The following is a 121,896-nucleotide window of genomic DNA, read 5'->3' on the forward strand; positions in this document are numbered from 1 at the left end:
AAAAAGTAAAATCCCCAAAACTAAATTAGCACAAAATAACAGACAGTTTATTTAAGCTGATAATACTTAGAAAATGTAGAACATAGCAAAACACCTCCCTAAGCCTCACGCAAAAAACAAGATCCAGGACTGACTATCGTGATGCTGTCACAGTTCAAATAAAAACCAATCCTCACATTGGGATTGATGTACACCCACACTTCGTGCATGTGGTCCTAGGGTCAGTCTCCAGCACTGCAAGATGATAATAATGGTGATGATGATGATGTGTGATTTGAAAACCCAATCAAAATGAAATAGTTAAAGAATTCCCTTCACATATATGAAAAAAATTTAAAAGTCTTTCATAACAAAATCAAATGGATGAGATAATGAGGGGAAATTATATGACAATTTCACTTATGAATAAATACAAAGTAAAATCCTGAAACAAACACAGAACTTTCAGCATACATTCCCAACTAAATTTTAAAATAGTTCATCACAAATTTATTTCGCTTACATGTTAGAGGCTAAAGCAATATTAGAGCATCTATTAAGTTCCTCAAATAAACAAAAACTCAAAGACTGTCTTCATAGATGATGGAAAGAATTTTACATAAGTTCGATTTTGTCAAAAAGAAAAAAAAAAAACTCATGAAATAGGTCTCTTGGCTCTGGCTGGAGAGATGCCACAAAGGTTAACAGTTTGTTCTGCTCTCCCGGAGGACCTGAGTTCAGTTCCCAGCATCCACCCCAAAGGTACAACCCCTTGTAACTCCAAGGGAACACTTTCTTCTACCCCCAGAGGCACCAGCACTAACATGCATGCACACACAATTTTAAATTTTTAAAGGAAAGCCAGGCGGTGGTGGCGCACACCTTTAATCACAGCACTCGGGAGGTAGAGGCAGGTGGATCTCTGTGAGTTCGAGACCAGCCTGGTCTACAAGAGCTAGTTCCAGGACAGCCTCCAACGCCACAGAGAAACCCTGTCTCGAAAAACCGAAAAACAAAAACAATTTTTAAAGGAAAAAAATATTTATCGTTTTTCAAAACAGGGTTTCTCTGTGTAGCCCTGGCTGTCCTGTAACTCATTCTGTAGAGCAGGTTTGCCTTGATCTTGCAGAGGATCCCTCTGCTCTTTGCCCTTTGCCCTCTGGCCTCTGGCCTTTGCCTGTCTCCCAAGTGCTAGGATTAAAGACGTGTGTCACCACCATCCGACTTTAGAGAAATTTTTAAAAAGAAAAAAGCTCTAAATTGCAGCAAGACACTGAGAATCTGTACATTTGAGCCTTTCCACGCTTTCCCCGGCATCTAATCCCAGCTCCAGGAAAACAGCTCCTTCCTGGGCAGATGCTCTCAGTCACCAAACTCCTTTCCCACTCTTGGTCTGTGGGCAGCTTTGCCCTGGGGAGGCGGAGAACCAGCTGATCTCACCTCTCCCCTAGGTCTGTGTTCTGGCAATGACTTCCAGCTGGAAAGGCAGGCTGAACCTCCTGTTACTTACTGGTGGTCATGGTATGGGCCTGTTATTCCCAGATTCTCGGGAATCTTTTTCAAGAATGAAATAAAAGCCCACACAGATTACGAAGTCTTAAGAAAAACTTATTTAAAGCAAAGTGATAAAACAGGCCGGAAATACACTGTCAAGACTGACAGTAGACAACATGAACAAGGACACTCAAGAGCCTGGGTATGTTTAGGACTTCCTTTTATGGGATTCAAGAGGAGGAGGAGTTTGGGTACTCAGGACAGGGTGTGATTTGATGATTCTCCATTTTGACTGAGAGGTTTGGATTATGGAATCCCTCGTTCACTGCCCTTGCCCTACAGTGCATCTAACACATTTTAATCATATTCACACTCAATTATACAGAGGTATACGACAGTAAATAGGGAATTCTCCCTAAAAGTTCATCTCCAGGACACAGTTTTTCTTACTGCACATTTGTCCAAAAACAATCTAGGTGGGATCAGCCCATTCCCCCATAGTTCCTGGATTGTGTTCCAGGATGTGTTTTACTAGAAACAGGATGTTCATAGGTGGTTACTGGGGGGAGGGGGGATAATTTATTCCAGTTGTTTAAAGCAGATAGATACACAGCTCTACACAGTGAGGGACTTACTTTGTTAACAGGATGCTAGGAGCATTATTCAGAGAGGAGGCTGTACATAGAGCCCAAGTCAAGCAGTCTCTTAGGCTGCTAAGCTAGTCCGTAGGCTTGCTTGCTTCAGTTCACATTTTTCTCTTTCTCTGAGGATGGCAGTCCTATTGTCCCTAGTAGAAGACATTTGTACACACACACACACACACACACACACACACACACACACACACACACACACACGGAAGTTTCTGTCCTGCCAGGTCCCATAGCCGTTTAAATCCAAATAAACACACAAAGGCTTATATAAATTATCAACTGACCTATTGCTCAGGCTTCTTACTGGCTACCTCTCTCTTAATTATTAACCTATAACTATTAACCTGTGTATCTCCACATGATCTTGGCTTACCAGTGATGCCCAGATCTCTTGCTCCCTTGGCAGCTACATGGTGTATCCACGGCCTTACACTCTCCCAACCTCTTCCCAGAATTCTCTTAGTCTGGTAGCCCTAATTATACTTCCTACCTGGCTACATTCTGCTTGTCTATCGACTGAAACTGCTTTATTCATCAACCAATAAGAGAAACATATATTTACAGCATACACAAGGACATCCCCATCTCTCTCTCTCTCTCTCTCTCTCTCTCTCTCTCTCTCTCTTTCTCTCTCTCTTACACACACACACACACACTCCCTATTTTATATGTGTATATGTAAAAATCATATATATATAAAATATATATATATCATATATATATAATCATATATATAAATATTATTTCATCCTATTTTGTAGTTGTTAAACTTGGGGGTAGACAACCCTGGACACTGTCGCTTCCTCATGACCAGAGATTGAAGCTCCAAAATAGGAGAGTTTGATCCATGAGTATATGTAATATTTAAAGTCAAACAACTAGATGAGATCAGTGTGTCAGGACAGGAAGAACCTTGAAGTGTGCCACAGGCAAGGCTTCACCAGTGTCCTGAGCATAGCAAAATGGAAAAGCTTTGGCAATGCCACAGGAGATTCTGGGAAGGGGCTGCAGAACAGGGCTTTCAGAAAAACAGAAAGAAAGAAACACATCTTTTAAAGGGTGGGCAGAAGCATTTCTTAGGGTGATAAAGGAAAACGCCTGACTCAAGTGGAATCATGACGTGGGGAAGCTGAGAGTTTGGAGGTAGCACATAAATGGCTGTATCCATTGTCTGTCTCACTGTGATGACATAGCTGACAAAAGCAACTTAAGGCAAGCTTTATTCTGACTCAGAGTTTGAAGGTGCAGTCCATCATGATGGGAAAGCCATGGCAGCGGGACTGTGACTGATGGTCACACTGCTTCCACTTCAGAAAGTAGAGTCATGAATCCTGTGCTTGGTAGCTCACTTTCCCTTGGATTTAGTCCAGGACGCTAGAACATTCTAGTGCTGTCCACATTTAGGGGGAGTCTTCCCTTCTCAATGAACCCACTCAAAAAAACAAAAAATGAATAAACTCTCACAAACATGCCCACAGAGGTGTTTCCAAGGGGCTCTAAATTCTGAGTTGACACTATTAACCACCACAATAACATTTGAAGAAAATCCTTCTGTAGCACATAAAAAGGAATTGGAAAGGAAACATGAGATACATGGGATTGTCAAGACGAGAGTTCATTGTCAGGAAAGTCTGATAGGGGTAAAGTGACTGTCGCAGAAGAGTCTGAGACTTGGGAACTGTTGGAGAAGCAATGTTTTGGCATAGGCAAGTGTACCAGGCTTTTCTTTTAGGCCACCATCCAGCTCCCAAATCATGGCATGGAGACTTTTTAGTTTGGAATGCTCTGCCTAGCTTAGGCTTGTTTCTGGCTAGCTCTTTTAACTTAAATTAACCTGTTTCTCTTTATCTCCCTTTTGCCTTGGGCTCTTTGCTTTTCTTTCCTTCTGTATGTCCTACTTTCACTACTTCTTACATCTGGCTGCCTGGCAGGGCCTGGCTTCTTGCCTGGGTATATCCCCCTCTTTCTCCTCATTCCTCTCTCTCCCTTTCCTTCCTCTCTTCTCTCTCCTCCTATTTATTCTCTCTGCCCGCCAGCCCTGACTATCCTTTCTCTGCCTAGCTATTGGCCATTCAGCTCTTTATTAGACCAATCATGTGCCTTAGGCAGGCAAGGTGAAATAGATGCAACACATCCTCACACAATTAAACACACATCCTTACATTGTTAAACAAATGCAGCGCAAACAAATGCAGCACACCCTTACACACGTAAAGTAATAGTCTGCAGCAAAAACAAACATAGCACATCTTTGCCCAGTTAAAATAAGATTCCACAACAGGCAAGAGGAGGGATGGATATCTATTGCCCCAGTGCAGATGTCAGGACAGATTTGCCTAGTTTAGCAGGAAAGGTGGATGCCACAGAAGCATGACAAAGGAGAAGGCAGATACTGTAGGGAGAGCTGGGGAAGTCTCTCTCAACTGCTGCCATCTTGTCAGCAAAGTAGCAAACAGGGTTATCAGCTGGGTGTATGGGTAAGACAGGAAGATAAGCATTAGAAAAGACCATCTGGAAGGTCAGAGGAACAAATATCCTGCTTATATTTCCCTGAATGCCTATTTGGAGTAAATGACCAGGAATTTGGAAGAGGGCTAGTCATCAGAAGTGTGTATAGGGTGTGTGTGTTTATCCAACCATGTTCAACTAATATGGAAACAGAGTGAGCAGAGAGTTGAATTATTCCAGGGGTGAAGTTTTGTAACAACAACAATAGAAAAATGAAGGTCAAGAAAACATTTAAAAGATTGATGATCATGCATGGATTGTAAGTAAGAACTGAAGGAAGCCTAATCATAGAAGACAGGGACAGTGAAAGATGGCATGAGCATCTTGATACCCATCCAATGCATGGCCAATCATTCCAGTGATATCCCCACTCACACACTAAACTACCCTCATTCCATTCTAGAAAGGGATATATAAAACATGCTATCACACAATGAAAACTGCAGTCTCGGTACATAAATCGAGGTACAGAATGACTGTGATGGGGGATGCGGGCATATTTAAGCCTTGGATGTGGGAGGCCATCATCCTATGCCAAGTTACTCCTATTCCCTGGCAAGCCCCAGTGATGCCTGGCTCTTGCCTCACTCAGCTAGATAACTGAGTGTCCTTCCTCCCCAGAAGCATCACTCAGCAATAAGCTCACAGTGTCTCCTTATCCCTGTTTCCCAGGTCTGCCCACACTCACTCTGGCCTCTGTCTGGGGTGGGAGGCCCCTTGCCTTAGGAGCCATGGACAGCCTCTCCTTACTTGACTCTTTGCTGATGTGCTGCCTCCTTCTGTTGCCTTCAAGTGGCCGCACATTTTCCTGGAATTTTGATGCTTTACTTGGAAGAAAAGGGACCCCCAAACCAGTTTTCTCCCCCTTTAAATGTCCACAGCCTAGGAATGTGACACTTCCTGCCACCATCCTTCTCTCACCTACCTCCTTCCTGCCCTTTCCCCAGTTATATGTTAAAGACTGTTCTTTGCTTTCTTCCCCATCCTGCCCCCCAGCTCTTCTTTCCTTTCCTTGTAATGTTGGGGAATGAATCTAGGTCCTCTTGCCTGTCAATCAAGTTCTCTGCCACTTAATTAAATACCAAGTCCCAACTTTCTCTTGTCACTTCCTAAATCAATTTTCTCTTTTAAGTTGCATCCCATTTTTTCTTTTGTTTTTGTTTTTGTTTTTTGTTTTATTTCCAGCCCTAGTGACACCCTTTTCCAGCCTTTGTCCTCTAAGGACCTAAGACATTTAACCACCTTTTCAGTGGCCCCTGACTCCACAGTAACCTTACTTCAATCCATCCTGTGTCATCTGATCATTCCAAGCTACTGCCTAGGTCTTGTCTATTCATGGCCGTCTACGCCTCATTTCTTTGGACCTTGTCTTCTTGTTAGAATAAAACGTGGGGAACCTTGGTGGATTCCATGGCAGGTGGGGGTGATGGAGGCGGGGGACAAACATGCCAGGCAGACAGAGCTTAAGTGAGAAGTTTTATTAGGAAGGGGGAGGGGAGAAAAGAGGTAAAAAGACAGAGAGGACAGAAGAGAAGAGAGAGACAGAAAAAGTCCTGTCTACACCAAGGGAACAGTGAGAAAGAGAGAGACAAAGAGAGGGAAACAAAGTTTAAGTGGTTATGGGGTCTTTCTTTTAAAGGGGTCCTTTGCACCTGTGTGCTGACTGACTAGGGTACTGCCTGAGTGCATTCTGCCAGGTGACAGGGATAGGCCAGCATAGTGTATGAATCCTTAACTTCTGGCCTACTCTCAAATCTTCTCCCCCTGGCTTTATTCTTTCTTTGTAGCTTTCCTTCCTACCACGGGCCTCCCCAGACCCTCCTGAAGTAATCGAAACAACTAATACACAGATTGCCTTCCACATCCATGGGTCTTTGTCAGCAGGTTCTCCCAACCATGGGTAGAATGTATGGGCTGAATACTGAATACTGAACAAATTCAGACTTTTATTTCTTGTCATCTCCTCTTTACCATTATAAGTAATATATAAAGTCATGTGAAGATAACTTAAGCTATACAGCTGTGTATGTGTTCAAATTGTAAACTACACCACTTTCTATAAATGACCTGAGCTTTGGGGAATCTGAGGTGTTTGATATCCACAGGAGTCTTGGGACTGATTTCCTGTGGAAGCCAAGGGGTAGTTATGTTTGACCCCCGGAAAACTCAGCTATCCGGGGTCCCAGGCCATGACTGCAGTCACCCCGGTCACCCCAATCACCAGGCGGATTCGAGAGCTTGCTGCAAACTGCATGAGGCTTTATTGTTTTGTTTTTTTTTTTTTTTTTTTTTAACGAGCTAACCCCATGTTAGCTCAGGTCTTTCACCCACCCGCCATGGCGGATGGCTCACAAAAGACAGCTAAAACCACTACAGAGAAATCTTGTAGAGCAGCATAAGGGGAGTGTCTAGGGGTACGCAGAGGCTCACGATTGGTGTGCCTCCAGGCTTAGAGGGCTTGCCCTGTGTTGATTGGCCAACTGGTTGTTATGGCCCATAGGCCCTCCCAGGGTGGTTGCTATGCTCTGTGAGTCATTGTTGTGCACTTGTCGGTAAAGCACACCCAGGGGCGTAAAGCATAGCACCACCAGCTAACTTCTGATTGGTTCCTTGTCACGAGTCAGGCATCTGACTTTCTAGTGTCTAGGACAAGGTCAGACAAGCAGGTGTTCGGCCATTATGGCTGCTGAAAGGGGAGCGGTCCCTTCAGTTACACAGCGAATGTTAAATATGACAAGCTGGGATGAATAAGAGGAAACCATGATGAGCGGAGGGAGAGTGGGTGGACTAAGCACTTTTCACTGGTAGTCAGAGGAGACCTCCATAGAAGACTGAGAGCAGGCACTTGAGGCGCTTCAGGTTTCTGGGTCAGAATGCTGCAGGCAGGTGCTGAAGGCTGGAGGCAGTAACAGACTGGAGGTTGTTGTAGCAGTCCTGCCAGCTAGAAGGCCTCCCAGGTAAGGAGTAGGACAGTCCTGGAGTCAGAGACATGCTGGAGGCTCTGAGCACTCAAGTGACAACGGAGTCTTTGTCTGGTGGCACTGCTGAAACAGAACACCAGAGACAGGGTGTTCCTATCCTACAGGGAGGCTGATTTCTCCCAGGTCTGCAAGTAAGACATCTATGGTCAGGACATCAGAGGTTCATGCTCCAGTCTTCAGTCTTCAAGCCGGTCCCTGAGTGGTTCATGACCAGTTATCTTCTCTTAGGTCTTATTTTATATGGGTACTAATACTCTAGTGAGGACTTATCCATTATGATCTATCAAAGACCTGTCTCCCTTCTCTACTTTAGGGACCAGGATTTTGACAGAAGAGTTGGAGGCACACACACATTCAGACCATGGTGGGATGCAAGATGTCACTCACACTTTTCAGAATCATACTGCCACTATGAGGAGGAAGCGTGAATAGTGGGGAGCCCAGCAGGGGGCTGTTGGAGCCAGGTTAAGATAAAGATTACCCAATGGCACCAATAACAGTGGCATAGACCAGAGTGGGGGCAGTGGAGGTGGAGAGGAGCTGGTAGAGCCCGGATTTCTTTAGAACAGAGCCAACAAGTTTGCTAATGGATGTCATGAAGTGGTACAAGGAAAAGCTAAGGAGGAGGTTTGGCCCGAGAAAATGGGAGGCTAGGCCAGGCTGCTCCAAACTGAACTGTTGGGGGAAAAGGGAAGCAGGTGAGGAGGTTCTGAACCCCTGAGCAGGAAGCAGGTGAAGAGACACCTGAGCTCCCCATGGAAATGCTTATAAGAAAGAAGATAGGCCCGCCTCAAGAGTGGGAGACAAATCTAGTTCAGACAGAGAATCTCAGTTATCCACTTACAAACGATACATAAGCTTTGAACTTGATCATCCAAAGAGGTGGGAGGGTGTCTTCATTCCTCTATAGAGGTAAGGTTCCTGAAAGCAGTGCCTGCTGTGTTTTGTGAAAACTGAGAGAGGGAGTGAGGAGAGAATGTGCAAGTTTGTTTATAAGTGGGGATGTATGGGTGTGTGTGTGTGTGTGTGTGTGTGTGTGTGTGTGTGTATGCATATGTGTATGTGGACATCACTTCAATGAATTTAATGAACAACATCTGTTGGAGTTTCTGCTTGCTCAGCTCAAACATCTGCAAAATAAAAACAACACAAATTCATCAGCAGAGAATTTGATAAAGATAAGAAACTCTACATGGACCCAGAGAATGGGTTCCTGGTAGGCTCTTGACTGCTAACAAATGGTAAATAAAGACCCCAATCTTCACACTACCTGCTATTTGCATGATCACAAACAAACTTTGAATGTCTGGGCCAGTTTCCCCTTGTACAAAGGGCAGGTATGGAATTACATGGCCCTTAGCCCTCCTCCTGAACTTCCAGCCACTAAAAATCTTAACTTCAAGCACCCTTCCCTGGCCTGTGCCTGTTTTATAATCAGATGGCTCCCCCAAGTGCCCAAGGGGATGAATGGAAGTGGAATGTATGCCCGTTTATTAATACTTAGAAACCCTCCGGCGTGTGTCAGATACTGATAAGCAGCCTGGGTTCTCTTGCTTGAGTTCTCACCCAAACATCACGAGCTGATTATTGCTTTTACCTGCATCTTAAGGTGAGAAAACAGACACATGACTCACACCCAGACAGACGGACACAGTTCACACCCAGGAGTCTGAGTGCCGCAGTCTGAGCTCTTCAGTCTCTTCAGAGAGGCCAGAGGGGATGAGTAGCCAGTTGGTATTAGAAGCTGACTCAGAAAGCTGTGGATACGGCCAAGTGACAGAGGATGTCCCTCCTCTCTACCTCTAACCAGAAAGCATTTCTGAAGCCAGTCAGGTCATCTTGGAAAAACAGCACCTCTTCCATGTTCTGCAGTCACCGTCTGCTGTGAGGAGCAAACAGGCATCTTGACTCCCCTGGAAGTAGCGTTTTACCTCAGGAAGTTTTCTTGGATCAACCATCTAACTGGCACAGGGAGTGGCCTGAACTGATGAAATTCCGCCTCACCCAGTCATACAGCTACTAAGTGGAAATCAACAGAAAGGGTGCCAGGGATTGGAAGGTGGGATGACCTTAGAACATGCTGGTGAGGATGGGAACTGGTCCATGGGAAACAAGGGTGGGGGCTCCTCAGAGAACTCAATAGAATTATTCTATGACCCAGCCATACCTGGGAATATGTTAGGAGGAATCCAAGTATAGACCAGAGACATCCACACAGCCATGTTCACTGCATGAAATCAGCCAAAGTGAAAAGAGAGTCTTAGAGAAAAACGAATGTAGTCAAAATTCATGATATACTTGTAGGAAACCATCGTATATAGAATCCTGTTTTGTACAATGGATATACTATAATTAAAACAAAACAAAAATTTCTTTTAAAGGGCTGGAGAGCTGGCTCAGTGGTTAGAACACTTGTTCTTGCAGAGGAGCCGGGAGCACCAGCATGGTGGCTTACAATGATCAGCCACTCCAGTTTCAGGGTATCAAACACCCTTTTCTAACCTGCACAAATATCAGGCATGCATTTTCTGCACATGTATACACAAAGACAAAAACACCCATACACATAAAATAAATACATTTAAAAGTATCTATTTCCTAATGACACACAAAAAAGGCTTTTGCTCACTTTCCTTGTTTGCCTGCATGTGGTCTGGATGAGTGTCTGTGGTTCCGTTTGGCTTTCCTTCAATTGTTTGTCTTTTGTTTCAGAACGGGCTCATGACGTAATTCAGACTGACCTCAAAGTGGTGATCCTCCTGCCTCACCTTCCCGAGTGCTGAGATTATAGATATGTATACCACACTAAGCTGAGGGTATTGTTTTTGATTCAATTCAGTTAAGTGACCCAGAACAAGGAACTAACCAGTCACTGAACCTGGAACCCACTTCTGGAACATTCCACATAATTTCCTCTATTATTTTTCTAGGTTTTATGTTCTGAAAGGTACTCTTTGTGCTCTACATTTCTGTGGGATCTGACAAGACACAGTCCTCCAGTGTTGAGTTCCATTCCCACCCATCCCTAATGGTGACCTGGGAGCCAGCTGTTCTGGGTCTCAGAGTCAAACACTGCATTTTTGGAGGATTCATGGCAGTTCTTAATACTTAAAGACTACAAGGATGAGGGAATTTCACAGGAAGCATCCAGACCTCGGGCTGTCCATAGTCTCTCCCTATACTAGCTGCCTTTCTCTTTGGGTATTCTCCATCCATACTTTCAGTTCACAGATGGCCTCTGCTCTTTGACTGGCTTGCTTGTGACCTGCACATCCCGCTTTTCCTGACCTCAGGCTCTGGCTTACATGTGACTCTACAGATCACCCACACACACACTACCCACTTCCACCCCTGTTGTAATTTTTAAAAAGTGGCTTGAGAGAAAAAGATGCCATGAGATAGAGTTCAAGCAGAGGGGTTTTTATTAAGGGAAAAGGATCATAAAAAAGAGGAAGGGGGGAGACTGACCTCCAGGGTCAGGAACAGTTGGAAAGAAATAAGAGAGGGATAGAGAGAGGGGGAGAGGGAGAAAGAGGGAGAGAAGGGAGAGAGAGATGGGAGGTGGGCAGGGCCCTTTTAAATAGGCACAGGCAGTGCTCTTAGTGGCAGCAGCTGAGGGTGTATCTTGTCAGAACTCCAAAGGTAGCCCAGTACAGATGCCTGGATACTAACAACCCCCACTCCCCATTCATTCCTTTCAGCATCCAGTCCCACTGCAAACCTGCTTCATTTTCTCAGTACATCCCTGTTCAAAAGGAAAGAATGAATGCTTGGAGCATTCATTTTCACAGTCTAGCCTATGACTTGATTGACTTGCCATAGTCCAACAAATTAGTAATCCATGGGAGGACCTGGATGTCCTCATCAGTGTGAGAGCTGCCAAGGATCCTCCCACACTGCCCTGTCACTCTATTCTGGCATGTTTATTTTCTCACACTTTCAGGGTGGTTAAAAATTGCCCAGGACCTAGTTTATAAGTATTTTTTAGGCACACTGCAGCAATATTAAATATTTCTCACAATGTGCAACCACACCATCCCTCTCCTGAACTCTTACCTTATGGAGAGAAAACATGTCTCAAATGCCCCGATTTCCAGCCCCAAGCAACCACTGTCTGCTTTTGTCTCTCTGACTTTGACCACTATAGGTTCCTCATGTATGTGGGACCAGGAAGGATTTGTCTTTCATGAATGACTTGATTCTCAACCTCAGGGATTGTCTCTATTGAAGCGTGTGTCAGGATTCCCTTTCTTTTAAAGGCTGAGTAATTTTTCAGTGGCTATGTAGTTTATGTTTTATTTATCTGTCTGCTGATCGGCACGTTGGGTAGCTTCCAAGTGAATATACTGCTGTTAGCGTTGGTGTACATATAGCCTTTCAACACCCTATTTTGTCTTTGAGATGGGGGTCTCAATAGTTCAGGCTGATTTCACTATACAGCTGTCGTTTAATTGAACAATGTCCCTCCGTATTTGAACACTTGTTCCTCCGTTACTGGTACTGTTTGGGGAGGTTTGGGTGGTGTAGCCTTGTTGAAGGAAGTAAGTCACCAGGGGTGGGCTTCAGTAGTAAAAGCCTTGCAGCATTTCTAGTTTTGTCCCTCTGCTTTGTGTGTGTAGTTGAAGATGTGAGCTCGCAGCTTCCTGTCCCTGATGCCAAGCCTTCCTCTTGCTCCCATGCCTCTCTGCCATGTGATTCTCATCCCTCTGGAACAGTAAGCCAAAACCAACATTTCCTTCTGTAAGTTGCCTTTGTTCTGCAATCTTACCACAGCAACAGAAAAGTAACTGATACTGTAACCCAGGCTAACCTCAAACTCATGGTGATCTTCCTGCCCCAGGCTCCTGACTGCTGGGAGAATAGGTGGGAATCACCACACCTGGCTCTGATGTTGCTTTTAACCCTTTGGATTTATAAACAAAGGCAGACTTGATGCATCAGATAATTCTCAACTTGTGAGGACATGCCACACGTTGTGTTCCCAGATACCTTAGCAAGGCACATAGGTTAATTTCCTTCCTGGTGCTCTTTTGTTGTAATAAGTAACTATTCTAATTGATTCGCATATTCTGAATGTTTTTCTAAAATCATTTTCCTTTTAATAAAATTATCTCACCACTGTTGGTTTTTTTTAAATATATGTGCTAATTCTTTAAGCTTTAAAATATATTCAAGTGTTATTTATGTACATGTGTACAGTGCCTGTGAAGGCCAGAAGAGGGCATCAGTTCCCCTGGAGCTGGAGTTACAGGAAATTGTGGTCGCTTAATGTGGCATTGGAAACAGAAATCCTCTAGTCCTCTACAAGAATGACAATTTCTTTTAACCTCTGAGGCAACCCTCTGAGCGAATCTACATATTCTTTATCATATATATAATTTGAAGTTTTCTCCCAGCATCAGTAGAAAGGTTGCCTTTTCCTCCTACTCCTCGTCTTCCTCCTCCTCCCCCTCCTCCTCCTCTTTTGGTTGTTTTTCCAGACAGGGTTTTCCTGTGTAGCTTTAGAGCCTGTCCTGAACTTGCTCTGTAGGCCAGACTGGCCTCAAACTCACTAAGATCTGCCTGCCTCTGTTTCCCCAGTGCTGGGTTTAAAGGCATGTGCCATCATCACCTGGCTAAGACTTCATTTTCTTACTGGTCTCGGAACTCTTACAAAAAAAAAAAAATCATGTTTGTACATTTCTGGGCTTTCTATACTATTCTATTCATGTATATACCGATTTCTACATCAGCACATACCACACTGTTTTTCTTAGATTCTTCCCCACCTACCCACTAACCAGTTGCCTCTGGCTATTCAGGGGCTTTCTAGATACTCTTGAGTTTAGGCTGTACCTTTCTTTTGCATTTTATTTACTCGTCTGTGTGAGTATATGCTATGTGCATGAATGCCTGTGGAGGACAGAGGCAGCAGATAGATCCTCTGCGGAGGTACTGGTGGTTGTGAGCTGCCTGATGGAGTGCTGGGAACTGAACTCAGGTCCTCTGGAAGAGCATCAGAAGCTTCCCAACTGCTGAGCCCTCTATAGGCTGAGCTTTCCTATTTGAAAACACAAGTGCCATTAAGATTTTGATAATAGCATTGAATCTATACTGTTTGGGGGAGTGTTACTTTATAAATGAAATTACATGTACACAGGGCGGTATTACTTATTTTCAACATAGTTGCCTTTTCTTCCCCTAATTACTGTCTGGGATTTCCAGTATTTTATTAATTATCAAGAGGAAGCATTGTCAGTGCTTTTTCCTGGAGAATGATGCTGTTTGTGTTTGATACAGGGTCACATGTAGCCTATGCTGGTTTCCATCTCCCTATGCAGCAGAGAATGATCATGAATCCCTGGCCTTCCTGTTTCTACCTGGAGAGTTGGGGTTATAGGCACATATGACTACACTGGTCTTTCACTGTGGGTTTTTCTGTACGGTTTTCACTATGTTGCATGTTCTCTTCTACAGAAGTTGGGAGGGAAGCTCTTGGTCCCCTACATCTCCTGAAAAAAATCACTTCAGTGGAGGGAACAGGCTTGCAATTGAGGCAGATAAGTTTAGGGACATCTCAGTGACCTAAGGCATTGACCCTGAAAAAAAAAAAATCTCTTCCTGTGGGTAATTTCTGGTCAGGCATTTCTTGATAGGAGATCTAGAGAAGGCCAGTTTGGACCAGTATAAGGAGGCAAGCACAGTGAAGGCTAATTTTCCTTGAAGTGGCCTGCCAGGAAAATTCCAACTCATATGTGCATGATGGGACATCTAAAATAGAACTTACAATCAGGGTCAGGAGCCAGCCCATTCCTGCTCTGGGATTGGCTCCTCCCTCCACCTGGGCTAAAGAACCCCAGAAAAGAACTCAGTGCTCTTGAGTTACATGCTTTCTGGATCTCACTCCCATCCTAACCTGTGGAGCACATTCCATGCTTTACTCTTACATTTAATAAAGCTATACTTCCTCAATACTTTCTCCAAGACACAAAGAACCTGGACATCACATCACAGTGAACCCTAACCCTCCAGTATCACAACAGAGAAGAAACAGCTTCCTGCTTCTAGTTCCAGTGACAGCACAGCTCCTGGATGTTGGAAAACAGGGCTCTTTTGCTCACTGGGCTTCATCATCACCCTTCTAATCAATGTGGTACTGGCAGTCATAGTCAGAGTAACAAGACGGTGTAAGTTAAATTGACAACTAAAGAAGAAAATATTACTGGTAGGTGATTTGACCACTTAAATGCAAAATTGAAAACTATCAGCTTATTACTAGAGGCAAAAGAAAAAGTGAGGGCGGAGACAGAGGCAAGATTACCACCAAAATTCAACTTCTCTGTATAAGATCACATTTATATTAATGCCCAGTAATATAAGTACCTATTAATAATCTTATTTTGTGCTACATCTCCATAGAAAAACTGTAATTGTATTAAAATAGCAAAGATCTCAGCAAACAGAGGAGATTGCAGATGGAAAGGAAGTAAATTTCATGAAAACAATCCAGCCCATTACTAAAAAGAAGCAGGCAAATAAGCAGTACTTCCAGCATTAGGATGTGTGTGTGTGTGTGTGTGTGTGTGTGTGTGTGTTGTGTATGCATGACTGTGTGTGAGCCTGTGTGTACCACCCAGCAGAAAGGGCTATCAAAGTAACATCTCAAGGGATCACTGGAATTTAGTGTAAACCTGAAGTTGATTAATTTAACGTGCATATACTAACTAAATCCCAGAGTAGTCATGTGAAAAAAAATCTAAATCTACATGGTAAGAAGTCAGTACAGAAATTTAAATGCTACGTTAGAATAATAATGTAATCCAGAAAGGGGTGGGGGAACTGCATTTGTAAGTAACATTATTTTGTGCTTAGACAGTCTGAAAGAATCTACTTTAAAACTATTAGGAAAAATGGATTTAGTAGGGTGGCAGATACAAGGCCTATGGGAAATGAGTTATAATCCATGGACTTATAATCAGTGTTTGAAATTTAGGCCAAGAAAACAATCCTGCTCATAAGAGCATCAAAAAAAAATGCAGGAATGAATCTAACAAATTGAAAGTACAAAACACTGTTTAGAATGAAAGATTTAAAGAAACTGGAAAACATTCCAATTCATGGAAGACAAAGCTTTAAGAAGTAAACTGATCCCACACACTGATCCACTAGTGGAGGACCACCACTGTGAAGACTTCTCTGCAGAAACTGCAAAGCTGATGCTAACATCTGTATGGAGTTGCCTGAGGTATAAGGGACCCTGAAAAGGAAAACAGCAAAGTCAAAAGTTACTGCAAAGCATTGGCAGTCAAGACAAGAGAGGCTGCACAGAGGATCTGAAAGTTAGTCCAAACACCTGTGACTAGAAGGTTGTCAGCAAGAGCACAAGAGTCCTCGATGATGATGAAAAGAATGACCTCAGCAAGGTGATAGGACAGTGAGATGTCACAGATGAAAGTATGAAGTGGTTTCTTCATTCATGCCATCCAAAAAAGTTGAAAGTGGGCAGAGATGTAAAGATATGAACTATAACAACCAAACTCTTGAAGTGGGAATATTCAATGATGTGGTTCTGGCAGCTGCTCCATCAGTAAGCACAGGGCCCAGAGCCTTCAGGAGGTTCTGATTAAAATACATGCACACACAGGAATGTGTAGGTAAAGAACTACAAAAGGTAGAATACAGACATTCAAAAAAATTAAAGATAAAAATTAACATTTATATTATGGCTGTAAATGGGTACCTAGAAAGGCTTATCTCACATTTCCTGGCTGGCCTTGAACTTAAGATCCTCCTGCTTCAACCCCCCCCCATGCTTCTGTATCACCACGTACAGCCCCCCCCCCTTCAGTACCACCATGTTCAGCTCACCTTAGATCTTGAGCCCATGAGCATCCTGGTGCTTTGTACATTTTTTCATATGTTAAAATATATTTATGCTATTGTGTATGTGCCAAGTGTTCACACATGTGGAAGCTGCCAAAGCTGACATAAGATGTCTTCCTCACTCTTCACACTCATTCTTCTCTCATCTCCTCCCTTCCAGCATGCCAAGTACAGGTGCGTGCTGCTACACTTGAGTCTTTTTTTCCTAACATGGGATCTAGAGAGTTAAACTCAGGTCCTCATGTTTGGCAAGCAAGAGCTTCAGTGGCTGAGCCATCTCCCCAGTACTGATGCTATTTTAAATTGTCGATTGAATGGTCACAGTAATCATAATGTTAACTGCTGTCTGCCTGTAAAATCTCTATATACATACATAAGAACGGTGGGGCAGGACCTGTAGTTTTTCAATCCTTGTAAGTGATGTAATGTGAACACAATTCTGAGGTTGACAGGGAAGGATGGTATGGCTGCCTCAGACTTATACACAGCTTGACTATACTAAATAATGGCTGACTTGTCTGATGTAAAACATCAAAAGGTAAATGGCTAAGATAGAGATAAACCACTGCTAGACCTTCCAAACATGCTGAGCAGCCAGGATTCCAAACATGCCCCCATGGCCAATGTCTCTATTTTCTATGTTGTAGCTACACTGCTGGGTAGTTATCAATTCAAACACATAGGACAGCTTGACGGTCCTCTTCTGCAGCTGACCCATCATACTAGTGAAAGGCAATCTCTTAAACTAACCCCTTAAGTGCTATACTTAATATAAGGACCCAGAGTTCTCAGATAACCTTATACATGCTTGTGTGTGCATGATCAAATCCACTAATCCCACAGAACCTCCATCTTCAACTCATTTCTACAAAAAAGCAGGTCCTGGTAAGGTTTACAAGCACAGGACCTCCAAATTTCAATGGCCCTCTTCTTTAAGGTAGTATTTTATAATGAGTATGGGGGTGGAGGGGGCGTGTCACTACATGCCTGTGGAAGTCAGAGGACAACTTAAAGGAGTTGGTTCTCCCTTTCTACTATGTGGGCCCTGGAGACTGAACTCAGGTCATCAGGCATGGTGGTTTATCTACTGAGTTCCTTTATCTACTGAGACATCTTGCCTGCCCCAGGTAGTGGCTTTAAATTAACATCTGTTTTACAGTCCTGGGTATCCCAGCTCTCTGTTCACTACTATTATCTGACCTAGAACTTCTCTAACCCCTTTTATTTCTCCTATCCGGAAAGGGTGGCTGTCTACCACCTGATTTTGGTGGGCTGCACTCAGAATAAAAGAGACAAACAAGCACAACTTAGAGTTGTATAAAAATTGGAGTGCACTCTGTCCCTCCTGCTACCTTACCCTGGGCTCAAGTAGAATGTGAAACTCTGAGGTCTTTCCCTCAGCAGTTGACACTTAGCTGAGGAGCAGGGGGTGGGGGTGGGGCAGACAACAGGTCACAGTGCTGAACTACTACCATATAAGTAGACATTGACTCCCGTGGCAGTGTTAACACAACAGAAACATTTAATACCTGCACCTGCTTCCACCACTTCCAGGCTCCTGTGGCTTTCTGTTCCCCTTCATTACCCCCTCACCCCATAAGCTCCCCAGGCATGACCCCTACAGCTCTTTTTAAACTACATTCTCTTACCCTGCTTTCTTCTCAAGTAGCAGTGAGAGATTACAGCTAACTCCCACCTGGGAGTCTGAGCACCAGGAGCCTGGCTGGCAACCTAGGTCTAAGGTCATATCTGTCAACTCAGATACAGGTATAACTGCACCTGCTGCCTGCAGCATTCTGCAGTAAGGTAGGTTGAGACACCCAAGCAAGCACAAGCTTGGAAAAGACTGCACCACAGCTGCCGAAAGAAAAAGCAAGCTGTGCCTCACTGTTACCTCTGTGGTCGGGGAACAAGCGGATAAAGAAGAGAAATAAGAAAAGAGCCAGAAACTTCTGGAAGGAGATAACTCCCCTCCATATGAAATGCACAGATAATTTAATCATTTTTCTTGACTTACTTTCTCAGAGTATGACTGCAGAAAAATCAAATTACAATGTCATCATCACATCCTAGATTTATTACAACTGACCTGCAGGCAAAGGGTAGACTATTCCATAAACATGTGGATTCCATGGCTATGTCTTAAATAGAGGAGGGATTCAAACAAGAATACAGGATAAAATATTCCAAAGCTCCAAGAAGCAGTATGTTACAGACAAATAAGGCAAAATCCCTGCACATCAGCTTTTTTGATATTTTTTATATACTTTCATATGGTACAAGAGAAAAATAACCAGAGCTCACAATGTACAGTTCTTACACTATTTTCACAGTCTGTGAACACTATACACCCTTTTGTTTTAATAAAGATACATTGTAATAAACTCCTTGCCCTTAAGTTTATAGTTTATAATAATCTATGATTAATACACTAAAATTGCCTTTTTATGTGGTCACCCACACAGCAGAAAGTGAGATAGCTCCTGGACAGTCAGAATTGCTTGATCTCCATTTGCATAATGGCGGAGTGAGGCTATACTGAGCCAGACAGGAAGCTGACAGCAGAGAAACAAATTCCTCTTGAGTCCTGGGAGCAATGGAGGACGATGGCTTGGTACAACTTAAGGAAGACATACAGTAATGTCTCCTAGTGAAACTCAAAGAGTCTAAGGGTTAGGGGGCCAGGGGTAGAAAAGGGGGAAGTTAGGCAAGTGGACCAAGAGATAAACCATTTTTAAATTCTGCAATGAATAGGGATGTAACTTTGAACAGCACCATTCTCCCTTTATTGTTTTATAGTATTTATGAGTGCCACTCTGAGAGACACAGCAGTACCTACCAGGGCTCGATTCTGTAAGGGCCAACTTGGAGTGCTGATTACCTCCTATGCAAAGCCTGAAGCTCAGTGCCTGGCTAATGGGTAAGTGAAGACAAGCAGCACATGAGGTGAAGTGGCTTCCTTTACATTTTGCCTTTGTTGTTGTTGTTGTTGTTGGGGGCGGGGTGGGGGGAAGCAGAGGTGGTTAAAATTGCACATCTAAGGGAGATAGTGAACTGGTAGAGGCCCCAACAGGTGACAAGCATAATTGAAAGGCTGCCATTTTAGATATTCATTCTGCTCAAATGTGCCCTTCCAACAGACTGCCTCTTTCTTACCTACCACATCAACTGGGACCGGCTGTCTCGGCTTTTCAAACATTAGAGCACAGGAGAGATTCAGGGCTACAAATCCTTGGTAAGTAGCATCGCTGTTTATGTTAGGGTTCCAAACGTGAAAGACAAGGTGAAATACTGGATTGAGCAAAAGTCATGTGGTGACAACAGATGGAGGGGAAGGGAAAGAATGAGAAACTGAAGACCTGGCCCATGACGGCAAGAAGCAAAGAATTGTAATTTGGTGTTTTGCTGCCTTCAGGAAATCTTCATCTAATCATCAAGGCACATTGCTACTAGCTACTTCTCCCTGTTAGTGAGTCACAATGGCTCAAGTACCAGGCTTGGGGCCAAGGGAAAATCTATAGCTGCTACAAACTGTTCTGGAGAAGATACCAGAATCGAAAACATCTGTAAACTTTGCCCTCAGTACTGTTTCCTTTGTTCAGTCCTGGCAGTTGGTGGCAAGCAGAGCATCAAGTTGGCAGCACCCTTCTATGACAAGTGGTAGACTCCTGTACCTTCCCAGTGAAGATCAGGGCTGGAAAAGGACAAAGAACACATTCTGTCCTGTCTCAGTATTTTAATGTTCACCTCTCTGAAAGCAACATGGTTTTTGGTAAAGATAGATTCACTCTAATTTGACATGATATTTTGAACAGGAAATTTGGCTGAGCACATTGATCCCCAAACATCAACTGTGACTGTAAAGCAACAGAATATCAGATCAGGAAATCTATTGCACTTGGTGAAAAAAGGGAAATCCCTCCTTTGTCTCCCAGCTCCAGAAGGCAATGTGTCTCACTGGCTGTGCAAGCTCTTCTCACTCAAGCCCAAGTCTCTAGGTTCAGACATAGTACATCCATCACTGTGTTCTTCCAGGCTTTGGAAGTCTGACAAAACACCATTCCAGTAGCTGCGTCTCCAGGTTTTGAGTCTAGAAATGAATTTACGGTGTGATCTAATCACAGTCAACAACTTGATCGTACTGACTTCCACACGTCATGAATATGTTCATCACAAAAGAGCAGGATGAGGTCTCTGACCAGCACTAACACTGTGATCAGTCAGGTATTACAGGGATGCACATTCTAGGTGACAGAAGTATACAGACATGATGGAAACGAACACCAATCTTATTGCACATGGTGTCTGGGCGAGCAATAAAAACACTGTGATACAGGATGAAAACTCTTTACGTCTTGCTTCCTCTCAGCCCTTTTTTCTAAAGTCTGATGTAGCAGCGGTATCAGTCGACATACATGGGAGAGCTGGGAGTAGCTGGCATCTGATCCAGGATTTTACAAACATAGCATGCGACCTCGACAGTACGTTCTTCATACATCAAAATAAAGGGATGTTTCTGCAAGAAAATTGGATATAGAAAAGCATCAAACATTTATATCGGAGCCCTAACTCAACCTTTCTCAATTTCTATCTAATACAGAACTACAAGCTCCCAACCACATACAGCTTCAGTATATCATAGGAGAGGCATTGATCACACACACGTTTTAGTGGATGTGGACACCCTAGAAGTAACATACTGGGTTACCATCTGGAGGGTCCACCCAGGAAGTGAGGGCTTAGAACTTACCTGCATACACAGAGGATTTACCCAGGAAGAAAACAGAGTTGTTTGTTCCTCAGCCTGCATCCATACCATGTGAGAGCCAAGAACTACAGGAATCTTAGTCCAGCCTCTTAGGACACCAGAGTAAATCACAAGCCTCCACTTCCCCTATTGGTAGCTCAAGGATCTTTCAAAGGAATTTTCAGTTTCAAACCTTCTGATTTCTACTCAAAAGAGGCCAAAAGAGACTTCCCCTGTGCTCCCCAGAGTCCATAGCCTGGGATATGCTTCCCCAAGCCCTCTTTTGTCCTTTATCACTATAAGCAATGCCTTTCCCTGCAATTTCTCTGGTTATAGTACCTGGGTATTTTTACAGTCATTGCTGGGTTGACCACAAATTTGGCTTTACAGCCTTGCCAAGCCCTAAATGTGATAAGCAATCTAATCTTTTCTTAAAACATTCCCACATCATTGGATCAGACAATACTTCCTTCTCTGCTCAGAGGAAAACCATACAAAGGAGACTGCTTATCATCAGATGAATGAGAATTCAGAGATATGTGAATTGGCAGGAGATGTACATTAGCAGAGGGTGAGTACACATAATGAATACAATTTCCACTAACTTTTTCTTACAGAGGAGTTACATATACTTAAGACTATGTAATAAAATGGTTTAGGATAATTTTCTAACATGTAAAGTTCAAATTCTTTTTATGAGAACTGAGCTAGTAAATGATAAGGACAACTAGCCACCAAGTTTCCTCTGATTAAAACCAGTTGTGTGAAACTCTGCAAAGACAAGCCTCTCTCTGGAGGCCCATGCGGCTTAGTGAACTGATTGTGGGGTCCATACTCACCAGAAGCTCTTTATACTTTGGCCTTTTGGATTCGTCCTTCGTAAGGCTAGAATAACATAAAAGTAACAGTGTTAAGATGAAGTCTCACTGACCCAATTATTTTGCTTTTTACAGATGAACAGCAGGACCAGGTCAAGGTCATCTTTGGCTATATAGAAAGTTCAAGGCCAGCCTGAGTTATATTAGGCTCTTATGAGGACAGTACAGATATCCTTCACCTGTAGATATAATGATTTAGACAGCAACTTTGACATAGTAAGAAACAAAATCACAGAACATATATTCACCACTGCTACCTATTATGGCACAGAGGCAAACAAGGAGAAAATATAATATAAGCAACACATACACACACACACACAAAAAAAAAAAAAAAAAAAAAAAAAAAAAAAAAAAAAAAAAAAACAGAGGAGGTCTAGGGATCAAAACAAAACAGAGCTGGGGAAATGCACTTGGTGGGGAAAAGCACCGCCCTGAAAGCCTGCTGCCTTAAATTCAGATCTCTAGAACTCAAGTTAAAAAAAAAAAGCCAGATGCAGTAGCTTACACATGCAATCCCTATACTCCCAAGAGAGACAGAGGCAGTTTGTGGACTAGCCAGCCAGCCTGAAGTACACAGTATAGTGGCAGAGACTCCGCCTCACAAAGCAAGGTAGAAGGTGAGAATGAACTCCCAAAAGTTGTTCTCTGACCTCCACATGTGTGCGCTGGAACCTGTATGGCTGCATACAACATAGACAAATAAACTTTTAAAAATAAAGAGTCTATGATATACATTAGATTCTTTTAAGAAAGAATTCATTAAAATGGAATATACAGAATGGCCAAATTTATGGAATTATACAAGTGCATATAGTATGTGCAAATTAGTAAACAATAGACTTTTTCAGTGAGGAGAGGGAACCAGCCAATTGTCATTCACAAGCTTTCTTCTATCTAGTTCTTGAGGCATTCATTTTTCTTTCTGAAAGATCACAACAGGTAGAATTTGGTCAGAGAAGATGAAAGCAACTTGAAAACTCCAGTCAACAAATGTTTTCTCATCATTCAGGAAAAGGACAATGTTAGACCTTGTAAGAGAAGTCTTACAAAAACCTAGAGAGAGTACAGAGAGACAACAATCCTATAAAAACAAAAGTATGCTCAAGAATAAATAAGACATCTTTAAATTATGCTGAATAAAATGAGCAATTATCAAAACTGTTTAATGCTAACCTAAAAATGCTATCTATTTAAAACAGAATACACTACCACCAGCCGTATCTATATACATTTATTCTTTGCCTGTATTCTCTGCATGCATATATGCACTCGTGCTCACGTGTGTGGATGGATGCATGTGCATACATTTGTGTGTTAAGGGCAGAGGTTGACATATTTCTTTCTTAATCACTCTCTACTCTGCTTCATTTTCTGAGGAAAGATCTCTCTCTGAATCCAGAGCTCACTGATTCTGTTGTCTAATTAGCCAGCTTGACTGGTCTCCAAGTAGAAATGCTGGAACTATAAGCAGCCATCTTGCCCACCTGGCTTTTAATGGGTTCTGGGGATTAGACAGAGTTCCAGTCCTCATATCTGCAAAGCAAGTGCTTCATCCACCGAGCCATCTCCCTAGCCCTACATACATTTATTCGCAGGAACTGTGTACATATAAAAAGAACTGACAGAGCAGACAATAGAACAGGCATGGAGTTCATGCCTTCTTTGGGATGGCATTACAAAGAGCCACTACATACATTTTAACCAAATAAGTTTTGGGCTTGACCTTCCTATTCACACCTCATACCCAGCTATGCTCTAGCTTTATCAGAGCAGAGATGCATGCCTCTAAGTCTGGTCTGGTGAGTCATTGACTTGCAAAAGCATCCAGGTGATCCTGGCACAATCTCATCATGATAAGATTTACCAGTCTCACCTAGACATTTAACCTGGTAACTTATACCAGAAACTGGTGACCTGGAGGCAGCTGCTTCTCCACCACCCACAGCTGCTTTTCACCAATACCTATAGTAGAATAAGAAGGAGATGCCTCTCCAGGCTGGCTGGAATTTCAACAGAGCAGTGTAGTCCTAGCTGGGGTGATGTAACAAAGGACCTCTTTCCCTATATAAGACATCCATGTAAATGTGATTAAGTTGCCTGACTGTTCTGCCACATGTCTGAATACTGGTACTTACCACAAGTTGACAAAGTTGATGAAACTGGGAGAAAATTCCCTTTCTTCGGAATTACTTAGTTGTGGAGGGTCTCCTTTCACCACTTGTGTTAGCTGATCAAATACACTATTCCACTTTGGATAAGGAAATCGGCCCGTGGCCAACTCGTACTATAGAGAACAAAAAGGAAACAGAAAGACACCAAGAATGATTTACTACTCCCTACTGGAAGAGTGATGTCAATCCAAACATCCAGGCAAAACTCCTTTAAAGCCCTCCCTCAAACTCTGTCAAGTTAGGGATGAATCTTTGCATCAGGAGGCTAGGTGAAGGACATAATGTAGAGAAGTGTGGCTCAACCAAACTCAAGGACTTGGACTAACTACAGGTGAATGCCAAACTCTGAATCTAGGGTCAACTATATCTCCATAATGCAGCCCTGACTCCTTTGTATGAAAGGCTCTGGGAGGCTTAGTCTAGACTTCTACAGCAATCAGTTTTCACACTCTGTAGTCACCTGCATAGGAGTTCTCAGTCCAAACAGTGGCCAGATTCCTTTATAAAATAAAAAGAACATTTAACAAACGAAAGCCCAGTTTGAATTCAGAGGAAACAGTATGAAAATCCTATAGTTACTTCAACCACAGCCAAACTTTATAATTACTGAAGAAACCAAGTGAGGCTTAAGGACCCAATAAAGGGCACACAACAATGTCATTAAAGCATACAATACACATGGCCCTAAAACTATGACACTAAAACATTTGCTAACAACCATTATGTCTATCTAACATTCCCCTGCCTCTGTTCTGAAATTCAATGAAAACCAAGGAATTGTGTACTTTCCCCAAGATATGAAACTAATTGACTCCACGAATCACAAATCGAATTTTATGTGCTTTTACAAAAGACTGATAGATGAGGTTGAGGCTCCAAGCTTGTACCAAGAATGGCCCATAAAAATGAACATTCTTGGAAAACCAATCCCACTTTCTCCTCAGCACAGCTGTCAGCTTGCTGGTGTCTCCACTTAGACACAGGTGCACAGGAAAGTGAGAAGACCAACATACATGCTCGAATCAGGGAGGGGAGGATCACAGCTTTGGCTGAAGTTTCTTTTCAGTAAAGCTGAAAATGCTTTGGAAGACTAACCCTTACCTATGAGGAACAACCTCCCTATGCTCACTCTGGAGGACAAGAAGTCTGTGCCTTCTATGGTGGGGGATGACTTTCTTTAAGATTATCCTAAGAGCCAGGCATTGGTGGCGCATGCCTTTAATCCCAGCACTCGGGAGGCAGAGGCAGGCAGATCTCTGTGAGTTTGAGGCCAGCCTGGTCTCCAGAGCAAGTGCTAGGATAGGCTCCAAAGCTACATAGAGAAACCGTCTCGAAAAACCAAAAAACAAACAAACAAAAAAAAAGATTATCCTAAGAGAATCAGCAATGAAAAAATTCTAAGTACTGAAACACTTTGTTTCTAAACAAAGCTTTGCTAAAGAAGCTTAAAGAAACTTATGTAAACTGCTTCTCGGTTAAAACCTTTCACAGGTGTTGTGTTATTCAGTGGTAGAGATCTCACCTACTATGCCTAAGACCTTGGAATAATTGCCACGCCTCTTCCCCAACAAAACAAAAGCAACTTTTAAACAAAATTTCTCTTTTGTAAGGAACTTTATACTTGCTCTGGGTGTATGTACACAGGTGCACAAGGCTCTCTCTCTCTCTCTGTGTGTGTGTGTGTGTGTGTGTGTGTGTGTGTGTGTGTGTGTGTGTGTGTGTGTGTGTGTCTGTGTCTGTGTCTGTGTCTGTGTCTGTGTGTACACAGGTGTGCATGAACATGTTTGTGTATGTTCAATCACACACAGGTGTATGGAGGGTACAGGACAACTTTGAATATTGCTCCTTAGGCATCACCCATCTTGGTTTTTTGACACAGGGTCTCTCAATGACCAAGAATTCACCAAGGAGGCTAGACTGGCTGGCTAGCAAAGCCCAAGGATCCACCTGTCTCTGCCTCGATGCTCTAGCATTACAAATGTAGGCCATTATGCCTGGCTTTTTTGCTTAGGGAGTTATTAGGCCAGTATTTATGAATTTAAAGTATGCTTTACATGTAAGCAATCACTTAAGTGGGAGCAATAGATCTTCCTATAGTCTGTGAAATGGTTTCATGACGAGAAAAGAGGAGACAGCTGCAGACCTGCAGAGGCAAACTGTTAGCCTCTCTATTAAAGAGAATCCATTTATCTGTTAACATTCTCAGCAAAACTAACAAGGCCATGTCATTTTGATTTCAGGAATAAGTTCCAATTTAAAAAAAATCAGACTGGTGAGCCACAAAAAGCTCATTGCTCTAAATCTGAACTAAGGGGTCTTGGCTCAAATTGAAATGGGAAGAAAATGTAAGAAGAGGCATTTTATATTATCTACCTCACTTCGAAGATAATGTAGAAGCTACAGAAGCTATTGAAAACCAGAAACAACAATCTTATTAAGGTCCGGAACAACAGTAAACATAAGAAAATAAACTTTGGAAAAGAAATGAGTACATAAAAAAGTATAGCTTAGACTATGTCCCCTCAAAGTTCTTATGTAGAAGCCAAGACCCAAAGAGATGGCCTCAGGGGACAGGGCTTGAGGAAGTGACTAGGTCATCAGAGTGCTTGGTGCCTCATACACAGGATTAGTGTACTTATAAGACACACCTTAGACAGCCACATCCCTCACCCATTCTGCAATGTAAAACAACAGAGACAACAGCTAACTCTGTACAAAATATGTCAAACCCTTGATCTTGGACTTGTAAGTCTCCAGAAATGCAAGAATAATTTCCCAGTCTAAGATAACCAACCTACAGTACATTGCTAAAGCACTCCAAACTAAGGCAGATACATTTAAAATTATATGAAAATTTCAAGTAAAGATAAAATCTAGGTAAAGATAAAAATCACTAAGCTTGTTATTATCCCTTTTCAACATTTTTTTACCTCTTAGTCTCTTATTATTACATTACTATGACAAATTTGTGCCAACAGAAACATACCAATGTGATCCCCAAACTCCAAACATCAGAGCGGACATCATACCCTTGTCGTGATGCACTTGGGTCTATTCTTTCGGGCTGGAATACAAAGAGAAGTCAAAGTCATTTATGATGTGAACCCTAAAGAAGCTGGTGAAAGGAAGCAGTAGCTGGGAAGGGAGACAAAAACCTCAGCATCTTCCTAGAAGAACTCATGCCCAAGGCCAGGCTGGGAGTAAAAGGGAAACATCACTATATTAGAAACAAACAATTAACAAACGACTCCACTGGACTCAACGGCTATATCAGAAAGATGTGCTGGCTAGTCACAAGCTAGAGTCATCAGAGAAGAGGGAGCCTCAGTTGGGGGAAAAAAAACAAAAAAACAAACAAACAAAAAAAAACACCTCCATAAGATCTGGCTGTAAGGAATTTTCTTAATTAGTGATGGGGTTGCAGTCCATTGTGGGTGATACCATCCTTGGGCTGGTGGTCCTAGGTTCAGAAGAAAGCAAACTAACAAGCCATGAGGAGCAAGCCAGTAACCAGCACCCCTCATGGCCTCTGCATCAGCTCCTGCCTCCAGGTTCCAGCCCTGTTTGAGTTCCTGTCCTGACTTCTTAGATGATGAACTATGTGGAAGTGAATAAACCCTTTCCTCACCTACTTGCTTTTTGTCATAGTGTTTCATCGAGCAATAAAAACCCTAGCTAATAGTCCTTCTGAATTTCTCCCCTAAATACTCAAGGTTCTGGCAAAGCTGAAACAAATGTTGGTAACTAGAAAGGAGCAGGAGGAAGACAATGGCAACTTCCTGATTCTCTCAGCCTTTGCTCAATGGGTAAGACTGATCACAAAGTACTGGAAACAAAAAAAGCAAAGCAAGAACAGTCATCACTATACTAGCCCATCCTTTAATTACTCTCAGTAAGGTTAAATTTATTACTTAAATTACCTTTAATGGTGCCTATGAATCATTTTAGCCAAATTAAAACACAATAGTGTAAAATATCATCTTATGATAAGCAAAACAAACAAGACAAAATTTTTAGTAATTTCCATGAAGGGAACATTTTGTATTTCCTTGAAATTAGATACCATTTTTACAAAGTGTGTCAATGGCTGCAGAAGAACTGCAAAAGAGTATATCAGTGGCTCAGTGTGAACAATGGGTTGTTCCTGGAGGCTGATAGTAACTGCTACTAAAAGAAACATGGCTAAAGTGTAATAGTTGTAACTACACCACTAATTTGGAGATGTATGCATTTTAATTTGAAAACAAGTACTGTGCTTCACCAATATTCATTGAAAGCTATTTATTTTTTTGTTATAAATATCGTTATTTTACTGAAAATGACACATACTACACCTAAACACTGATTATTCAACCACAGGAGAAAACACTCTCCCAGCATCATTAATCCACACTAGTACATGACACATACCTTCTTATATAGAATGGCAACAATGCATAGCACATTCTGAGATAATGAGATAAGCTGGAAATCATGAGTATATTTAAACCCTAACCCTATCTTTGAATATCACCAAATATCTTGAGAGAAAAAAACATACCAAGTAACATTTGGATCAAAGAAGTGTCAAGAAGTGGTAAAATGTATTTTGAACTACATAAAAATGAGATTCCAAATTAGCACACTTTGCAGGATTTGGCAGAGTCTTACTGAGAGGGAAATAGACTCCTTAAAACAAATAATGGAGAACATGTCTCAGATCATCACCCAGCTGTAGAGACTAAGGAACAAGAAAACCAAATATCAAACAAACACAACAGCTACAATAACGAAGAAATCAGACCCAAGGAACTAGGGGTCAGGAAGTAATAAAGACAATGAGTTAAATGAAATAGGAATTAAAAAATAAAATAAAATAAAATAAAATAAAAAGTCAACAAAGCCACAGCACTTCTTGGGCAATAGCAGAATCACACACTGATGGCCAGAGCTAAGCAGACCAAGAGAACAAGAAAGCCTTGACATTTCTAAGTGAGAATGAGGGCTGGGAATTCCTATTGACCTGAAAGCAACAAACAAATGAAATCCTCTGAAATGGGGTAGGCAGAGGTGCCATACAAGCATTCATGTGTAACTGAGAAGTTAGTAATAGCTAGTGGCTGCTAGGGGAGAGAAGGGCAGGTATTTTTGGAGGGTGTGGCCCCTGATAGGTCAACCACACTCCAGTGGATACATGGCTGCACTTCTAGGAGTATATTGTTAGCACAAATTGGACTTGAGTGGGTCTGAGAGGAACTGAAGGAAGAGAGAGGGTTGCATATAATCCAAAACACTATGAAGTTTCTAAAAGAAATAATAAAAATATATTTTAAAAGGAAAAGGAAAACCTATCAAGACAATAAAGAAACACAAATAACCTCAGAAGTATATTTTTTAAATGAATTTGTCATAAAAAAAAACCTTCTGAGAAGTTAGGTGTCATGACTTACACCTATAATTTCAATACTGGAGAGGCTAAGGCAGGAGGTTTACCATAAGTTCAAAGTAAACTTGGGCTGTATAGCAGGATAGTTTGGGCTACAGTGAAAGACCCTGTCTTAAAAGAAAAATGGAGAAACAATGAACAAAACCCACCCTACCAGAAACAGGCTCACATCAAGATTTATGTTCAACAAGTTAAAGAGTAATTCTAGCTTCTCTACCCTGAGAAAATTTAACTGTAAAAGTCATTACCAGGGCATTTCTGGTGATTCCGTAAAATGGAGGTTGAAGCAGGAAGAGCTCAAATTTGGAGCCAGCCTGGGCTTCATAAGACCTTGTTTCAAAAACACAAGCTATGTGGTGACATGCTACAATATATCAAGGGGAGTCAAGCAACCCCCAGGCTTTCAAAATTAATGCTGTTGTACATGTATTAATATTTTGGCCTCTGTAAGCCAATTGACAGGACTATTTCAGTTGATCCAGTCAACATCAGAGCTGCAGAGGTTACAGTTGGCTTGTAGGATAAAGTTTTAGGATAGGATAGGATAGGACAGGATAGGACAGAATAGGACAGGACAGGACAGGACAGGACAGGATAGGACAGGACAGGACAGACAGTAGGATACAGTTGTCCCGGAGTTGGATAAAGTCAGGAAGCACAGTGAGTCCTTACAGTCCTCTTGCTGTGGCCTGGAAACCACATCTGTACACAAGAACACAGAGACTGCTTCTTTCTTGGAAAGTTACCAGAATTTTGAACAGTTTGCTGTATCTGGGCCATACCTACACCTTTTAAGACTTGCATAAATCAAAAGTAATTCTTAAGGAACATCACACAGTCAGTGCTAATGTTTGGGTTTGCTTTGTTCCTAAGTGTTCTGGTGCTAGAGGCTTGGTCCCCAAGGTGTCAGTAGTAAGACAGTCAATCATTTAGACAATGGACCATTAAGTGGTGAGATCTCTAAAGAGGTTAGATGGTCAAAGGGGGACTCAGAAAGAATTGATGATGGGCTCTTAAGTCAGGTCTCCTGGGAGTGGGTTATTATAAAACAGGGCCTTTTAGCCCTTTCTATGTGCAGATAATTCCCTTTTCATTTCTCTGCCATATTGTAGTAAAGCCAAAGGCTCTCATCAGAAGCTAACAGATGAGAGCCACTCAGTCTCAACTTTCAGCCTCTAAAACTACAAGTTCAACATTCTTTCCCTGTAAGTACTCAGCTTTAGGTGTTCTTGTTACCACAAGAACAGCAATAAAATCATACTGTCACAGGGAAAATTGCTCCAACTAACCTTAGCATTAAACCAGCTCTGAGCCAGGTAATATACTCAGTTATTCTCTGGGCTCTATAGTTACTGAATGTGTCGATTATGGCAGTTACCAAATATGTCTAATCATTTTTATTTCTGGCCTTTGAATCTACTATGTCTTTTGTTCCTAATTAACATGAAAATAGGATTTTCTGAATTACATCTATCAAGTGAGACAACATTCACAAAGATCAGATTCTAAATGAAAATGTCTTTTTATCTACACACACAGACACACACACACACACACACACACACACACACACATTTTTGTTTGTAGAAAAAGTGACGGAAAGAAATATAATAAACTTAGGGTACTGACAATGCAACAGTTCTAAAATACTGTCAATACTGAAACATTTCATATGTAATACTTTCCAAACATGAAGCCCATGTATATACGGCAAGATAACACATGCAAAGAACAGGTAGCACTGTGTTTCACATGATCACACACTGAGGTAGGAAACAGAACTGATGACAAACTGACTTCCAAGTGTTGTGGGGAAAAAATACATTCAAGGTTTTGAATGAATATGAAATCTGAGGAGGTACCAGGCCCATCTATCCAGAGCATGCTAGAAAATCTTGAACATCTAGCTTGTGATTGTTCTGACTTAAAATTTTCATAACACTTATAGATGTAATCATGAAGGAAACAACAGAGGAAAAACTTTATTCAACTCTTAGTTAATCTTTATTATAAAAAGGTTCTTGGAGGCATGATAGCTCAGTGAGTAAAGGCACCTGAGTGAGACTGGCAACCTCAGTTCAATTCTTAGAATCTAAGTAAAGGTGGAAAGAGAGAACTGACTCCATAAAGGTGTCCTCTGACTTCCACATGCACCACGACCACATACCCCCATCAATGATGATTTAAAACAGTTACAATACTGAAATAGACTGATAGAAAAGGCTCAATAAACAACAGCAAACTTTATCATCACTTACAGGAGCATGCTGGTCTTCTCTAAGGAACCATAGACACTAAAGCAAAAACTTGGCACCCAGGGGGGAAAAAAAATAAAATATAGACACCAAACACAAATCAAATGCAGTCTAAAATTTGGGCTGTAAATTCACAGGAATAAGGCAATCAGGCAAGCTCTGAAAGGATAGTGTCCATCATTCTTCCTCAGGAAAAAGCTGCTTTCTGCTAAATACTTAAGGCCTCCAGCTTTTCATTTATCACTGTGTTCCATCAATTCCTGAAGTAAGACATCACAACTGGAGCACAGCTTCAGACTCTGTAACAAACACATTGCATTCTGCCAGGAACTTCCTTCCTGTACCAAATTACTCTTCTGCAATTTGTAACAACACCTGTTAGCAGCCTAGAACATACATCTCTCAACTGATACTAATTATCTATTATGGGCAAGAAAGTACAACAGATAGAAGGAACACAAAGACACAGACAATTTATCACATGGTGGATTGGGTGAGCTTAATATAATGAAAACAAAAATCAGGAATGCTAAATGCTAAACAAGAGGATTAACATTAACGAGAGAGTGCACCAAAATAATTTAGCAACATTTTCAGAAGTTAAAACTTAAGCTTGGAGCTGGGTGTTGGAGGCACATGCCTCTAATCACAGCACTCGGGAGACAGAGGCAGATGGATCTCTGTGAGTTCGAGGCCAGCCTGGTCTATATAATGAGTTCCAGGACAGGCTCCAAAGCAATACAGAGAAACCCTGTCTCTAAAAACCAAAAAAAAAAAAAAACAAAAACAAAAACAAAACAAAAAAAAAAAAAAAAAAAAAAAAAACACCACTTAAGCTTGGAAATGCTCAGGGAGAGAAATATTCTAGCACACTGAAGCTGCATGGCTGGAGGCAGATCCCTTACACCTAGCACCAAAGGACACAGACTCTCTACGAGATGACTGCTAAACAAGAGACTTGGCTGCTCACTTACTGCCATATATGGCCTACACCCAGCATCTCTTGTCTTAGCAATGGAGTCCACAAGTTGTCCACTGATGCCGAAATCACAGAGCTTAATATTTCCACTTCTGTCCAGAAGAATATTGGAAGGTTTGATATCTGCAAGAGATATATGCCATTCAGTATGCAACTGACCAATCAAGCAACTCTGAAGTACTATAGTTGAAACTATTGAAAATTTTGAGTCCTTAAATTCAAATATACAAGAAACAGAACTTCACTTTGAATATGCAATGTTTTAAACACACATCAATAACTAGGGCCAAAGATGGTGTCTCATCCCTGTAATCCCAGCACTTGTGACAGCATTGGGGGAGGATTACCAAGAGTTTGAGGCCAACCTGGGCTACAGAGTTAAGATATTGTCCATAAAACTAAAAGGAGACTAGAATTGTAATGTAACAGTCAAACTCCTTTCACCATTACAATTTAACAAGACTTTTTCCTCTTAACATCTTCACATGTATAAAACATAAACAAATCATGGATTTCAGCAGTCAGAGTGAAGAATAAACATTATCAGATAATATACTAAGATAATTTTCAAAAGATGTCAACAACTATACAACAAAGTATAAGGTATACCAGTCATGAACCAACAATTTCACTAAGTATAGCTTTAATTTATGAAGCATTATTTTAAAGGAAATTATTTATTCTTAAAATTGAAATTATTTCTAAAAGATTTTTAAGATTAATTTGTGTGTGTGTGTGTGTAGTGTGTGTGTGTGTGTGTGTGTGTGTGTGTGTGTGTGTGTGTGTGTGTATGTAGAGGCCAGAAGACATCAGATTCCCTGGAAGTGGAGTTAAAGGAGCCTGTGAGCTACCCAGTGTGGGTGTTGGGAACAGAATCTGGGTCCTTTGGAGAGAGGCAAGTACTTTTAACTGCTGAGCCAATTCTCAGCTCCTCTCAGGGTCTTCTTATCTTAACAGGCTTTCTCCAGTTTCTCCCAACCAACTTTCCCTTGTACTCATTTCTGTGACTTTCAGAACTGCTGTTCCTTTGCTCAGCAATGCAGAGCCAAAGCTCTTCTTCACTGATAATCACTACTAATCTGCCAATCAGATAACCGTCAAATTTTCCCCTATGCTGCCAATTCTCTATTTCTATCACAATCCTTCTATCTATTTTATTGTCAGTATCATGGAAAACTTAAACCGAGACACAGAAAACATCTATATAAAACTCGAAAGAAAAGTCCAGAAAAGCTTCCCTACAATAATAGAGTCAGAAGATCACCTCTCAAAAACACCCCTTCCTAATCTTCCCATCCTTCTCATAGGGCCTGCATCTTGTCAAGGCTTCTATCCACACCAAATGTTGCTCCTGACTAGTCTCAGCTTTATCAGGGTAAGTCTCATGCTCTTACAGCAGGGGACAATTCTAGTCAATGTGACATAGAATACAAACATATAAAGAAAAAAGTCCCTGCTACTAAAAAAGCCATCCGGGAAGTGAGAATCCTTTCTTCAGGACACTGTTGGATCTAGAAGCAATACTGAGAGCTGAGGTGGTCATTAATGCCAGACAATCAATGCTTTTATAAAGAGGTCACGTTTTAGGGGAGTTTCAGTTTATAATGTGAATTTTAAGTCTCTTCTACAAACACATGCTCTAAAGTGAGAAGAAATATTTCATAGGAGAAATACCACAGTTTTAAAATGCTTGAGTATAGGGGCTGGGAGTATAGCAAAGTGGTAGGGAGCACTTGTCCAGCATGCACAGGACCTGGGTTCAATTCCCAGAAATGGGGGTGGGGGGTGCCTTAAGGTGCTGTCTCCTCAGATTCTATCTTTGGATGTCTGCATAGCCACTTTGATGCTTTAATTGTATGCAGTCATCAATTACAATGGGCAATGAGTGATTTATTTTTAGCCATTCATGTTACCTTTTTATTAATTTTTATTGGCACATTTGAACTGTACAAAGAGGCTTCATTATCAACAGTAATTATTTCTAACTAAGATCAATAAACTGTAGCAAAATGTAATTTTAAGCCCAATACACTTACTAAGTTAGATGGAAATTTAAAGAATCCCAGGAAAGAGAAAGCTGATGATGCTTCAAGGGTTTTCTCTGTGTTTGTTTCATTAGTTGGTTTTTTGTTTGTTTGTTTGTTTGTTTGTTTGTTTTGCTGGCCACAAACACAAATACTCCATGGAAGTTTATATAGTATTATGGCAGTTTTCATTAAAAAAAAATGTTTTAACCAATACAAGGGAAAAAAAGATGACTCCTATGCCAGAGAAAGCAATCCATACCCACCTCTGTGAATAATTTTCAAGTTTTCTTTTAAGTGGTTTAGTGCTTTCACAGTCTAGGAAGAAAAGGAAGAGGTGGGATAAAGATGTTGAGTTTTTAGTAAAATAGCCTAACAACCTATCACAAGCAATAGCATCCACAGCCCCCTGTATGCTCTCTCAGCTTAGCATTCCAAATGCTATCCTGTATTTTGAATGATGATGGCATATAATTTTACGTCGGAAAAGTTGACTTTACATGGTCCTCTCTGACAATTAAGAAAACAGTAACATGACTTACATTATAAATCACTAAAAAGTTGTATTGTTTTTGTACCTCAAATCTGTACAATCATAAAAACGGTACAAGTTCACTGGACTGGTTCTACTATTCATGATGGTGATAATTTCCATAAACCCTCAGTTCCTCACACTCATTCACTAAACCCCTGAAGTAAGTTCTGTAGATCCGGCATATCTGCTCAGCCAGCAGCAATTTAAGCTGTCCTGGGTCACATTACTCATGATTAGAAATCATAGGCTTCTTCAGAAAGGGAGGCAACAGAAACTTGACAATAGGCCAACACATTTGCTGTTTTAAAAAAAAAGAAAGAAAAAGGAAAGGAAGGAAGGAAGGAAGGAAGGAAGGAAGGAAGGAAGGAAGGAAGGAAGGAAGGAAGGCAGGCAGGCAGGCAGGCAGGCAGAAAGGAAGATGGGTCAAGCCTTTACTGTCAGAGGAATTATATGAGGAGTATAGAAAATACGACCTTGTATTATCTGAAAAATTTCCTCTGTGTTCACTGGTCTATTAATTAGCAAGAGAAATACAGAAAGTAATTTAAAATGTGCTTAATATATAAAGTGATCACCTAGTCTGAAAACCACAAAGACACATGCACTAAATAAGTTATTCATGTATATACTATATACATTACAATACATGATAAAATAATTTTATAGTTGTTTTCCAAATTTCACAGCCATCCTATTATGTTGTAGTTAAGAGTGGGATTATGAGATGAGGCTGTAGAGGTTCTGACCATCAACAACTTAAAACTGTAAACACCAAAGCAAATAAATATTCCCATGCTTTCAGATTTACCATCTGTAAAAATGGAAAATTACTTATCATAGAGTTAACAAGAGAATTATGTTATAGAATCTTGGCTCAACACAAATAATATTCACTCACCATTAGCTACTATAATTATTCTATTATTGTATAGTACGACAGTACTAATCTACTGTATAGTACTATTGTATTCTAATATTGTGAACAGTGGCAAGTTCCAAGACAACAGTAGCTTGGTACAATGAAGGGGTGGCTAAACAAATTATCAATGTAAGATTTACAAATTCATCTGAGCAATGAATAAGTTTCTAGTTCAACCCAGTTTACTCTTTGGTATTACATGAAAGAAGATATACCTTAAAACTTAGCTAGCTCATAAAAGTTTTAAATTTAATCAATTTGGCAGTGAACAAAATTTTAACAAAATTATCAATCTCAAAGTAATTTATTAACTATGGTTTTAAAAAATTTTTAAAGTCTACTAGATATACACATCTCTTACAACTGAAATTATATTTTTAAATCAGTTTCATTAGCTTTAGAAATTACTAAATTGGCAATTGACAAACTAAATTGGGGAAGGGAGTGATTGAAAGAAATCAGAAGCAACCATAGTATGATTTAGCTCACACACCAACTTACTCTAAAAGTATCTCTGGCTCAGCTTCTCAGGGGTTCGAATGTCTTACTAATAATTTTGCTTTATAAAAAACTAAGTTGCCTTTTCCTTTGTAAGATAAATGGTACACACTCATCAAAGAAAAGATGAGAACAAGAAAATAAGTGATTATGAATTCAGTTTTCAAACAATAACACATATTTAAGAAAAGAACAACTTTCACATTTTGGTCTTCAGGTAAAAACTAAGTGATCAAATTAATCATAAGGCTAGCTACTAAAATTGCAAGTCAACATTTTAAATGGCTTAAACTCAATAATCCTCAGTCTTAACCCATAACAAAACATACTTTGTCTAAAAGCTTCAATTAAAGGGCTTCAATAAGACTTCTGTCACTCTGATTAGCTTAGGGATATAATCTACTTAAGATAGTAAAATTACATTTCTAGTTTTACTTAAACCAGTCTGTTATAGCTCTTTGAGATTTGGATGAGAATAACACTGTAGTATTCACAAACCACATTTTGAAAAGTGATCTTCAGGCCTGTTCTGTTAATTATAGCACAGAAGTGACTTTATATCTCATCCTACTAAAAATGATGTTCTCAAGGAGGCAACAACAACCCGAAAGCATGTGCATTCACAAACACCAGCAACTGCACACAGTTACACAACAGTGGTATGAAAACCAGATACTTACTGCTAAAGTGATTTTGCCTAAGATCTCTTCCGGAATAACATCATCTAACACACTATATACATATTTGTAAAACTTATCGAACGAGGTAGACATGAGCTCCATACAGATCCAACAGTCGCCCTGTAAAACAACAGATGCTTATCACCACTAAAATCCTCCTAGTTAGGGCAGAAACCGAATTAAGGAAGACACCTTTCTCTGCTTTTATACTGAACCTCCAACTCATGATCATTTTTTATTCATCATTAAGGACCCAGGAAGGATATTCTATCTGGGTTTAAATATAACTATGTGGCTAGAATCTGTTTTACCCACTCTTTTTTTTAAATTAATTTATTCATTTTTTTGTAGGTATGCCTATGTGTGTGAGAGTGCAGTACCCTCTGAGGCCAAGAGAGGGTGTCAAATCCCCTGGGACTAGGATTCTAGAAAATTGTATGCTAGAAATTGAACCCAGGTCCTCTATAAGAGCAGTCAATGCTTTTAACTGTTGAGCCATCTCTTCAGCCCTATTTTACCCACTCTTAATTTACACAGAAAACTCTTGTGCTTTGATAAAAATTTAAAATATTTCCATAACTGAGCATAAAATTTTGGAATATATGGAAAACTATCCTTTCTCCTTGACAGAAAAGTTTATCTTTAGAAAGCAAAACTTCTCAAACTAGAAAGCTAAAAAGGAATAGTGAAGGCCACCTTGTTCAGACCAGAAGTCTTCTTGATGAGGTGAGTCAGCTTGCTCTGTGTTCCTTTTCCATGTCTGCTCCATGCAGCATATACCACTGTCTAATACAGTACAACTGTTCATTTATCATTTTGTCTTCAGGAAATCAATAGTGGCAACAACTAAGACAGTGTAGGAAAGCAATTTTATCAGAGACACGGGAAGAAGTCTCTGCTTTCTTACAGTCACTGTGATCAGATAACAGTACAAATAGTGTTCTAGTGATAAACAATTCCTAAGTTTCATATTGTGTGTTTATCTGCTTAGGTGAGAAAACCCTGTGCTGTCATGCCCATCCCATCCCACCACTGGTGTGAGTCAGCATTTCACCCTAGGTAGCCATGTTTCTATAGTAAGTTATTAGATCAACTATCACAGTATTGCAGTGTTATGCTTCAGGTATCCATAAAGTATTATAATCGTTACATCTTACAATTGGTGTAATTATGATTATCACTTACTGTGTCGATATTAGGTTGGATTTTTTTCCACAGGTATATGTACAAGAAAAAATAATACAATAGTTTGGTAATATCAGAGGTCTCAGGAATCCACTGGATATCTTGGGATGCACTTCATGCAAGTAAGGGGAGCCTACTGTAGCCATATTGACATCTGATAGAACCATCCCATGAATAGAAATACATCTTTAGTATTCCATAAACTTCAGAGAGAAATAACAAAAACTAAAAAACTCTGAACAACTCAAAAAAGGGAATGGTGTCCAACACTGAAGAGTATCTTAAATTCTTATTCTTGACACTGGTCATTGAGGTAGGAGGAAAGGTATGAGAAAGTACAGGGCCTTAGCAGGTAAGGAACTAGCAGCTGTGCCCTTTTGAACAGGGTATAAAGCACTGACCAAAGTAGAAAATCATCAACAGCTTTTATGCTGCCACTAATTTATGGATAGTTGTACTTCCAAGGATTTTCTAGCCTTATCTCTCCAGCCTGTTTTACTGCCCCTTGAGGGAAAATCCTTCACTAGCTATGAGTAGAACACAGCTTTCCTGAGTCTTTGCTTCAGTTAGGCCTCATATATAGCACAAGCACGTTTAACTCTCACGTATGAAGAAGATACACTAAAGAACACTAAAAGGACTAATAGGATTAGAATAGGATTATGTCACTATTATTAGAATATTATTATTATTAGAATAGGATTATGTCACTAAGTGACTGAGAAACATATTTTTAAAAGCATTTTTGACCCAATGAACCTTTACATTGCCTTTCTTCAATGTTACGTTTCTACAGGGTTCTAGAAGAATAGTTCTCCCCGAAAAATCAAAACTCTGCACCAAAAACACAAACTCAAGTTTATTTTAATCTAATGATACCTTCTCAGTAGATTTACTACAGCTTTCTATTAGAGAAAACTACAGTGCACTCAGACCACCACCAGCAAGTAAGTAATTTCAAGGGTGGAAAGATCCTTCTTGCTGAGAGCATGGGAGGCCTGACACTTTCTGTTTATATATGTCTAGGCCTCTTCCCACTTCATCTATGAAATGAGATTGCCCACTACCCTCTATGGACTATAATAAAGGTCCCATGAGTTCACACATTTAAAATATAAAGTGCCTTGCATGTGCTAAAAGCAACAGTTACTGTGTGGATGGGAGTGGGGGGTCAGAGCAGACCAACAACAGGAGGGAAGAAGGAACGAGAACTGAAGATGGGGAAAAACAGACTCTCCAGACTTGAAATTTATAAGGCACACAACAAACAAAGTTCTCTCTCTCTGATATCTCCTTTTGTCCATAGCTAAAAACTGGCAAAAGCCACAAGCCATGCTTGAAGAAGGAAAAGGAAGGAAAATGGGAAGAAAATCACCTAAGCTGCCTGGAAGAAGAGTGATGGTAACAACACTATCATGTTTAAACCAAAGGTGCCTGGAACACAAAACAAGAAATTCCTGAATGTGCATTTACTGGGAAACAAAGGTAGAAGATGATGAAATACTGATGAAATCCACACAGGAGTGGATTTAATGAGACAGGAAAAAGACAAATACAACAACTACCTATAAAATGTTGCCAAAAGACCGTAACAATTCAAGCAAATGAAGACTCCACCACAGATAAAATGAACTTAATAGGTACCTCTAGAGTCTTCCATGAAGAGCTATGGAATCTGAGCAGTCCAGGGAACTTTCCTTATGATAGAACACATTCTAATTCACAAAGCAAGTGTTCACAAAACAAACAAGAAAAAAATCAAAATAACAATTTAGACATTATCAAATCAGTAGAAAAACTAATAAACTATCGATGGCCAGAAAACACACAAAATGAAACAAACACTCAAGAGACTGAACAATACTTTCTGGAATGAAGTGCACCAACGAAAAAATCAGGAAGGAAGTCAGATGCTTTTTAAAACCAAGTGAAAATGAAAACAGTTTGCCAGAACTTCAGTATACACCTACTGCTCTTCTAAGAGGAAAATACAAAGCTATGAGTAGTTACACTAAAAGAAAAATTACAGCAATCACCAGTAGCCATTCTGAGGTCTTATAAAAACAAGAACATTATTTATCAATGCATAATGAAAGTCAAGGTAAAATTTTTGAAAGAGAGACAAAAAGAATTTCATATAGAAACAATCAAAGAAAAAGCTCTGGCTGGTATGGTGGCCACACCATTAACACCAGCACTTCAGGAAGCAGAGGCAGGTAGATGTGAGTTTGAGGTCAGAGTCAGTTCCAGGCCAGCCAGGGCTACATAGACAGAATCTGTCTGAGAGAGACAGTGAGGCAGTGTCGCATGTGCATGTGCGCGCGCGTGCGCACACACGTGCACATACACACACACACACACACACACACACACACACACACACACACACACACACACTAAAGGAAGGGAGGGAGAGAGGGAGGGAGTAGGTTCTCCTCTAATAAAACTGACAAAACCCTAGTCAATCTATCTAGAGAAAATTAAAATTAATATAATTGGAAAGGGGTATAGTACAACATATGCCAATGATAGAGGATCACTAGAAATTGCTTTGAATTATTATTATGTAATAAATTATATACACACATACACATATAAACATATATACACATGTGTATCACTTTTGTTGTTTGTGACAGGGTTTCTCTGGGTAATAGCCCTGGTTGTCCTAGAACTCTCTTGTTAGACCAGGCTGGACTTGAACTCATAGAGATCTGCCAATCTCTGCCTCCCAAGGGCTGGGACTAAAGCTGTAGACCACTACTGCATGGCTAAAAATATAGTCTCAAAAAACTAGAAAATCTAGGAAAGATAATTTATAGACATATATGACTTACCAAAAATAAATCAAGAAGATAAGAGCAACTAAGCAGACCCACAAGGACCAATAAAATTGAAGTGGTAATAAAATCCTCCAATAAGGAAAAGCCCAAGAGAGGAAAGACTGACTAATGAATTCGACCAGGCTTTTCCAGAAGAGCCAGTACCAGTGTCCTCAGACTGCTCCATAAAACAGAAAGGAAAAAATCCATTCTACAAAGCTGGTATTACAATAACACTAACCTACATATACATGGGATATTTTCAACAAAATACTTGCAAATTGAATTCAAGAACCCCTAAATATCAAGCTGGTTTCATTCCAGTAATGTAAGGATTGCTTTACAAATATACTTATGCATACTGCTTTTCTGTTGTCATTATAAAACACCATAACCAAGACAACTCTCAGAAGTTTATTTAGACTTACAGGTCTAGAGGGATAAGAACGTACCATGGTGGGAAGGCATGGTGGCAAGCAGCAGCAGAAACAGGAAGCTGAATGTTTATATCTTTAAGTACAATCATGAAGCAGAGAATGAACTGTAACTTTCCAAACAGTGCCACCAACTGGATCTGGGGACCAGGTGTCAAATGTCTGAGCCTACGGGGGACATTTCTCACTCAAGCCACCTCATATAATAAAACAATACAGCACATTAATAAAACTCAAGGAGAAATTTGCATGGTCATATCAATAGACACAGACAAGGCTTCTGACAATGTGCCACTTTCCTTCAGGATGAAGGCCCTAAAGAAACTAAGGTTAGAAGCACAAATAGCTGAGCACAACATAAGGTATATACAACAAACTTATGCCAAGATGATTGTGAATTAAGAGAACTGAATGATTTTGCTCTAACACCAGAAAAGAAACAAGGATGTCCACTCTGATTTGATGTGATGCCGAAGATCTTAGCTAGAGCAATAAGAGAAAGAAAAGGGATATAAATAATAAAGGAAAAAGTCAAACAATCCCTATTCACAAATGACATTAACCCCCCAAGACCCCCACACACACACTTTTTTTTTTTGAGACAGGGTTTCTCTGTGTAGCCCTGTCTGTCCTAAAACTCAATTTGTAGATCAGACTGGCCTTGAACTCAAAGAGCTCTACCTGCCTCTGCCTCCCAAGTGCTGGGATTAAAGGCATGTACCATTATGCCTAGCTGACATGATCCTATTTTTAAAAGCCCTGCAGACTCTACCAGAAAACTCTAGATTTGATAATCACAGTAAAATGGCTGTGTTGTTTCCAATGAGAATGGCCCCATAGGCTCAGATATTTGAATACTTGGTCCCCAGTTAGTGGAAATATTTGGGAAGGATTAGGAGGTATGACCTTGTTGGAAGAAATATGCTACTGGGGGGGTGGGCTTTGTGGTTTCAAAAGCCCATGCCATTCCCAGTTAGCTCTTGCTGCTTTCTGCTTACTGCCACGCTCCCTACTATGATGGTCATGGACTCTAACCCTCTGAAACTGCAAGCCTCAATAAACTTTTCTATAAGTTGCCTTGGTCATGGTATCTCTTCACAGCAGTAGAAAAGTAACTAAGACATAAACTGTATTCTATATCTACTATGAATGTAAAACTCAGTTGCCTTTTCATATACCAGCAATGAACTTGCCCAGAAAGAAATTGGAAGCAAAACAAAACAAACAAACAAAAACACCCCTCATTCATCAGTTTCAATAAGTAAATAAAATAACTAGCAAAACACTAACCAAAAGAAGTTGGGCGTTGGTGGTGCACGCCTTTAGTCCCAGCACTCGGGAGGCAGAGGCAAGTGGATCTCTGTGAGTTTGAGACCAGCCTGGTCTACAAGAGCTAGTTCCAAGACAGCCTCCAAAGCCACAGAGAAACCCTGTCTCGGAAAAATAAACAAAACAAAACACACACACACACACACACACACACACACACACACACACACAAAAAAAAAAAAAAAAGGAAAGAAAGAAAGAAAGAAAGAAAGAAAGAAACTGAAGAATATACTAGAAGATGGAAAGACCTCTCTAAAGCACACAAATGGGCAGAATTAACATTGTGATAATTGGAGATATATATATATATATTGATTGATCCAAAGCAACCTACAGGCTCAGTATAGTCCCTGTTATGTCTAGTTTTATGCCACCTTGATACAAGCTAGAGTCATCAGAGAAAAGGGAGCCTCAATTGAGAAAAATGCCTGTATAATGTTGGGATGTGGACAAGGCTACAGACAGGACATTTTCTTAATTAATGATTGATCAAGGAGGGCCAAGCCCATTGTGGGTGGGGCTACCCCAAGCTGGAAGTCCTGGGTTCTATAAGAAAGCAGGTTGAGCAAGCCAAGGGAAGCAAGTCAGTATTAAGAAGCATCTCTTCATGGTCTCTGTATTAGCTCCTGCCCCCAAGTTCCTGCCCTTCTTGAGTTCCTGACCTCACTGCTTTGATGATGAACTGTTATATGGAACTGTGAGTGAAATTAAATCCTTTCCTTCCCAAGCTGGGTTTTGGTCATGGTGTTTCATCACAGCAATAGTAGTAACCCTAACCAAGACAGTCCCATCCAAATTTTAGTGAGATTCCACATAGACTTAGTAAGAAAAGCAAAACAAAAAAGAAACAAATGAATACTAAACAATACTAAAAAAAAAAAAAAAAAAAAAAAAAAAACAATGCTGGAGGCATCATAATATCTGATCTAAAACTATATCAATGGAGACACAACGACAAAAATAGTAGGGGTACTGCAAGAGACCAATGGTATACAAGACAGAACCCAGAAATAAATCCAGAAAGCTACAGCCATCAAATATTAGACAAATGTGAATGTGTTAAAAAAAATAAATAAAATTACAAAAGAAGCCTCTTCAACAAATAGTGCTGGTAAGCTGGATATTGAATGTAAAAGGAGGAAATGAGGTCCATATCTTCCACTCTACACACACACACACATACACAAACACCAATCCAATACAGACTTAATCTAAGACCTACAGCTGCTAGAGGAAAACAAGAAGAACATTCCAAGCAGAGGAGCAGCAGGCTTTTTTAACTCCAGAAGCACGGAATAATTCTAAAACTGAAAAATGGGATTACATGAAATTTTAAAAAGTTCTATACACCAAAGAAAACCATCAACAGAGCAAAGTAACTTCCTACAGAATGGGGGAAAGTCTTTGCCTGTGATATAATTGACAAAACCAGATCATCCAATCAATAAGTAAGCTAATAAGTAGACAATTTTCAAAGGAAGAAATACAAATGGCCAAGAAACATTTGAAAAACAGTTTTCAAAATGCTTATCCATCAAGAAAATACAAATTAAAACTGCTTTGAGATGGCATCTTACCTCATCAAAATGACTCTCATGAAGAAAACAAATGCCAATGGAGACATAGAAAGAGAGTAACCCTTATAAATTGCTGGTAGGAGTGTAAACTTGAAGTCATTATGGAAATCAGTAGAGAGGCCCCTCAAAAACACTAAAAGCAGAACTATCACATGATCCATCCATAAGCACTCTTAGGTATACATCTGAAGACTTAAATTAGCCCATCAGAGATGCTAGCAAATTCACAACAGTCAAAGTACGGAACCAGCTTTGATGTCTATCAACAGATGAATGGACTTTTTAAAATGTGGTACATATACACAATGGAATATTATTCCTTTGTAAAGAATAAAATTATATCCTTTGCAGGAAAATGGATGAAATAGGAAATAATCATATGAAGCAAAATGAGCCAGATTCAGAAAGACAAATACTACATATTCTCCGCCACATGCAAAATATATAATACATACATGTGCACGCACACACAGAGAGACATATATATGTATACATGTATACATACATACATATGCACACACACACTATACACAGATGACATGGAAGTAGAAAAGGAACTGGGGGAGGAAGAGGTCTGAAGGAAGGAGTAAAGTGAATAAGAAGGTATACTGAAACATTGACATAAGAGCAGAAAAGATGACCATTAGAAAACTGAAGGTATTCAGCAAGAGGGAATGTGGTGGTTTGAAAGAAAATGGCCCCAAAAGGAATGGCACTGTTAGGAGGTGTGGACTTGTTGCAGGAAGTACGTCATTGTGGGGGTGGGCTTTGAGGTCTCTTTTGCTCAAAATCCCTCAGTGTGACAGTCAGTTGACTTCCTGCTGTCTTTTGGTCAAGATGCAGTGAGTACCATTTCTGCCTGCATGCCAACATGCTCCCCGTCATGATGATAATGGACTGAACCTCTGAAACTGTAAGCTACCACCTCAATAAAATGTTTTCTTTGTAAGAGTTGCCATGGTCATGGTGTCTTTTCAATTAGAAAACAACAGCAACAACAACAAATGAAAACAAAAACTTAACTAAGACAGTAGTTAGGACCAGGGACTGCAATATTTCTGTGATAGGCCTGGTCATGTGTTAGTTTGAAGTAATATGGACCTCAGTACTTTGGGTTAGTACTGATAATGATTTGAAATGTCAGAAGCTAACTCAACAGGTTACAGAGAAGAATTTCAGTATGTTGCCTAGAAATCATTTTTGTGATAGTTTAGTGATGGAAGTGGATGCCTTTTGCCCTTGTCCGAAGAGTCTGCCTGAGGCTTAAAGTGAAGAGTTTGGGATTAATTCCATTGGCAGAAGAATTCTCAAAACAGTCTAGTACAGACTCTATTGTGTAGAAATTAAGTGTTAAATCTAATGAAGATTTATAATGAAAAGGAGCAAGCTGAGTAGAGTAAATTACAACAAGTAAACTGAGGAGAAAAAGAGCACCAGGAAGTAGAATACAGCTAAATTTTGAGTTCAAGAAGATAAACAGATTAATAACTAGAATAAAGGAAGTGGTGACCTCAAGGCAAAAATCCTACCCAACTAAGTTTCCAACTTGTGAAAAGGAACTAAAGAAAAGCTTAGAGCTGGATGTGGTGGGGGTACACCATTAATCTCAGCACTGGGAAAGCAAAGGCTGGCACATCTCTAAGTTTGAGGCAGCCTGGTCTACAGAAGTTTTTTTAGGACAGCCAAGCTGTGAAAGACAAAAAGCTGGTGAAGATGTTATTGAACAAGGGGGCCAGGTCCCAGCCCCAGCAAATAGCAGAACTTGGCAGCTTCAGCCACATGGTTCTGGCTTTGGAGTTAAGGATAAAAGAAAGTTGTGGATTAAAGCTACTGAGGCCAGGCATGTGTCAGGAGTGTTTCTGGATGGAGGCCTAGTACAGAGGTCATTGTGTGAAGCTATAGAGTTGAAGTCTGGATTGCCTTGGAGAACCCAAGATACCTTGGGTTAGAGATGCCAGTGTCAAGATACCTGCTGAGGAGAGCTGCTAACAGGTAATGGAACCAGATCAAGAGAAAAAAAATGTGTTACAGTCCACAAAGCTGAAAGGAATTGAAGATCTGAAGAGCATTTGACATCAGACATAGAGACGCAGAGTTTGGAGATTGTCCAGCTGTTTTTTGGTCCAGTATTTCCTTGTTATGCTCCCTTCCCTGCATTTTGGAATAGTAATGTATATCCTGTGCCACTATATGTTGGAAATATGTGATCTGCTTTTTGATTTTGATTTTATAGGGGATTATAGTTAAGAGACGGCCATGTATCCCAGAAGAGACTTTGGACTCTGGACTTTGAAACAAGTTTGAGACTGATATAGACTATGGGAACTTTTGAACTTCGATTGAATGCATTTTTTCTTTTTCTGCATTATGCTACATCTATAAGCTTTTGGGGGCCAGGGAAGGAATGTGGTGGTTTGAACGAAAATGGCACCCAAAGGGAATGGCACTGTTAGGAGGTATGGACTTGTTGCAGAAAGTACGTCACTGTGGGGAATGGGCTTTGAGTTCTCTTTTGCTCAAAATCCCTCAGTGTGAGTTAGTTGACTTCCTGCAGCCTTTTGGTCAAGATGTAGCCAGCATCACATCTGCCTGTATGCCAATATGCTCCCCTTCATGATAATAACGAACTGAACCTCTGAAACTGTTAAGCTACCATCTCAATTAAATACTTTCTTTGTAAGAGTTGCCATGGTCATGGTGTCTCTTCACAAAAAAGAAAAAAAAAACAAAAAACAAAAACAACAAAAAACAAAACTAAGACAGAGATAAAGAAAAACAAGGAAGAGCAGATGGGTGGGACAAAGAACAAAGGAACAAAGTGTAATGTAATATACACACAAAGGGGGGCTACAGGAAGGAAAGGGGAAGAGAATAGTGACATGTCTATTTTAATTAAAATTTTATTTCTTAAAAAATAAAAATATCACCATGACACCCATTTCTTTACTAACCCAAAAAATTTAAGCATATTGATTCTTAAAAATCTACATTGAAGTATTGACACACAGATGTGTCATATTCTTAATAGAAAACCTATGGGGTTCAGAAGTAGCAACCACAATAAATAGAACTATTGACATTTGTATAGATAACAATCATCCTTTAATGTAAGAAGCTGTGAGCCCAAATTTCACTGGCATTCCTCCTTAGAACTAGTAAGAAAAGCAAAACCAAACCAAACAAATGAGTAGCCAAAGCAATCCTAAGCAGAAAGAATAACCTACAGGTTAACTTGGATGGCTCTGTACTAAAATAATGAGAGATAACTTCGTTGTTAATGGGTCACTTTGCTGAAGATCAGAATTTAATCCTTCCAGTTTCTTACACATTCACATTAGATATGCATTTATTAGCTAAAACCCAGTTACCCGTACCTCTCTGAAGAGTGCACCATAGAACTGAACAATGTATGGGCAATCACTACTCCGCATTACTACATCCAAATCCATGAGAAGTTGTTTTTGTTCTTTTTCATCCACGGTTGACCGTATTCTCTGGAAAAGAATGATAACAGATGTCATTCAAACTGAATAGTTTTAAAAACTTGAGTAAAACCTTTACCATAGCACTGAAAATCGCCAAACTTCACAATATTAACCAGATAGGAAAATTACCATGTTTCTTTTACTTTATAATTGTAAGTTTGATCACAGAACATTTAACAAAAAACACTCAGGAATTCTTTTAAGGGCACAGGACTCTGAACCACACATTCACTGATGATGGTGGGGGTTATACAACAATGCTCTTAGGCTCTGAGAATTATGCCCACATGCAAATACAAAGAAAATCATAGAGTATAGAAGTTTTCATAGAAATAATTATAGGCAGCTTCACAACATATATTTTTAACCATCATCTCAGAACTATATGGGCTCTGGCATCCAATGCAACAACAGTCTTAACTACATAGCAAATTCAGTCACTAGATTGTGATGGAAAAACGGTCTGGGATTAAAAAAAAAAAAGTGAGGACCAGGATGGGAGCATAGAGATGACAATCTAACCCTTTCAAATCCTGACTGGGGTCTTCCTTCACTGAACTTCCTCTATATTAAAAACAGGAAGCTCTCCCTGGCTTTCTATTCGTGGTTTGGCATGCAGGTTAGCAGAAATCTATGGGAAACCCTAAAATGGAGAAACAGAGGGCTACTTTAGCCAGTTCCTAAGCTGAAAAGACAGTTCTCTGTACACTACAGACCTGGGGCAGAGTCCTAACTAAACTGTACAACTCTGCACATTTCTAAGACTGTCAGAAAACATCTATACTCCACCTCCCACCAAGAACACTATAAAATACATAGGCTTCAGATGAACATTCCCTACTGTACTAATAAGATAGAACAGAATCAAGTTCAGAAAACTAAAACATTAACAGAAGTACAGTTTAACATTAAAGCATGCAAAGAACTTTTATTCTCATAAAAAAAGTTCACAATGTCACACTGTGTCACTGTACACAACACAAAGCACATACTTACAAGATAAGTTAGTATCAAAAAATACACAAGGTAGCATTTTGTCCTCCAAGACTTCAAGGTATCTGTCCTCAATGTTCTTGCAAGGGGTGAAGGCAGTCAATTAAATTCTTGAGCCCATTTTACAGAAGAGAAGCCAGAGGCAGAGATACAAAAGAGTATTCCATGTGACACGAGAACAAGCAGTTAAAGAACAGAAGTGGGTTCTCTCAGTTTTATGTTTTGACACTACACCAGGCATCCATCCCATATACTCCAAATATATTTTTAATGTATTTAATTAGAACGCATACCTTGCTAGCTACAGTGTTTCATATAAAAGGAAATGTCTTGACTTTATTAGAAAGTTACACTGAATATCACTGTCATAGAAATAAAGATAAAAGAATGAGAGACAGAAAAGACAACTAGCCCCCTTAGAAGTGAGAACAGTTTCCTTCTTTCACTCTTATTTTCTCATTTTCATAGTGAGAATATCTTTGCTTCTAAATCAACATCAATATCTTGCTGCAGGATACCTGTTAAAAGTCTAAGTAAGCAGACATGTGATTTGTTTTTGTTCAAAACACAAACAGACATGGCAAAGATAACTTTAATTAATAATCAGTAATTATTTGAACTAACATTTATTTTTAACAATATAATTTGAATGTGTGGTTGTAAAAATAGTGAATGTGATTTTTTTAAAGAATTTTATTATTTCCATATATCAGAATTTAAAACAAGGAGCTGATAATTAATTTTTTTTTAAAAGAGAGAAAACTCAAACTACCCCTTGGTTGATATTTCTATGTAGTAGTTTATCAATTCTCACTATTCAGGATTTTTTCTTAATTATTACTTTTCTACATATATATGTAACTATACTAACACACAAGATTAGAGCACATGATTTTAAATTTTGTCTTCCTAGGTTTTCTAAGTTTACATTTTTACAAAGTTTATCTAAGTCTAAAAAAGGAGCATTACAGTGAAAACCACAACAGTTCACACCCATGTCTGACTTCTAGAAGCAGGTTTCCAAAACTTGGCCATAGCTAAAGAAAGGAAGAGTGCTACTCCACAGCACAAAGGCCCAACTGAAATCCCTGGTGGCAGCTCTGTGACCAACTAGCATGTGGGGACAGCTCCTGGGTGGGCAGCTTGAGGCTCTGGCAGAAGAGTCTGCTTATCTACAACACTGTACATAGTTTACTCTGAACAAAAAGGAACACCACTGCTGATGGCTTCAGGTCCAACATGACACCAGTGTGCCTGGGACTCTGCACTAGACTAACACTCCTTACATTCTCACTCTGTTCAAGAAGCACTGGGTAGAGGTGATCAGCAGTCAGCTGTGAGATTCCACCTAAATGATGTTGGACTGAGCAAGCATAGCTCAGTAACTATGTAAAGTTCTGAGGCTGAGTTGTAACATTTATCTCAGTGAACACTTTACAAACTAAACCAATTCAAGAGGCCTAACTAACCACAAGTATATACCTACATTAACAATACATTCAAGTTGATTACTCTGATTCAGGGCCTTGATGAATAATTCAAGTTAGAGAATATCTAAGGATAATGAGTAGTGTAGCTAGTAATAACACAGTCACTTCCAAGACACATTCTTATGGGAAATCAGAACAGTAGCATGGGAAAGGTTTCCACCATTTGCAACAAGTGAGGCCAATGTGGGCTAATACGAAAAGAGCAAAACCCTGAAAAGCTGAACAGATCATTAAGAACCTTTCCTTCCCTTCCCAGTCTGTTTTTAATCCCAGCCACAGGAAAACAAAAAATAAAGATGAAACAACACTCACCATGCTCAGATGTTCAACCAGGGAACTCATGCACTGGTTTCTAAGAAATGTTCACTTATTTACATCTTAAATTTAAGCTGAGTAGGAGCGATACTAGCTTGGGCAGCACAAGCCTTTATCCTTTTCTTCTTTCTTTTTCTTACTCAAATAGTGGGTGAAATGTCCATAAGAGACCCCGGAACACTTTTAAAAGTCATCTCATGATTAAAGAGATTTCATTTACAATCAAATATAGAGAAATTCTACAAAATCATAGTTTTCTTTATTATGGCCATTGTGAGATTTTCATTGGTCATTATTTTATTAACCATGTTTAGTGAACATATACCCCTGGTAAAAAACATAGCTATCATTCTTGAAAAGCAATTAACATCTCTTTCTAATACAAAATATCTTTGGACTATTTCTATTTTTACTTAGTTTAAATAACATAGTTTAAATAAACATCTAAAACAATAATGGAAAATTATAACTTTCACATACAAGCCTTTTTTTCCCCCAGTGAGGAAATTATATTCTTAGAGTGGCAAAAATACTTTAAAAGTCCAAATTTGTATTCAAGGTAATTTAAAACCAGGTAAACATAAATAAAAAAGCATGCAGATATGATCAGAAATGCCAAATGGCTCCACTATCATTACAGAATAAAGATATAAATTAAATGTGTAGCTCTCAAGCTTTTGGAATAGTGCTATCTTTTATGGGTCTTAAAAAAAAAAAAATCTTCATTCTCCTAAAAGTACTACAATAGTATGCCCCACTAACTAGAGATGCAAACTCAGGTAAGAAAATAGAAAAGGAGATGCCCTGCACCCTGCTATAGCCTTATTATTCTATACAACCTTCCCCTAGGACACATAAACCTTAAGAATTCGTATTCTCTGTCTTCCACTAACTCATATCCCTGCTGAACAAGTTCATCCTTAGAGCTTCTATACAGATGACATACTTAAATTCCCAAGACATCCCATAACACCATAACCAACAAGGACAAACAGATGGCAATATCATCCAAAACAAATAGGGAAGGAGAGGTATTGAGAGGAGCATGAAATGCAGATCAAAGATACATTTGTTTTCATGTCCAAAAGTAATAAATCTTATCTACTGAGTATGAAATTATTATGAGGGTATTTGCAGTTACTAAATCCAGAAGAATGGTTGTGAAGTTTGGCTGTAAGATCATGGAAGTCTTTTAAATCAATTTATAAAATTCTAGTTTTATCTTGACCAAATTAACAAATTAATATTAGTACTTCCCATTTTTCTCGTGGAGGACACTAGAGCCCGATACTTTTTACATATTCTGCCTGTGCACTGAGAACTTGGGAGAATATGTCATATCCCACCATAGAAAGAGAACAGAGTTAATGGAACAAGCTTGATAAGCCTTGACAAAGGGGCTTCTTCCTCTTCACTAAGCATATCCATCATGTACATTCAAACAGCATAATACTGATCAGCACTAAAGTGTCTAAGGTCTAAAGATCATGAACCTATGACATTAAAAGAGACAATGATCCAAATCTAAAGGATAGTCAGGAGAGTCTTAAGACAGCAAGCAGTGTTAGGAAATATACCAAATGTTAGTTCAGATGTCCCCATGGAGAGTGAGATATAATAAGCCTAATATTTATTTCTTCAAATAGCTATGCATGCTGGGGTATAATTCAGCATCACAAATCAGATAGATTTATTAAGCAATGGTCAGTTTAAAAAACTAGATTCAAGTATGATCTGAAGGACACAATAGGTGGTTAAAATTCACCTGTAACAAGCATCTCCAAACTACTTTACTTTAACTCTCATGTTCTTCCACTGAACTGATAATCTGAGGGCTTTCAAACTTCTTCCCCCATGATTCCAACACCTTCTTATTTTGTTTGTTTGTTCCATGGTAAAGACTGAACCCAGGACCTTAGACATGCTTAAACACATTCTACAACTTTACTATATTCTTAGCCTCTTCTAACCTCTACTGATACATCTATTTACTGAGTTTCATGTAAAACTTTTACAAGAAACAATCCATATTGTGAAAACCAGTAACTTGGAGCTACAACAAAGAAAGTACAGATGTAATTCAACACCCAGCCTGACCGAAGGCAGCTATGTCATATCTGGAATTCCCCACTCTTGAGCAGCCTCCATTTGTACTGTGCACAGGAAATACCATACCTCTAAGCAACACTAGGAAGGTAGCAGCTCAGTCAATCATGGATTTCTTATTTTAGCCACATGATCTGACCAATAAAAAGATTACAAGATAATAAAGATCTTTCTCAAATCAAGCAACACAGCCAGAAATTCTGTATCCCATCCAGACTTACATAATCAAATGTTGTCACTATGGTCTTTCAGCTGCCTAATAAAGCACTCTGATATCAAAAGGGAACTTTCCTATTGAAGTCACCTCTGTCATTACCACATTAGGGCCTTCAGAACAATATACAAGACATAAATACAAACACTAAAATGAACTCTTCCCCAATGATTACTGGCCATCAATACCCACCAAAACCATTCAATGATAGAACTTTTAACAGAAGTGTTGGCACAGTCTCCAGAGTTGTGGAGAAACAAGCCAAACTGCACTTTTACCATCCCTGTCTTCCCATATGTTGAAGCATCCCCTGGAGGGAGGAGGAAGGTTCACAAGACTCAGGAACTTGAACTTAAAGACTCAGGAACTTGAACTTAAAGACTCAGAAAGCTCCTGAAGCTCACAAGATTCATAAGCTGCCCCCTCCTACACACTTCCATCCTAGGGTTATACAAGCAGTAACAACTGCCAGAGAGGAGACTCCTGCTGGCTCTGCCACCTACAAGTTGTGCAGGGAAGTCAAGCAATGCAGCTTTCATGAGTCATCACCCACTCTGGGTGGAGCTTTCAATGATATAGATGCCTCTGAGTCACCAACGCTGCTGCCATAAGTAATACCTCACCTATGCTCCTGTGAGCAGCCCTAATGAACTCAGTGGTTCACCAAGCTACACTTGGGTGGAGTTGTTTCTCTGGTCTGCTGCTGGTGTCCTATCTGGATGAATAATTGTTCTCTTTTCCCCAGGAAAAGTCATGCAACTCTGGGAATGTATACTGTTTCCCTGGGTTGGTGCCCTTTCAGCAGATAGATGTGGCTGATGGAAAAGCAAGGGCCACCCAGAGCCTGTCAGAACTGGGGCAGCAGATCCAGTGACAGACACCAGTGTGGCCCTGCTCTCCCTTGGGATTAAACCAGGCCAACCAGGGTATGATGGTCCCACAGAGACCATCAGGGTGGAGTAAAGCACAGCACCTCAGATTGGGTCAGTAGATGACTCATGGAAAATGAGTGGATTAGAGTGCCAAATAGGTGGTATTTCTTATCCACACTGCTGTACCCAACATTATTTTTTTATTTATATTTTTATATTTTCTTATTATATTTGTCAGGGGCGGGGGAGGGGGGCTCACATGTGTATTTACAAAAGTCAGAGGCCAATTGGTGGGAGTTGGCTCTCTCTTTCCCCATGTTTGTCCCAGGGACTGAACTAAGGCTATCAGGTTGCCAGCAAGGGCCTTTATGGCTGAGCCATCTCACCCACTCAATATGCTCTCCTAAGGAAAGATACAAAGTATTGAGATCTTTTCATGCTGTACTGGACCTGGGATAATCTTTCCTTCTTTTTAAATATTCTTAACCATCTAAGAAACTGGTATTTGGTTGGAATAGACAGTAAGCTTTCAGGGATCCCGTCCACCTGTAAAAAGGTTCATTTTTATAATGCTAAACCTTGAGTACCTTAAAAGCATCAGAAAGAATAGTTAAGGAGTTTAAATGAAAATGCCTTGTTGCGTGGAAAATGGCATTCTCGGGAGCCATAAGGTTGTTGGTTGAAAAATCAGTACCAGGAGTTGTGCTTCCTTTTTGACAGTTATTGGCCAGAGAGGCCCTGAGCCCATAAACCATAAAGTCTATTGCCACTGCTATTGGTTACATGCCAGAACTAGAAGTAAAACCCCATGCTGACACACCATAGGCTTTGACTCAAACATGGAAGAATCAGACTAGGGCTGTGATGGAACGCACTAAGTAGGTTGCTAGGGCTAACTGTCACTGACAGTGATGCTCAGTTATGTACCCTGTGAGCTATACCACCATACCAGGTAAGATGTGCTAACTGGAGTAATAGTGCATTCCACAACTGTCATGGGTCAACCAACTGCCTTCTGACTGGATTTAAGGCCCATTACTCCAGAGGGAACTTGTATCTGCTATTATATTCTAGGATAAAAGGCTATGGCTAGGGAGGTAATAGGCCCTAATGTGGGGGAAAACAAAACAAAACTGTTGTTTTGTTAAACAGAAATGATATGCCTTCTTAATATTTGTATTTGCAGGTTACTGCTGTCATCAGCTTAGGTGACTCATGAAGAGAAACTTCTTTCTTGTAATGGGCAGTGTTTAGTGCAGATTCATAGCTAATCAAGCTTTTGAGAGTAGATGATTGCTGGTGTAGCACAGTAGCCTAATGTTCAGTGATAGATGGAAGAAAATAATCAGATATACCCATTACCCCTTCCACATCTCAGAGAACTTGGAGTGTGTGGGGAGGAGGAACAAAAACAATAAGCTGGAGGAAGAGGTAGAACAGTGTGTAGCTCTTTCCTTCAAACTGAAGTATTTCCAACTGGGAGAGAGGAAAGACATTGAGACTCAGAAAACAAATGAAATGCAAAAGGCCCAGGAAACTCCTAAAAGTTAGTAGACTCACATAGCCCTGGGGGATATATAAACAGTAACAACTGCTCTCCACAGCAGGCTGAGCTGCCTGAAAGATATACAGAGAACATCAGGGATGCACCTTTCCTAAGAGCTGGGGTGAGGCTTTTCTCTACTACAACTGGTCAAGTCCTCCTACTATTCTAAGTAATCTCTCACCTTATATGTCCCTATAAGTAACTTCAATAAGTACACTATCTTACTAAGCTAGGCTTAAGTGCGATCCTTTCTTTGTTTGGTCTATCTTTGGTACCCTACTTCAGGTAAATGTTTGTTTACATCTCCCTGGAAAATTACACAATACCACACCTGTATCATCTGGGTCAAGGGCAGACATACCTAATCAGCAGATGGTAGAGAAGGGTTGAACAGCTGTGGGACTGCTGATACTGTCACCAGAGGAACCTTGCCCTTCCCACTAAACACCTAGGTTCTAGTTCAAGCACACCGAAGTAAAAATCCAAATATAAATGATCAAGTGGCCAGTCCTAGATTAAAAACAGTTGGATAAAACAGAAAAAGCAAAAGAGCAGAGTTGAGGGTAGAAAAAAAATGAGACAAATTAGGCAGATCATCAACAAAAAAGAAAATTACTGAAACCCTAATGTACACTATAATACATACCATTAGCAGTCTGGTACAAAATTCGACCTAAACAACTGGACTGTTTTTACCATCATAATACCCACACTCTCTGGGCATGCAGGATTTACTGTGGAAAGACCTTGGTGGATGACTCATGTCAGTCTTCCTTCACATAGTTCACAATTGGTGCTGCTCACTGTACACATGTCAGGCCATAAGTCTGAGTTTATGTATGACACCTCGTTGGTTCTTTCTCATCTCTTCCCACATACCAGGATCTGATTTATCTATGTCCTGATGCTGCTAAGGTATTTTTCCCAGACATGAATTTCTCTAACCCTAACTAAGAAATCTAATCCTAATATCTTCTTCATAGGCAGGGTTCAAACCTGGAGATTTACCTACTACAATCAACCCTTGTGGACAGCTATACAGAGAAACCTTCTTTACTTTGAGGACAGTGATTTCATGTTTGTTTCATTCCATGATTACCCCACCATCAAGAAAAATGGGCCAGTAACCTCAAAATTCATTGCAGTGCTGTTCACAACAGCCACAAACAAAAACAATGTGCACATCCATCAGTTAAGAAGTAGATAAAAAGAACGCAGTGCATTTACACTGTAGAATACTATTCATTCAAAAAAAGAATGGAATACTGGTCATAAAGGCATTGTTGGAGCTATAAGCCAGCCAGTTGTGCAGGCAAGCTGCATAGTCTCATTTGTGGAGTCTGAAAATAGTTTCTCTTCTGAAGCTGAGAACACAGTAGTGGATACTGGGCAGTAGGAACAAGAGAGAGCTATGTATAAAGGTTAACCAATAGTTATTACTATAGTTAGAACTTCTAATATACTGTTTTGTTGCAGATATTAACATCTTAATAGAGAATGTGCTGTATATTTCAAAAAACTAGTTTGTGTTCAACATAAAAAATGACAAATTTAAGGTAACTGATACTTTTAAATGAATTTAAGTGCTGCACTGTGTATGGGGAGGGGGTGTACGCATGTGTGTGTATGTGAGTGTGTATACATGTATGTGTTTGTTGGGGGGGCATTTCCTCATTATGATTTTTTGTTTTTATGGATCTGTTCTAAAATTTTTTAATTTAAAAATTTTATTGGAACATTAAATAAACATCATTTGTAGAAAATACCGATCAAAGTAAAGAGTTGACAACTGTCCTCCTTTTACAACGCTTCAGGAGACCTCACTGCCAACAATGACTTCTCCCTAAGCAGCTATGGTCCAATCATCCTTGCATGGGTTGAGAGGCAAATGGCATTACTCACACTCACTAATGAGCAATAGATCTTTGCCTAGTGTATGCAATTAAAGCTTTGAAATTAAAACTGTCCACGTCTGTTTGCTAACACATCAGGAACTGTCTAAAGACACATTTTACATGTTCCTTTTTGACTCTGATTTATTACACCTTAGTCAATTTTCAGATTAAGTCTTTGAGATAATTATTTCAGGTAACTAAGAAGACACCTTTTCTTATACACACCATTTTTGTTGTTGATATTGTTGTTTGTTTTTCGAGACAGGGTTTCTCTGTGTAGCTTTGAAGCCTATCCTGGCACTCGCTCTGGAGACCAGGCTGGCCTCGAACTCACAGAGATCCGCCTGCCTTTGTCTCCCAAGTGCTGGAATCAAAGGCATGAGCCAACAATGCCCAGCCTAATTAGCATTTCTTATACACAGCAAAATCAATCTGGGAAAAGGCATTCTCAAAAGGAAAAATGAGGAATCATAATATGAAAAGAAATTCCAGTTTACTTCTGTGTGGCTACTCTAAGTAAATGCTGCAAATGATTTGTAGGGTAGACTTAATGTCTAATAAATAAAGCAATCCTTCTCCATAGTACCAAAATACATATTTAAATGCAAACATTGAGCTAATTCAAGAAATGTTTCTCAGTTAACAACAATAAAAAGTTATTCACTGTGTAGCTACCTCTCTTTACAATACATCAAATCTAACTCATCCTTAAACACTCACCAGTTCTATATAATTATACTTGTCAGGGTGGTCTGTGTGCCTACATGATGATGTGTGACAAAAGACTGTTTCTCTAAAGAAATCAACAATAAATATGTTTAAAATTCTACAGTAGGTAACATCTATTATTCATCAACTGTTATCAAATTAATGTACATTGACTTCATTCTTCCAGTATTAATGACGTCATGGAATTCCATGACACTTGCCCACTTTTGTCAAGTTATGCCTTACTGTTATCCTCTCATGTACCAAATTGCTGTGTGTGCTCAATTTCTTAAGGGAGTATACAGAGACAGTTCAGCTCATTAGTGTACATTTGGCATCAACAGGCATAGATTCCATAACTGTCTGTGAGCACCTCATAAGAGGTAGACTTCATATTAGCACTCCAATGGAGCCCTCAAAATAGTCACTGGCATTATAATAGTATCTATTGTTTATATTATGAAGGTTGGACAATAATTCAATATTTTCACCATCAAAACTTGAGTAACCATTATACAACTCCAAATATGATCAAATTAATCACAGAGAAATGTCAAAATGAAGTGCTTTTTTTCCCTTGAAAGTCTTTTACTACTTTTAAAGTTTATCCACATTACTAAATACCATATGGTGTTGATCACCACAGATGAAGTACATTCAGCACTAAGAAAAAGTCAGTAATAATATTTAAAAGTACTTTCCCTCATACTTGGGAGGTAAGCTTTGAATTTGAGCTATCCATGAAGCCTTCCTTTAAAGCCCCATCACCTGAAGCTGGATGCCACATGCAGACAGTACAAGGACAGAGGGACAACAGAACATTCATCAGAAGCAAATAAGCCCAATGACTTTCTTCCTCCTTACACTGCAGAAGCATAAGACAAGACTACAGAAACCATTCTAAGAAGCACATTGTGTCTTGATGGATACTCTAGAGCAGAGGTCTCAGTCTGTGCACTTTTAGGTCTCTGGGCTGTATGCAAATTTTCATGAATATACACACTTTTTCCTACCAAAAGCACCATTCTCTCCATATTGTAAAAATATGGTCAAAAACAAGAATCTGAGGAGAAACATTAAATGTTTCCTCAACATAAATATTATCCTGAGATGACCCAGCAGTGAGGAAACACTGAGCACTGGAGACAAACACTATCAAGTAAAATGTTGCTGAAAGAGGCCTGACAGCATTCAAGTGCTGGGAGACAGACCCACTGCCCAGTGTCATCTCTTCAAGCCATTGTGACAGTCTCAAAGTAGAGATTATCAAGATTAAATTAGACTACCTGCAAAGCCACTCTTAACTGTTACAAACTGAGATGTTATTTGCTCTCATAAATATTTTAAATTTAATGAGAATATGGCCATATCTTATTTTTAACTTCTAAAATTGCCCCCAAAGTGCTGATGTGTCTTGAATATCGTAAACAGAACACAATCCTTTTTAAACATTTGAACAAACAAAGTACAGTTGTGCAAATCCATTAAGAGTGAGACGAACACTACTAGTTCATCACAGTTCATCACAGGTACACAGAGGCCTGCTGGGTACAGCTTACAGACCAAATTTCCACTTCTGGCCTTTTTTAGGGGAAGGAGGCAAATGAAAAAATTAAATGGCACAACACAATAAGGACAGAATGTGACAGTATTATCACAAGGTACGCATTTATATACAACTGTTAAACCAGGGAACAGGGCAGTACTGAGTAGAGATGGAATAAACCAACAGAAGCCGAGCCGGTCAGGACCGAGTAAGGTTGAGGTTAGTGGCAACAGCATGTGTGTGGTTTCCAGGAAACCTTCAGTAAGACTGCTGTTAGCCCTAGCCCCGCACCTTGCCCAGCCCAGTGTGCTGCTTCTTCCTCCAGCTCCCGCCTGGCCTGGCTCAGAGCAGCACTGCCCTGCTCCCAGGGGTGTGGTGGCCCAGCATGAACTCACCTTTGCAGTGAAGGGGCCAGAAGTTTAAAACCTGTTAATGCATCCATCATGGCAAAAGTGTAATGAACACACACTTCACACACTCATGTTCCAGAGCAAGAAAACACAACCAGTAAGACAACCTCTACACAAAACACCCTCAGGGAAAGCAGAGACAGAATTTTTAACACCATTATTACCACAAAGGTAAGAACAGAGCAGTGGTGTTACTGCACCACAAAATTCCAGCTAATGCATTAAAGTACCGAAAGTAATCATGGCATCACCTACTTTAACTGCCATTATCTGCCCACTTGGTTTGTGGACCATTTTGTTGACAGAACCATAAGCTCCTCGTCCAATTTCTCCAAGGTCTTTCAAGTCCTCTGCAGTGAAATCCCAGTGTTGTTCAGGAGAGATCTTCAGTTTTCCTGATGACTCAATGCTGTGTGTTCTCAGTCTCTCTCTGTTAAAATATTGGGAAGCAATTTTTCCACATTTTAAATAGGTTTTAACTTTTTTTTTTTCTTTTAGCTAGCACTGAGTACAGTGTGGGAAAGCTCATCAGCTCATAAGGACACAAGTAACATGACCTTCAGTTCTGGAGCCATTTGTATCATCTTGCTTTTTACACACTGAATTTTGGTAAAATACATTAGGTATCCAGAAGACACAGCTTCAAAGACATTCACACAATCCAATCTCCTTTTGCTGACGAAACTAACACTGTCTACCAGTTTTGATTACTCAATAGTAGACCCTTTTTGAGCCTACAAAACTGTATTACCAAGCAGAGTCCCAGAGATGAGACATTTCATCAAAGTGCTTACCCTATCACACCTTCTAGCTGGTAAAGCCGGTTCCAAAGTTTGCTGTACCTGTGGAGAGTCTGACCTACTGTTCTAAACTCCAAAGCCCAGGAAGCAGTCTATAGCAGTTAAAGCAGAGTGTATGGGATAAGTTAGGAACAGCATTTCTAAGCATTCCCAGTGGTATGTGAGAATGAGTACTTTAATATACTATTCCATTATTGTTTATACCATGCTGAAGTAGGGAAAAGATAAAGTGCTAGCTAACTAAAAGGAAGTCTGTGCTGTCTTAATTCAAACCTTTCAACCTCTGTTCAGCAGCAGGAGCTGAAAAGGGAGTTGGTTACTAGAAAAAGCAGAGGTCATATTGCATTAAATACCACACTCAATCCCAACACAGAAATCACAGTTTTCTTTCTCTTCCCCCTCTCCCCACATGTGAGAGCAAACTATATCAACCTAGCATATGCAACATGTACAAAAGGACAACTAAGTATCAACTAACTAGTTTTCAATTTCACACTAAATTACCAGAATCTGTTTCAAAGTCTAGCCTTGTAACGTGAACAAGAAAGGTTTACAGGCTCAGTTATCTATTTTGTTCTTGCAGAACTCTGGAATATGTGCATTTTGTAGAAATTGTTTCCTACTTCTAAGGGTCTCAAAAACCTTAGAATGCTAAAAATCTCTTTTCCCAAATAGCCATACTGACTAATGTTGATAATAACCAGGATTCAAGGGTATAGTAAAAGCTTTGTATATTTTATCTAAATGACTTGGGTCCAAATAAGAGGGTCTCACACTACATGCTTGAGTCACACAAGTGCTTTTCACTTCCATCCCTGTCTTGGCAAGGCTAGCTCCCACTGATAGAATCCCAGAACCAAGGCCAAGGGACCACTTCAGTGCTGATGAAACCAGCACTGATCTCTGAAGATGGAAAATATATTCAAGTGATAACAAAGAGATTTCTTCTTAGTAATCTTTCTCCTGAAGTAGACAGAGTAAGCCAGGAAATACTCTACCATAAAGAAATTCCATTTATAATGACCATTGCTCTATAATTGTTGGTAATACCAGCTCCATGGCCCATTTTAATTATTGATGAAGCACAGCACTGGACTAACAGTGAAGGTAGCCAGAAAAAGTTCACTGAAATCACTTGTAAATTGGAAGCCAAATTTAAAATATTCACTAACACGAGGGCCACATGGTTCCCAATTCCTTTGCCCCCTGGCCTCAAGCAGTTTTCAGGTTTCTTTTTGGAGGGGCCAATCTGTGACTTGCTTTGAACCAACAGAATATGATAGAGATCATGGGACACCACTCCATGCCTACATTATGTCACATGCATATGCTACCATCCTTGAGAATGAAAATGAATGCATCACTCTCATGTAAAAGCATGGAATACCAATAGGCATAATGCTCTATAATTTTAAGGGTAAATTTTAGCATTATGGAATCTCTCTGATAACAGTTTAGTTTACTCTAGTCAGCTAGATAGTTTTGAGATTAACCCCTATTTTCTTTTTGAAAGTGAACAGTTAAACAGCTAAGAGATACAAAATAACTTACTGAGCTAATAAAATGCCCCAAATTGAGTAAGCCACCATATATACAACTTTTTGAACACACTACAGAATCACAGAGAACATTCCATGGTTATGACATCACCACACCATGTTCCTCCAACCTTCACTCATAACTGGGCCAACAACCTTTCCAGGAAAACTAAACCCTCCACTTCAAAAGCACAATTTAATGGCTTCTAAAGAGTAATAAGTATGGCAGTAGCTAGGAAACTTGGCCTGAACTCAACCGTGAACTCTAGTTGTTAGTCAACATCTGCCCTAAACTACTTTAGGGGCCATGGTAGTTTGAATGAAAATAGCCTCCATAGGCTCATATATTTGCATGTTTGACTTCCAGTTGCTGATACTTTTTTGAGAAGGATTAGGGCATGTGGCCTCATTGAAATAAGTGTGGCCTTACTGGAGGAGGTGTCACTACCAGTGAGGTTTCAAAAGCCCAAACCATGCCCAATCTTTCTGCCTCCTGCCTATGAATCAGGATGTAAGTAAGCTCTTGGCTACTGCTTCAGCACCCTGTCTGCCTGCCTCTATGCTCTTCACCATGATGATCATGACCCTCTGAAACTGTAAACAAGTCACCAGTTAAATGCTTTACTTTATAAATTACCTTGGTCGTGGTGTTTCCTCACAATAATAGGAGAGTACTAAGACAGGGGCCTAGGAAAGAAATCCTATAAACAAGAGAGAACACATGAATTGGGAAACTTGGCAAGAGGGCCAGCATTAAGTCTTACTGGGTAAAGACACTTGCTGCCAAGCCCAATTACCCTGGTTCAACCCCTAGATTGCACACAGGAAGCGGGAAACCTACTCCCCCACAGGCTGTGCTCTCATCTTAAAAAGCATGTCATGGCAGGTGTGCATGTACACACAAACACACATGAACATGCACACACACACACACACACACACACACACACACACACACACACACACTGCTGATAATGGTTTAAAAAATACAGAAAATATGTTAAGTTCATACTCTTATGACTGTACTCTTAAAGAGGAAAAAAGTTACCTCTCTAAGATAACCCCTGTCTTGAGAAAAAAAAAAAAAAAAGTAACATGTTTTATCAAAAAATATCTCCCCAACAGCCTTCATGCTCTCTTTACAGCTTTCTACAAATCACCCTAAGCTGCCTTCAGTGAATAATCCATAATATCCCAACTGCAAGCTCCGTTACTACCAAGCTGGGAAATTCAGCCAGAGTATGTGGCAGATGCAACCACCATGCTTCCCAGCACCCATTCTCCTCTCCATCCTTTCTACATGAGGTGGTAATACTGTATGTCCTAACTAACCACTTATGAACTAAATTATCTTCCCACTCAAAACTCATAGACCAAAGAATCCCTGGTATGATTGTATTGAAGACAGGGTCTACAAAGATAACCAAGGTTAAAGAAGGTTAGTAAGGTGGGGCCTATTTCAACAAGACTGGTATTCTTGTAAGAGAAGTCACTAGACAGATTGCTTCATTCCCACATGCATGAAGAAAAGAGGTCCCATGAGCATCCAATGAGGTGGTGCCACCTGGGAAGCCTTGGGAAGAAACCACAGAATGGAACCATCTTGCTAGTAACTTGATCTTGGACTCTTTACCCTCCACAGCTGTGAGGAATGGTTTCTGCTATTTAAGCCACACAGTCAATGGTTTGGTTTTAGTTTTTAAGCAGGCCAATCTAGGTACCAACAGCCCTTGCAGTTAGAAGTGGTAAATAGGAACACTGCACTTTAAAAGGAATTGATGCAACTCCTTCTCCTCCTCCTTGTTGATCGAGGCCCCTACAAGGTTCTTGAGAATGGAAAAAGTATCTTGAGAATGACAGGGTGACCACATAAGCACTCTAGATTTCACCTATGACAACACTACATGAGCCCTAGCCTATCTCTAAATGAATATATGGAAAGGGAAAAGCAAACTATGAGACTTATGCTATTGTCTCTGCAGTTTATGTTTGTATGCACACAAATTTACTCTGAACTAATAAAGTCCCTAATGTTATTTTATCTCCCAGTGATTCTCAAGGGAGATTTCCACATCACTAGTATCTGGCACAAGAGATAGGTCAGCAATAAGATTCACTCACAATATAGTGACTGGAGACAATAACCCCAAATATATTCAAATGCACAGGAATTCTAGCCAAAAGCTCTACCTTGAAAGGAATCCTCAACTCAAGTATCTTTGGTTTCTTAGAGACCTAAGCCTTAAATCTAATAATTCTTGGTTCCTAAAGAAAATACATACACACTCACATAGAGAAAAACTAACATACTTCATAAAGGTTGGAGAGCATACAAGATTATAAGTAGGACATTTGACATCGGGTTCGAATGCATTCAATACATGCCTCTGTGTATAAATGCACAGAGATTAAAATCTGAAATCACAGACTTACCTTGTCTCATGAAAATCTGCAAACTGTTCCTTTTGATTCTACAAATTTTTATTGAAGTCTTTTCTGATTATTTAGCTTTTGGACAGATACAACCAACTTCTCCATTTACTTTTTAACACTGTGTCTAAGATAGCTGTCATCTTTGCACTGACTCACACAGAATCTTTAATTTCTCAAAGCCCACAGATTTAAAAAAACAAAGAACTGTGACATTATGTTACAGAACATTTATCGGACCAAACCCTGAATTTGTTTTTTGAGACATGGTTTCTCTGGGTAGCCTCAGCTGTTCAGGAACACTCTGTAGACCAGTTTAAGACTGGCCTTTAACTCATAGAAATCCACCTGCTTCTGCCTCCAACGTGCTGGGATTAAAGACATACACCACCACCGCTGCCAAGCAAAAAGCTATATTTCCATACCATGTGTCTGATAAAGCTGCCCAGGGGTTTCTATATAGGTGGGTAGATCTCATGTTTCCTATGTAGATGGGCAGACTCCACATTGCTTGTTTTGTTTTAAATACAGTGACACAACCAAGAAGTGACAAGTGGCTCTAGCTGCACTGGAAACTTCATACCTGCCCTCTGTTAATACAGTAGTGGTGCCTGCTTTGCAAACTCAGAGGCAGGACAAGTTTCTGAGCCACTTCTGTCTATCTCTGCACCCTCCCAAGGCTGCAGAGACAGAGAGAAGGAAAACCTTGCTCACAGTTCAGGAAGAACACACTTTCTGCTTGTACTTTTCTATACAATATGCATAAATAACAAAAACTAGTTTACAAATTCCACTACAATATTTTAACATGGCAGTCACTAAATAAATAGACACCTCATTTTGGTCGGGGCTGCACAGCATGCTTGCATGGCCCTGGCAGAACCAACAATACCCACCAGTCAAGAGCACACTTTGCCTTGCATTTTAATTTGAAATAATACTATGATTAAGTAACTATCCCCCTTCTTTTTTGGGACAGGGTCTATATAGACTGAGTCTGTCTCTAACTCCTGCTTCAGCCCCACAAGTATTGGGATTTTAGGCAAATACCACCAGTGCTGGCTTGAGACTCTTTCCAATTGCACTTCACTGTGTCACTGTTGCACTTGGAACAATCCTGTGCTTGTTGATTAATGAGCATTTCTTGTTCTGTTAACTACCTGAAAGAGCACCACTGAGACTTGCTAGTCCAACTGTCTGTTTTGTCATTGCTATGTCGCCTACCAAGTTCTTATCTAGAACCATAAATCCTGTCCATCATAAATATTTCAATGACTTGTTGACCTTCTCATTGAGCTCAAGAATTTACATATGTAAAAATTCAGTTATTTATGTTTTGAAATCAATTATTTCCCTCTAATTCTTGGTGTCTGCTACATAAGTGTATGCATGCAACACAGTAACATGATCTCACTCTACCACTGTGTTTCCAGGTTCCTAAGAATCACTCTTCCTCATCTGACATCCTGTTCAGTAATGTTGCTGCTCATTCATCCAAACCCAGTCTCACATTTTAATTTTTCAGTCTCATTTTTATAAATTACATTTCTTTAAAATTTTTGTATTATTTTTTATATGAATGCTTTGTCTGCATGTATGTATGTGTACTGTGTACATGCCTAGTGTCCACAGAGGCCAGACAAGGGTGTCAGATTCCTTAAAACTAGAGTTATGGACAGTTATGAACTACCATGTGGGTGGTGGAAACTGAACCCAGATTCTCTGCAAGAGCATCAAGTGTCATTAACCATGGAGTCAACTCTCCAACCCCTACAAATTCATTTTTTTTACATTATGAAGAAAACTAGTCATTGCTGGGGGAGGGGGGAGAAACTATTTGAGTCCTGAGAAATGTTACTGAGAGATAATCTTTCTAAAAGCCATCAAAATGTTTTCTATCTACTCCTACAAATCCTATCTGTGTCAGTGTAGCACCAAGATTCCCATTCCCATGGAGAGAAGACTGAGCCTCACAGCAGAAAAGACAGAACTCACAAAACAATTTTGAAGACACTGGACATCGGGCATAGATGGTAGTAGACCTTCCCCTATTCCATACCAGTGCCTGTGAGGAATGAGAAGGTGGGGAGACATCCAGGGCCTAGTGTAGTAGCGAGAAAATCCACTGCTCCAGTGCTAATTCTCCCACTTTTAGTCTCCTTGCTCTTTACCTATAAACTCTGAAGTGACAGTACAGGATTGGAAAGCATAAATCCTGGTAAAACAACCATAAATTACTGCCATTAAAATTTTCTACTGCCACCCACAATGCTTTACGCATGATGACCCCATTTCCCAGATAAGGTGTGCCCGCATCCATGTCCCCCCCCTGAAGAAAATAACTTTTTGTCTGGAAAAGGGCTAAAAGGGGACCCAAGACAGGGCAGAGGGGGCCACCCTTCCACAGGCAGTCTCTGCATGAGGAGAAAACCTGGATAAAAAAATTTTGGTAGCATCATAATGAGCACAGCTGCCAATAAGAGGTCAGCATGAGAAGTAGGTGTATAGTAGGAAATTACCAACACGGAGTCAGGTAGAAATATAAGGGTATTTAATAGGGAAAAGCCTTACTTACAGAGCGAACCAGCCAGCCAGTGGTAGTCTGTACAGCAAGAGCAAAGAGAAACCGAAACCGAAACGCAGACCCCTACTCACTCTGACCACAAGCCTGCCCAGGTACTCCTGTAGCCAGCCCCTAAGAAGGCGTGGCTACAGCTTCCCCTACAATTCCCCTTTTAGTCTAAAAGAGGATTAAAACTTATGTCAACATAGGTGCACTGGTACACACCTCTAAGTCAGCACCCAGGGGGCTAAGGCAGGAGGATCACAGATTCCAGCCCAGCCTAGGACATACAGCAAGACCTGTCCCAGGAGAAGCAGAGTTCAGCACAGCTGGGATCTGTGATAAAGCAGCTTAATCTAATCCAGACTATACCATATACCTGACTTCATTCTATTTTCTTAGGACATTTCTTACCATATACTCACAATTCCAGTAAATAAAGCTATTATTGCATTCATGAGAATTTTTATATTTCTAGAAAACTATTTAGGCTTAAGCATATAATTCAACCATATCACAAATGTTTTGATAAAGTGAAAAAATATATATTCCCATGGCCTCCTAACATCTCAACTTGGCATCCAATATGAGCATATTTATAGACTAAAGAATTCAACTAGAAAAGACATCACTTGGTCTTTTCTCTCTGGAAACTCTCCCTGGAAATTCTGGACTGTGCTTCATATTTCTCCACTGTATCTATGAATGGAATCAGAACATACTAGTCCTTAGCAGACACTTAATCTATAATCCCAGAAACATTATCAAAAAGTATGGGGTGGTCGTTTAGTACTTCCTACTTGTAGTAAATTTTAATTTGGGTCTATTGCTAATCATTTTTGCTTAAATCTTATGGCCATCTCCATAGTGTCTCTATCGAGGGTCTCATTTTAAAGTGTTTGGATAAAGCCATAGGCATTAACCCATCAAATTAAAGTGCAAGAAGGTTTTCTCTCTAGAGCAGCATCTGTACTGGAACCCATAGTTTGATTCTTTACCACACATATTCATCCTTTTTCAAACATGCACCCAAACATAGTGATTGAGATTTCCAGGGACAACAAGGGCAAATACCAATTATCCTGACCATGGCACACAAATGTGCCCATATAGGAAGAAAGAAGCATTGTAGACCTCCCAACCTCAGCTGGTTATTTAAACACTCCCACAGTACAGACATCCTAGCAAAAGCTCGTGCACTGGTGTGTTCCTTCGACACCACCATCTACCATTTGCTTACTTGGTGCTTCTTCTGAATCAGTTTGTTTTCAGTGGCATAGACATGAGTCTCATCCCTCATAACTCAGATTCTTGCTTTGGTTCCAATCATTTTTCATTAAAACTCCAAATTTTGTTACTGTTTGGAGTCTGAGAGCTGAGAGCTGAGGAAAGACATGAAGAGATGAGAAGAGGACATATGAAGATTCTGGCACTGTCTTCCTAAGTCCCCTGTGAGTTCTGGTACTCTCCTCTTGAGCATCCTAGTGCTCCTCTCCTCTCCACTGCTGTTCGTACCGGATGGCCATGCTCTATGGTTTAGATGGTCCCATACTTGAAGAGTGAGTCCAGTATCTTTCCCAATAGTTCAAGTCTCCTGCAGAGTGAATTCTTTACAGGTGTCTGTCCAAAGGAAACTGGCCAGGAACTGACTAGCCTTAACACAGAATGTGGTTTAAGAAAACAAAACCCAGTTCTTCAATAATACCCTGTACTCACCAAATACATGTCTATCCAGAACCTCAGAATGTAATCTTAGCTTTAAAAACCTTATTTAAAATCTCAGAAAGAGATCACCTTAATTCAGATAGGTCCAAAATAGTAGAAGCCCTGGGTGTGGTAACATATGCCTTTAATCTCAGTACTAGGCAGATAGGAGACATATGGGGTTTGAGGACAATCTGGTCTACATAACAAGTTCAAGGCAAGCCCGAGTTATGTGGTAAGACCCTGTCTTAAAATAAAGCAGACAAATAAACAAACAAACCACCCCAGAATCTTGCTATTCATACACATGCATGATTTTTCAGACATTTCAAACATGATGACGCTCCTTAAAGGAGACAGAGAAAAACATGGAAGGTGGTAAAATAAAGGCAGAGATTATAGCTCCTCTGAGATAAGGCCAGAAAAGCTTGTAACTACCAAAAGGAGGAAGAGAGGGAGGGAGCCTTCTCTAGAGAGAAGCGCAGCCCTGACAACACCTTAATTTTCCATTTCTGGCCTCTAGTACTGTGAGAGACTAAATTGCTACTGCTTTAAGGTAAACGTCTGTCAAAATTAGTTATAACAGACATAAGAATGTGTTATGAGTTTCAAACATTACTTCAGGCTTCACAATACAACCAATGCAATACAACCTTTGCCATAAACAAGCTACCACATCATTGTGGCTGTGTTAAATTTCCAGTTAAATTTCACTTACAAGATCAACATGACTTGAATGCTGCCTGGTTATCATTTAAGCACCTAAACCACTGTTTATTTTTCTAGATCCCCTTCTCTTTTAAATTTTTAATGTTATACCATAAGAAACCCCAATTATCTACTCAGGTCCTACAAATTTATTTCCAGAATTTAATCTCAAAATATATTTGTTTTTTTTTCTTAAAAATCTTGCCCCCATATCAACAGGATTAGAGATTTGCTAACATTTTCCTTCTCATTTAGTTAAGTGCATTAAGGCAGCAACAGATCTCCTTACTAGTGTGTGGGATGCCTCTCTTAGCTGCTGTCTATCAGCAGGTGATACTAATTACCTTGCTCAAAATAGGCACCTGATTTCTCAAACGAGCTGATGTTTTTCCTTTAAAAAGCAAAACCCACCTTCTGTCTAGGCCCACCTTCCCCAAGAGCCTCTCCCTGTCTATTGAAGCGAAGTGTGCTTCCCCCGGCTCCTCACCACTCCTCCAAGAGATGCACTTACCTAATTCTCTCCCCAAGGTACCACGCAGATCCTCCTTCCCAAACCACTCTTTCCTTTTTGTCTTTAAGCAAGCTCCAGGTTCCCAAGCCAGGATGTACAAAATTATTTTACTCTCAACACACACACACAGGCACATGCACATGCACACAGACATGCACACACACTCAAACTGCCAATCTTCCTTAGACAAGAAAATAAACATGCACATATCCTGATCCACAGCAACTGCTCCTCCCTGCATACGCTGTGAAGCTCTCTAGATGAATAGGGCTCTATGCATCCTTCTGCAATGCAGCTCTGTTAATTCCGGAAATTTCCACAGTAAACTCAGCCTGTCGGTTACCATGGAAACTGCCTGCTTTCTGGCACTACTAACAAAATGAGTGTCTTTCCCTAGATCTAAGAAGCAGCAAAAGGAAAATCTGAAAAAAAAGTCACCAAAAAATTTGCTCAAACAATCCAATTAGAAGCACTCACACTCTCATGTTCTTAGTCACAAAGGAGTAAGAAGCTGGGTGCAATGCAGGCACCTATAACCCCAAGTGCACCTATAACCCCAGCATTCAGGAAGCTGCAGTCGGAGGTTGGAAGCCCTCAGCCAGTCTGGGCTAAGTAATAAGACCCTATCTCTTGGAAGGATGGGAAGGGACAAACTAGAGAAATCTGCAGTAGTTGGGCCAATACTGATTTAAGATGGAAAGACAAATATTTCCTCATCAAGGAAAAAGAGTGATGGTAAAGATGATGAGCCAAACATTCATGTTCATATATTGCTGCTACAGCCGGTGTATCTGAGCTGGCCCTCTACCAGCTATACTCAAAGCTTACCACTACAGTTGTTTCCCTGGGCTATGTGCTTCATATAGAGGAAGGTGAAGCTAACAGGTTATGCTTCCAACCCCTACCCCCACCACAGCACTTAAAAGTGTGCAGAAGAATTCCACTAAAGATTCTCTTGACATTACACACTGCTAATTTGTCCCTTCCCAACTGCTTCCTTCAAAAATGCTGGGCTTCTAATGACATCACACACCACCAGTTTGCCTTCTACCTCTCAAGCATCTTATTCTCTGCATGTTCCTTAAGCCTTTATCACATTTCTTTGGGGTTTGGCCTATTTCTCACCAAATTAAAGTCCTATCTTCTGACTAGGCAACTTTATTACCAATATCCTGACGACTCTCAGCTTCTCTTAAAGCTCCAATTTAGCACCTACTTCTTGTCAAGTTGATAGATGTGACCAGGTTATATAACACTCCTGGCTCACACAGTTATTCTCAACACATACCACTATTGCCATGATAAGCGAAATCCTCTGAAAGCACAAGTCAAAATTAATCCTCCCTCTTGTTATTGCTGTCACATACCTTATTACAATGAAAAGTCAATGGTATATTTTGATATCTACTAAGTTTTTCCGTAAAAACATATATATGCTTATTTTAGTAGGGTTGTTTTGGAAAAGAAGTAGTAATAGCACAAAGCTTACTATTTTATAATTTTCTTTATCAATGAATTGATTTTTGTTGTTCACTGAGACAGGGTCTCACTATGTAGTTCTGGCTGTCCACTCATTATGTAGACCAGGCTGGCCCTGAACTCAGAGATCCACCTGCCTCTGCCTCCCAAGTGCTGGGATTCTTTGAAGGTATATACCACTATATCTGGCCAAATGGAATACTCTGACTTGAAGCATGTATTAATTTTTTAAAGATGATATGTTCACTCTAAATGATTATACTTAACTATATTAAAAGAATGTGATTTTGTTTGTTTATTGAGACAGGGCCTCACTATGCTATCTAGGCTGGCCTTTCTCTTGGGCACAACAAGAGAACTCCCACTTTGGTTTTCTTAATAGCTGGGACTATAGGTGCAAGACACCATATCTGACTCAAAAACATTCTTTTGAAAGCACGATATAGACAAGTCACCAATGTTATCTAAAGGCAACCAACCACTCAGGCATACCCTGAGTGGTATGATACAACAAATGCTCCAGAGTAGACTGAGTACCAAATAATTCTTGACAACAACTTGATAAAAATTTTTAGTCAGGCTAGAGAGATGGTTCAGTGGCTAAGTGTTCTTAATGCTCTTGCAGAGGACCTGTGTTCAGCTCCAATACCTATATCAGATAGTAATCACCTGCAACTCTAGTTCTAAGGGATCCAACACCTCTTCTGGCCTCCACAGGCACCAGCACACACATGGCATACATAAACTTACTCAAGCATACTTACATATATACATATAAACTAAACAGATTTTACACAAGCAAATCTTTCTATAGTTGGGTCTGCCCAATGGCAGAAACCTTAAAAGCAGTTTTTAAGGCCCTAGATGAAATCACTAGCACTGCTAAATAAATGAATCATTCTAGGTTTCTTTCACCATCCTAGCAAGGGAAATTGAATGAGCAGAAATGACATTTGTCACATACTTCTCTACTAGTATAAGAAGTGAATCCAACCAACACCCACATTCATCTATTTATCATCAAATATCACAACTGCTAAAATGCATGTGTTCTTTGAGAAAACAGACAGAAAACCACTTTTACTGTTAAGTAGGAATAAACTATTTATCCATATAACTTTATTGTTACTACTCTGTTTATTTAAATACAATATCATTTACATATAGTGAAATGTCCAGATTATAACCATGCAGTACATTAAGCTTTGGCAAATTCATACACACTTAGGTATTGCAAGATTTAACAAGACAGAAAGCCTGTCACCCTAGGTGGTTCCTTGGGCCATTCTTGTCAATCTCCCAAGACAAGGACTGTTCTGATCTCAACCACTACCATTGACTTCAGCCTTGTCTACTGAAATTTCAGACAGATGAACCAAACAGTGTGTACTCTCCTTTGTGCCTGGCTTTGTCTTAGCTCTTCTGTATTCACATATAATCATGTGGATCAGTAATTTTTATTGCATTTTAGTAAGACACAATTTATCCATTCATCCCCCCATTACTAGACGTTTGTATTCTTTCTTGTTTTGGGAACCACAATGAACAGTTACTATGAACGTTCAAATGCAAATTTTCATAAAACATTTTCACCCTGGGCAATGACAACAAGGCTAGGTCATGTTTTAATTCATAAGAAACTATCAAGGAGTTTCCTATAATAATTGAACCCTTTTCATTCCCTCAACAATATATTAAAATGCATTTATTACCTATTCCTAAGTTTCTTTGTGAAATGTCCACATAAGCCTAAAATTAATTTTTAAACGGGATCATTTGTTCTGAGCAGTTCATTATCTATCTGAAAGTCCTTTGTCAGGTAAATGCAGAGTATTTTCTCATTGCATAACGGGCCCATATACTTTCCTAAGAAACTTCTGGTAAGCAGAAACATTATCTTCAGCGAAGTTCAATTTATCTTTGGTGGCAATTTACACTACTAAGTATGTTCCTCTGTGTGTCTGTTAAGTCTTTGCCTGTACCAAATAAATATGTTAGGATGTTTTCCTTTATAAATTGAATGGAATTTCTGCTCTACTCTTTAGAACAATGCTGTATCTCAAGCATATAGTGTGAATAAGGAATTGTGGTTCATTCTGTTACAGATGTCACACCAGTGTGCTCCCTTATCATAAAGTCTATCCTTTACCTAGAACTGTACAGGCATCTTAGACAAAACAAAACAGACTATACATATGTGCTCATGTGTTGAACTTTCTATTCCATCCATCTCATTAATGTATTTGTCTAACCGTAATACCATTCTTCAACAAAGCTTTAGTTATTGTGCCTTCATACTAAACCTTGAAATCAAGTAATTTACATCTTTTACCTTCATTACTTTTTATAAAAGTATTTTACACTATTCTACAACCTTTATAGTTCCACATAAGTTACATAATCAAAATGGCTGTGTATGTGTGTTATTAAAGTTGTTATTTCTGAGTTAATGAATGAAAGTGATAAGAACAGACAGCTTAGTAATACTGTACTTTTCAATATAGGGATACATATTTTTGTGCATGCTTGTGTGCATCATTGTGCATGGCTGTGGGGGTGAGGGGCTTGGCACATGCTAGGCAAGCACTCCATCACTGAGCTACATATATGGCTTTCCCAGAATAAGACAACCTGCCATATATTCGAGTCTTTCATTTCTCTCAGTAATCAATGTGTTGGAGAATTCTTAATGTATTTTCTTTAACTGTATCTATAAATACTTTATACTTTTAAGGCTACTATAATCATTCTAAAATTTTACCTTCCAAGTGTTTATGTATACTAAAAGATGGTTATGGAAAGAATTGATTTCATTACCCTGACCCCTTGCTAAAGTCACTTGATAATTTTAGTAATTTTGGTAGACTAAGATTTTATACATGTGCAATCACAACATCTGTCTGAAAAAAGATTAGTTTGCAATCCAGTCTGTAAGTCTTTCTATTCAGAGATCATAGACATACAGCACTGAGTCTTTATCTTTAAGTATAACATAGTAAGTACATTTCCTCAGATGCCACCAATGAGGACCTACACCTCTTAGTTTAATGAAATGTTTTTGATAATTAATGTTGTCAAATATTTTTTCCATCTATTGAAATGCCCATGTTTTTCTCCCTTGGTTTATTAATACAGTGAATTATAAGAATAATTTTCACATATCCAATCAAGATGAATCCAACTTTCTGTTTCTGAGGATCTGTGTGAGTTCCATGGCCTCCTTTGCTTAGTAATGTTCTTCTCTGGTTTCTATCAGTGTTATGTTAATTCCAAAGCATTAGCTAAGAAATGTTCCTTATCCTGTTGTCTAAAAAGTCCTGTAAACTTAATATGATTTCTCCTTTTATTTTTATTTATTTTTTGCTGTTGTTTGTTTCCCCCAGGGCCTCACAAACATTAGGCAGGATCACTAACAGACACTATACTGAGTCTCACACCTCATTTTATTTGCCATCAAGTAGAGGAAAACCAGCAAGGTCCCACATTTCCTTTGTGAGAATGTTTAAAGTATAAATTCAACTTTTTAGCAAACGATTGATTTCTTCTTGAGCCAGCTTTGGTAATTTATGTCAAAAAATAGCTCAACTTGCTAAATTTCTTGAGATAAATTACTGTATTTCTGTAGTGATAGCCCCTCTTTCAATTTTTACAATGGTAGCTTGGAGGTTTTTGATCTCTTTGTTGGGAAGGAGCATCTTGTCCTCCCAAGTGGTAGATCTACAAGCTGACTCCATGTGTCACTGGATCTCTCTCTCTCCCTCTCCACCCCCCCCCCTTTTCTCTCATGTCCTAGGCATTTCTGCTGCTGTTTCCTTGTTTTGAGACAGAGTCTGGCTATAAAACCCATGCTGGACTCTTGGTTCTCGAGACTCCTAGCTGCCACACAGCAAATAGGTATACAGTATCTTACTTATTTACTTAGTAGCCTTTTAGAAACACCTTTTGAAATGGTTGAATATTCTTTACTATTCATCTATTTAAGGTCTCCTAGAGTTCTGCTATTTTATTATCTCCTTTCTTCTAATTTAACACTTGAATCCACTCTTTCCTAGCTCTTCAATGTTACTCATTAATCTTCTAAATGGACTTTGTGCCTTGCTTAGGCAGTGAGATACTTAATAACAATATCCTTAGGCTTCTTTTTCTGACTCTTTAGAACTTTCATAATTTCTCAGATTGAGTTTAACTCATGCCCATTGGGGGGGGTTGATTTAAGAAACATGTAGGGCCAGGATTCATGGTATATACCCAGAATCCATACACTTAGGTAGCTGAGGCAGGAGTTCCAAGTCAGTCTGGGCTATATACTGATTTTAAGATCGTTCTTATAGCTCTCTCTTAAACTCTCTTCCATCACAAAAAGAAAAGTGTTCAGAGGTCAGCTTTCAATGGGAGCACATAATTCCTTCAATCAAAAGGTTTAATTTCAAAACCCCCTCTAATGACATGCAGTATTTTCCCTTTGCTCTTCTAACATTAGTAAACAGATGTTTTCGAGAATCAAGCTCAAAATGTAGAAGAAACTAGGAAATGAGATAGCACTGGAGAAGAAACAGCAGCTGCCTGCACCCTTGGCAGCTGGATCATCAAGCCTACTGTTCAGCAATATATTGCAAGAACCACAGTAATAATAAAGACTGAAGGCTGAGTTTTTCATTTCTTCTACTTGAAAAGTGGCTTGTAGCTGGGCGGTGGTGGTGCACGCCTTTAATCCCAGTACTTGGGAGGCAGAGGCAGGCGGATCTCTGTGAGTTCGAGACCAGCCTGGTCTACAAGAGCTAGTTCCAGGACAGCCTCCAAAGCCACAGAGAAACCCTGTCTCGAAAAAAAAAAAAAAAAAAAAAGAAAAAGAAAAAAGAAAAGAAAAGAAAAGTGGTTAGAGAATATGAAATGAGACTCTTGGAGTCTCCATAAATATCAGTTCCCATGTAGTGATCATTTTACTCCTGACTGTTGACATCAGATAGGGTATTCTTTATTTAAAGCAAACTGCAATTCTAACAGTATTTTGTTTGCCTGAAAACTGTCAGGGAAAAGATACAAAAAAAAAAAAAAAAAAAAAAAGAAAGGAAAAAAAAAGAAAAAACCCGAAAAAACAAAAAAACAGAAAACTGGGAGATGAGAAAAAAGTATGTCTGAAAGCTGAGTCCAAAGAATCATTTGCATCAAATGAAGCAATGAAAATACAGGCGACACAGGTGTACTACCTGAACATGTACAGTTAGTTACCTATTTGATTCAACTGCTCTAGTGAACCTACCAGCTTTAATAGCAGAATATACAAAGTAACATTTTAACTCTTAAACAAAATACTTGGGAAATATCAGTAAATCAAGATTTAGGTGTAGCTGGATTTTGTGCATCTTCTGAGAACCCAAACTCTGCAACTGTCACTCTGACAACTTCAAATTCAGAAGATATCATTACCAATCAATCATCTTACTAATTCATACTTTATAAATAATTATGTGGAAACTGTATCAGGTCAGGAAAATTCATTCCCTTTAGCACAGTTAAGAATTAAACACAAACAACAAATCTGCTATTGCCATTTTTATACCCACAGAAAATTTAAAAGTTGCAGTTAACTCTGTCTTATCAGACCCAAAGTATGCCATGGAAATGGAAGACACTGACTTAGACTCCTTAAATAAGGATGTAGACCACAATGCAGAAGTTTTACAAACTGAACATTTATACTGCAGACAAAACATAAACAAGGAACATCTTTGGCAAGTCTCCAATCTGCATTCAAAGATACAAAACCCATCTCTAGCAAGATTGAAGGCTTTGGAAGCTTTTATAAGCCAACTATGGCAGGGGAACTGGCTATTTGAAGAAAATGTCAAGATAATAGGGAACTGTTTCACAACATACAATGTCACTGTGATATAAGTTTTAAAAGCTATGATTTTTGTATAAGCTTTTTCCAGTTAAATCATATGTAAAGTGAACTTTGTCCTGTAAAGTTCTTAATGAAGCTATTAAATGTCCTAATGTTACAAACAACATCCTGATCTTATAATGCTCATTATTATAGAGGAAACAGAAGAGGTGTTTGGTTGAAAAAAAAAAGTTTTATTACTTGATAATTTTCCTATTATAGCTAAAACAGCAAGATTTATTTATAAAAAAAAAAAAAAAAAAAAAGATACAGTCAGACTGCTCAGACTGCATCAGTCCTGGTTCTGCCACTGGCATATGACCTGAACAAACCAGTATCTTGACGCTCTAAGGGCTAGGAATGTACCTTAGTGATAGAGAACTTGCTGGCTTATGCAAGGTTTTAGAGGTCAGTCACCAGTATTGGGAGCAAGAGAGGAGACTCAGTTCCTAATCTTTAAAAAAAGGCACTTACTAATCAGTAACAGTCTGTTTCTTTGTAGTTCCTTCCCTTTCTATGACGATACTTTGCTCAGAAAAGATTTTCTATAAGACGATATATAATTTATGTAATAATAGTTGTCTAGAATTTAATATTAACTATTCAATTATCCTCAATATCCTTTGTGTTCTGCAACCCTTTGCCTTTAGTTTCATACCTTTAATGTAAAGGAAAATATCATGATTAGTATTCTCAGTTGAACTCAGCTGTCAGGAAAGATGTTTTAGCCTTGAAAGAGAATATGTATATATCGAAGCATTTTATATGTGTGTATAAATAGCTCACCATTGTAATACAGTTATCTAAGTACCTGGTCATCCTGTATTTGTAAAACTGTATTTATAAGCCAAAAAGTTTAATCTTAAATATATTTTAGAAATCATAGTTTTGCATCTATCTCTAATAGGTGTGACTTTTTTGAAGTGTGTTTCTATGTTTTTACATCTAAAATAACAGTGTAACAATATTATACATTCCCTCCTATGTATATTTTAGTAAAGCTTATAGGGAAGAAATTATAATTAAGTAGTTAAGACTTTATCCAAAGAAAACTGATAATGAAATACATAAAAATACCACTTGTATCCATATTGAATATAAGAGAAAAAAATTTAAAACTAAAGGCTTTGGATATATCACACATGTGAGGAAGGGGTGGCACATTCCCTGAAAACTGTCAACAGAACGTATTACTGCCTGTGAATTGAGCATGGTCCTATTGATCTCACCGTTAGTTTGTTTTGGGGGGTTTTGGGTTTTGTTTTTGTTGTTGTTGTTGTTTTTAAATGAAAAAAAATCCTCTAAAAGGATGGTTCTGAGTGTTCTATACTCCAAAAAAAAAAAAAAAAAAAGGGTCTGGGGACCTAGAAAATAGGAGGTGCTCAACAAATATTAGTTGTCCTGAATCACAAATAATAACTACTTTGTAAGTGGATAGTAATTATTTTTAAGCATATATCACTTTGTTTCTACAGGATAATAAAACTAATTGGTATTATTTAACTATGGAAGCTAATATAAAAGTACATTATTGTTTTATTAGGTGTTTTTATTAGATGACTATGAAGGAAAACACCTGCAATTAAGTATTCCTGTGTTACATTTTGCTAAAAAAAAAAAAAAAATGTAAAAATAGGTCATACAAATGGGAAAACAACTTACTTAGAAGTTGTCTTGACCCTTTCCTCTGCACTCTGTAGGGGCTGGAATAGCCCATCGATCTCAGCAGAGTCAGGGTCCCTGGGTCCTCAAGGACTAATTCAGTCTGCCTGCAGACCCCAGGGCGGGATTTCCCAGAATGGGTGGGCGGAAGTTGGGCCCAAGGCAGGGGCCGAAGCAGCTTACCTCTGCACTCTGGGTGGGTCTAGGCCCTATCCCAAAGGATACGATAGACTCTGATGACACCCTATGGAAGGTCTCACCATCCAGGGGGAGCAGAAAGGATATGTGATAGGTAGGGTTTTAGTTGGGGGGGCAGTGGTAGGGGAGGACGGGAGGGAGAAGGGAACTGGGATTGTCATGTAAAACAATCTTGTTTCTAATTCAAATTTTAAAAAAGTTTGAGAAAAAAAAAGTAAAAATCATTCTAATTTCCTATTTTTATCTATTAAAATAAAAGCAAAGCTTGTTACAAAAAAAGAAGAAATAGTAACAACAGTAGGAAAATCAAAGCAATAGAGTAAGCAGTAACTGAATCAGCAAAGCAGAAAATAACCGAAATGAAGAACTACCTACAACAGAGGATTCAAGAGAACAGACAGACAGAAGGAAGGAAGGAAGGTTGGTTGGTTTTCACTATAGAAGATCAAATACAAGAAGCATCAGTGAGGATGCAGAATAGGGTCAATCCCAGAACCTATTTAAACCCACAGGACATAGAAAGTCACAGAGCCTTAATGATGCCAAGCAAACATGACCCCTCTTTGCTTCAGTAGTGACATTAGGCTGTTTACTCCAGAGTGGCTGTACCAAAGGCACAAGTACAGGGAAGAAATACAGTAAAAGTCTATAACATAGATAATCTTACCTTTTTGCCTAGTTTGAATTCCAAAGTGCAGCAAGCAGCCTCGTGTATAAACCTTCCCTCTACAACATAATCTACTCTCTGCCTATTAAAAGGGGGAAAGCGGGGCAGAGACAGACTAGGCAGAGATCAGAGGTGTCCTGGTGCTGCTTGGGGAATGCAGGCAGAGCCCTCTCCCACCTCTGTCCACCTAAAAAAATCTCCTTGTCTTTCAGCCTGTCAACTTTGTACACAAAGTGAAGAAAGCACTTCCACAGAACTTCATTCTCTCTGCCCTCCCACCAAACTCTTCACCTTTCCCACTCTTTCCCTCAATTCATCAAATGAAATAATGAACATGGGTATTCTTTTTTAAAATTTTATTTTATATGCATTGGTGCTTTGCCATGGTTGTCAGGTCCCCTGGAATTAGAATTACAAACAGTTGTGAGCTGCCATGTGGGTGCTGAGAATTGAACCTAGGTCCTCTAAAAGAGCAGTCAGTGCTCTTAACCACTGAGCCATCTCTCCAGCCCCCGAACATTGGTATTCTATGTCAGGCTTGGACTGCACACCACAGTCAAGCCAGAGACAGTGATAGTGCTGAATAGAAACCAGACTTAATTTCCACCTACTGCTCATATGGATAGAAAAGGTTAAAGACAAGAGTTTGCCAAGTATACTGACCCACACCTATAATCTCAGCACTTAGAAAACTGAAGCAGGAGGGATGCTATGAGTTAGGTCAGTCTGAACTACAGAGACCCTGTCTCAAAAAGATCAAAGTTTCTACAATTTTCCCAACAGTAAGTGCACTTTTCGGTGAAGTGCCACTGAGGAAGTGTGTTATAGAATTCAGAGTCCTGTGATTAACATAGCACTTTAGAATGGAATCTTTGTTCTAATATGTCAAACAAAGGTAAATGAGGCCTTGGTCTCAACAAAAGGCCCTGGATTTAAATTGTAGCTCCCAATGCTTAAGCCCCAAACATATCAACAGTCATTTATTTTCAGGTTAATCTAAATGTGTAGTGTACAGAGGTTTGGGGTGGGGGGGAACTTGAATGTGTGTGTGTGTGTGTGTGTGTGTGTGTGTGTGTGTGTGTGTGTGTGTGTGTGTGTGTGCGCGCGCGCGCGCGCGCGCGCTTCACCTGCATGTATACTTGTGTACCCAGTACCACAAAAGCCAGAAGAGGGTGTCAGATTCCAGGGACAATCACCTTTTTTGTAAAACACCATGTGGATGGTGGGAATTAAGTCTGATTCCTCTGAAAGAGCTACTTGTGCTCTTATCAGCTGAGCCGTCTCTTTAGCCCTATTTCTAAGTTAACTTTTAATTTTTTTTTTCTTGTTGAGTAACTGTACTGTGTTGTAGCAACAGCTGTCCTATGCACACTTTAAACAATTTTGTTCAGGACAATAAAGTCATAGAACTTAACAATTGAATATCTACTTTTTCTCAAGTTTACATGCCAAATATGATTTCAGCACAAACCTGATGCAAATAGTCCTGGGGCATGAGGAAGACACTGTGTCTGGCATAATGCAAATCTGACAGAAATAATATAAATGGGTCATAAATTTTTCCTTTAATCTATTTTCCTTTATACTTTTTGTTTTATACAACTTAATTTTTTGGGACGGGAGAGGTGGCTCAGTGGTTAAGAGCATACACAGCTCTTGGAGAGGACCCAGGTTCAGTTCCCAATACCTATGTCAGCAGACAACTTAATTTTTCATTTTAGGAGCTGAAAGATTAAAAAAAGAAAGAAAGAAAGAAAAAATTAACAGCTGTTATATGTAGAAGGGTCTCTATTATATGACTAATTTCTCACATGCTAGAAATATAGTTTTAATCAATGGTAATTAAAGCCTGGTACTTCCTAATGAGATGATTTCTTTATCCTCTAAGGACTCAAAATGGAAAGGGGAAAGAAAGGAAAGAGAAGTAGGGGGAGCACGTACGTCTTACACTCTCCTAGCTTAAACGTCAAGCATGTGACTAGCTGGTAACCACAATAATAAAGTGAACTATGTTTAGAGGTGCATTTTGGACTTGTTTTCACTAAATAGGAGAAAGTGTGAAAGGAGCACTGCTGGAGCTTTGACTGGTTAGGAACTGGGTTTCCTTGCTCAATATAAGCCCTGCCTGGTGTTTCAAAAGAAAAAGACTAGGACTCTACCTAAGCATTTAAGAGAAACTTAACCATGAGTAGATACTTTCCCAGAGAGATAAGCTATCCTTCATTCTAAGGTTACTGGTGAAACCAGAGTCCTCACTTGTAGACATACATTACTATTGCAAAAATAAAGTATTTCAGTCACCCCTGATAAAGGACACTGCACTCACTTGTTATTGCAAACACAAGGTATGCCTAACTTCAGAAGAGAACCAGTAACTGTGCCTCTTTGAGAAGACTAGATATATCTTAAGTCCAATAAAGCCTGAATCCAGACATTAATAAACTATTTTTAAAACATAAGGTATTCTATTGCCAGCTTTTTAACTATAACTTTCACCACCTGCTCTCTGTCTCAAATTAGGACTAGATGAAAATGCAAATAGATTAATGTAAATCCTCTTGCTGTCATGCTATTTAATACACTATTTAATACACCACATCAGTAAACTGAAGGTTTTCATAAAGTATTATTTCTGATGTTATTAGTTGAAATCAACTAACGTGTTCCCAGTATTTTCAGTAAGATACACTATCATTTCTATCTTTTTAAAATATTAACTAACAAAAGGTAACACCAACATCAGTATTCTAACTTGAACCAATTTTGATTTGGCACAAATCTTCTAGAAACAAAGAGTCTATGTTTCCACTAAGTGAACAGTGGGGACTGACACAGTGAGAGAACAGCTGCTTGCCTAAATACAACCTGCACTTTAACTGAAAGCCCAAGTTTATTAAGAGGTATTTGAGAGATATAAATGAGCCTGTGTCATTGGCAGTGTTTTCCAAAGTAAACATTTAAAAAAGGAAACTGTGTTCATCAACTTAAGACTACAGAATCAATACCTTTCTATTTAAGTTCAAAAAGTAACATTTCAAATTCTTGTAAGGAAACAGAAACTGCAGCCCCTTGCTTTGCATAAAGTGCAGCAGAGGGAAAGTTCTGCCCTAAGTCCCTGAGAATACTCACATGTGTGGGTTCTGGACTCCTGTAGTGTTAGGATGGAGAGTAAACCGTGCTGTTGATTTGACAGGTGGATTGGCAAAATTCAACTTCAGTGCTTTGCGTTTACCTGAGAAATAACAAACATAAAGTAAAAGCTTCAAATACTAACCATGAATACATGCAATTTTTGTTGATTAAATTTAATTACTTTTTAAACATCCAAGTATTATAAAAACAGGTATTTCTTTAAAGGCATGAGAAATTCAGTGAAAGGCAGAGAAACTTACTTTAATAAATCAGTCAATATAGAAAAATATTTGAAAAGGCAACAAGTATCTTACATTGAAAAGAAAGTCAACAAAAGTTATCTTATGCCCACTCCCATAAATCACTCTATGCTGCAGAGCATCAGATGATGCTCGGTGCTTCCAGTTTAATGTTCAGAACTCTTACACTTGGCAGGAAAAGTACCAGTCTCAGAAGGATCGCCTATCCCAAGGTGAGCTCAAACACTTCAGCGCTAGAAGCTAAAATGTCTTTAGTTGAACAGAAATACTCTTCTTTCTGAACTGTATATATGCTGAGTGACAGATCTGAAACATCTGAGGCTGCAATAGTAAAATCCATCACAGCGTGGTCTACTTCAAGCTAACAACACAGGCCCCTCAATAATTACTTCCTTGAAGCAATTTCTTTGGGCTTAAAAACAGGGAAGTCTCCGAATTTTTAATACACAAGTAAACTGTCCATTATAGAAAATTCAGAGAAAACAAGTTTTCAAAATGTTAAACATATACGTAATATATAACATTAAAAAAAAAGTGTAATCACTTATCATTCTAATTACCCCCAAAATAACAATTTGTTACTTTCTGTTGCAATCTGTTTCCCAAGCACAGTTTATCTCAAAATTTCACTCAGGTCATGGTACTGCTTCAATATGCTTTTCCTTGATAGTCACCATTTCCTTCTGGACCAATAAACCACAAAGAATCACTTTAGGGTCTCTACAGATATTCTGTAACAGATGAGGGTTTTCACTCATTCTCCGGCCCTACTGTCTCCAGTGCTTTTTATATACATGTCTAGCTACTCAGCTAATCTCTACCATCAACACTTTCCCACCTCAGTAAATTCTAAAGGTTTACAAGAGAGCACCAAATGCAGATACAAGATTGGGGAGTGAAGCAAGGGGTGGCAGGCTGAGAGCATACAGCTCCTTGGCAGTCCTAAGAGCAGAGGGATGAGCCTTTCCAGAAGATTAGGAAGACACTGGATACTACTGCTTCAGAAATAAGGATGCTACAGGAGGTTTCCAGGTATCAAAATTTTACTTTCAAAGCACTTTCATCTGACTCAAATAAGAAGATTCAAACTATATGAAAAGGTGTTCTGTGTACAAAAAAAACATCATATTTAATTTTAAAAGTATATATTACTTTTGAGGAACAAAACATTTTTTGTTGTTTGCTTTTAGTCTAGGGTTTCACACAGCCTACCTGGACTCAAAGTCACCATGTCGTAATGAGTTTGATGTGCTAATTTTTCCTGTCTCCACCTCCTGAGCGTAAGTGCAAGGATTATAGACTTGCATTACCATGCCTAGTTTAAAACTTTTAAAACCAAAACTAGGAAAAATCATTTGGACAGAGCAGCAGACTCTGTCCAACTCTGTACCAACTATACATCTGATAGAGGACTAATATCCAAAATATATAAAGAACACAATAAACTGGACATCAAGAAAACATAATCCCATTAAAAATAGAGATCTAAACAGAATTCTCAATGAAGAAACTCAAATGGCTGAAGCACTTAAAAAAATGTTCAGCATTGCTGGGCGTTGGTGATACACACCTTTAATTCCAGCACTCAGGAGGCAGAGGTAGGCAGATCTCTGTGAGTTCGAGGCCAGCCTGGTCTCCAGAGCGAGTGGCAGGATAGGCTCCAAAGCTATACAGAGAAACCCTGTCTCGGAAAAAAAAAAAAAAAAAAAAAAAAAGTTCAACATCCTTAATCATCAGGGAAATGAAAATCAAAACTATGGGATTTCATTATATTAATTAGAATGGCCAAGATCAATAAAATAAAAGACAATTCATGCTAGTGCGGATATGGAAATAGGGAACTCCCATTGCTGGTGGGAGTGTACAGTCACTATTGAAATCAGTTTGATGATTCTTCAGAAAGATGGCACTCAATTTATCTCAATTTCCAGCCATACCAATCTCAGGCATATACTTATAGGATTCTTCATCCTACTAGAGGCACTTGTTCAACCATGTTCATTGCTGCTCTATTCATAATAACCAGAAATTGGAAACAAACCAGATGTATGTCAAAGGATAAATGGACAAAAGGAAATATTCCATTTACGCAATGGAATATTACTCAGCCATTAAAAAAATAAAATCATGAAATTCGAAAGTAAATGGATGGAACTAGAAAAAAACATTCTGAATGAGGTGACCCAGAAAAAGAAACATGGTATGTATTCACTTACATGTGGGTCTTAGCTGTTAAGTCATTGATAAGGAAGCTACAATCCATAGAACCACAGAGGCTAGGTCAAGAGTAAAGGACAGGGGAGTAGGGGGTGGGGGTGGGGGGATAGATCTCTCTAGGAAGGATAAACAAAAAAGATAGTTATGGATGGATGAGGAAGAGGAAGGACTGGAATGGGATGATCAAACAGGGAGGGAAACAGAAAGAGGGGGACAAAGAAGGGAATGTGGGGAGGGATTAAAACTAAGGGCTATTTGAAGGGTCATGGAAACCTAATACAGTAGACACATCCTATAAAATAAACATACATGAAGGCAATCTAAATGAAATGGCCATATAATGGGGGAGAGAGAGCCCCAGCTAGACACCTCTCAAAACCAAAATGAAGCTTCCATTACTAAGAATAGGTTACAGCTAATCGAGTTCTTGGCCAAAGGGATCCCCATGGGAACCCCCAAGCAACCCAGACTATTGCCAATGCTACTTGTGGCTCTCTGCAAACTGTCAGTAAGCCTCTATGGCTGAAGACAACACCTACACAACTCATTGAGCTCAGAGAACTCAAGTTGGTATTTACCTAGAGCCTTCATCCCTTATTCATGGTACTGGAAGGTACCATTCTTCATGCTGCCAGGAAAAAAGGTAAATACCCAGCCACAAACCCTTCAATCTACAGGAGTGACTTGCCTGCAAGATATGCTGGTACAACAGTGGCACAAAGCTGGTGGGAGTAACCAACCAATATCTACCTTGAGATAAGGCCAATTCCATGACATGGAACCCATACCTAATGCTGCTTGGGTGACCAAGAACCTGAGACTAGATAGACTCCAGAAACACAGGAGAAAACAAAATACCACTGTTCTTCTACAGGAATGTAGCAATAAAATGACTCCTAATGACATTCTGATATACTCAGAACTCTGCCTTTGTCAACAATCATCAGATAAGCTTCTTCCTGCACCAGATCAGAAGAAATACAGAGACCTTCGGCCTGACAATATGCAGAGAATGAGAAACCTTAAAATACTGAGCCCTAAAAGGGAAGTCTCCATCAAATTCCTTCTCTCAGGACTCAGGGAACTTTGTGGAAGGGGTGGCAGAAAGAGTATAAGATCCAAGGATACCAAGGAATCAAGGCCTTCTAGTCACAACAGGGCTAGCACACAGAGACTGTGACAATATTCACAGGGTCTGTAGTGGTCTGCATCAGATGGGATGCTAGAGCTGTAATGAGGGGTTATCTCTAATTGATAAGTATTTGCAAATGAAAAGTTAGTTTTCTCAGAGGAAGACTCACTGCGGAAACTACTCTTAAGGGTAGGCCCCATGCCCAGCAGTAGATAGCGAACATAAAATGAACTCTCAAGGCATCTTTGATGGTTGTTTCATAGTGTTAAGTTAGGGAAGGTTTTATTTTGTTTTTGTTTTGTTTCTAATCTTACAGGTCCTTTGTGTATATAATATAGATTCTAGTTTCGGGTTTTTAAAAGCCCATGAGCATTTGTGTCTCTGCATCTATATGTGTTTCTTATGCTTTTTCTTTGGCTCTTTTTCTTGTTTGTTTTGTCATAACACAATTTGTTTGCTTTTTAATTATCATTGTATTGTATCATATTATATTATTATTCCTTAGGCGCCTGTTTGTTTTCTATGGAGAGACACAAAGGGAGTGGATCTGAATGAGAGGGGAGATGGGGAGAAACTGGGAAGAGTAGGGGGAAGAGAAACCATAATCAGAAAATGTTTAAAAAAACATATATTTTCAATAAAATAAAAAATTAAATAAAATCAGTTAAAATGCTTTTTTGGAGTTGTAGGATAAGGAGGGAAACAGTGACAGAGTAACCCCAACCAAATCAGAACCTGCTAATATAGACCAAGCTAGCCTCAAACTGACAATGATCGTAGCCTGCTTCTACCTTTTGTGTGCTGAGATTACAGGTGTCAACACCACATGTGGCACAGCAAGGTGATCTTTAACATTTAGAAGCAAACAAGAAACAAACTTGTTGAGTATGGTGGCTTGTGCCAGCACACAGGAAGCTGAAGCAAGGGAATTACTACAGGTATGAGACCAAGCTAGTCACACAAGCAGGTTCCAGGCTGCCAGGGCTACACTGTGAGTCTCCCTCTCAAGCAAAACAAAACAAACTTGACAAAGAACATTAAGATAAACAAGAAGAACTGTGTGAAGTGCTAACTTGAGAAACATTCAAGATGCTTTATTTGTTAAAATGGCCCAGTCTAGAGGATTTGTACTAAGTACAAGCTTGGCTAGAGAACATAACTGATTAGGGTGACTGGGTGAAAGAATCATAAACAGCAAATTGCTTTTTAAAAGCAAACTGACAGAATTCAGCAATATAAAATCATTTTTTTAATGAAATGTTCCTTTCTTCTTGAAAATCTGTCCTTATGATTCTCAAAGGCAAGGGATTTGCCCTGATGGGACTTGCTATGTCGAATTCTAAACTGTTCCTTCTATTTTGTCTTCTATGAATGGGAATGTTGTTCATGCCACCCTCTCACCACTGAACTGTGGAGTCTAGGTCCACAAATACAAATTACTGAGATGGACAACACATTAGGTCTCACCACTAACTGAATGAAATTATTCTGATGATTGTCTGTGTTGATGCTGTGATGTGATAAAATTCTGGGGATAGGGAAGTAATACAAATGTATTTTGCACACAAGCTACATATATCTAACTTAGGACCTGAGTGCAGTGGGGCTGAATGGTGACCCCCAAACATTCCAAGTCCTAATCTTTGGAACCTATGAATACTGCATTATACAGCAGGATAGCAGAGAAGATAAAAGACAAGCAAGCATGTATTTTGTCACACCATTTGTCACGTCTTGCTTAAAAACAGCTAACACTGGGGCTGGAGAGTTGGCTCAGAGGTTAAGAGCACTGGCTGCTCTTCCAGAGGTCCTGAGTTCAATTCCCAGCAACTACATGGTGGCTCACAACCATCTATAATGAGATCCAGTTCTGCATGCATACATGCAGGCAGAAAACTGTATACATAATAAATAAACAAATCTTAAAAAAAAACTAATACAAATCATGCATGACCTCTCTACATGAAGAAAAACTGACAAAAGATGCAGACAAAACATGAGTCAAAGATAGAACAAAGAACTGTTACAACAAAAGCAAAACACTAAACCACTTTCTCAATTTGTGGGTGAGGGGCCAGTAACAGGCAAACTCTGCAGGGAATACTGAAGCATGTTGCTACAATGAAAGCTCACTTGAGCTCTGTTCTTGATGATAAAGATGTTTAAAACACACAGAAAAGAGGAATTCTTTTTCAGCACTGTATTTTAACAAAATCAAATTGGAGGAGAGGGGCTTTAAAGGCAACTGACTTCAAAAACAAATGTACATAATTTAACACAATGTGATTTACATAAGTTAGATTTAAACACTACTTACACTCAATCTTGCAAATAAGTATGTATTTCAACCACTCACTAACAAATATATGAAAGAACTGTAAGTTTCCAGTCTCTCCAAACACAAAGTCTCAACTACAAGGAGACTATCCTGACAGCTCTCATGCAGACACCTTAACCCTGCAAATTTTTAGGGGACGATGAACATGAAACTAAATAGTCCTGAGGAGGAAAAGGAAGGACCCAGGCAGGTGAGACTAAGGCAAGAGAGGAAGGGATGGCCTTTCAGACCCGAGATGCTTCTTCCAAACATCCACAGCTTTTCCTTCAGAGCATCTTCTTCCTTCACCCATTAGTACTGACTCCTCCCTTCCTCAAGTGTCCTAAAAGATCCAGGGTATCATGCACTGCTGCTACGCATTCAGGTATTTCCTGTTGACAGGTTGGTGTTGAAGATGGAACCTGAGGCTTCCTGCACACTAAGCACCCACTCTGACACTAAGCTATACCCTCAATTATTTATAATCACTAAAAATACAAACATGCATAACATTACTGTGGATTTTTTTTAATGAAAGAAAGGAGGGAAGGAGGGAAGGAGGGAAGGAAGAAAGGAAGAAAGGAAGGAAGGAAGAAAGAAAGAAAGAAAGAAAGAAAGAAAGAAAGAAAGAAAGAAAGAAAGAAAGAGAAAACCTGAAATGATGTTTCACTAGCAGAAAAGAAGTGGTGCTATAAAAAGCCTATGGAAGGCTGGAGAGATGGCTCAAGAGTTAATAGTATGGGCTGCTCTTCCAGAGGACCTGGGTTCAATTCCCAGCACACACATGGCTGCTCACAACTGTCTGTATCTACAGTTCTGAGGGATCCGACACTCTCACACAGACATACATGCAGCCAAAACACCAATGCACATAAAATAAAAATAAGTAAACTGTATTCTTAAAAAGACTATGGAGATTTTAGCTCCAAAGAGATCAAGAGCTATAAAATAGAATTTGACATAATGGCTAAAAATCATGTTTGTAACAATACCCTTTTGGAATTGTCATGATCATGTAGTAAGGATGAGAAAGAGAGAGAGAGAGAGAGAGAGAGAGAGAGAGAGAGAGAGAGAGAGAGAGAGAGAGAGGAGAGGGGACCTCCCCTTAACTATGAACGGAAATCAGGTACCATATAACACTTACATGATAGGGGTTTCCTAAGAGGAGATCAGTGACAGGAGAGGAAAATATTTCCAATGCTTAGTGATCTGAGAACAGCCATGACCACACAGCCCTAGATAACTATACTTCAGCTACTCAAGCAACTGGAGTAGAAATGTGAGTATGCATTGCACTTGATGCTTTTGCTATATGCATAGGCCAGTGTCTGTCCTTCCCAAGAACTGCTCTGGACCACCCATCACCCCTGTTGGAAACACTGCCTAACTTTTGTTCTCCTCATGGCTTGGAGAAAGTGAGAACATTTGTTAATACTGGAAATACGACAATCATGCCTGGTCCACCTCCTGGCCTGGGCAGTTTGGCAGTCCAAGACCCAGGACTAAGGGGAGCAGCCTCTTGGCACCACTCTCACTCAGAGTTCTGCTGTCCAATCTGTCAGAAGAGAATACCCCACACTTGCCAAAATCAACTTTTACTTCATCTATGCACAGTGTTCTCCTCAACGTTCACATAAGAAAGGCACTGTCAGCCAGGCAGTGATGGTGCATGTCTTTAATCCCAGCATTTCAGAGGCAGAGACAGGCAGATCTCTGTGAGTTTGAGACTAGCCTGGTCTACAGAGCAAGTTCCGGGACAGGCTCCAAAGCTAGAGAAAGACCCTGTCTCAAAAAACAAAAAAACAAACAAACAAAAAAAACCAACCAAACAAAAAAACACGCTGCTGAGTATAGGACCATCAAGGTTACTAAGAACCATGAATCTGAAAATTGGGGTTCCAGGAGGAATTAGGGAAGGAAGAGATGAGTATAATTAAGCTACAGCAATTAGATGCACATATGAAATTCTCAGATAATAAAAAATATACTTAAAAAGATCCATTGATTCTGAAGGTCAAGATTTATTTAAGTGGATCCACAGGGGCATAGAAATGTCCTTCCCTGTAATTCTAAGCAATTTGTAGAATACTGAAGGTGATGGGAAATATACCCAGCTTTACTTAGCTCTAAGCAAGAGGATAAAGAACTCTAAATATTGTCCCTGAACTAACTGCTCACATGCAACACATGCTCACCTTTAACACCATGTTCACAATCAGCTTCGTCTATCTCAGAGTTTGGCTCTCCTTCAAAGACCATGATGAAGGAGCTGAGAAATAGCCTTCTACTCATGTAGTGTATCTATAGTCATGATAATCCAGGCAACTAAAAACAGCTCTTACTCACCTTTTACAGATGAGGAAAACACTCATTTCCTCGTGATTCATTAAGAACCAGCATTATGTACAGATTCAAAATCATCAAAATTGGCTCAATGGGAAAAGTCCTTGCTATACAAGCATAGGGACCAGAGTTCAGATCCCCAATACTCACAAAAAGACAAGCGCAAAGGTGCCATCATACACCCAGGATTCCTAGGCTCACTGGCTTAGCCAGCTGAGTGAATCCCAGGATCTGTGAGAAATCCTGTTTCAAAAACTGAGGTAGAGAGTGTAGGAGGAGCACATTCAACATCAACTGCAATGTACACGTAAGTGTGTGTACCTACACAGATGCATGAATACATCACCATCATCATCAAGTGGTTCCCAGAGAGACTCTATGCTCACACTGGTCCACCTTGCCTCCCTCAGACCCTCAAGTTTATTCCTGTGATTCAACTGTTAACCTTCTCAATTTTTAGCTATCCTGATTTACCTCTGAAATCTGCAAATATACTATACATAATAAATACCTAAAACAAAGGAGTGTTAACAACACTTATTGGATTTCAATTTTATTATTTTTCTTGCTGATATCTCAACATCCTCCATCTCAACCTAACAGGCTTGTTTTTTTCTCACTGCATCATATGGCCAGAACTGGACAACATAAATCCCATCTTGTAAGACTAATGACCATTTACAATTTATAAAATATGTCAGCAAACCTATATATCTCCATTGATTTCAAAAAGTGAGAAAATCATGGATAATATTTATTACAGTTATAGCCAGTCTTCACTGGCTATATGTGGCTTTAACCAGGAAAATACAGCAGAAGGGTTGATATCACCTTCCAAGCCCAAAACCTTTGACCATCTGAGTCTTAAATGAAGTATCTCAGCCCACAGGAATCTGGGATCCAGGCATGCTGTCTGTCTAAGAGACTTTTTAAATGAACACATGCTGAATCCCTTCTCTCTACTTCCTGTCTGAAAAAAGGTGAAGAACTTTCTCTGCCACATGCTCCCACTGTCATGATGACTTGCCTGCCCAAATGCAAGGGACCAAGTTATCACAGACTTAACCATCTGAAACCATGAGCCAAAATGAATTTTTCCTCCCTTTACTTTTGTTTCTTTCTGGTCATAGCAATGAGAAAATTAAAACATTTATTCCCACCATGAATAAACAAATCCTAGTGTCAATATCAACAAAAGAATGAAGCGGTAGGCATGCTCTTCAAATGTCAATATGCCACTATCTTTCCCACCATAAACATGTCAACTGCCACGAGGGCAAAACTTCATTTTCTTCTTACCTGTCTCAGCACTTGTTATTATATCAGTCACATTAACCTTCAACACATTGCCACTATGACTATAAATCGATCCAAGTTCCAAAAGGCAGTATGTAGGAAGCATTTCAAAGTACCTTTAACTAATAACTCAATTTCTACAAAAACATGCTAAGGATATTAAAAAGTATACAAAGACAATGTTCAAAGCAATGATATTTATGCTATATTACCTATAAAAACTGTGGCACATCCATAACTGGACTATTACATTACTGTCAAGAAAAAACTCCACTTGAAAATATGACTACCACCAACAAGAGAAAGTAAAGGCATTTGCTATCAAGCCCAAAAATGTGAGTTCAATCCCCAGAAACCAAATGTTTTAGGGAGAGATTCCTCTAACCTCCACATGCTCACTAATGGGACCACTGGTATATCGATACATACACACACATGTATACACATACACACACAAATAAATGTTATAAAAAATGACACCATAACACTAGGAAGGATCAATGTATATTAATAACTTTAAAAACAGAACTAGGCAGTAAGAAATAAAAATTTTTAAGAAAACATAACCATATATACCTGTACATAATTTGTCTGCACACATGTACAAATATGCCACTCTCCAAATGTCACAATAACTGAAGGTGCTATAATTGTAAGTCTCTCCACCCCCACCCCCTCACACACACACACACACACTTTTAAAAATTCTACTTCAGAAATCTGGGAAGATGGCTTGGTCAATACAGTATTTGTCCTGGAAGCATGAGGACCTGAGTTTGAGCTTCAGAACCCACATAACAGTAAGACAAAATGGCACACACATGTACCCCAGCCCCGTGGAGGCAGAGAGAGGGCGATGCTTGGGGCTTGCTGGCCAGCCAGCCTAGCCTACTTAGTAAGCTCCAGACCAATGAAAAGCTCTGTCTTAAGAAACAAAGTTTATGGGACCTGAGGAATAACACCTGAAGTTGGCCTCCAGCCTTACACACACACACATAAGCAAATACATGGACATGCATGGACATACATACACAAAACAGTTTTCTATAATTAGCATTTATTGTTTCTGTTTTAAATTCTAATTTCCTTGTCACTTATTCCAGATCTTTCTAAAGGAGAACAGCCAGTTTTCTAAACTCAGTCATACTGAGGCCTAGAGAACAAGTTGGGTTTTTAAAGTCCTTAAAAATACAAATATACACATTTTCATGTACCCCCTGGAACAACCTGAACATTCATGCCCCTATCATTTCTCATTTTCACAGATGATCCCTGTTGAGTCTCAGGAGTATGTCTCAGATAGATCTAATGACACTGTAATCACTGATGTAATGGAGCCATGTTACCCAACACTAACTGCCAGCCCTAGGTCCAAGCATGAATGGTTCTGCAAACATTCTCTACAGGAATCTAAGAGTTGGAATTCCATAACTATATCATCACTCTATATGGTACCAAGTAGATACCTAAATATAGTGGGAAATTACCAATACAGAGTCAGGTAGAAATACAAGGGTATTTAATAGGGAAAAGCCTTACAGAGCGACCTAGCCAGCCGGTGTGGCAGCAGTCTGTACGCAAGCCCAATAGAGAAACAGAAAGCGCAAACGCAGTCACACTATGTCACTCTGACCACACCCTCACAAGCGTGGTCAGGCACACCTGTAGCCAGCCCCTAAGAAGGCGTGGCTACAGCTTCCCCTACACCTAAAAGGTAGCAGCTGTTAAACATCTCCAGCCCAAGTTCAGGGGTGGAGAGAGTATCCATTCTCTGATTCCTTCATTTATTCCCAGCTCAAAGTTCTCTCATATTTTTGTCTTTCATATGTTTTGTGGCACTGAGGATCAAGCCCAGGACTTTGCATAATGGGAAGAAACGACTATATCACTGAGCTCTGCCCCACAAAACTCCTCACAGAAAACACTTAGCACCTTCACCACATTTCTTACTATTCTATCAATATTTTTTCAGTCAATATTATAAAACTGTATGTGCCATGATGGGATAAAAACAGTTGCTCAGGCCGGGCATTAGTGACACATGCCTTTAATCCCAGCACTCGGGAGGCAGAGGCAGGCGGATCTCTGTGAGTTCAAGACCAGCCTGGTCTCCAGATCGAGTGCCAGGATAGGCTCCAAAGTTACACAGAGAAACCCTGTCTCAAAAGACCAAAAAAAAAAAAAAAAAAAAAAAAAACCAGGAGTTGCTCAATGCAATGAAGAAAAACAAGAATGCTCCCTGGCTGAAGCACATTGGCCTGCAGCTTCACTAAGTCCAGGTAACATGGCTAAGGAGACCTGTATGCAACAGGCAGGTAAAATATTCACAGCAGCACATAAGCTGAGATGCCACTAAAACCACCAGATCTGAGTTTTCCTCCTTAGGAAGTTTGCTTAGGATATTATTATTAACCATATAAGAAAGTCAGATTCTTGTCAAAAGCAAATGTGATATACTCTTTCCTTATTTGCCCAACTACCACAGGGATTCCCATCAGCCTTAAGTAATTACCTCTTCTGAACTTCGAGATTCTGTAAGAACTTCATTAGCAAACAGACTAAGATAAAGCAAGCTTTAAGATGCAAACAGTCCACAATGAATGCACCCATTTGCTCAAGGAAAGAAAGTACAGTCCAATTTTAATTTAAACCTAACTGTGTTATTACCAAGGCAAACAAGAGAGGTAGGAAAGGAGTGGGATCATCCATGCAAAGTCAGTATTCTGTATGTACAGTTATCACAGCACTGTTCTACCTCTTTCTACAAAATGAATAGCTTTTTCTGACCCTTAATAAACACCTCCTGTCTCAGTCACTATTCTACTGCTGTGGAAGAGACACCATGGCCAAGACAACTCAACTCTTATTTTTTTAAAAAAGCAAGTGAACTCTTATAAAAGAAGGTTTGCTTGCTGTTTCAGAAGCTTAATCCATTACTGTTATGACAGAGAACATGGCAGCACACATGGCACTGGAGCAGGAGGTGAGAGCTACATCCTGATCTGAAATCAGAGGAGGGAGAAGAAGGGAGACAGACAGACAGACTTGGGGCTGGCATAGGCTTTTGAAACCTCAAAGCCCACCCCCATTGACACACTTCCTCCAACAAGATCTACTCCAGCACTGCCACATGTCTTAATCCTTCTCAAATAGCGCTACTCCCTGGTGACTAAACATTAAAACCTATGAGCCTATGGGGGCCATTCTCATTCAAACCACCACATCTTCTATGTTCAAAAACACCAAAATGTAAATAAGAGTTTCATTTCTTAGTGAACACAATTACCCACTATTTGTTGCCCATAAAATATTCTTATGAATTGATGTTTTTGAAAAGGCTAGAATACATTAAGCATAGCAGGAATAAATGTAAATAGTATTCTAAGAAGACATACTGCATCCTACCTGCTTCTTGTGCAAGCAGTATATAAACAGATCCCAACTAACATATTTCTTTTTTGTTACATACATCCTCAGAACCCAAGAAGGAAAAACAAATGATCGAATCAAGTTTTAGAACATTGTAGGGGGGGTCACACTTTACACTTTCAGAATCAGCATGTTAATGGGAGTGTTAAAAAAGAAGGGGCTAACAGTGTTACCGCTAAACAGTGAATGGCACCTGGGGAAAAAAAAGTAAGAAAAATTAAAAAGCTAGTCTCTTGATTCAGAAGTCCAGTCTTGTACATGAAAAATGTCTTTTTACTTAATGTTGACTTTTAATTCGATTTAGCAACTAAAAGTTGTTTTTTTTTTTTAATTAGGGCACAGAAGCTTTGATTAATGAATAGGCCAGGGTGATGAGGCCCTGTCTCAACTCATTATCATCATCATCATCATCATCATCATCATCATCATCACCACCACCTATTTCTACCACATAGCCTGTGTACACATGTCGACTCTCTAAGGATATATGGTTCTTCAAAGAGACCCCTAGATTCATTTCAGCTTCAAAGTCTCCAGCACTGAGACACAAGTACATATCGATCTCAGTCATTCAGATTATTGTTATAAGGGCCACTCTAAAGGGGAGAAATGCTTGTCCACCTTAGTCTTCACTTCAGCTTAACATTTGCTTGGTAGTCCCACCTGATAAGAAGACCAATACCAAGATGACAGCCACAAATTTCTGGTGGTACAGCCTACCTCCTTGAACATTTTTGTTTGGATTTGGAACACACAGAAAACCAAGAAGTGAGAATTCTAGCATTTACCATACCTTATTTGAAAACCACCACCCTGAATTTGTATGCAAACCCGAAAAACTTTGAACAGTAATGCAGCTGAGACTGGTCTCTGAAATCTTTCCACATCACTTATACTCTAATCCATTCAGCCACATGCATTCTGTCAAACATCTCTTTACTGTTAGCAATAGCAACTGGCACATAAAGGAAAAACTCTGTAATGTGAGAAGATCCCATTTAAATGCTTTCCTTCTTCAAAAATAGCACAGGCTTAAATGTAACAACCATTAGAAATCTTCCTTCTAGTAACAAAAGTAATTTTCAGGGAGAATTTGTATTCTAACAACTTCCAAAGTAGAAGATAATTAGGCAACATCTCTTGTGATGGTATGTTAAGAGGGAACAAATGGACCTGACTTGCCCATATACCACAGATATGTTTCTGGGTCTTCAGGGCAGAGTGTTGTTCCAAGGAGGGCTGTATACTGGCATTTTATCATGGTCCTCAGAGAAAGTGATGAATATACTGGGCATCAGCCTCTATAGCTTATGGGCCAGCACTACAAAAATAGCTTTTGTGGAGCTGGGCAGTGGTGACATATGCCTTTAATCCAAGAACTCAGGAGGCAGAGGCAGTCGGATCTCTGTGAGTTTGAGCAAGGCCAGCCTGGTCTACAAAACTACACAGAGAAACCCTGCCTGAAAAAATTTAAAAAATAAATAATAAAAAAACACCTCTTTTGTCAAATACCCAAAAGCAGTAAATGTGTTCATTTTGTTTCTTTTTATAAAAAAGCTCAGCTGAGGTCAGTAACTTCTAAATGACAAAATTTTAGTCATTAGTTGCAGGACTTTTACTACCAAAAAAAAAAAAAAAAAAAAAAAAAACAGATTTAGAAATGTAATGAGCCAGGGCTGGAGAGATGACTTGACATCAAGGAAGACTCACTGCTCTTTTAGAGAACTACCTTAAGTTCCCAGCACCTACTCCTATCAGGCAATTCACTGTCACCTGTAACTCCAGTTCCAGGGGCTCCAACACTCTCTTCTGGCTTAGAGGGTCCTGTATAAGTGTATGATACACAGACTAGTAGGTATATATACAGATAAATAAAATAAAAACAAGTAAATATTTTTAAGAAATGAATTTTTAAGTCTTTGTTTATTTATGAAGAACTGGCCCTCGCTCCACAACTTCTTTTCCCTGGTTCTTTCTATCCTATCAATAAAGTCAAAATAATGCCACCTTTTACAAACATTCTTATCAGCTCAACAAACTATGAATATCTAACACAAATTTCTGAAAAGATTCAAGAAACATCCTTCCTCCAGTTTCACTATTGCCACCAATTTAAAAATAAGAGATAATTACTATAAAAGAAAGGTTTCACAATTAAGGGTATGAAGGTACATGCTTGTAATCCTAGCATTCAGAAGCTGAGGCAGGAGGATCATAACTTTATAGAGTTCAAGCCAGCCTAGGCTACAATAGTGAGCTATATCTGGCTCAAAAAATAATTTTTAAAAAGCAGTAAGAAGAAACAGTCATAAGAAAGCCTCCTCTCTTCCACACATAAACCTTTCCCCAATATATCAATGTGCAGCGTCACCAAAATTAGACTACTAATGTAGTCTAATTCACTTAATGCCACAGAACAATGCTCACCTCTGGAGCTCACACTTTCTGCATAACAATTTGGTTATAAACTAAGAGTCACAGAAGAGACTTATAATTCCAGCTTTAGAAGGCTGAAAGAGTAGTTGTAAAACCCCAAGACCAGCCTGAGGTACAAAATGAGTTCTAAGTCAGGTTATAGGTGGAGACACAAGGAGGGAGAGTGGAGGTAATATTCTACTGCTTTGCAAACATTCCCAAGCAAAACACTTTTAAAAGACACAAGAAGTTTTTAAAGCCACCAAAAGTGTAAAAGGCAAAGCTACAGAAACCAAATTTTCTTCAGAGACCAAGAAGTCTTCCACTATGGGCTGACAAATACACTGAAATAAAAACCAAATTATTGGACAGCTTCCTAAAAACTCTCAATCTGATTAGCACAAGATTTCAGATATTTTCTGAGGAAAACCCTATGTCCAGGGATCTATTATAGATATTGTTCTTGTCCCCTACCCATGCCAAAGTCAAGTGGTTGGCAGACCTCAAGCAAAAGAAAAAAAAAAAAACTTCTCAGAAAAATGTTTCTAAGTAACATTCACTCCTAGAGACTGGTTTTTATAAAGCAAGCAAATCATACTGTGAAGTTCATCTACTAAAGACAAAAGATGCATTCAAACTTGGTCATAAGTTATATAAACATATTTACATGAACAAAGGTAATCGCTTAACATGGTTAACCAATAGGCTCTAACTGAAGTTCAATCTTGGGAATGCAGAAACTGTACATCTAGAACTCTCACAAATAAAAAGGTATTTCTTCCTCAAGTAATTTTACATTCATAAAAATTCAATGATCCAAGAGTATTAAAAGAAATATAGTTATCATAAATAAGTTACTTATTTTTATTACCTAAAATATACTATCTTAAGTACTTATAAAATCAAAAATCAAACATGCACAGACTAATTTATTTTTAAAAAATGAGATACAAAGTGAGTATTCAATTTCTAACAAAATCTGGACCCCAAATTGGAATCTCACACTATCTGTGCATGTAAATATGCATATAAACATTTCAAATAATCTTTCACTAACTTAAAGCAGGCAATCACAATGACTGATTGGAATAGTGATGTAGAAACATAAAGAACAAAAACTGTGCATGTCAAACAATGGGAACATTAATCTCTCAGAGCTTCCATTAGTCATGATCATCTTAGAACAGTCTTGGATTGTGATGGAGAATTGGGTACCACTGCTTCAGCTGCACCTTTACAATTCCTAATTTTCTCTTCTTTGCTATATCCTCTCCTACAACTACTATAAAATATATATTTACTGTTAATTAATTAAATGTTTCCCTAATTCTGAAACTCTTTTGGCATTTCTGGCAAAGCATCAGCCAAGAGGAGAACGACTTCTCAAATGACAATTTCAAATTCTTAATTTTTAAAGAAATGGTGATTACTTTAACAAACTTAACATTTGCAAACTAGAAAACTGCCACAAACATTACAAATTGTACTTTAATTTTTTAAGTTTTAAATCACGAGGAAAGTGTTAACATAAGCTTATCCTTATCCTGAAACATAAGCAATGATTTGTACAAAAACCAATGCTGTTGGCTAAAGGCTGGCCTTCCCTACTAACTGTCCAGTTCCTCCTCTCCCTGATATGTGCACTTCTTGTCCTGAGTCTTCCAGGGTAAGTCAACAGAGATAGCTCTGCTCAACTATGAAGTAGGTTAGGCCAGCAGCAGGATCCCCAAGCCTCCAGCTCTCATTAGGAAAGCCAAAACTGAAGCAAGCATAGTGGAATGTACCTACAGTCCCAACTGCTCAGAAGGCTGAGTCAGGAAGACCATGTGAGCACCAAGGCCAATCTCAGCAACGAAGTCAGACTCCCATCTCAAGAAAAGGAAGGAAGGAAGGAAGAAGGGAGGGAGGGAGGGAGGGAGGAATGAAGGAAGGAAGGAAAGAAGGAAGGAACGTAAGACACACAGTGTTCTTAGTCTTGTTCTCTCCTGAAATCAGCAGAAATAAAGGTGTCCTGGACACATCCGATCCTGCAACCATTCTTACCCTGGATTAAGTTTCTCAGCAGTCTGCATGTAACATCAGTTGTTAGATCTTGATAATCAGTGGGGAGTCAACTCTGTCCACTACACTGTGAGCCTGCTAAGGGCAGGTACCTCTTTTTATTCATTTCTACAGAGGAACCTCACTCACTGAACGGTTCTTAAGGTCATTGAGTACCTCATGAAGAAGTGAATATAATGATATTGAATCTCAAAGGCAGAAAATAAAGAGAAATGGGAAAGACAAAGGGGAAGTTGAGGAAAGTCAGGAGAAAACAGAAACAATGACAAGCAGCATGAAAAAATTAGTAAAGTGTGCCTTCATATTTCCCTCCCACACAATTAATCTCCTATAGGTTCTGGGGCTCAGTGTCTCTTATTAGAGTCAGCCGAACAGCATAGCAGGCAGAGCTGCAGTAACAGGAAATGGCAAACCACTCAGAGCCCCACAGTACTGCTAACCTATCCTTGGAGCTGTTTGCAGCACCACACACATTTTAGAGTTAACACAACCATGTGCCTGCCTCTTGTTTTATACACCACTAGAACTAAAGGCAATGAGAATACAGTGAACACAATAATAAATTCTAAATAGATCAGCCTTGGAGTATATAATAAAATTTTAATTGCTAAATATTAAGCAAATATTATGTTAAAATGTAAATGATAGCTAAAATTTACCATGACTGTATTAAAAATTAGGATAGCATGAAATAGAAACTACAACCTCATACCTATATAATTGTAGTAGATTCACTATGGGCTAGAAATTCCTATACACTTGTGGGTTAGTGCTTAAGCTAAGAGGAAGATAATAGTGTGCCTACTAAAAAACTTTTGTTGCCTCGACTCTATCATGTATATATATTCACATCACAGGAAAGCCATTTAAGAAATAAATTTCTATTCAATGCAATACAAAGAAAACCAAAGTCCAGTCAATAAAAATTAAGCTTTCTGACCCATCAAAAAATATATAAAACAAAAGCTTTAATATAACAGAACTGCTTTTTCTCCAGGTTAAACTCTCCCTACAAACTAATTTAAGAATGAGATACATTAAGTGGTCATCATTCTTCCCCAGACATGAAGAAGCAGAAGATAAAACCATTTCATTTTGGAATGTTTTCATTTAAACTAGACAAGTCTCCTTAAGATGAGCCTTTTTAAAAAAAAAAAAAAAAAAAAACTTCATTTTATAATCTGTTTAATGTTCAAAATGTATTTTGACTCAGTTTTATAAATAGTTTCTTATTTAAACAAAATCTATTCTATATCTATGAACCCAAACATTTTATTATTATAATTTTTTAATCTGGTACTGGGACTCAAACCTAGAGACTAGCACTTACATGGTCAAAGAGCTATGGCTGAACTAAGCCCAGCCCATGAGTCTATGAAGATGAAGTCTATGAAGAGCCCCACGGTAGTGCTAACCTATCCTTAGAGCTCTTCAAAGAGGGAGAGATGCAGACAGATGGATATGGCTGCAACAAGATTTGTTTTAAAGAAAAAAAAAAAAAGAGCATTAAACACTTTTAAGTAAAAGCATAGTCTTTACATGCAGTTATGGGCTTTCAGCACCACAATCTTAAAGGTGAACTTGCAATTTGTGGTTTAAATTACAGTTAAGTTTGAATACTTCTTTTTTTCTAAGCCCACATGCTTTATCCTATTTGAATTTCAAGTAAAAACAAGAACAATTTATAGTCAAGAATATAACAATGGGAAGGAACAGAATGAAAAATGGAAGCTCTTTCAGTGTAAAATCACCATGGTCTGTTAGTTGAAACAACAGTGGACACATTCCCAATACCAAGATAGATACAAAAAATAAAAAAGTAACAGAATATCAAAAATTTAGCTTACTTTGTGCCTTTTCACAGAAGTTTATCTGAAAGCCTAAAGTAAAAGAGATAAGTTGCAGTTCATTTGCTGTAAATCAAACAAACCAAGTCAGAACATGACATTACATCTTGATATTACATTGTGAATAAAACTAATACAAGAACAATTCAAACCACTTTACCCCACCAAAGAGACAAAGACAGCCTCAGAGGGCTTACTGTAAAAACTCAGTTCTTTCAGATGCACTGAATTAAACTCAAAGTTTAAATCATCTTATATCATTAGTCTTTATTTTTTAAGGCTGTATCATAAATTTTTTAATGTTTTCAATCTACAAATTCAGAATATATTACAATTTATTTTTTAGAAAACAAAATTTTCTAAACTTGCTAACTTCAAGTGACAAGAATAAATCACTAAAGTAATGGTAAAATTCTTCTATGGTGGGGCGAGGGTCCTTTGCTGGGTGTAATGGTATGCTTTGTAATTTCAGCACTCATGAGGGATTGCTTCTAGTTTGAGGCCAACCTGGCCTATACAGGACATCTGCCCCCCAAAAAAGGTGTCCTTAGGAATTCTTTGTCAGAGTGGGAATTTAGAAGTTATAGACCTGTGACCTCTCCTATGAACCCATCTCTAAGTCTCCTAGGGTCTGTATACCCTGTGTATGTACCACATTCATATGTCATTATCTGCCAAATGGCCTGGTATAATAAGTCATTTAAAAAGTGAAGCAACTACAGTCTCAGCACTCAGGACAAGGTAGGGGTTACAAGTCTGAAGTCAGCTGAAGCCACATAGCAAGACCCTGTCTCAAAAGTCAAAATGAAGCCCAATGCCTTTGCAAAACATTCTTTTACTCCCTAGTTTACTGAGTCAGTTATGTGGTTTTCTTAGAAATCTGCCTATACTTGTATATATTAGTGCCTTGGGAAACAAAATGGGAGGAGGGGCAAATTGTTTATATAAATTCAATCAAAACAGTTTTCTTTTTAAAATAAGAGCTCAATCTAAAAGATGTTTATCCAGTTGCCAAAATCCTTAAGACTCTAAGAAGATACAATTAACATTTACAATGAAGAAAAGCTGGGAAATGCTTACACAGTTATTTTCACACACAACTATGTAACCCATTGTTGACCATTTAATATCCCAAATGGTAATCAAAAAAGAGACAGAAATGGAAACATCAAGGGAACAAAGTCCTAGGAAGCCTAGACAGCAGTGTACTCAAACTCTATATGAAGGATAACATGCTGTACTATCAACTATACAGCAGAGCAGAATACAGGAAGGAAACTAGAAACCTATGCTCTTCAAACTGAAGCATCCAAAAATCAGCCAGCCTCCTAACAGACAAAATGAACAGAGTACAGTAAGGAGGAAAGGGCTTCCAGAAACAGCACTGGAAGAGAAGCCTGAGACTCCCAAGTTCAGAAGCAAGTTTGGTCAAGGTATCATCACAGCCGGGAGAAAATGGGAAACAAAAGTAACAATCACTTACTACAACAGTTAACTTTCTCGTCAAAGCTAATGGCTGTTACAGGAAGGAAAGGGGGTTGGTTGGGAGTAGGGAGAGAACCAGTGGACAAAATAGCAATGTGAATGGTGGAGCAAGAAAAATAACTGCACAAAGGTCTCTAATCCTAGCAGACAGAGACAGAAGGCAGAAACAAAAGCAGGCAGATCTCTGAGCTAGAGGCCAGCCTGATCTACATGGCAAGTTCCAGGACAGTCACAGCTACATATGAGATCCTGTTAAAATACATATATACATACATACATACATACATACATACATATAAGTAAACGTGAAAGTTTATGTTAATGCAGGAGTCAAAACTCAGTACAAGGTTTCACATGCAGAAATACACAATAAAGTCTGATTACATTGGGGGGGGGCTAAGGAGTGGCTCAGTAGAAGAACATTTACCTAGCATATAAAGTAGCTGGGGCTGAGAATGGTGAACTATGACCAATTATTACTGTACTACATTAGAACTAACCTAGTTTAAGTGCTTAAAAAAAAAAAAAAGAAAAAAATTCCTAAAACTTTAAGTTCTGCTATCAATCCAGAATTGTTCAACTGAAGAAGGTTTCAAGGTCTTAATGCATAGCTATAAACATGCTCATTTTATTTAATTATGGATAACTAAATGTCTGAATTCTGAGCCCTCGATTGTTCACTTCTAATTACTTCTCACTCTCTGCAGACTTGTGGCCACTGACAAGCAAAGAATAATTAACTACAACACAGTATTTCACCATTTCCTTGGTAATTCTATCACTTTTCAAAAACATCAATTAAATGTTTTGGAGTTGTTTTTTTTTTGGGGGGGGGGGCGCTGGAGAGATGGCTCAGTGGTTAAGAGCACTGGCTGCTCTTCCAAAGGACCCGAGTTCAATCCCCAGCACCCACATGGCAGCTCACAGCTGTCTATAACTCCAGTTCCAGCAGATCTGGCATCCTCACACAGACATATTTGCAGGCAAAACATTAATGCATACAAAATAAAATAAATAAGTTATAAAATAATTTTTAATTATTCTAGCTAAATCATTGTATGCCCCATGTGTGTCTCTATGAAAGATTTGTGTAAGTCAGGAAGTTTGTACCCAGTGGATCACTGGGCACATTATGCTCAAAGAGCTCATGCAGATGGTTAAAAACCCCAATGCCTTCACCTTTGTAGAGTGTTCGTTCCTACTAAGGCACACATTTGTTCAATTTGAGGCTTCTCCTATCTCCTAAACTCCATCCTGCCATTCATCTACATTGTCTTCCATTTCATGAGTGCAAGCTGTCAGGTTAATCTTTTGATAGTAACTGATCACTGCAAACTTTTCCTTCTTTCTTTATACCCTTATCTACTCTTTATGATTCAATTTTATGACACTCCACTTCAATCTCCCTACTGCATCCAAGGGAAATCCTTCTATTTTCCTGGTCCCAGAGAAGTAAACCTCTGCTTCTCCTAACCAAAGAGACAGCATCCAGATTCTACAGTACCAAATGCTAATAAGGTTAAAAAGGAAATAAAGCTGTAAGAGGATTTCTTCTCCCTCTTGCTCTGGCTCACCCCAGGCTTTCCCCTCATTCTCAACTTCTCCCTCAATTCTGAGATCTCTTAACTGGCCATTACTGGAAATCTGTAATTTACTGTAGGAAAATGCTCCATAATAATTTAAAAGCCTGGTTATACTATAACATAAAAGCAGGACCCAAGCAGTAAACCAAAAGGTAAACAAGTTTATCAAGAGGTAAATAAAATGAAGGGTATCACACCAGCATTGTAGGCCCACCATGAAACAGCTCTAGTTTTCTTGTTTATATATTAAATTAAAATCCAAAACAGCAACATCTCCATGGCACAGGACATCTAAGAGGAGCCCCAGTGAAAGTCCATTACTGGGGGTGTAGCAGAAACCAGAGGCCTCAAACCAGACCAATGACTCATATCAATGAACACAAGATGTATGGACTAAAGGGTAAACTGTATGACTCACCGGGCCATACTACAGCTTCCAAAACAAGATCCTGCTTCTTTTTTCCTGTTTTTATTTTTGTCTTAGTTCTTCGTTTTGTTTGGTTTTTGGTTTTTCTTTTAAATTTGGTTTTGTTTTGGGAAGGGGAGGTTGCAAGGACAGAGGGCAGGTGGGAGGGAACAAGGACATCAATGGGATAAGAATGTATGGTGTAAAACCCACAAAGAATAAAAGTTTAAAAAACGAAAAGAATTTTAACTGACAAGAAAAGTTAAAATAATATCCAGGAACCTCTGGTGTTGAAAGCTGTGGTTAAACCTAGCTTTGGCTGTGTGTTGGCCCTTGTAGAGTTAGGCAGTTATCTCTGTTCTCCTTCCTTTGATTGGCAGTTTAACACAGTACATATCCTCCTCATTTGAGCATTTAGGGGTTAGAGCTGCTGAAATACATCACAAAGTCTCATTAACATAAAAGAAATCAAAGATTCCTTACTGGTTCTTGCCACTGCCCAGGTTCAAATCCTTCCTCCTAGCACAAGCATGAAGATTATTGCTGTTGGCCACCTTCCAACTTCAACCTCAAAAAATCCTGGCATGTCTCTGACAGCACAGCTATGCACAGCACGTCACTAACTATATAGCTCTAAAATCTAGTTATCTAAACTTGTCCTAACTTTGTATTTTCATTGTACTTAAAAGTAACTTCTACAAGACTTCTTTTCTGATGGGTTGTTTCCCTTTTATTTCTCATCATTATCAAAAGGGAGCTTCCCTAATTTAGTAATTCCAGGTTGTCTATATCACTCAGACACCAGTCACCAAATTCGTCCCATGTTTCTTAAACTCGGGATTTTGTAGTCCAGGTATGCCCACCCTTTTTCTCCTTGTGCCCAATAGCCACCCTCTCTACTTTCTGGGTGCATAACTGAATACCACATTGTTTCAATGTAGCATGGTTCCCATGGTGAACAACATAGAATTGTGTGACAGTAAGGACCTATCTTCTTTCAGACTCAGTAAGACCCAGAGTGTTTAGGGATGATCAAAATGTCCAGTAAAGAACCAAAATAGAGCAGGTTTTCATGACTGCACAGTTATCCTGTTCCTTCCCTTAGATGAGCAACAGCAACAGCACCTTCTCTGCCTTTCCCAGTATTCATCAGAGCAGCTTACCCTACACAAAGCTCATTCATTCTCTTTTTATTCCCAGGAACCTAAAAGGGTAACAAGGAAGAACTCGTAGCTAATCTCAACCCAACATCCTACCACCTTGGTATTATGACATCTATGTTTTTGGTTTCCATCTACAATTTTTGGCTGATAACTCCCTCACTGAGGCAGGCCATGGAAACAAGAGTTTCTCTTCCCCAATACAGTCTTAACAGTTCTAATCTTCTTGTTTATTTATTTATTTGTTTGTTTGTTTTGAGACAGGGTTTCTCTGTGTAGCTTTGGAGTCTGTCCTGGTAAGGGCTCTGTAGACCAGGCTGGCCTCAAACTCAATAGAGATCCACCTGCCTCTGCCTCCTGAGTGCTGGGATTAAAGGCGTGCGCCACCACCGCCTGACAACAGCTCTAACCTTCCCTGACTTCTCAGCCTTGGCTTGAGAACCTGAATTCAACCCCTAGCACCCAAAAAGTAGATAAGAGTAGGCTGTAGTATCTTCCTTGCACAGTCAAGGCCATAATCTGAAGCTCCAAACTTCTTCTTCTTACCTTGCCCTAGGCATCTTCTCCTCTGTATCTCTTGTAATATTCTTTATAATAAACCAATGAGCTTGTTTACTGGATCAAGAACTCCAAAATTTCTGGGCTTTCAACTGGCATATAAAGATGGGGAAGGTGATTAAGCTGTGCAATCAGTTCTGAACTCCTAACAAACAGTATCAGAACTCAAGTAGAAGTCACCCAGCAAAACTGACCACTGGCTTGCTGGTGAGGAAAAATCTGTGCACCTTTTGAGGTCACAGCAGTCTTGTGTGTCAACAGAGGCAAAAACAGACACTGTTTTTTCAAACAAAATTTCTCACCTGCAGCTCTTGCTGACACAGTCTGGTGTCCTGAAGCCTCTGACATCCCCTAAAGTGACTACTACTTTCTGACAAGCACCTAACCCAGGTTCCAGAAAAACTGCCAAAAGAATCAGAAGAAGGGCTACAGTGATGGCTCCATAGTTACTAGCACTGGCTGTTCTTCCAGAGGACCTGAGTTCAATTCCCAAGACCCACATGGTGGCTAACAACCATCTGTAACTCCAGTCCTAGGAAATGCAATGTCCTTTTCTGGCCTTTCAGGAACCAGGAATGCTCATGGTACACATACACACATGCACACAAAATATCCATACTCGTAAAAGTACTACATATGGTAGTACTTTTCTTATCCTTTTTAAAAACTTGCAGCAATTTGGAGTAAGATGAAATACAGTAGAGCTGCACAAGGTTCATGTAATATCCACTTCTGTGCTCTTCCCAAGTGGTGGGTACAATGTGATGTTCTTCAAGAATCAAGCTGTGCATGGTCTGTTTTATCCTTTGAAGGGCCCACCTTGGGCAGTGTTAACTATTTGATGATGATGCTTTTACTGTGTCCCCAGTTTCGCTGATCTTAGGCCTCCTTTCACCATGTCATCACTCTAAGGTACATTAAACAAAAATGTGAGAAAGTATGTATTCTAAAAATTATTTCTTTTTTTTTTCTTTTTCTTTTCAAGGCAGGATTTCTCTGTAGCTTTGGGAATCTTATTAAGTATGCTCCCATTTTCAAAGGCACATATGAGAATTTCAACACGTGCTTTAGGGGAGAACTAACCAGGTCATGTTAAATAAATAATAAAAGAAACACTGTTTGGGGCTGGGAGTGAAGTGCATAGTAAAGTGTTGCCACACGTGATGGCTAATCTCACTGTCAACTTGATGAGATTATCGTTATTAGGTTAAAAGGGGTGGGTTGCCTCAATCTTTGTGTGTATTCGAGTCAGGGGGCACCATTCCTGGGCTAGGATTCTGGACAGCATATATAAGGAGAAAGTGAACTGAATACAAGCATTCACTGATCTCTTCTTCATGACTACAGACATATGTGGCCATCAACTTCAAATTCCTGCCACCGTGACTTCCTTGCCATGCCAGACTATACCCTGGAACTGTGGGCCAAAATAAAGCTTCCTTCCTTGAGTTGCTTTGGTCAAGGCACTTTATCACAGCAACACAAAAAGTAACTAAGACACACTGCAAACACAAGTTCTCAAGTTTAATATCTAATATCCATATAAAAGGTCAGGTATTAAGTGGTATGTCTGTAACCCCAGAGCAGGGGTGACATACACAAGGCTCCCTAGAGCTCACTAGCTAGCCAGTCTACACTAATTGAAGGTCCTCAGATCCCAGTGAGACCACCTTTTAAAAGAGTGGCTATCTCAAGGTTGATTTCTGCCCTCTACCTGCATGCATCCTTACACACACCTATGTATTCACAACCTGTGCACACCATATGTACATACAAAGCTACAGTATCCTGGGACAAACAGACAACTATAGAATTTGGAACTCTTCACTGTCTGCAGGATCAGTTTGTTTGTCTGTTGTTATTGTTGTTGTGTGTGAAATAGTCTTCTATATACCAGGTTGGCCTTGAACCCACTATGTAATAGAGGATGATGCTGAGGTTCTGTTCCTTTTGCCTCTACCTCTCAGGGCTGGGTCACAGCATTCACAACACCCAGTTTATATGGTGCTTACACTAGAACCCAGAGTTTCTTACATGTTAGAGTAACACTCTACCAACTCAGCTACATTCCGAACCCCAAATTTGGTTCTTTAAACCACATACTAAATCAAAGGCAAGGTTTTCATATATGTTATATACATTTAAATGTTGCTGGGAAGAGAAAGCACAATGATGTGAAATTTCCACTTTCTCTTAATAGACACACTTCATGACATTTTAAAGTTTATGTTCCTGCATGAAGTTATCATGCTTTTACTTTAATTGGCACATACAAAAAGTTCACCTGAGAGTTAAATATGTGGGCATTGATCACAATAATAAAGCAAAACTGCCTACATCAACAGATTAAGAGAATCGTAGTACATTCATGCTACAGCTACTTGTACAGCAAGGTGCTTTACAAATGGTTCAGTGTTTTTCAGAATCGATGGGATTCTAAACTGGACATGCTGATACACACCTGTAGTCTCAACCCTTAGAAAGATTACAAGTTTGAGTCCAGCATACAGGCCAAGACCCAATCTAGATAAATAAAAACATAATAAATTGTAACTATGCTAACCACTTTAAAAAGCATTTTTAAAGTGGTATTTCCTAACTACTCAAGTGTAAGGCTCTTCCCCCCCCCCCACGGTTCTCTTCAATTTTGTGTATATGCATCTGTGTATTCAGGTGAGTGTGCATATAGGAGCCAGAGGTCAACATACACTATCTTCCTCAAATGCTCTCCAACTTATTTTTTTGACACAGCATCTCTCACTGAGCCTCCTGGTCAGCAAACTCCAGAAATCCTTCTGTATTTGACTCCCCAGGGCTAGAATTGTAGATGTATGCTGCCATGCCCAGCTTTTGACATGTGTGCTAGGGATTCAAACTCAGGGCCTCATTCTTGTGCAACAAGCACTTTACAGACTGAGCCATCTCCCCAATGTCCTTAAGTCTTTATAATAAATTTAACTCTCACATTTTTAAGACATCTTTGAAAATCATTACATATTAAGTGACTAACAGCTAAAGCAGGTAAATATCATTTCTAACAATTTTTACATAGTCATAATATTTTATGATTTAAGGCATTTTCACATGCAATAATTTAATATGATTCTTAAAACAGTCTATAAACTGTGTATCGTCTGTTTTCATAGATGAGAAATTATAGCAAATAGAAAAACCTGGTAATTTCTCAAGGGTACAGAGCCTGAACATGGCAGACTTTAAGCACTGGTTTTTCCTAGTCCAAATCCACCATCTCTCAATGTTGATGTCCTGTTTCTAACACACTGCTCCATGCAAAGGTAAAGCCACCAACACAGAAGAAATCATCCTTCAACATCTTCATTGTTGAAGTTGCTCAACTCTGAGCTGGCAAGTTTTATTCACCAGAATATTTGTTATTCTCTGATATGCCCGTGGTGACTTTATGGAGCATTAAGTCCTAGATGTCTGCCCAGCTCACCTGAGACTGATCGCTTGGTACGCTTCCACTAGCTTGGCTAGATACCTAGGCTTTTACAATCCACCACTAGAAAGGCTCTTCAATATGAAGATGGCAGTTGTACCTTTGTAAGTTCACTAAAATTTCTTGAGCTAAAGAATTACACTATTACATAGTACTATACCATTCAAGAAACCTCTCAGTTAAATTTGTCCGTGATGACAAATTATCAAGGAAATGATTTTCCAAATTCTCAAATTACTGAGGAAATAATTTTTCCAACTCTCAACTAGTTATTGAGAATAAAAGCCCATTTCATAGTAGCTCATTTGAGTATTTTTTCTTTCTCAAAAGAAAGCTTATCCTGAAATCTAATACATTTTTGTAATACTATTTACCCTACTGGGCAAGCAGATCTACATTTTGATAGTTTTAGTCACCAACCAATCAAGGGAGGAAAGTAGGAGGAGGCATATTCAGCTTGTAAATGTTTGTATTTCTGTATATGGGCATGAGGAAATTAAAAAAAAATTAGTCAGAATGAATGAAAACTCAATGGCATGAGTAATAACAAAATCAGCTACTATTCTCTATCAGCTGAGATTGTGGGAAGAATGCTCTAAAAATGGACAGATCAGAAGTACAACTTCTCTGTGAAAATGTAACCAAATGAACAAATGATGACTATTAGGAAGCCAAAGTCACTACAATTCTCATTCCAGCTACCCACAACTCACAGCCTATTTACAGCTACAGTAGTACCTCATAAGAGCAACATTATCACCATTTGAGACTCTCAGATCCAGAAAACAACAGGATTTAGAGTTTGAAGTAGAACAATGTCTCTGGAATTCTAAAAATCAGATCTCTTAATAGTGAAAAACGGTGACATCAACAGGTTAGAAGAATTGTCCAACCCACAGATGATAAAGTTTAGAAAAAGAAATGTGCAAGTTGGTCTTAAGGGACTAGGGATTCACGGGGTAAAGAGAGATCATTGCAAATAAATGGATGAGCGTTGAGATTGCTGATGGCCAACACTCATGGCATCCTCACTGAATGCCAGGTCCCACACTTTGTGCATTCTCCTTGTGCCGGCAGGACCAGCATTATTCTTATTTTCCTACTGAGAAACAAGGGTTAGTGAGGCTAAGTAATGTACTCACAGAAAGCTTAAGTGCAGGTGGGGTAGAATGAGGATAGAATTCAAACCCAAGACTCCAGAGCTCTGGCCATTAAAGCATTACAATATAAAGGAAATAATGTTTCAACTACAGGTGATCACAGATGTCCAGCCATGAAACAATGAAACAATACAAAGTCCTTTGTCAAGTATGGTGCCTATCCTACAGGAGACTGTTCAATGACTGCTGAAGTGTAATCCTTATGTCCTACAACTGAATAAAAATAAATCTAAAGAAGGCCACTGGTAAAGAATGGGAAGTTTGGCTCAAAACTAGAAAAAAAAAATCCTAATTGCTGCTTAAGTTCAAGGTTTCTTTTTTTATTATATTTATTTATTTATTTATTTATTTATTTATTTATTTTTCTGAGACAGGGTTTCTCTGTGCCTTTGGAGGCTGTCCTGAAACTAGCCTTGTTGACCAGGCTGGTCTCAAACTCAGAGATCCGCCTGCCTCTGCCTTCCAGTACTGGTATTAAAGGAGTACACAGCCCACCACCACCACCCGGAAAGTTCAAGCTTTCTAATTCAGAATATGCTATACACCACCTTGATCATTTCAAGTACATCTATCTCTTTATTCTGAGCAATCAAAACAGACTCAAAATATAAGATATAACCAGCATGTCCCTGTATCCATCAAAGATATATCAGTAAAGATTTAAAAAAAAAAAAAAAGTAACAACTCAGGGGTTGGAGAACTGGCACGGGGGGTTAAGAGCATTTGTTTCTGTTGAAGGGAGCCTGGTTTGATTCCCAGCACCCACATGGCAGCTCAACCATTTGTAAAGGCAGTCCCAAGGAATCTAATGACCTCTTCTGACCTTTTCAGCACCAGACATGCATGTACATGCATGCATGCAAAGCTTACACACACACAAAATGTCTTTTTAGAGGCAGGCAGATCTCTGTGAGTTCGAGACCAGCCTGGTCTACAAGAGCTAGTTCCAGGACAGCCTCCAAAGCCACAGAGAAACCCTGTCTCAGAACCTCCCCCTCCCCCCCCCCACTCCAAAAAATCAGCAATAATTCAAAGACAGTTTAGAGCCCTTCTCCCTTTAAAAATAAGGGGGGGAGGGAGATGTCCAGAAATCAAAAGGCAGAGTTAAAGACTAGAAAACACCAGAACGATTCCAGACCATGTGACTCTGAGTTTGTAGGAGCTCGTCCCTGCTGCAGAACCCTCACATTCAATTTTCACTCTGCCTTGGCCCCATCTCTGTCCTTTCCAGACAGGCTTTCTCTGTCCACCCTATCAAGGAAACTGCCCTGTTATCTCCCATCACAAAACCAGCTTGTTGCCTTCATTTTTCTTATGCAACCTCTACTATTCACCTACTATTTACCTTCTCCATTTTCAAGGGGACATGCTCCATCAGAGGTGAGAAGGTTGTTCACTGGTGTCTACACTCTGTTCTGGCTCTAAGCAGTTGCTCAATATTGTCTGAACAACAAGAAAAAAAATGTATACAGGTTTTTTAAACTATCAGCCCCTTCCCTCAAAAAAATAGAAACAAAAACAAAACCAAAAAACTTAAAACATATACATTGTTTTAGAGTTATTTATTGTGTGTTTAAATGGGGGTCAGAGGACGACGTGAGGGAATCAGCTCTCCCCTTGCCATGTAGGTCCCAGGGACTGAACTCAGAGCAGTATGTCTCTACCCTTAAAATATTAAAAAAAAAAAAAAAAAATTCAAGTCGCTCATTATGGACAAGACACAAGATAATCCTAAATTATCTGAGCAGAAAGTAAAAGTGTAAGATCCAGAAATCAATCATGTATTCTATATAATGTAATATGTAGCATAGCAGGCATCCAATAACTAGCTCAATTTGAATTAATTAACTTAGGGAATGCACAGAATATTATCTTCTGAAAGCTGAGTTCATCCTGTTGATCTATCACAAATTTTTCTTATGCGGAGGGATGCAAATGCAGATCGTATTTCTGCTTCCTGAAACATGGTATGCTATCATAACACAAAATATTGAACATATAATCTATTAACTAGACACAAGAAGTCCTTTATGGAGAAACTATAGTCATACTGATGCCAAGGACATCCAAGTCGTTTGCTAAAGTTATCAAGAGATTTCTGGGCTTGTCTGTTTCAAAAATAGCACTACTACCCAAAAAATCCCTACAGTAAACTTAAGGAATGGACCCTAATGGGCTCAGGCCTGTTATTTTCACAACATCCCCTGTCAAAACCCACACAGAGCTACTAAGGCCTCCCAGGGAGGAAAGGCCATTACAGGAGAGCTGTCTCAGATGCCCAGACGCGATCACTTTGACCTCTGCCATTCGGTTTCCTGAATCTATCCCTTTCAGACGAACTCGGTCTTCTATTTTTATCTGATTTTCTTTTCTGCATGTGAGGAGAACACACATCTCCAGCCTGGGTCGAAACGTGTCTCCGGGGCCAATGGCTGTCTACCCACCTTACAGGTGGCACTGGGCCTCGCGAACCCCCGCTCCTCCCACGCAGACACCCTGCAAAGTTTTGGGGACCCGGGGGCAGCGCAGTGGCCCGACTCCAGCGGCACCCGCCGAGGCGCAAGATGGCCCTGAGCCGGCCCCACTGCGGCGCGCGGGGGCGGCGGGGCCGAGGGCCGGGACGCGGCCGACCTGCGAGCTAGAGGCCCGGACGCGCGCCTTCCCGAAACCCGCGGGCGCCAGGTGAGCGGCGGCGGGGGCAGCCAGGTGGGCCCGAGCCGGAGACGCCAGAGCCGCCGCAACGGGCACCCAGGCGGGGCCCGAGGCGGGGACCGGGATGAGGCCGGGCCCGGGACGCGGAGCTCGGGCGGCTTCCTCAGACAGCCCCGGGGACGCGGCGGCTCACAGGCCGCGGCTCAGTCGAACGCCTCACAAGAGGCCCCCGTAGTCTCGGCGCGCCCGCCGTCCTTACCCTGCATGCTGCTGACGGCCGGGTGGCCGGGGGCGGGAGGCCCGATGGGGCCCGGGTGCCGCCACCGCCCCGGAGCCGCCGCCGCGCCGCTCGGGGTCGGAGCCGCCATTGTTGGAAGTGAGGAGCCGAGCGCGCCGCGGCGGCTGCAATGCAGCAAGCTCGGCCTTTCGCTCCGCTGAGGGCGCGGCGTGCGCCGCCTTGGCCCCGCCCCTGACACGCCTCCGACACGCCCCCGTGCACGCCCCCGCCAGAGCTGCAATTCAGGTTGAGCTGCAGCACCCAGTACTGAGGGCAGGGCCTGCAATCCTGGATGCAATGCGGTGGTCCTCTACACTCCAGGGACCCAAAGTGACTTGCAGAATCAAAAATATTTGTACATTGGAGGGAGGGAAAGGCCTGTGACCCCAAAGCTTTACAGCTACCTTCTTGGAACCTCAGAACTCAAAATCAGAACAGTAGCTTTGGAAGAAATCTCAGAAGTCAGGCTTCCTGTCCAGTCTCTGCAAGTCTGCTGTAGCTGTGGTCTCAAATCAATGCTCTCTCTGCACTGCTGGAAGCTAGCAGGGGTCTTTGGAGGAAAAAGGAAAAATTCCAGTTCAGGCTTTTCAGCCCAGAATGCTTGCTAAATATTTTGTCTATTTATTTATTGATTTATTTATTTATTAACTCGGTGTGGGAAGAAAACAGCAAACAACAAAAGGAGAAACTGTGGTGGCTCTCAAACACCTTCTTTTCAAGTGCAGCTTAAAAGGCAACTTTCTTTGAGGAAGGTTATTTTTTAGTTCCAGGATAAAATAAAAAATCATAAGGCTGACCGTGGTGATGCATGCCTTTAATTCCAGTCCTTAGGAGGCAGATCTCTGTGAGTTTGAAGTTAACCTGGTCTATATATTGGTTCCAGGATCTTGTCTAAAAGAAAATTATTTTAAAGGCTAAAAAAAATACTCCTTCCAAAACAACTTGCAATATTAGAAAATAATGGGTGGGTGCAAAAAAAAAAAAAAACCCAAATACAGTTGTGTATTTCTTTTGGCTTAGATACTTCAACACACAAGGAAAGGGCATCAAGGGCCCCATAATTAGCTAGCAATATCCCAAATATCATATCGTTATCGTATCATTATCAGACTCTAACTGCAATGTGTCATGACATTTGCCTTGCCAGGAGTGGTTCTCAGCCAGCGCTAACATCACTGTGCTGTGTGCTATGGTGTGTTAGTGTCATCTCCGTTCTCAGTTCCAGTTCTTCAGGGTCTGGAGTGATGCCAAGAAATAGTTTGGAGGGATTTAAATTTCCCCATTCCCATAAGCACCATGAGTTTCCCACTCCCACTCTGTAGTGTGAATAATCTATGTTATGAAAAGTGCTTTTGTATAGCACCCCCCCTTCTAATGGGTACATAGTTCTTTAGTAAGAACTTAATATATATGTAGCTATCCCAGTCTCTTAAAGGCATTACCAGAGTTTGGGTGGGTAGTGAAAGATGTATATATCATTGTTTCCAATATTACCTTAGAGGGTGCACAACAAGATTTTAATCTATGGAAAACATTGACCTGATAGAGTTAAACCAACATGAATAAGAAAAATAAGTAACACAGATACCGGGGGAAAATGTTCAACCCAGGCAGTTCATGATGGGAAGGCAATTAAAGGGTGACACAAACCCAGCCAAACTATTTGTCCAATGTTGGGCTTTGTGAGAAAGCTGCCAAAACTTGCATCGCTGTTGTTATTGTACACTGATAGGTAAGGAGTGAGAACAAGATTTAGGTTGGTTAAAGATGACGAAGCTACGTGCTTGCTTGTTCTTGTGTTCCCATTTTCCTTGTGTGTTTCTGTACTGTGCTTGTTATAGACTGAGTTGGATCCCTCAAAATTCATTTGTTGAAATCCTGAGCCCCAGCACTGTGACAGGGACTGTGTCAGAAGATGACAGGGTCTTTAAAGAGACCGGTAAGGTGGAAGGGGTCACGTGGGTAAGCCCTAACCCATTTGCCAGGTGTGCTTATCATGAGGTTGTGTTGTGGACACACATAGGTGAGATCCCCATGAGGAAACTAAAAGATGGGACCTTGATCTCGGGGCTCTGAGCAAACAAATCACTGTTGCTTAAGCTACCTGCCCGTATTCCTTTGTTATGGCAGTCACAGCAAATATTGTACATGGCTTTTAAAAATGAATTTCTCAGTTGGGCAGTGTGGGCCCATGCCTTTGATTCCAGCTCTCAGGAGGCAGAGACAGGCAGATCTCTATGAGTTTGAGGCCAGCATGGTCTACAAATCAAGTTCCGGGACAGCCAGCACAGAGAAACCCTATCTTGAAAAACAAACAAACAAACAAACAAAAACCACAAAAGAAGCTTAGAATTTTGAGTAATAATAGTAGTAGCTGGTATAATTTGAGGGGAGAGAGGAAGGCAATTAGGCAACCTATATGGAGCCTCAGTAACTTCCCTGGAAGAAGCTGCAAAGAAAAAGATGTGTTTGCCTAGCCTCTGATTAGAGAAACTTGGAAAAAAAAAAGAAAGAAAGAAAGAAAGAAAAAAGAAAAAAGAAAAAAGAAAAAAGAAATCTAGCTTGCAAGCCGGGCATTGGTGGTGCATGCCTTTAATCCCAGCACTCGGGAGGCAGAGGCAGGCGGATCTCTGTGAGTTCAAGTCCAGCCTAGATCTAGCTCCAGAAGAGCCTCCAAAGTCACAGAGATACCCTGTCTCAGAAAAAAAAAATCTAGCTTGCTGCTTCTTTCTGATTCATATCTCAGTGGTTAGATTAAGAATCCAGAAGACCTGGGTCGGATTCTCAGCACAGCGTGGTGGCTCACAACCATCCACAATGAACTCTAACATCCTCTTCTGACCTCTGCTTACAGCAAGTATGCACATGCTACACGGTCATACATGCAGGCTAAGCACACATACACATAAAAGAAAATAAATCTAAAACTTTTTAATTACAAAGGATATATTTCACTTTATAGTCCAAATAAAACAAAAGTAATTTGCAGATGGAGTTCACCTCAGGACCCCAAAGTCAGCCTCTGGGAAAGTAATAAGAGATCAGACATCCTGATGTGGCTAACAGAGTCATCAGATATTTCCTGTAAGGGCTCCTCAGATAACTTTCCAAAAAACCCATTTCCTTTACACTCAAAGTCACCAAGAACTTAGGACCAAGCCACCCAATTCTGGGTACCATTTGAGCAGCTTGTCAACTGGAAACATGGTGCATGAGAGCAGTTTGACCCATCCATCCACCAGAAAAGCCAGAGCTTCAACCAGAGTCAGATGATGTTACTAATTTTGACTGCCAATAATTATGCATCTGTGTAGAACTGCAGGCAAATGTTTATCGTGGCATTGCTTGTTACAATAAAAATGGAAGTTTTAAAACCCTAAGTCATTACCACCAAGGGAAAAGCAATATTGACAGCACTGACCATGGGCTGAGTGGGTACAAATACACTTCAAAAGGATGTGATTTTAGTCTACCAGAACTGCATCCAACTCAGCACTCAGAACCTGTGTTCTATTTCTCCAACTTCACTTTAAAAAACAGGGAAAAGCTGAGTGCTGTGGTGCAAGTCTGTATCCCAAAATGCTGGAAGAGAAGCTAAGACAGGAAGCTAAAACAGTTTCTATGTAGGGAGAAACTGTCTCAAACAGAAGGAAGGGGAGGGGAGACTATCAAAAAGAAGAAAAGTGGAGGGGAGAAGGGAAAAGAGAAAGGAAGAGAGGGAGTGAGGAGGGAGAGAAGGCAGGAGACAAGAAAAGTCAAGTGAAACTCAACATGGCTACATACAACTGTAATCCTAGCACTGGGAGGCTGGGGCAAGGAAATCACAAGTTAAAGGACAGGCAGGGCTACATAGGAAAAAGGAAGGAGAATGGGGATATTGGGGCAGAGGAGAGGAGAATAGGGAGGGAAGGAAACAGTATGAGCACCTCTGGGAGCAGGGAGCTTGGATGGTGACACTATTCTATTTCTTGAAGTTTTGTTACATATGTGTACACACATGGCAAAAAAAGATATAAATATATACCTAAGATTTGTGTATTTTTGTATGTATATTTCACATTCAAAAAACCTAATACATATCAAACTCTAGTTGATTATATATTGAGGTAGTTAAGGAAGCCATGTACTGCCTGATAATCTGTAGTAGACTTTGAAAAATGGACAGTTGAAGAACCCAGGGATGAAAAGATGAGTAGATGAGTGCTAAAATGAGCTTTATAAAACATTAATGAGGAATCTAGAGGATCAGTACACTAGTTCAAGTGATAATATTTTCAGTTTCATGTCTGAAATTGAAAAATTCAAAAGCACAAGACCACTAAAAAAATTCTAAAATTAAACATGTTGCTAAACTATGCTGTCAATAAAATTACAAAAGAAACAATGTAAACCTAAGTTTAACCCACTGGTTAGTTGTTGACTGAAGAATATAGTCATTTTTTAAAGGAATGTGTGGTACATTATTGCTGCTTTCTGGTTGGGTGGTTGGGTTTTGTTGTTGTTTGGAATTAGATAACAATATATGGTATGAATTTAATACCATTGCTTTAGCTCACTGTTTCTTTTGCTTTTAGGCAGTTTGCCGTAGAACACAGGCTTGTTTTATAGAGGTAACTAATGATCTTTAGATCAGTCCCACTCTCCCATGTGTAGGATTATAGGCACAAATCCTCTTACTTGCTGGGAAGGCCAATATTGATTATCCACTAGACAGACACAGACCCTAGAATCATCTAGGAGTCGAGCCTCAGGGAGAATCAGAGAGAGAATTTCTGGTTGGGTTAATCGAGGTGAGAAATCTCACTCTGAAAATTTGGCTGGCACCATCTCACAGGCTGGGATTATGGCCTGAATAAAAGGGGGTAAATGAGCTGAACACTGGCATTCATCTCTCTATGCTCCTGAGTGGAGGTGCGATGTGACCAGGAGAGTCATGTTCCTGCTGCCATGCCTTTGCCATCATGATGGACTGACTTATACCATCACACTGTGAGCTAGGCCCTTTCTTCTTTAAGTTGCTTCTTCTAAGGGTACGTGGTCACAGCAAGAAGAAAAGTGTGGATGCACATGGCTCATTCTGTCTTTCTGGCAAGAGATTTAAACTATATTCCATATATCACATAGTTTACTTATTTAAATCACACAATTTGGTCATTTTAGTGTAGTCACCGAAGTATGCAGCCATCACAAGAAGCAAATTTAGAATGTTTTCATCACCCCACAAAGAATCCTATCCCTTTTACAGTCACCCCACAGTGACTATCCCCCCCATGACACAAGCTAAAGTTGTCTGGGAAGAGGGAACCTCAATTGAGAAAATGTCTCCATCAGGCTGGCCATCAATTTTCTTGATTGATGGTTGATGTGGAAGAGCCCAGTGTAGGCTGTGTGATGCTTGGGCAGGTGGTCCTGGGAGGTATGAGAAGGCAAACTGAGCAAAGCAGCAGGACCAAGCTAGTAAGCAGCATTCGCCCATGGTTTCCGTTTCAGTTCCTGTACCTAGGTTCCTGCCTTGAGTTCTTGCACTGACTTCTCTTCATGATGAACTATAAGCTGTGTAATGAAATAAACCCTTTTCTCCCCAAGCGGCTTTTGGTCATGTTTTTCACATAGATAGAAACCCTAAAACTAACACACCCTCCCCAGATCTAGGTGAGCACTAATCTACTTTCTGTCTACACAACTGATGACTTTGTAGCAGTACATTGCACTAATGTGATTATATTGCTTATCCATTTGTCCATGGATGGACATTTTAGGACATTGTTACTCTTTTGGTTATTCTCAACAATGTTGCAGTGAACATTTGTGTATGAGTTTTTCTGTGGCAATCAATTTTTTGATCTCTGGGTATGTGGAGTGAAATTGACTGCACTTAGGGAAACTCAGTGTGTACCCAATTAAGGGACTATCTCACTCCTTCTCAGAGTGGCTGAGTCATTTGTCTTCCCAGAATACCTGAGGTACAATTTCACCACATACACAAGATGGTTATCTGTCTTTTTTACTGTAGCCTCCCTAGTGTGTCTCATTATGTTTTCGGG

General features: G+C 39.7%; 2 protein-coding genes and 1 non-coding gene across 4 annotated transcripts; 1 reads left to right on the forward strand and 2 right to left on the reverse strand.

Moving 5' to 3' along the window:
* Positions 1-18,455: 18,455 nt before the first annotated feature.
* On the reverse strand, positions 18,456-116,007 carry Map2k4 (mitogen-activated protein kinase kinase 4). Of its 2 annotated transcripts, XM_027427141.2 has the most exons (12): positions 115,835-116,007; positions 103,112-103,144; positions 83,792-83,894; positions 60,774-60,948; positions 48,313-48,432; positions 37,592-37,711; positions 35,226-35,277; positions 32,931-33,058; positions 27,263-27,340; positions 24,241-24,389; positions 22,064-22,109; positions 18,456-20,993 (listed from the first exon to the last, which is right to left on the reverse strand). In XM_027427141.2, exons 1-12 carry the CDS (start codon positions 115,941-115,943, stop codon positions 20,880-20,882), a joined length of 1,227 nt encoding a protein of 408 aa, XP_027282942.1. In that variant the 5' UTR covers positions 115,944-116,007; the 3' UTR covers positions 18,456-20,879. The 2 variants fall into 2 exon arrangements, with proteins under 2 accessions (XP_027282942.1, XP_027282943.1); XM_027427142.2 differs by lacking the exon at positions 103,112-103,144 and having other exon boundaries at positions 115,835-116,006.
* Positions 60,311-60,407, reverse strand: Mir744 (microRNA mir-744). Its single transcript, NR_105266.1, has one exon. It is a non-coding gene; the product is annotated as a microRNA mir-744 (primary transcript).
* Thap5 (THAP domain containing 5) lies at positions 77,131-78,146 on the forward strand. Its single transcript, XM_035447573.1, is given in 5 exon segments — positions 77,131-77,201; positions 77,203-77,308; positions 77,527-77,672; positions 77,674-77,766; positions 77,768-78,146. Coding segments are annotated over 5 exon segments (789 nt in total). The 5' UTR covers positions 77,131-77,136.
* Positions 116,008-121,896: the final 5,889 nt, after the last annotated feature.

Source organism: Cricetulus griseus, chromosome 7, assembly GCF_003668045.3.
Source record: "Cricetulus griseus strain 17A/GY chromosome 7, alternate assembly CriGri-PICRH-1.0, whole genome shotgun sequence".
NCBI lineage: Eukaryota > Metazoa > Chordata > Mammalia > Rodentia > Cricetidae > Cricetulus > Cricetulus griseus.

What these genes read in the sequence shown, in the direction of transcription:
- Map2k4 (XM_027427141.2), bottom strand. Translation starts at nt 115,943, where the DNA reads ATGGCGGCTCCGACCCCGAGCGGCGCGGCGGCGGCTCCGGGGCGGTGG. An exon ending in GGCCGTCAGCAGCATGCAGG is followed by an intron (nt 103,145 to 115,834) that starts GTAAGGACGGCG and finishes CTTTTACTTTAG; the next exon opens with GCTTTCAGATAAACTTCTGT. An exon ending in ATCAACTTTGTCAACTTGTG is followed by an intron (nt 22,110 to 24,240) that starts GTAAGTACCAGT and finishes ATGTTATTCTAG; the next exon opens with CCTTACGAAGGACGAATCCA.